This window comes from Lygodium microphyllum, chromosome 22 (assembly GCF_053477565.2).
Source record: "Lygodium microphyllum isolate KBCC chromosome 22, Lygodium_microphyllum_v1.1.10, whole genome shotgun sequence".
In the NCBI taxonomy this organism is placed as follows: Eukaryota; Viridiplantae; Streptophyta; class Polypodiopsida; order Schizaeales; family Lygodiaceae; genus Lygodium; species Lygodium microphyllum.
In genome coordinates, this window is record NC_141156.1 from 69,647,453 (window position 1) to 69,791,631 (window position 144,179).

Genomic DNA, 144,179 nt, shown 5'->3' on the forward strand with positions numbered 1-144,179 from the left:
AAATGATTGGTTATACCTACCAGCGTCATGATTATAATAGTGTTTTTTCTCCTGAGCGCGGCGCTAGTCAGTCTAGGGTAGGCCGAGAGCAAGCAGAATTTGCGAGATATCGTTCCACTGTCTACCGCCTTACTCCATCTTACCATGATTTGCAGACTAGTGTTCCCTGCCCATGTTGGGACTATATTTGTTGGTACATGGATGCGACCGAGGGGCATTCCTTAGATGCTTTACCAGTGGCCCCTATGCCCTACTATGATGATGCAGCTTCGGCTTCGCTCCATGATGTGATGGAGGTTCTTAGCGATGCACCTGATAGCGGATCTGTGACTTCTGATATGTCTACGCTAGAGGCTATTCTTGAGCATCCTATAGATGATAGTTTAGTTAATAGGTTTGACTTAGATGGAGTTGATGATTTCGGATTAGGATTATTGTTTTCACTAGAAGATCTCAGAGACTTTGAAAATTTTAGTCTAGATATTTTGTTTTCTTAGTCTTTTATGTTTTTCTTTTATTCTACATTTTGAAAAAAAACAAACAAACAAACAAATATATATATCGTTAAAAAAAAAAAACATACAATGCTTTGAGTTATTGATATCCTGTAGGTTTTCATGCACTTTAGTTTTATTTTCCACGTAGTTAGGTAGTTAGTTGCACGCACGGTCAGGATATTCCTTTCAGTGCTGGAGTTTGGGATATTTAAGTTAGTAAGATGGACAGTTCTATATGTAAGAATGGTTATCAAGTGGAGAAATATACTGCTTCTTAAACAACCAAGCAGTGGGAGCGTTATGACAGTCTAGTTGATCGCGATTGTGACATGAGTATTTGACAATTCTTTTGTACAGTGAAAAGTTTTATTATTTATCTAACCCTTTAACATTGTACTGGCTAGTGTATGTTTCATGTGCAGATTTGACTATGATTTTGCGTTACACACTGTTGTATGCTTCTGTTGCTGATTCTTGGAGTTGCAATATCCACGAACATACAAGGTTGTTTCATACCTAAACTTTTTACTTCATATTCATTTTGAAAAAATACATGAATAAAAAAAATTGATGGAATGGAATTAGAGATGTTGAAGAAGAAGAAAAAAAAGGAAAAAACACTTAAGTAAATTACAGAGGAATTATAAATATTTTAAACAAATATGAATGATATATATACACAATTCTCTCTATATGAAGTCCACTCACAAGGGATGGGACTTAGCATTAGGGAGTGATTAAAAAGGGGGGTGATGTGTGTGCATAACATAGTGAATTTCATTGTATGGGTGTCCGATTAGGAATCCTATAGAGTTTTCCCCTATCTTTTGGTCGCTTTTCTAGCGATATGTGGGATAGCTGAATAACAAGGTTCTCTCCACGAAATTTTGACTAGGAGTAGCGTGGAAGAAAGATGCTGAGCTGGTGAGTATTCTTTGCTTATCATTTGCCTAGGCAGAGTGACTAGTATTATGCGTTAGATTAGATTCCTAGAGCAAAGTTGTTGAGCTGAAATGTTTGACCGTTCAATTAAGTGATGTCTTCTTAGCTTCTTAGTTGATCCTTTAAAAAAAAAAACAACAACAACAAAACAATCCTTAAAATCCAATCCAAATATTAAAAGTTCGGAAGAGTCTATATATTTATTCTTTTAAAGAAAGAACGAAAGAATAAAAACAAACAAGAAGAAAACACCCTGAGACTGCAGGGTTTTTAAAAAAAAAAACAACCAAAAGAAGATAACCATCGCCTCTGAGGTCGTGGTAGGCTGTAGGGATTTCCTTGACGGGTGCCTTGTGTCCGATGCCTTGTATCTCTTCGGGGTGGGACCTTTTGGAAAAGAGAATCAATGTATATACTCTTTTGACATTTTTTTTTTAAAAAACCCATTAAAATATAAACTTAAAAGAAGAGCCTTGGACACTTAGCAGTTACGAACCATTGGCTGGTTGTTCTAGTAGAACATGGATGGTTAGCAGCTAAACCCTAGGAGTCCTATTTAGTGTTGTAGTATTAGTTTACCTTGTTTGGGTTCTTTGTTAAGTAACGACCTTATCAGTGATGCTATTTCAGAAGCAATATTTTTAGTAGGATAGTAGTGTGGCAATTTATTGCCTAGAGGGATTATTGTTGTTTAGCGGCTCTAGACAATGTCCTAGTTGGTATATTCTATGCAATGGATGAAGCTCTGTTATGCATTTCAGTGGGGAGAGTGAGTAAGGGAGAATGTTAGTTTGCATAAGTTTTTATACAATTTACTTGGAATGTTTGTATGGTTTGTGTTTTAATAGGACACCAACAAGTATTTTTTTCCTATCTTTTTAGTGTCTACTAGTTGTCCATGTGCGGTTTTGCAGGTCATGTAGCTGTGCTCGCGAGGACGCTTTGCAATTAAGTGGAGGAGAGTATATTTTTCTTTCAAAGTTGCGTAGCAATGCTCGTGGTAGCAGTGCTGGTGATGCTGGATGTTCGTGATGTAGCTGTGCTCGCGGGGACGCTTCGCATTTCAGTGGGGGAGAATGACAACACCTAAAAACATGCCATTTATTGCAACAATTTTTTGGCAAAACTGTATACAATTGACACCTTATTACTAAATTTTTACATTAATTCAATGCAGATGCGGTGTTCGTTGTTGCTGTCTTTGGAGGCCGTGTCCTTGCAGTCTAGCTAGGAGATGTGGTACAAGGAAGTTCTTATTATACGAGAGGAAGGTGGAGTTTTAGACAAAATTTGATAGGTTTACTTAGTGAATCTCAGCTATGACTATTTAAAATTTTCCTGTAGGGATTATTATCACTTAGAGGAGATAAGACCTTGTTATAAATTAGGAGTCTTCGGGGGAATTTTAGACTTGACAAGGTCTTGACAAGTTGATAGGATATCTTAGTATTAATCTCAGGGATGGAGGATTTCATTAGTTATGCTACCTCCTACCTCCTAATGATGAAATTCTTTATGAAAAATACACAGCATCATGATTATGATTATTGTCTATTTATTGAGACTGCAAAAAGTTAATTTAGTAAGAAGGTTGTTGGAACTCGACACTGTTTGGGTTTGGATCCACAGTGGCTTTCAACATATGCAATAGGACTGGGAACAATAGAGTTCAATATCACAATCGGAGTATTTGTTGGCTTTGACACTCTACTGTCCAGCATAACAGTAACTCCATCAGATGTTATTGCTACAACTGAAAATAGAACAGTAATTGCAAGGCTACATGGAGATCTTGTGTTCTATACACAATTTCCAGTTTTTCCAAGTGTGTACCTGTCAAAACCAGTTAATTACGTGAGACGACTTTTGAATGGATCAGAATGGCTTTTGATTGATAAGCTAAAATGTTCCTTCAATGGGCAATTGTGTGATCACATTGGAACATTATACTATGCATTTTGTGATAAGTTAAATCGATGTACATAAGGCTCCAACTATTTAAGATTTCAAATTCAAGACTATATAGAGGAGGATTATGAAAGAGTGTTAAAGGGACTAAAACCTCGTTATGCAGTGACATAGTATGGTGTAGAGTTTGGTTTCAAGGATGAAGGTGCTTTTACACGTTTACCTCTACCTTTTTAAGATGTCACAAAATTTGTTATCACATTGGAACTCAATGCAGATGATGTCAAATTTATTATAAATAGGAGTCCAAGGAAAATCATATCAGGGGTCTCGTCAAAATTTGGAGCACTCTCACGAAATGGAATTACAAAGCTGGTGGTGTCTAACGTTGGGGAGCTTGTAGCTGTTTTTTTTATCTAGGTATGAATTGTTCAATTGGAATAAGGGCTTCCCCAAAGTTGATACTTAGCTTACAACCTAACAAACTAGAAACTTATGAGTTTGCTTTTGATAAAGCCAGTTCAATAGAATGTGTAGTTAGGTTAAAGGACTCAGGGGGTGAATTTTTAGACAAGGTATCAACAATGGTCATGGTTACAGCAACAACATACATCATTGTATCAAAGTTTGCAAATAAGGACATAGATCCAATAGAGAGTACAAGCTTTATATCAAGTATATTGTCATCAATAACAAGCTTTCTTACAAGTGCTTTCAATGGTATTGCAAGCTTGGGGGAACGTCATTATTTCTTTGGAAATGTCATGAGAGGAGGAAAAAGAAGAAAAAAGGATATTAAGTGTGAGAGAGCAGTTGGAAAAAAAAAAAACAAACAACCATCGTGGGAAATGAATGCGCCTATCACAGGGAGAAAGAAGGAGGGGAAAAACAGTTACGAATGGGGAGAAGAAGAAGAGACGAGGGAGCAAGGGCCGTTAAACGAGGGGGGGGAGAGGGTCCATCTCTATCTGCCATGGCACACCCCAAAGAAGAGCTTTGATCTTGCCATGCAACGGAGGCGAGCCCTGCTCGTGCTGTTCGTTGCCCTCGTTCTTGCAGCTTTTCTTCTCGCCGACAGTCGCAGAGACCTGTACGTGGTTGCCAGCTTTGATGGTCACGACAAGAACAACAAGAAAGGTCATGATTGGGGTCGTGGTGACCGTGGTAATGATAACGGGGTTGGTGACTCTGACGATTGTGGCGACGACGGTGACTATGATGATATCGCCAAGGAAAAGTCGACGCCTTAATGCCATCAAAGGGGTAATCGGAGCCACAAGTCGTAGTTCCAAGCCAAGATGACCTGGTCAGGTGTCGTGAGCACGCATTAAAATAAAACGTAATACAGAGGCTGAATAGAAGACATGTAGTTAGTAGTATTGAACAGCGCCTCTCGTCATAGACATTCGGCTGCGGCTGGTTTTGTTGTATATAGCTCCATGCAACTTTTCAACGTTGCTAGCAACATAAAACATAATACCAGATGTTACCAAAAAAAAAAAAGAGGATCTAAAAGGCAGGGAGTGGGAACTCAACCAAATACCAGGAGGTTGGAAGAGTTTGAGAAGCAAGAGCTAATTGAAGGGCTTAAGAAGAAGTGGTAGCAAGTGAATACAACATATCAGAAAACCTCAGTAACACTTGATACCTTGGCCAGACTGCAAGAGGACGCGGACTCCAAGACGCAATCACGACTCGCGGGTTTTCCAAGTAAGTGTCTAACTGGTTTATCTAAAATAAATGATATGGCATGATAATTTCTTTAGTTTAATATTTTTAAAATATGTCTTTAAACCTGTTTTCTTATGCTACATGGTTGTTTGCATTTATCTGAACTGGTTTTTATTTATTAAAAATAAAAAACAATCGAAAACACTAAAAAATGACTCAAAATTATCATAAATAAAATTTTATAAAATTACTGATTGAAAATTTATAAGTTCTGATATTTTTTCTATAAAGATTATGAGTCAGGGAATTTACTGAATTTCTATCAAGATTTTTAAAGATGTTTTGTTATATTTAAAAATTAAGAAAGAGTTATATTTAGGGAAAAAGCATAGTTTTCCTTTACGTAAAATGTGTTATTTATTGATATAAACTATGGATTCTTAGTGAAATATTGGAAACCAAATCTTTGACTGTTTAGTGCATTTTTGTTGTAAGGGTTAAAGAAAAGAAATAATGATTTAATAATATTTTACTTAAGAAATGCTCGTATAAAGATATGGTGTTTTGGTTTTGAAAGGAGAGATTATACACGGTATGAGCATTTAGGAAACATTGGAAATTACAAATAAAAAGTTTAACAACACTTTATAATGATTTATAATATTAGGTTGCAGTTATAAAATTTAGTTTAAATTAAAACCAAAATAAAATCAAACAATTTGATGATTGGATGGCATGGGGGAAAAAGTCTCAGCATCTATATTAAATTTTTATATGTTATTCGTTTTACAATCAATTTCTTAAATACACGGAGTGGAGGGCTACTAGGACTCATTGATAAATTAAAGGGTGCTATGGGAATTTAAAATAAATTATGAATGTGGACATGTGAGAGTATGGAAGAACTTGTTTTATTCTGGTTGATGTTTACTAATAGAAAAGAAGGAAAGGACGTTATATTCGCAAAATGAATTAAGTAATTAAAAACTAATAAGCAACGACGAAATTTATATACGGAGTGGGGAACGTCTACCAAGGGAGATTAAAATTTAGGGGTTTATGGTACGTCAGAAAATTTGATTTGAATGTTTGTTTAAAATTAAACAAATAAAAAGAATTAATTTTAATCAGGTGGAGAAAAACATAAAAAGGAAATTTAAATGGAGATATACAAATAGATCTAAGAGATCTATATCCCTGAAACAACCTTTCCAAAGTCAAACATTAAAAACATTTCCTGGATAAACCGCCACTAGCATGGCAGGAGAACATTATGAGGAGCTGCCTCTGAGAGATGGGGAGAGACCATAGTTACCTTAGGTTTAGCAATTTAGTGCCCAGTATAATTTACTGAAGTTGTAGATTTTAGGGAAGGCTAAGTTGAGTCAAATTAAAACAATTAGTGCAAATAATCACTTGTTTAGTGCAACAACTCTTAGGAGTTGGCTTGTTAACCTGGGTAAAAGTGGCTTGGTCTTTGGCCAGTCAATGTGTTACTTTGCTTGATCATGCTTCGAAGATTAGTGTAATGGTTTGATTTTTTATGAAAATGGTGCATGGCCAGTTGGCATACATCATCACTCGAGGATGTATGCTATAAATAACTCTTTAAGAGATCTCTATATTTCTTGTCCTAATGTTAAAATAGCTATTGGGGATGTAAAAGAAGAGAAATATTTTTTGTGCAAGAAAATTCTTCATATATAGTGATTTTGGGATGGCTATACATTACATTTGTTTGTATGGAGATAAAAGTGTTGGATGATGGCTCGCCTTATGTAAGATCTAGAAAGAAAGATGGTAAAATGACTATCCAATTTCTCACTATATGTGTGAATCATCAAAGAGATTGCAACATGTTAAAAGATTTTCCTTTACATTCAAATGCAAATTGAGAGAACCAAATTTTCAACTAGCACTGCTATAATGTGGGGTTGTAATAGTGCTATTTCAAGGATACTCTCACCTTCTCAAGTGAGAAAATATATATTTACTACTAGTTTTACTCAATTTGAAGCTAGGAGTTCATGTTTATTTAAGCATACAGAAATCATATGCATGGCTAAAAAAATTATGCATACTAAAAGCTTTAAAAGAGCTAAGAGAATATGGGTTGTTCGTTGTTCTACATGTGAGGGCATTGAAGGCCTCTATGATGGGCTGATACTATGAATAAAATTTTAGCAGCAATAAATGTAGAAAATGAGACTAAAAATAGGATGCTTTAGGTATGACTTTCGGAGACATTTGAAGTCATAGCAAAGTTTTTCCAATAGGAAGGGTCAATGCTGAAAGAATGGGCCATTGTAGTTGTTGAAACAAAATATAATATGGTTGATTAGAAAATCAAGTTAGTTTATTTTCCATTACCAGCAAATAGTAATGAATTGTATGAGAAAGTGTCAAGACAACAGAGCTAATGGAATCCAAAGGGTAATATAGGACATAAATTTATAGCTAAAACACTGAAAGAGTTGAATGTTGGAGTCATATTTAGTCTCATAGTCAAATAGATGGTTTATTTCTTCCATGAAGAATGATGCATTGAGGTTTATTCAATACATCTAGTTGATTAGCAAGGTTACTATAAGCAATGTTGATGCAGGGCCTATAGTCAATTAGTTCGTCGAGGATTATTTTGGAAGAGCTATTTATTATTTGGGATATTTATACTTAGTCTATGATTAGTTCAAATTGATAGTTGTTGAAAGCATGGAAATCATGACTATGAAGACACTCTTAGGTTTGGTACAAATGTGTACTCTTCCACATGGTGCAACAAACTCGATAGCACATAGGAAAGACACAATGAATAATGTACTCAAAGACTACGTACTGTTGAGAGAGAGAGAGAGTACAAGAGAGATACACAAGACATGCTCCCAAAGAATGATTCATATTGATGTAGAGTTAGTATATATATAGGTGAGACCCAAGTCAAGTGAGAGATGATATATATAGTTGTAACATCCCCACTCAAACAAAGGTCTCTGGCTGCGAGTGAAAAAACCCTTGGGGAGAACAAGGGAAAAACCCGAGCCCCTACACATACCTACGATACAAAAATGATTTACTATAAAGTTTTCTTGAATACAATGATACATGCCTCAATCAGTGAGACAAGAACTTGGAACAATACCAAGTGCATGTCTTAATGAACTAAAGCGAGCTTCACTAAGAGCTTTTGTGAAGATGTCTACAACCATTTGATCACTGGGACAATGCTCCACCATAATGGAACCTTTCTTGACTTCATGTCGAACATAATGATAATGAATAGCAATATGCTTTGATTTACTATGTTGTATATAGTCTTTGGTAAGACTAGTAGCACTTTGGTTGTTGCATCGAAGAGGTGCACTAGATGATGAAGGATGTCCCAAATCTGCAAGTAGTTGTCGAAGCCAAACTAGCTCGCGAGCTGCTAATGATGCAACAACATATTTGGCCTTAGTTGTAGAAACCGCAACACATCGTTGTTTCTTGCTGGACCAAGAAACCAAACATCCATTTACAAAGAAACAATTCCCACTTGTAGATCGCATGGATAAATGTGAACTTGCCCAATCAGCATCTGTATATCCAATAAGGTCAAGAGAAGTTGAAGAAGATAAAGAAGAATCCTCTCGACGACGATAAATAAGACCAAACTCCTTAGTACCCTTGAGGTACTTAAGAATACGTTTTGCAGCACTCCAATGAATAGTGGAAGGGGAAGAAAGATATTGTCCCAAAAAATTAGCTGCAAATAAAATATCTGGTCTTGTGTTTAAACCAATAAATTGAAGACAACCAACAAGATTAGAAACAAAAGGTTGATGAATGATTGATTCTTCATTGCGTGTTGTAGATGTACCCTTGGTAGAGCTCGAAAGAATGGGAGTGTTGGCAGAGTGCGCATTTGTCAACCCAAACTTCTTAACAATATCATTAATAAACTTTGTTTGGCGAAGAAGAAGAATGCTTTGTTGTCGGTTTCGTTGAACTTGAATACCCGAACAAGAATGTATCTCACCAAGATCCACCATTTCAAATGTAGTCGATAAAAGCTTCTTCATAGCATCCAAGAAAGGAATATTATTTGACAGAAGAATAGTATCATCAACATATAGAGCAAGAATAATAAAACATTTGTCCTCCCTTTTTATGTAAAGATTTGGGTCAGCAAAACATGAAACAAAATCTTTAGATGTGAGGAATTGATCAATCTTAATATACCAAGCATGAGAGGTTTGCTTCAATCCATATAATGCATGATGAAGCTGGCATACAAGATGCTTCTTTCCTGCAATCATAAAACCTTCAGGTTGCTCCATATAGATTTCTTCTTCAAGATCTCCATTGAGAAAAGCCTTTTTAACATCCATTTGGTGAATCTCTAGGTCAAATAGTGTTGCAAAAGCCAAAAGCATACGAATAGTTGTAGAGCGCACAACGGGAGAAAATGTTTCTTGATAATCTACTCCTGCAATCTGCGAGTAACCTTTTGCAACTAGTCGTGCTTTGAACTTATCAAACGAGCCATCAACTTTGGTCTTGGTTTTATAAACCCATTTACATTTGATAGGAACACGATTTGGGGGGAGTTCAGTAAGAATCCATGTACCTTTAGAGATTAAAGAATCGTACTCAGCTTGCATAGCTTTCTTGCCATTGATCCCTTTGAGACGAATTGATAGCTTCCATATACGATATTGGATCCTCTTGGACAAACATAGCATCATCAAAGACATCATATTCAATAGAATAGAATCCATGCTCTATCTCAATAGGAAGATCGACATATATTTCCAAATTTTCATCAATCTTCTTTGGAGGTGAAGGAGGTTTATGATCATCAGAATTAGTAGACTCACAAAGCAAGTAAAGAAATGCACTAAGCAAAGACTGTGTATCATCTGAAACATCTAACGACCATGTGCCATCCATACTCTTCTCATCAAATATAGCATCACGACTAATGATAACCTTTTGAGTAGAAGGATCATAAAATTTGTAACCTTTGGAATGATCTGGATAACCAAGAAAAATAACCTTCAAACCTGGAGGATCCAACTTATATCGAGTGTCCTTGGGCACATGAATATAAGCAATGCAGCCAAATGTGGGAAAGTGAGAGATTGAAGGTGTCTTCCCTGTCTAGATTGTTATAGGAATTTTACTAGTAGGTGCAGTTGTTGGAAGATGATTTTGAATAAAAACGACTATTAGAAGTGCTTCAGTCCAAAACTTTCGAGACAAACCAGAGTGTGTAAAAATGCAACATATAGCATTAAGAATAGTGTGATTTTTGCGCTCAACAACACTATTTTGCTGAATAAGGAATTGTAAACTCATGATGAATACCTTGATCCTTACAGAAGTCATCAAATAGATTGGATACATATTCACTGCCATTGTCACTGTGAAGAGTCTTTATAGATAATCCAGTTTAAAGCTCCACACTTATCTTGTATTGTTTGAATATAGATAAAGCCTCAAACTTATGTCGAAGAAGATAGACATGTGTGTATCGTGCGAAATCATCAATGAAAGTTATGAAATATTGATATTGAGACTTTGAGGCAGGAAAAGGACCGCAAATATCGGTATGAACCAAATCCAAGAGAGCACAGGAATGTGATGAAGTAGAAGTGTGGAAAGGCGAACGATGGTGTTTTCCAAGTGCACAGTACTCACATATTCCCATACGTGGATGAGATTTAAGATCCGTACCTTGCACAAGACCATGACGATGTAGATCAAGAATTTTGGCAAAATCGGAGTGTGCAAATCGTTGATGCCATAATTTGCAATCTGCATCTCCAGGGGCAGTAACAACATTTGCAACCGTATCGTTCAATGATAGCTTAAATAGATTACCATGTTGAGGAGCCACTGCTATAGTATGTCCGTCTTTCTCTATACAACATTGATTATGATCAAAGCCAACAAACAAACTAAGATCAGCTAGACGAGCAACAGAAAGAAGATTTCTTTGCAAATGTGGAACATGAACAACTCCTCTTAATATTCTAGTGGATGAAACAGTCTCCAGGTATAAATCACCCACTCCTTTCACTTGACAAGTCGTATCATCCGCAAGGTAAACAAACTTCTTGACAAGAAGAGAATGATAATTGTGAAGCCACTACGATTGGTATGTCATGTTTCCAGTGGCACCTGAATCAATGATGAATAGAGAACCATCATGAACATGAAGTACCTTTTCTGGAGAGATATTATGATGGACGAAATTGAGCTCCTGATGAGTATGATCATCATCAGTTGTAGTTTGTTGAACAATATAAGCTCGAGAATGTTCTTCATCATATCTGCGTTTATAACAATGATGAGATGGATGATCTGTATGTGCACAATAATCACAAGGAGGAAAACTTTTGGACGAGCGAGGTTGCTTTGTAGTAACTCCATGCTCCTCATCATATTGATGTGCCCAGCAAAATCAGAAGCCACATGGCCTTTCTTATCACAATAAGAACAATGTTTGTTAGGATAAGCAAGTCGAGAAGATTTACCACCTTGATTAGGGCGTCCACCCTGCTGAAAACGTGACGCATGACGCTTGCGAGCAACAAAAGTAGCATCAAAATCCCTTTGTTTGCGAGTGACCAAAACAGCATCAGATTTTTCCAGATGATGCTCATGACATTGAGAATATTTAATAAGAGATATACATGCTTTGTCAAAGTGGATATCATCCTTGTTAGACAAAATAGTGATGATATTGTCATATGAAGGATCTTTGATGGTATGAAGAAGTTGAGTAATAATGTGATTTTTAGGAACAGGAGCGCCGGCAGCACCAAGCTGATTGATAATGTCTTTAAAAGCCTCGATATGAGAGTGCATAGAAGTACCAACCTTATATTGAAGATTCTTCAAACAAGTTTGAAGATATAAAATTCCGGTGACCGATTTCTTCTCAAATGTTGAGATAAGATACTCCCAAATAGCATGAGAGGTTTCCAGATGAAAGACATCCAACATAAGTGAGTTAGGAAGTGCAGACAATATATAATGATAAGCCACTTTGTTACGACAAATACAATCAATATGATCAATTTTCCATTATTCAAATAACGGGCCATCAGTAATCAGAGAATTGTCATTCATCACATCAATAGGTTGAAGTGGGCAAGACAGGTCGCCCAAAACAATATCAAATAATTCGTCACCTTCAAGAATTAACATCATCTTTGCTTTCCACTCAGGAAAGCCTTGTCCTTGGAAGAAGGGAACCGAACGTTGGCTAGACGGATATCCGTTAACAATTACGCGATTGGCTATGCCTGTATCTCGAGAGAAAACAAATAAGATGACATCGCAGAATCTGCAAACCATGAACAAGACGAGCGTAGTTGAGACGCGTGACAATCAAAATAGGGAGATACACATAAGAACGATGAAAAGTATTGAGTGACTAAAAAGAAAGCCCAAAATAGAGAGACGTAACGTGCAAGACGAGATGACGCGTATAAGAAAAGTGCTATTTCAGTCGAATAAAACAATGCTAAAAATAGCAAGATGTTTGCTTGTCGTAATCAACATCATTAACGAAGACGAGCAATTAACGAACTATAATTGGGGATTAACGAATTGTAATTAGAATTACAATTTTAAATAAAGAATTGCAAATTCGAGCAGAATTTTTGTCTTGAATCCTGAACTGTCATAACTTTTGATCCAGAACTCCGATTGACAAGCGGTTTTGACAGGATTCGAGAGCACGACGAGAGCTATGCACCAGATCTAGTTTTGTTTTTAAAGACAAAATTAACTAACACTTCTAATTTGAACAAGGTCATGTATCAAATCATCACTTGTGCAAAGAATTCAATCAAGTATAAACAATGAAACAATTTATCTTCCTTGTTGTTGCTACGCATCCATAGCTTTGATACCATGTTGAGAGAGAAAGAGATTATGAGAGAGATACACAAAACATGCTCCCAAAGAATAATTCATATTGATGTAGAGTTAGTATATATATAGGTGCGACCCAAGTCAAGTGAGAGATGATATATATAGTTGTAACACGTACCACATCTAAATATGCCATATTTGGATGATATACTGATAAAGAGTTGTGTAGAACATGAGAACCATGAAGAATTGGATGCTCATAGATACATAGAGTTTATTGCAAAAGATATAGCAAAGTATGATAAGATATTAGCTCCCTTGAAAGAAGTACACTTGACTCTTTCAAGTCACAAGTTTGTGTCTTGAGTTGAGGAGATTTGAATTGTCAACCATACCTGTGGAGCCTATGGCAAGAAGCCTTCACCGTAGCAAAGATAGAAAGTATTGATTGGATGTAGGATATGTGTGCTAGTGTTTGAAAGGTTAGAAGGTCTTTCGGAACATTTACCTTTTACCTTATATGGATTCCTCATTTTGCACATGTGGTTGATGATCTCTATCAACAGTTGAGAAAATGATATACATTCCAATGGGGTCAAAATCATACTAAGGTTATGAGGAAAGTGAAGAGAGTTTTGAAGTTAGCACTGACATTGGGAAGACTAATTACTAAAAGTGGAAGCCCATCATCATCATAGTGAATATGAGCCTAATTGGTATTGGGTGGTTGATTGGATAGGATGATGACAATGTGAAGAGATATGTTATCACATTTGGTGCAAAAGTTTTAAATTAAAGATAATGAAAGTACCCACAAGTAAACACAAAGCTTTGGGGTGTTATAACAACCCTCAAACGTGATAGAGAATACTCATGTACTCATTAAAATGGATTGCTTGCCATTATTAGGCATGATTGCAAGTTGTGCAACACTAGATATGGCTATGTTAAGGTGGATAACTTATACTAAGTCACTAAACCTTGAGTTACAATACATTACAAGGAGGGATAATTTAGCTTTAGGAGAAATATGGAGTCTCTTTTTTGCCATTTAAGGGGTTTCTCTCGCCTCTCTCTCTCTAAAAAGAGATTCCAAAATAATACTATAATAAGAGATCTTCCACAATCAAGAAAATCTCATATTTGTATTTTCAATAAATTTGACCTATTATTTTATTCCCAAACTATAGGATAAGGTTATTTTTTCTCAAAATCCTCATAACTAAAAATATATAATTTAACTTTCTTTAAAAACGGACCCAATCATTCATGTACGACTCTTTAATGTCATCATGACTTTTCAAAATTAAAATATGTTAGAATCATTCTCATTCTCTCTTCTTAAAAGGGTCGAAGTGAAAAAATGATGTAAAAGGGCATACACATCATATTTCAGGATTATTATTTACCTAAAGACAACTTTTCAAATCAAGAGTTTTCTTGTAAATTTCTATGTTTTTTGGACAAGTATTTGCCTATTTCTGTGCATTTTTTCATTCCCTCTCAAAGCTTTAGTTTTGTCCCAAATTTTTTATACTCTTCTTCTTTACTCCAAAATATGGTTTTTTGCATAGGAATTCTTATAAAGTAGCACTCGTTACTATTTACAACACTCTCTATCCTACTACAAGTAATCTGGGGAGTGGTTTTGATAGTATTTGCTGAAATAATATAATCTCTATCTACAACGTTGTCGTGCCACTACATGCACACCTTGTAAAAAAAATCTAGAGTGTGGCTTCCTTTTAGATTTAGAGAGCCAATGCCACTTTTGACATTAGTATTAGTGTCCATGGTTCAAAATATTAGATTTTTTTGGATAAGTTTTTAGTCAATTTTTGATATTCTAGATATTATCTCTTCTAAAAATCCATAAAACTATAGACAACTTCTAGATTAGGAGGACATGTAAAAGAAAGCATGTAGCTTTCAGTCAATTTCAGAGGATTTTATGTAAAAAAAGAGAATAGCGAGATCGTGCGACACACAATCGCTATTGAGTGAACAACACTCCGAAACAGTGGGAGATGAAGAAGGAGTGATCTGGTAGGGTTGTGGTGAGGTGTCTTGGTATTTAACCCCCTTTTCGGAGCCATTGGAAGTATCAGATTGGCGATCTGAGCAGCATAGAGGAATGTATTATTTTGTACACGTTTTTGTCTATTAGAGTTATATTTTCTCATAATGCTAAAAGAAACTGACAGGCTTCATCTCTGTTAGTATTCTTCTATATTTTCTAATTCTTTTGGCGAGAATTCTTCTATATCTTCAATATCTTCGAACCCCTTCTCTTTCGTCTACTCCTTTCCTTGAATCTACCTACACCCTAATGTCTCTTATATTCAAGAACTTGGCTTGAAATCTTCAACCCTTCTCTTATCTCTACCATCTTCGAAGTCTAAGCTCTTGGACCCCCATACATTCTTCTCTTACTAAACCCCTATGGTGACCCTCAACCCTACGCTGTCATGATGTTATGAGGACATAGTGTGAAAAAGCATGGAATGCATCATCATCCGACTTCTCTATTGATCTAGAGAGTTAATGTGATCTGAGCCATTAGTACTAGTGTGAGTTGCATGGATTATCAAAAAATACTAGATTTTTGGATAATTTTATTCTATTTTTGATATTATTTATTGTAAAAATCTGAAAAAGTTAGAAAAAGCTTCTAGATTAGGATGGCATGCAAAAAGCTAGTTACTTTTTCAGCCAATTAGGATATTTTTCATAAAAAAGATAGATTGATGAAATCACGTGCGTCGCGGATGCTGTAAATAGGCTGAAAACTGCAGATTGAACTGAAAGAAGAAGAAAGAGTGATCTGGGAGATCCGTGATCAGGTGTCCTGCAGTTTTACTCCCCTTTCGGAGCCAACAAAACCATCAGATTTGGGTTTCGGGTAGCAGAGAAAGAGCTGATTTTTCTGATCCACGTTTTTTGTCTACGCAGGAGCTCCAGGAGAACTAATGCCTGGAGATTGCTTCTGAGTAGTGCAAATATTCCATGTTCTTTCAATACATATTGAATCAATTCATTGCGATTTTTTTTTGTTGTGTTTACCACTTGGGCATTCTCTATCTTCTCTTCCATCTCCTATCTCTACTTCCTTCTACTTCTGATCCCCGGTGGATTCGATCTTTCGACAAAAACCTCTCCAACATTGGTGAACCCGACGTGAAAGGTCGTCACAGAAGAAGGGAAGACAAGATGGGAGAATCTTCTAATACAATCTCCAGTGATGTTTTGCAACAGTTGGTGCAAAATATGAATATGCTTATGCAAGTACAACAAGAACAGGTGATGCAAGCTTCAGCTCAAACAGAAAGTGTTGTGATGAATGCTTTGCAAGTAGTTGAGCATGAGGTGAAGTTATTCAATGGCAGGAATGTATCTGCATATGTACATACCTATGCTTAGAAGATGGAATACTTTGGAGTGGCTCAATCTGCATGGAGCCGATATTTTGTACGTGTTACTGTTCATGAACTGAAAGCACGGATTACTGAATTATACTGGCAAGATGCAGACTAGATAGCCTTCAAGAAAACACTCAGGGAAGAATTTTACATTGAGGACACCAGATTGATTCCATACAAGACTTTTCAGGAGCGGATTATACAACCCAATAAGGGTCTTGTGGATACAGAATTGTTAAGAGAATTTGAAAGTCGATTTGAGCAGTTGGATCTTGTAGAATAGCAAGCTCTTGCAAGTCAGAAAATTGAATTGTTTCTACAGGTAGCTAATCCTGAGGTTCAAGAGAAGCTTGATGATTTGCTAGAAGATAAGACTACAGAGATAGGTTTGAAAACAGAGTGGAGACATGTCAAGGAAGCTATTACTGCGCTTGTGAAGAAGCATAGAAGAAGAGAAAGATTGCATGTCTCTAGCTTGCCCACTGTTACGTGTAAGACAGTTGAAGTATCCAGTAAGCCACTCGCTTCTGTGGCTAACCCTATGGCTATACCTGCTATTGCTCCCTCTATAAGGGAAGATGTCTTGGATGAATTGGTCAAAGGGATGTGGGATCTTCAATTGAAGGTTGCAAAATTGGATGAAAAAGGACAAGAGGAAAGGGGATGGGCAGCAACCCCTAAGCCTGGAAAAAGATGTATGTGGTGTGACAGTTTACAGCACGAGAGAAAAGATTGTGCTGCCTATCAAGAGGCCTTGGCATGACAACTTATCTTTTGGAAATATGGCAAGATCCATGCACAAGAAATGGGATTGCCTCTTGCTTTGAATTTTGGAAAGGGAGGTATGCAGAAGTTGTTGGAAGACTTGGCTATCCGAAATGCTTATGCGGCGGTACATGCTTCTACTTTTGGTCTATAGTTCGATAGAATGCATGGCCAAGTGATGGTTGGTCCAAAGGCTGAAATATGGACACATGCTTTACATGCAGTTGAAAAGAGAAAGGTCACTGATAGTGAAATGTCTCATGCAGAGCAAGACATTCGTGGCATAACTGGTTGGGAATCACCGGTAGATGCATATTCATTGTATGCATATTTAGCAAAGGTACAAAACATGGATGTACTTGTGGAAGAAAAATGAAAAAGAGATGAAGATATTGCACAGACATCTAAAAGAATGACAAGAAGAAGTGTGGATCAACCTAAAGCTACAAATCAGCCACCTCTCGAGCATGTTATGGAAGAGGTAAGTCAGGAGCAAAAATAAGATAACAAACAAGAGGGCAAAAAGAAGAGCAAGCAGTCATGATATAAGTTGCAATCTGACATTGAGACAGCCACAAATCTTAAGAAGGTTCTTCAAGAACGAATCTTAAACAATCGGGTGGAATTTACCTTGGGAGAGGTGCTTGGCATTGCCAAGAGAGAATTTCATGATCAGATCATTGATATAATTAAAAGGAAGCATCAGTTTCTTGGTGATACCACTAGTGTGTTGTTGCAATTTGAAGAGGAAACTGGTTTGTTGGGTATTTGGGCTGAATATGAGCATGAAGTAGGTACTGGATTAATTATGTAGGATGCTACTAATCAGTACAACATGTGAAAAAGGGAAGAAAGTGGTTGAAAATGCATTGTCTTGTAGCAATATGCATGGTGGAGTAAGGCAAATGCAACAATATGGAGAAGAGACTCTAGGATTTATTCCTCGAAGTCACTACACAAGAAATCATTGGGCTAGAGCTACCACTGAAACGGTAGTGAAAATAGGGGAGCGTGAAACTCCTTGTGTTGCTTTTCTTGACCATGGGTCTGAGATAAATGTCATTGAGCATGGATTGTATGAAAATGGTGCATGGCCTGTAGATACTGATCATGGCCTATATGAAAATGGTGCATGGCCTGTAGATACTGATCATGGATGGCGTATGAGGGTTGCAAATAATTCTTTGGGAGAGCTTTATGATGCATGTCCTAATGTAAAAGTGACAATTGGTAATGTACAAGAAGAGCAACACTTCTTTGTGCAAGATAATTCCTCATATGCAATGATTTTGGGATAGCCCTATATTACAAGAGTGCGTATGAAAACAAAGGTGCTTGATGATGGTTATGCTTTTGCAAGAGTTAGAAGCAAGGATGGGAGCAAAGCAGTCCAATTTCTTACTGTTTGTGTTAATCATCCTAGAAATCGGGATACGCTTCGAGAGTCTCCTTTGGCTCAAAATGCAAGGGAATTCAAAGACCCGGATTTTCATTAAGCACTACCATAATGCGTGGCTACAGTAGTGCTATTCAGGGGGTGTACTCACCTCTTGATGAAATGAAGCATGTATTTACTATTGGTAATTCTCAGTTTACAGCAAACAGTTCATGTTGGTTTAAACCTATGGAAGCTATGTGTAGGGCTGAATGCATATTTATGAAATGGGCTATTAAGAAACTGAGATCATTGGGGATGTTAGCTGAAAATGATGGCATTTCATGCATCTTTTATGGGCTGAATATTACTATCACTATGGCTGAAATTTCAGCAACTATACATGCAAAAATTGAGGCTGAAAACAAAGAGTTGTCAGTATGTTCTTTGAATATGTATGATGTTATAGCATTGTTTTCTCAGCAGGAAGGATTACAATGGGCTGAAGTACTTGTGGAGAAAAAGTATAAGACAATTGACAAAAAGGTGAAACCAATTGCCTTGCCACTTCCACCAGAGAGTGAGGGTATGTATGAAAAAGTGTTAAGGCAACGAAGATTACGGGTTCCTAAAGATATAGGTCATCAGTTTACATTTGAAATATTACAGGATTTGAAAGTTGGTGCAGAAGGGTTTCTTTTGCCTGCTGAGAGAAACTGTTTTATGCAGATGTTGGCTAGACATGGGAAGGCATTTGCATTTTAACCAAGTGAAATAGGTTGTGTGGATCCAAATGTTGTCTCTCCTGTGGTCATATTTACTGTGCCACATGTACCATGGAACTTGAGGCCTATTCCAGTGCCTAAAGCTTACTTTCCAAAGCTAATGGATTTGCTAAATGAAAAGATTCGCATGAAAATCTTGGAGCCTTCATTAGCCCCGTACTCAAATCGTTGGTTTATTGTGCCCAAAAAGAATGGGGCTTTGAGATTTATTCAAGACATGCAACAGGTCAATAAAGTGACCATAAGAAATGCAGGTGCAGGTCCTATGGTTGATGAATTTGCAGAGGTTTTTGCAAGCAGAGTGATCTATTCTTTGGGTGATCTTTACTCGGGATATGATCAGTTTCAGCTTGCAATTGAAAGCATGGATATCACAACCACGAAGACTCCTTTGGGGTTAGTACGAATGTGTACTCTCCCACAGGGTGCAACAAACTCAGTGGCACACATGACAAACGCTATGAATAGGGTACTCAGGGATTTTATACCACACTTGACTATGCCCTTCTTGGATAATGTTCCAATAAAAGGGTGTGCAGTGGATGAAAATAATGAAGAGATGGATGCTCATGGATGCAGACAGTTTGTTGCAGATCATATTGTGGATTGTGAGAGGATTTGGACACATCTAGAAGAGGTGCATTTAACTCTTTCTGGACAAAACTCTGTCTTTGGAGTTGAAGAGGTTTTGATTGTTGGGCATATGTGTGGGCCTTATGGGCGAAGGCCATCACTAGCAAAAATAGATGGGATTGATAGAATGCGAGATGTATGCACGAATGTATTAGAGGTGCGTAGATTCTTGGGTGCATGTGTGTTCTATTTGATATGGATTCCTCACTTTGCACATGTAGCTGATGCTCTTTATCAGCTTCTAAGGAAAGGTCAAAAATTTCATTGGGAAAGGAAGCATAAAAAAGCAATGAAGAAATTGAAGCAACTTCTAAAATCTGCTCCTACGTTGAGAAAAACTGACTATTCACATGGAAAGCCTATCATTATTACTGTTGATACAAGCCCAATCGGGATTGGATGGGCAATTGGGCAAGACAATGAGGAAGGGCAAATATATGCAATATGATTTGGTGCTAAAGTATTGACTGAACAACAGAGAAGATATCCACAGGTTAAAAGAGAATTATGGGAAAATGTGACAGCCCTTAAATGTGATAAGGAGTATTTTATGGGTGCTCATGTAGTCATTGAGACTGATTGTTTTTCGGTATTGGATATGATTACTAGATGTGCTACCCCGGACATTGCTATGCTCCGGTGGATTGCATACATAAAATCTTTGACCCTGAATTTCAGCATATTGCAAGAAGAGATAACCCATTGGTAGACATGTTATCTCGAGCATGCTATGAGAATGAAGATGGGATGATGGATGAGGAGGAAAAAGATGACTTTCTTATGGCTGAAAATGACGTTGCAAGAGTGAATTTAGCAATGCAAGGTGTTGCTATAGCATTAACAGAAGCTTGGAAAACAAAGAGAAAACACTTTAGATATTTTGCATCTTGTGCAGAAGTGTTTCTGGAAGACAAATATGCAGGAGAGTGGCTGAGAATTAGTCAATATCTCAGTACATTAACAAATAGAGATGAATGGTCAGATGAGGAGTTTAAGAAGATCAAGAGGAAAGCCTATGGATTTTTCTTAAAAGATGGATACTTATGAAAACATGCTAAAAAGAAACAGGGTATGTCATTGCGAGTTTTGGGTGACTGAGCTTCACAAGTAAAAGTAATGCAAGAATTTTATGAAAGCTTGTGGGCTACTCATAGAGGTGTTTGGGGTACTTTTACAAAGATCAAAGAAAGATATTGGTGGCAGGGTATGTATAAGGATGTTGCTCACTTTGTGCAAACATGTACGACATGTCAAATGTATTCAATTGTGAGACATCGGGATGGATTGCAACCCACATATCCATTGTCTCTTCATTTTAAGTGGGTGGTGGATTTGGTCACAATGCCTACAGGTCTTTGGCAAATGAGGTATCTTGTGCTTACTCGTGAAGACTTGACTAATCAAGTGGAAGGGAGAGCTCTACGTACTAATACGACAAATGTCGTATGTACTTTTCTCTTAGAAGAGATCTTTTGTCGATATGGCTGTGTGGGAAAAATTACAATAGATAGAGGTGAGCTGGATGCAGATGACGCTCATGATTTCTTTGCACGGTTGGGGATAAAGCTTGCTTTAACTTCAGCCTATAACCCTGAAGGAAATAGCAAAAGTGAAAGAGGTCATCCACTTATTGTGAAGGCATTGGCAAAAGCATGTGGAGAGAAGATAAAAGAGTGGCCATGATTGCTCCCTTATGCTTTGTGGGCTGACAGAACAATTCATAGTGCTGTTACAGCATATATGCCTATAGAATTGATGTATGATCATGCCGATAGAAGAGATGACATTCACATGGAGTGTGTTACTGATGGGACCTAAAATGGGCCGGCACTGGCTATAGCACTAGCTGAACCTCATACTCATGACACACAAATACCCTCACGGCCTCGCGGACCAGGAGTGTCAATCTAAGGCTAAAGGACAAACTACCCTAAAGCTTAATTCATGCGTTTATAGTTTATAGTCCAACATTTCCCTAAAGCTCCTCAAAGGGAGATCCCTTATACATTGGCAATGCCACGATCACACACACATAGGAGGCACTCCACCGACTAATAGTCGGAGCCCCACTGCAGCTCTCCTACATCTCAGGGATTGGCCCTTTGATGCATTGCTAAACATATAATACATATGAACAGAAACTCCTCTCTTTTATATTTCTCATATTTCCAGGAGATATACCATGCTTCCTCACTTCACAGTCCCTTAGGAAACCGACCCTCTACCCTACGGCAAGGGATAACCTCACACTCTCAAACGTGGGTTAAACTCCTAAGAAAACAATTGCTATGCAGTCCATGAGATTTTTCCTTCGATACCATGAACCATGCATAGTGCATAATGTGAGTGGTTTAGTGCACAAACAATAGAAAATCAGCATTGTGTATCGTGCGAAACTAATCTTTTCATGATTTCCATGCTAACGTTTATGTATTGAAATGAGGAGAGACACCGAGCCTTACGCTCATGCTACCTTTTTCTTTATTTTAAAACAATGTCCTATAGCCATGATGCAACACATAAATCAGATTTAAGAGTGTACTTTGACGCTCAAACTCTCCTGTCACCCTAGTGCTTAATGTTTTGCAATCGTTGATAGGTGTAAGAGCCCTTTTATGTGTATTTCTTTGTAGAGAAAGCAATAAATAAGGACAAAACCATAGAAATGAGGGTAAACCGAGGCTAACCTCGTGCTCTACCTTCATTATACATTGCACAAATACTTATGTGATTTTCTGGATTTTTCCTTTTATCGTTTCCTAATTTTCTCCCATTTAAAACCCATTTTCCACAAATTTTTGGTATTTTTCCTCTATTATTTTCAATAAAAAACGACTAGAAATTGAGATTGGTTGTGGTCTGTGGCCCTTATGTTTCTTGACAGCAAAATTTCAGGTTTTATTGATGTTATATCTCATGTTTCCCCTTTATTTTGCAAAAAATCCCATTTTGCCTCTTAAATGCATGTTTAACAGGTTTTATACCATTAATTTCAGTCATAACACTTATGATTTTCTGATTTTCTGAGCATAAACTGATCAAAATCATAGCAATCAACAACATAATGCATAATCAGCCCATGGGAACAATATTTCGTCAACTAAATAGCATAAAAACTCATTTTTTCTTCATAAAAATTGAAATACCGCTTAGGCTTTGTGTCTCGGGATCTCGGTTTTGCTATGGGACTGCGTGTGAGCCCTCATTCAATGTCCAACATCTTCAAAGTCAGCACTCTTCATGTCTTCATCCACCCGGATGCAAATCCGGTCTCTTCCGGACAAGCTTTCCTCCATCATTCTTCATTGTCTTCTTCCACACAAGAACAGTCCCTTAAGGGAGAGAGAGGGAGGAGAGAGAGAGACTAAAATCAGAGATCTCCATCCAGGCCACCATTTGACGGGCGAGAGGTGGCGATAGAGAGCGAAAATTTCAACGCCTGCAGGCATCACGCTTTCTCCTCCTTGATCACGATTTTTTCATCCACATTTCATGTGGCATAAAATTTGGGCCCGAACGGTCACTTCCCACTTGGCCAAACTTTGGTCCACCTCTTCAAATCTTGCCCATTTGTTGGCCATTTTCCCGTCCGGACTCCGAATTGAGCTCTGAAAAATCCTGGGCGTCCGGCTTGATATCCCGCATTGGCTAGTAACTCTTGACAACCCACACGGCAGTCTAAAAAATGATCAAAAATCAACAAGTGTCGCTCGAGCGCCTTTAAAGCACTTTGATGCTTAAAATCGTCCTAGGTCGAGCCACCGCCTTCGACATTGAATATTTTTTCCTTGATATTCGTAATTTTTAGCTATTTTTAAGCACTTCTTGGCATCAAAATTCCACTCTCATTGGCGACCATGGGATAGGGTGACTCAGCCCGTCGAATCCCACACCAGATCTACACAAAACAACCAAATGAAGCATCAAGCTGATACAAAATAGATATATACTAAACACAACACAATGCTCACCCTACCCCCTGACAGAACCAAGGCATGACATCCACAAGGAGTAGGCCTAGCATAATCTGATAGAAGGTCCGAAGCTAGTCACCAACCAACTGCTCCAATCACGGCCCAACTAAAAAGAACTGTCAAAGAGGTTGCCCTAAGTGCTGGTTTGAACTACCTGCCTAACTAAGGACAACACAACTAGGAGCTCCTACTAGGCGAGGACTCCTTTAGCCTGATCAAGAGGTATTTCCTGTCAGCGCATTTCTTCTTTTAGGGTTTTTATGTTTCCATACTCGGGCATGTAAAAAGGAGGGAGCTGAGCATAGTGACCCAAGGAGAACAAGGCATCGGCCTCAGGTTCTATCTCGATATCCAACCTTCCTTACTTTTTCCTTTCCAGCAAGATGCCACCCCTAGGAAGACAAGGCATCGGCCCCAGGTCTGACTCGTCCCTAGGAACCTACCAAGCCCTCGCTAGGCAATGATCAACTGCTTATAAATTTTCCTTTCTTTTCTTTTCTATTATAGGGGTTAGAGCCCATTTTTACACACCTTTGTATTTATTGATTTTCTTCAAGAGATTCAGGGTTTCTTTTCCTTCATCATCATCTTTTTTCTTCTGGCAGGCTTTCCTAACGACCTCACAACTAACAAGAACTCCTAGAACGGCTACCTAGCAGGCTAGCAGAACAGGGTCACTAGAACCCCTTCTAAAACAAGTCTTTTGATGCTTGACAATGTCTTTATAGGAGGCAACAACTACTCAGACCTCCCTCAAACATACTGAACCTAAACCTGCGACTTCATGCCTTGGACACCGGTCCCCCACAATAAAAGAAAAATCCCTTAACAAGTACACAGACACATATAACATAACAACCACAGTACTCATAAAGGAAAGATATCACCTGGAGAGGGCCAATGAGAAGCGTCCACACAACAAAAGGCTCCTTCCAAGCTCTTCTTCAAACCTGTCTAGCACAAAACTAAAACAAGAAACCATTAACCGCACCTGCACTAAACAGACAATGGGCCCTCTTGGCCTAATGAAATAAAACATTAACACCTCGCAAAACGGGCCCTCTTGGCCTAATGAAATCAAACAGAATAACACCTACACATCCCTCCCTGAAAGAATCTAGATATACAATAATAGGCTTCTTTCCAAGGAGAAAACCATAGGACTCGTAGCCCTAAACTAAATGCATAAGATTATGACCCATCCCTCCTGCATATACAGGAAGAGATGTACGCATAACATGTTGTCTAATTAACCTATGGGTCCAGGATAACAATAGTAGATTGGTCTCGGCTACTCTTTGCATCACCCATATCAACCATCGTCTGCCATATATTGCATGCTCTGATAACATTCCCCACAAGCGACCGGGTCCTGTTTCATCATTGATCACAATATCCCATTGAACTCAACAGGGATACTTGTCAACAATCGTAAGTAGTGATGGCAAAAGACTTTGATCTCCCACACAAAGGTTCCATCTTCTTGCTCAATCACTTTGCATCCTTTGCTCCACCAAATAAGTTTCCCTTGATGGTATCTCTGCTCCAGATATGGGTGCTCCAAATAGGGAATTAACCGCCCCATCAACCAGCTTTAAGCTCTTTTGCAGGTCTCAAATCATCCCCAACATGGACCTACAATGCATTTTATTTGTATTAGCATACTTAGAAATAATAAGGTTTAATATTATTAAGATTAACCTTATTTTTAAACTTTACTTCCTGTAGATCAACTAATAGGGCCATAGACCTATTTTTCTCGAGCCGCACAATCTTGTAGGGACCATCCCATTCAGGTTCCATCTTCCCTGGAAATAGCTCCCTACGCGCATCATCATACAGAACTAATTGCCCTTTTTTAAAGGTATATTTCTTTGCTCTAAGGTCATGTAACTGCTTCATCCGACGCTTGGCTACCTCTTGGTGTAATAAGCTCAGCAACTTCAGCTCATCAAGGTGGGCTATGGTCGTGAAACGTTCAAAAAGGGAATCCTCATCTCCCAAAGAGTGGTTAATTGCAAACCGTCTGGTTGGCAACTCGATCTCGAGGGGTAAAACACACTCTTCCCCATAAACCAATTTGAATGGAGTATGGCCGGTAGCTCACTTGAACGTGGTATTATACGCCCATACTGCCACATACAACTTCCTGTCCCAATCCCCTTTCTTCTCAGAGACTATTATAGACAAGATACCCACAAGCTGCTTATTAGTACTTTCCACTTGCTCGTTTGCTTGCGGATTATAAGGGCTCGTTTTATTATGCTTGATTTGCCAAGCTTCAGTCAAGCTTTTAATCACTTTCTTCAAAAAATGGGTTCCACGGTCCGACACTAGTTCCTTCGGTGGACCAAAGCGGTAGATAATCTACTCTAAAAGGAAACTTGAAGTCTCTTTTGCATTGTCCTGCCTCGTGGCCTGTGCTTCTGACCATTTTGTAAAATAATCAGTGGCTACTATAATATACCTCTTCTGGGTAGTAGACGACGGGGTAATAGGACCCACAAAATCAATGCCCCACTCCTCAAATGGAAGAATAGCCATGATAGGTGTACGTGGGCGTTTCCTATTCTCTCTACTGTTATGTCTTTGACATGTATCACATTTCTTAACATACTCAAAAGAATCTTGGAAGATGGAGGGCCACCAATATCCGGCTCTTAAAGCTTTCTGCGCCGTCAACCGTTCTACAAAGTGCCCTCCACATGTAGAGTCATGGCACTTTTCTAAGATAAAAGGAACCTTGTCAGGCATCACACATCGGCGGTAGATATCATCAATACCTTTCCGATATAGTATCCCTACGATCAAGGAAAACTTCAAAGCTTGTTGTTTGATTTTCCTCTTTTCAGATTTTGAGAAACCAACTCCCGTCTCTCTTGTTGATAGATAATGCGTAATAGCAGCATACCAAGACGGGTTAGAAGCTCTATCAATTTTAAACATTTCCTCGATATCACTTCCTTCAGCCAAAGTCTCTTTCGGCTCCCCGAAATCCACAAGGTATTCCACAATACCCTACAACCTCGGTGGCTTACTCTTAATCTCATAATCGAACTCCTGCAAAATGATTAACCACTTTGCCAAACGATCAGGCGCCTGTAGCTTGTTCATAAGCAATCTAAGCCCTTTTGCCTTTGTATAGTACACTACCTTTTCATAGAGGATGTAGTGCCTGAATTTCTTAGTCCCAAAGACCATCGCAAGACACAACTTCTCCATGTAGGTATAATTGATCTCTGAAATGCCCAATTTTCGACTAGCAAAAGCTATCGGATGATACCACTTTTCCTCCCAGATTTGGGCTAAACAGCAGCTAATACTATGCATAGTGGCTACTGAAAATATATAGAATACCTCGCCTCTTTTAGGTGCTTTTAGAACAGGTGCTTTTACTAGCTCCTATTTCACATCCTCAAAAGCTACCTTACAAGGGTCGCTCCTCTCAAATGAACAGCTAAAGGATAATAAATTCGTTAATGGCAACGTTCTTTCTGCCAAGGCATTTATAAACCTCCGATAGTACCCTATCAACGACAGAAAGCTATAAACCTCTTTCGGAGTGCGTGGTGGACTCAAAGCAACTATGACCCTGATCTTTTTCAGTTGTATCCCTATTGAACTGACCACATGGCCTAGCAATAGCCCATAAGGTACTCCAAAGACACACTTTCGTTGGTTAAGAGCGATGCAAAATTGTCTCAATGCTCAAAGCATTTTCTTAAAATAATCAACATCCTTTCCCTAACAGTGGCTACCCCTAGATCATCAATAAATACTTTCAACTCATCTGGGGAGATGTCACCAAAGGTCTTATCCGCTGTTCGTTGCCACGATCTAGGTGCATTGCATAAACCAAAGGCCATCACATGGTACACAAAAGTACCAAAGACAGTAATAAAAGTTGTTTTCAACTTGTCCTCTTCTATAATTGCCATCTAGTTATATCCTGCAAAGCAATCCATAAACGAATATATTTCCCTACCCGCTAATTGATCCAAAATCTGGTCATTAAATGGCAATGGATAGTAATCTTTTACCATCTTCTTATTCAACTCTCTAAAATCCACACATAATCGGATCTAGTTGTTTTTCTTCTTCCTGATAACAACTGGTGAACACCATTCTGTGTGCTGAACAGGGAAGATCAAACCAGCTTTCCTTAGCTTCTATAACTCCTCAAACAACCCGTCCCTCAATTCAAAAGGCATACACCTTACCTTCTGACGCACAGGACAACTGCCTTCTTTTACAGGAATAGTATGAACAACCAGGCTGGGAGGAATGCCTCTCAGCTCATCATAACTCGAAGCAAAGATATCGCAAAATTCTTGAATCAAGGACACATAGTCCTTCCTTTCTGCTGAACTGAGCATGGAACCTAATTTAATTGGCTGCGAATCATTCGGTGTACCAAGGTCTAACTCAATCACATCCACATCTCTTATCCTAACTTGAGGCTCTATCGGCTCATTTAGAGTTATCTAATAGATATCCTCGGTAGTGGACCCCTCTTTAGATTCATTACTGGATGATGTCTCACTACCAGATGGATCGTCTGCTGTTTCTAATTCAGTAGAAGATAAAGGAGCTCTCTCACTTTGAGGAGTAAGATCCAAGGCCTACCTAGCAAGACTCGATAGCTAGGATGTCCTGCAAATCTTATCATCCTAAAGTCCAAGAAGCATTCTACACTCGCAACTATAACATGGACCTAAGTAATGCAACCTTCTGGTTGTCTTAGACTATCATCAGCCATTCTCAGAAGGGTGGAGCTATCTTTCTGGATGCCTAGACCCAACCTCTCCATCAACTTTGAACTCATGATGTTGACGGAGGATCTAGTGTCTACAATGGTATGTTCCACTAATATTCCATCCACATAAGCTGGAACCCTAGGGCAGTTCTTTTCAGCATGGTCAAACCAATCTTCCCCTACTCGTGCTATGCCTAGAGGTTCTACAATATACCCGATACACAGGATCTTCTTAAATTCCTTGCGTACTCCTAGAGATAATTTAATCAATTGCAAGAGATTCACATCTGGTTTGACTTCACAAAGAGAACTCGCTAAATTAAAGTCATGATAAGTAGCCAAAGCTCTCTTTTCTCGCCAAACCATCCTCTCTTTTGGTCTTTGAACCGGTTTGGGTGCTTCTTTCTTGGCTCTTGCCTTCTTTCTCGGCACTTCCTCATCCTTCTTAGGGTCGACTTTTCTGTCAACCGGCTTTAGCGGTCCCCCTTCTATGCTATGACTCTGGACTTGCGTCCCCTTATCCCCTTCTTTAGGGTTTCCCTCAACCAGTTTTGCATTATCTTTATCAACCTCTTTAGCCTTTTGTCCCCTTTCACGGCTCTTAAGTTAGAGGTTTCAGCATCATTAACTCGTACAGCCTCAATAAGGCTGACTTCGTTGCCTTGTGGCAACTCTTCTATAGTTATTTTTCCTCTCTGTAATATTTGCCTTAGTGCATCATTCTGCTACAAGTTATTTCCTTGCGCTCTATGATTCACTGTGCCTGGTTGTTTACTCCCTTGTTGGAGAGAACTAATCTTACTCCAATAGGTAGCAGCTAGATAGCCGGACTTCCCACAAATGTCACTTTTCATATTTGGACCATTTCTGGGGAAGTGCTGTCCACCACACCATTTACAACTGAATCTAAAGGGTTCACCCTCTTCAGGACGTTGACTCCCTATCAAATTTTGTTACTTCTTCAAGAAATTAACGTCGATAGCTATTTGTCGATATTGCTCAGACATCATATTGGTATAATGCTTCATCATGTCCTTTACTTCGCCAAGGACATTAGATGCACTCGACTCGTAGCCTCAGTCATCGACCCGTCGTTCCATTGGCCTAACAATCTAATTTGGCATTGGCTATTGACCCATAGGAACAACGTTAGAATTTGAACCTTGGCCTCCAACATTTGGTGGAGCCAACTGACTTGCCATGGGCATAGTCACACTAGGAGGAGCTGGCAATAAAGGTACATTCTAAACCATACTCCCTCTCCCAATAGGGTTAGTCATAGGCATCCCTTGACTTCCATTTGTCAATGATGGATTGCCGCTGGATACTAAACCCCCATTAACATTCATTCGAGAGGAGTAGACCGTTTGTAATCGTGCTTCTACTCCCTCTGCCCGCATAATAGCGGTGTCTATATCTGCCAAGGCCACACTGCTCAATTGTACTTGGATATTAAAGTCCAACCCATGCAAAAAGTATTGCAATTGGGCAGCTGGTGGAATGGGGATGTAAGTTTGCAACTTACGAAATACTTCCTTCAACTTCTTGGCATATGCTTTCACGTTCTCGTAAGGATCTTGGCGCATTACATTCAAGCCCGCAAACAATATTGGCCATCTCTTTCAGGGGCATATTCCGCTCGGAAAGCTGCATAGAATTGATCAATGGTGGTTATGGTTCCAGACTCTATGCTGTGATACCATACCGTAGCCCTTCCTTTTAATGTCATATTGAAGAACATCATGAGATGTCCCTCGTCTTGGATGCAATAATTGAACATCAATCTCTAAAATTCACAAATGTGAATTTCTGCATCCTCTTTCGCTAACCCATTAAAAATGGGCAAGGAAACTCCTAAGGCTGGTAAATCCGGCGTCTCTGCAGGAATCGCAATAGGCTGTGCCATGGTGACAATCGGATTAGCAGTAGGAGCTTGAAGTGATGGATTCACGCCCCCACTTGAAGTGGGTAGACTTGGCGGAGGAGAAGAATATCTTACACTTCCTCTTACACCTAATGGAATAGGTGGAGTAGTTAAATGACTAAGACCAGTGCTTTGTATACGTACTGGGCTACTCCTTTGAGGAGAATAACGGCTTACAATCTCTAACTGCCGTCTAGCCCTCTCAGCATGTTCTGCTTTCTGGATTTCGACTTGACGGTCCTTGTCAGAGGACATAAACCAACTTCCTTTTGGTCCCTAGAAACCCTAGATCCGAAAGCCACCACTTATAAGTGGCTCTCGACAGACGCACCACTGATGGGACCTAAAACGGGCCAGCACTGGCTATAGCACTAGCCGGACCTCATACTCATGACACACAAACACCCTCACGGCCTCGCGCACCAGGAGCATCAATCTAAGGCTAAAGGACAAACTGCCCTAAAGCTTAATTCATGCGTTGATAGTTTATAGCCCAACATTTTCCTAAAACTCCTCAAAGGGAGATCCCTTATACATTGGCAATGCCACGATCACACACACATATGAGGCACTCCACCGACTAATAGTCGGAGCCCCACTACAGCTCTCCTACATCTCAGGGATTGGCCCTTTGATGCGCTGCTAAACATATAACACATACGAACACAAACTCCTCTCTTTTATATTTCTCGTATTTCCAAGAGATATACCATGCTTCCTCACTTCACAGTCCCTTAGGAAACCGACCCTCTACCCTACGGCAAGGGATAACCTCACACTCTCAAACGTGGGTCAAACTCCTAAGAAAACAATTGCTATGCAGCCCATGAGATTTTTCCTTCGATACCATGAACCATGCATAGTGCATAATATCAATGGTTTAGTGCACAAACAATAGAAAATCAGCATTGTGTATCGTGTGAAACCAATCTTTTCATGATTTCCATGCTAACGTTTATGTTTTGAAACGAGGAGAGACACCGAGCCTTACGCTCATGCTGCCTTTTCCTTTATTTTAAAACGACGTCCTATAGCCATGATGCAATACATAAATCAGATTTAAGAGTGTACTTTGACACTCAAACTCTCCTCTCACCCTACCGTTTAATGTTTTGCAATCGTTGATAGGTGTAAGAGTCCTTTTATGTGTATTTCTTTGTAGAGAAAGCAATAAATACGGACAAAACCATAGAAATGAGGGTAAACTGAGGCTAACCTCATGCTCTACCTTCATTATACATTGCACAAACACTTATATGATTTTCTGAAATTTTCATTTTATTGTTTCCTAATTTTCTCCCATTTAAAACCAATTTTCCACCATTTTTTGGTATTTTTCCTCTATTATTTTCAAAAAAATGACTAGAAATTGAGATTGGTTATGGGCTGTGGCCCTTAGGTTTCTTGAGAGAAAAATTTTAGGTTTTATTGATGTTATATCTCATGTTTCCCCTTTATTTTGCAAAAAACTCCATTTTGCCTCTTAAACACGTGTTTTACGGGTTTTATACCATTAATTTCAGTCATAACACTTATGATTTTCTGATTTTTTGAGCATAAACTGATCAAAATCATAGCAAACAACAACATAATGCATAATCAGCCCATGGGAACAATATTTCATCAACCAAATAGCATAAAAACTCATTTTTTCTTCATAAAAATTGAATTACCGCTTAGGCTTTGTGTCTCGGGATCTCAGTTTTGCTATGGGACTGTGTGTCAGCCCTCATTCAATGTCCAGCATCTTCAAAGTTAGCACTCTTTCTGTCTTCATCCACCCGGAAGCAATCCGGTCTCATCTGGACAAGCTTTCCTCCATCATTTTTCATTGTCTTCTTCCACACAAGAACAATCCTTAAGGGAGAGAGAGGGAGGAGAGAGAAAGACTAAAATCAGAGATCTCCATCCAGGCCACCATTTGACGGGCGAGAGGCGGCGATAGAGTTAGCATCTAGGAGGGAATCAAAGCCCATGATCACTTGTATGGGTTGTATGCAACCTCCATCTTCCATGATCAACATAGAGGGTGCAAATTTTGGCGCCTGTAGACATCACGCTTTCTCCTCCTTCATCACGATTTTTTCATCCACATTTCATGTGGCATAAAATTTGGGCCCCAAAGGTCACTTCCCACTTGGCCAACCTCTTCAAATCTTGCCCATTTGTTGGCCATTTCCCCGTCCGGACTCCGAATTGAGCTCTGAAAAATCCTGGGCATCCGACTTGACATCCCGCATTGGCCGGTAACTCTTGACAACCCGCATGGTAGTTTGAAAAATTATCAAAAATCAACAAGTGTCACTCGGGCGCCTTTAAAGCACTTTGATGCTTAAAATCATCCTAGGTCGAGCCGCCGCCTTTGACGTTGAATATTTTTCCCTTGATATTCGTAAATTTTAGCTATTTTTAAGCACTTCTTAGCATCAAAATTTCGCTCTCAGTTACCTTGGGAGGAGGAGTTGAATAGAGAGGAGTTGTTGGCCTTACGCATTAGACAATTGGAAAGAAAGTCAGAAGACATACAGGCAGCAACTACAAAGTTAAGTGTAGCAAGGATACAAAACAAGAAACGGTTTGACAAAAGACATAGACTGAGACCAAGAACCATACAAGATGGGGATTGGGTATTGGTTTATGATAGCAGTTTAGATAACCAGCATAGTGCCATGTATAAAGTTTCCAAAAGATGGTTTGGACCCTATGTGGTAAGATAGGTGTTTGATAATGCTACTTATGCATTAAATGAGCTGGATGGGACAACCATAAAACTTCTGGTAGTAGGGAAAAGAATCAAATTATTCAAAACGTGGGAATCCACTGCCTATGAGTTGCCAAAATTGGAAGAAAATAGTGGCCATGACACAGGGGCCAGCCAAGAAGATATGGAAGATAAAGAAGTAAATGATATGGTTACAGAGGATGAGAAGGACTCAAAATCTGGTGATAACTAAAATTTTGGGACATATTGGAGAATGTGTAGGTTAAGAGGGGGTGGATGTCGTGATGTTATGAGGACACAGTGTGAAAAAGTATGGAATGCATCATCATCCGACTTCTCTATTGATCTAGAGAGTCAATGTGATCTAAGCCATTAGTACTAGTGTGAGTTGCATGGATTATCCAAAAATACTAGATTTTTGGATCGTTTTAGTCTATTTTTTATATGATTTATTGTAAAAATCTAAAAAAGTTAGAAAATGCTTCTAGATTAGGACGGCATGCAAAAAGCTAGTTACTTTTTCAACCAATTAGGAGATTTTTCATAAAAGAGACAGATTGACAAAACCGCGCGCGTCACGATTGCTGTAAACATGCTAAAAATTGAAGATTGAACTGAAAGAAGAAGGAGTGATCTGGGAGATCCGTGAGCACGTGTCTTGTAGTTTTACCCCCCTTTCGGAGCCAATGGAGCCATCAGATTTGGGTTTCGGGCAGCAAAGAAAGAGCTGATTTTTTTAATCCATGTTTTTGGTCTACGAAGGAGCTCCAAGATAACTAATGCGTGGAGATTTCTTCTAAGTAGTGCAAAGATTCCAGGTTCTTTCAATACATATTGAATCAATTCATTGTGATTTGTTTTTATTGTGTTTACCACTTGGGCATTCTCTATCTTCTCTTCCATCTCCTATCTTTACTTCCTTCTACTTTTGATTCCCGGTGGATTCGACCTTTCGACAAAAACCCCACCGACAATGCGGTGCGACATTGGTGAACCCGACATGAAGGTCGGTGTAAGAGAACTCCAAGATGGGGGATTCTTCAGGAGATACTCTACAACAATTGGTGCGCATACTGTAGCAGACTCAGCAACAACAAATCCAAATGTTACAACAACAACAACAAAGGCAAGATGAAGAGAAGATTAATTCCACAGCTATCAAGGCCCTAGAGGAAGTTGGGCATGAATTAAAACAATTTAATGGTCAAAATTTCTCTATTTTTATTCACTTATATGTTGAAAAAATGTTTTACTTTGGTGTACCACAACATGCATGGAGCCATTATTTTGCCAGACTAGCCAAGCATGGTCTTCAAGAAAGAATCCATGGTCTATTTCAACAAGATGCGGATTGGGCTGCATTCAAAAAAGCCCTACGCGAAGAATTCTTCTTAGAACACTCTAGCCTAGTGACGAAGAAAAGTTTCACTGATTGGGTTGAAAAATCCAACAAAGGTTTAGCTGCAACAGTTCTATACCATGAGTTTGAAAGTAATTTTGGACAACTTGATGTTGAAGACCAACAAAGTATGGAAGGTCAGAAGATTGAATTATTTCTTAAGGCTGCAAATCCCAAGAGAAGCTTGCTGATCGCCTAGAAAATGCTACCTCTGAATCAGGAGTCAAGACTTCATGGACAGATGTTACTAATGCAGTTAACATGATTGCTCAAAGAGAGCGGATAAGACTAAGATTGGGCTCTACTTCAACTTCAACAACTCCATTGATGGAGCTCTTTCCACCTTCAAAATCCCCTATTTCTTTGATTAATCAACCAGCTCTTTCTTCTTCTGTTCCTTCTAAAAATGATGTAATGGATGAACTTATTAAAAACATGTGTGACCTTCATCTGAATCTTACAGAAATTAGTTCCAAAGTAGAGAAGTTGGATGTCAAAGTCGAAGAGCGAGGATGAGCATCAACTCAAAGACCCATGAGAGAAGGCTTTAAGAGGCGTTGTATTTGGTGTGACAGCCAACAACATGACAAGAGGGAGTGTTCTGCTTTCCATGAGGCTGAAGCATAGAAGCTCATCTTTTGGAAAGATGGAAAATTTCATGTGGCTGAAATTGGTCTTTCATTGGAGCCAAATTTTGGCAATGGTGGAATGAAGAAAAGATTAGAAGATTTAGCTATAAAGAATGCCTATGGAGCAATTGATGCAGCTACCTATGGGCTGCAAGTTGAGCCAATTAAATCAAGTTTGAATGCATGCAAAGCTATTGTGCAATCTAAAGTATGGATGTAGGCACTAGACCAAATGGAACGTGGTAAAGCAGCCAAAGAAGATTTGGCTAATGCCAGTCAGTATATTGAGGAATAACTAGTTGGAAAGAACCGGTAGATTCTTTTTCTGCCTTTATATATTTGGCTGATGTCAATCATGAAGAAGTCTTGATTGAAGAAAAGAGAAGAAGAGACAATGAACTAGGGCCTTGCTCTTCTGGCCCTCCAAAAGGGATAACTAGAATAACACTTGAACAACCAAATATTGCTGAAAATATAACCCCAGATCAAGAGATGGAAGATGCGCCACAAACAAAGAAGATTGAAGAAAAGAAAAAAGGCAAGCAACCAGGCTACAAATTGCAGTCTGACATAGAATCTGCAATTGATCTCAAACGAGTCCTAGAAGAACAAATTCTAGGAAGCAAAATTAAATTCACCTTAGGCTAAATACTTGGAATTTCCAAATATGAATTCCATGATGTAATTATTAATGTAATAAAATGGAAAAGACAATATGTGGGTGATGAATAAACAGTGCATGCTTTTTTGCAAGTTCTTCGAGTTTTTGTGCAGGATGAAGAGAAGCTGACTTCACAAGGAATTCAACTTGAAGCAGTTAAAGAATTAATTGCAGCAATTGAAGCTGAAGATAAAGAAAACATGAATGCAAAAATTAAAGAAGTGAAAGCTCAAAATGTAATGGTCGGCTGGTCCAAACCAATTGGGCAGCCCACCTCTCAAAAAGAAGGCCGTCTACAGCACATGCATGAGGAAGAAGAGGCTCGGTTCATTCCAAGCAGTCACTACCCCCATACGCATTGGGCAAGAGCAACAACGGAGACAGTCGTCAAAATTGGAGAAAGAGAAACACCATGTATTGCACTCTTAGACCATGGCTCAGAGATAAATGTCATGGTAAGGAGTCTCTATGAAAGTGGCGGATGGCCCATAGATGTTGATTCATGCTGGCAAATGAGAGCTGCAAACAACTCTTCTGGAGAGTTATATACTGCATGTGCTAATATGCAGGTAACTATTGAAGACATAAAATAAAATTTTCACTTTTTTGTTCAAGACTCTTGTAGTTACCCTACCATTCTTGGGCAACCTTATATTTTTGAAGCCTGCTTGGAAATGAAAGCTCTTGATGATGGTTTTTCCTATGCTCGAATCCGAATCAAGGATATGAACGAGCTGTCCAATTTCTTACTATCTGTGTTAACCATCATCGAAATAGAGATCCACTGTGTGATTATCCTGTGCCTCCTAATGCCCAAGAATTCAAGGGTTTTTGGGCTCCACTACTATAAAGGGAGGCTATGGTAGTGTGTCATGTAAAATGATTAAACCTCCTCATACAATAGAAACTGTGTCTCTAGCAAATTTATATGTATGTATAGCCAATAGTATGGGATGTTATAAGTCTCTTTATGTCATGTAAAAAGGGAGCTGAAAACTTATGACATGATGGTTGAAAATGAAGATATTTCGGGCATTTTATTTGGACTGATTACTACTGACACATTGGCTAAAATATATGCAGTTGCTCATGTAGCAAATTAGGCTAAAAATCAGTCCATAGAAGTATGTACATTGGATTTTTATCAAACAATTCAAGAATTTGTTGAACAGGAAGACAATGGTTTACTCACCAAGGCTGAAGTACAAGTGGAGACAAAATACAAGACAATGGATAAGAAAGTCAAACTTGTGGCAACAGTCTCACTGCTTCCTGAAAGTGAAGGGCTCATTGATAGGGCACCAAATCAGCCAAGTCTTTGTGCTCCTTCCAACATTGGTCACAAGTTCACATTTGAAAGTATAAAAGAGCCCAAAATAGGTGAAAATTCATTCCTTTCGTCGGTTGAAAAACACTCTTTTATGCAAATGCTAATGAAACATGGAAAAGCTTTTGCTTTTCAACCAAGTGAAATAGGCTGTGTGGATCCAAATATTGTGGCTCCTATGGTCATTTTTATGGTCCCACATGGGCCTTGGAACCTCAGGCCCATTCCCGTTCCAAGGGTGCATGTGCCCAAATTATTGGAACTTCTAAATGAGAATATCAGAATGAAGATTTTAGAACCTTCTTCAACACCTTACTCAAACCGATGGTTTACTGTGCCTAAGAAAAATGGATCTTTACAATTCATTCATCCTGTCAATCATGTCACAATCCAAAATGTTGTTTTGGGTCCAATTGTTGATGAGTTTGCTGAAGCTTTTGCAAGTAGAGCAATCTATTCTATGGGAGACCTATATTCACGATATGACCGATTTTAGCTTTCATTAGAAATCCGAGACATTACCACAATGAAGGCACCTCTTGGATTGGTCTGCATGTGCACTCTACCACAAGGTGCAATAAACTCCATAGCCCATATGATGAATGCCATGCACAAAGGCTTAAGGGACTTTATTCCACAACTTACTCTTCCATTTCTTGATGATGTACCTATCAAGGGATGTGAAGTCAATGAAAAGAATGAGGAGCTTGACAAAGATGGTTGTAGGACATTTGTAGTTCACCATATTCAAGATTGTGACAGGATTTTGACAAAGCTAGAAGAGGTACATCTTACCCTTTCTGGAGCTAAGTCGATTTTTGGAATAGAAGAAGTTCTAGTGGTCGGTCATCTATGTGGCCCCTATGGATGCAAACCTTCTTCAATCAAGATAGATGCCATCAGCAGAATGCAAGAAAAATGCACAAATGTTTCAGAGGTGAGAAGATTTATTGGCGCATGTGTATTCTATCTCATATGGATACCACATTTTTCTCGTGTAGCCAAAAATCTTTATCAATTATTAAGAAAATGCCAAAGATTCTCTTGGAATAAAGAGTATACTCCCACTATGCATAAATTAATGAAGCTATTAATTTCAGCCCCCACTCTCAAAATGGCTGACCATTTAAATGGTCAACCCATCATCCTTACTGTGGATATAAGTCCCATTGGGATAGGATGGGCTATTGGCCAAGAGGATCTTAAAGGTAACATGTATGCAATTCGTTTTGGAGCAAAAGTTCTCAATGAACGTCAAAGAAGATATGCACAAGTAAAAAGGGAATTATGGGGAGTTGTAATAGCATTGAAGTGTGATGCCAGGAGGCATATTCCACGGTGGATTCCGTGCCACGGTAGATTCTGTGAGGTTTTACGGTGGATTCCGTAAACTTTGATGACCGGGGCTCATACACAAAGAGGATTCTTTGTGCGAGAAGTTGATAGGGACGCCTGTCCTTTTCCGGCGTTTCATTAATTTAGTGTGTACATGGGTGATTCCATAGCGGGTGATTCCGCAAAATACCTATTAAATTAATAAACGTTTATGAGTTTAGAGTGCGCACTCGTAATAAATTAAGGTTAGGATTTATTTCTAACTAGTTGATTTATTTATGTAGCTGAAGATTGCTAGGTATTCACTTTTGTCGGTTTAATTGTATTATTTTACTAACGATTGTGAATGCTTCAGTTGATGTGTAGAGATAGCAGCAGTGGCGGAGAAAAGCATTGGAGTCTAGCGAGTATTCAACCTATGGATTATATTTTGATAGGCGCCATGCCTATATTTTTTCATGTCTATTGAGGCATCGATTATTTATTATTATTTTGTATGCGCCTATGCGCACGGATATGTTATTTCTATTTGGAACATTGTGTTGGGCGTGCCAGACTCCATGGGCACCGTCCATTAGCTTTATTTCCTATTTTTGTAGAAAGCAAACTCAAAAGCTAAAAGCTTGTCATATTTTTGTAAATTGGGCTATTATTGAGCATGAAGATGGAAATATACATAAAATACATGCTTTGTGAAGCGCTCACACAAGGCATGGGGGGAGATTGAACCCAATTGGTCTCTTGCTTCTTCTCGTTCATGCTTTTACATTGTTTTTTGTGCAAAAAGGTAGAGTTTATTGTTCTTGCGGACCTTCCGGGATTCACTACGTGAGCATACAGCGACCGATCTGCGCACCAGTGGTATCAGAGCGGAGATGAGATCAAGAGCTTCCAATCGCTACCCATCTCATGCGAAGGTGGAGCTCCTGGAACGATCGGGCTCTACAGTCAATCTCATCGCGAACCGTCGATACAGGCAGACTTTTGGCGATCAAGAACCCTTGTTTCTACTCTCAGATCGCAAAGGACCAGGTTGTACAGGCGGAGGACCACGCATTCATCTCCATCATGAAGTCATCAAAACAGAGAGATAAGCTTTCTTAATATTATAGTTAATTACTTCAAAAAAACCTTAAGACTAAGCTTAGAAGCTTTAAAGAAGCTTCAAAGCTTCAATTTTTCGCCGTGGTACAAGAAGAGGTGTCCGCGTTTTTCACCGTGAAGAAAAAACGCCCCCCCCACGATTTGCGCCGTGCTGCCCCCATTAAGCTTCTTTCTTAAGCTTAAGCTATTAAGCTTAAGACACTAAGCTTTTTGCAAGTCAGACAAGACAATCAAGTTAACAAACTCCGGGTCCTGCACTTCCGAAGTCAAGTCCTGCAAGTCGACTGTAATCAAGTTCTGCAAGTTCACTAAGTTCTACAAGTCTGCAACTCTGCAAGTCGGCTAAGTCTGCAACTCTGCAAGTCAGACTAATCAACTGGAGTCAGAACTGACTAGTGCTCAAAACTCCTAGAAGGGTTGTTAGAAGGGTTGTTCCTGCGCAGAAACTCTGAACTGCAAAGTTGTTCGTAGCAAGGTATTCTACCCATACGCAGGTTCGCTGAAGTATTTTTAGCATATGAAGAAGGAAATATCGCAGATTTTCTGAAAATTGAGAAAGAAATACCAAAAAAAAAAACACATAGCCTTGTAACCCCGAATTTGAGCTACGCTCATCCCGCTAACCTGATTTTGAGTGAGAAAGGTCTTTTGAGTTTTACAGGATGAAGACACCACATATGGATGATCCTATGGCTGAGGACGACCTACCTGAGCCTACCATGGAACAAAAGCTGGATCTAATCATGCTGCAATTGGAAGAAGAACGAAGGGCTAGGCAAGCATTGCAAGCGTAATTGGCAAAATTACAAAGAGCGTCTACCGACAAAGAAGAACCTCAAGCTGAAGATTTGATTCGACGTACCATCGACGCCACTCTTGAAGCTCAAACCATTCACAAGGAATCAAAGATAAGTAAACGAAGTTTCAAATGTCGCACTTTCAATGGCATACGAGAAGGAAAGGCTGTTTTATCATTCATTAGTCAGTTTGATGACTATTTCCATGAGGAAACCTATCCAGAAAAAGATAAAATCAAGTGTGTTACTAATCATTTGGTAGACAGAGCATCACTTTGATGCACTGTAGTACGCAAGAGCATAGAATGTCCTGTTACTTGGGAAGATTTCAAGAAGAAGTTCATGCAGAATTTCCTTCCACCGCAATTTCATGAGAAGGCTATCAAGCAATGGGATCTACTTCAACAACGGGATCGTGAGCCTATTCCACAGTATACATAGCATTTTTGGAATGCACTCCTACAGCTACGGATGCTTGAAGACGTACCAGAGACGACACATAAGCGGAAGTATATGTCTGGACTTCTTGGACATTACTACGCTGAAGTGAACATGTTCAAGCCTGCTACCCTTGAAGACGCCATCTCACTAGCTCATGACACTGAAGATAAGTTACGCGGTAGAGACAGACGACCACAACAATTCCAAGCCAATGGTAATTATGGATCTAAACAATTCAATTCCAATTTTAGAAGGTTTAATCCAGGTCGTTTCTCTTCATCATCTTTCCGCAAGAATTGGGCTAAACCACCTGCATTACCATCCAATGTCAATCCAAATCCTAAGCCTATTCCACAAGCAAATCCAAATGTACCCAGACTTCCAGCCATTGCAAATAATGTAACCAAAGCCAAGCCAATAGTATGCTATAAATGTCACCAGCCTGGACATCTCGCAGAAAATTGTCATTCAAAGAAGCCATCAGCTCATATCAACTATCTTGGAGCCATGGACGAAGATGAACATGAGGATATTCCTGATTTCACTGAAGATGAGGATGACACTACTACTATTTCCGACACTTTACCAAGTATGCCTACTCCACATTCATTATTGACTATGAAATGTTTGGTGCATGGAAAGGAAAAGACTATCTTGCATGATGACGGTAGTACTCATGACTTTATTTCAACAAAATTGGTAAAGGAATTGAAATTACAGACTGTACCTATGCATTATCGCATAAAAGCTGCATTTTTAGGCACTAGGTATAACGGTACACAAGAAGTTCAAGATTTAGAGATTCAAATTGGTTTATACACTGAAAGAAGAAATTTCTTAGTTGTTCCATTACAGTCGAGTGACATTATTTTGGGAATGCCTTGGCGACACCAGCATAATCCAGATATAGATTATTCCACACACATAATGAATATTAATTTTCAAGGAAGATCTATTACATTATATGGTATGCATGCATCTAATGTTTTTCCACTGCTTTCGCATACTCAAGCAAAACGTGCATTACGCAAGAGTACTAAATCATATCTCATTTGGATGAATGAATTGCAAGCAAAGGAAAATCATATGCACCCTAGGCATAAGGAATTTCTTGCATATTTTAAGGACTGTTTTGCCGAAGACTTACCACCAAGTTTACCTCCTTCACGACCAGCAGACCATAAGATTGATTTAATACCTGGCACACAACCACCTTGCAAAGCACCATATAGGCACAATCAAATAGAGCAAAAAGAAATCCAGAGTCAAGTTGAAGAATTACTAAATAGAGGTTTAATTCGACCTAGCAGTTCTCCATTCGGTGCACCTGTACTCTTAGTCAAGAAAAAGAATAATACCTATCGTATGTGTATTGACTACCGAGCTTTAAATAAGATCACTGTGAAGAATAGGTATCCTATACCTAGAGTTGATGACCTTATGGACAAATTGCAAGGATCTTCTATATTTAGTAAAATTGACCCTAAGTCTGGATATCATCAGGTGAGGCTAGATAAATCTGACATATTTAAGACTGCATTCAGAACACAGTTTGGCCATTAGGAATTCTTAGTCATGCCATTCGGATTGACTAATGCACCTGCTACCTTCAGTAGAATGATGAACCGTATCTTTCTGAAATATCAGTACTGTGTGATTGTTTTCTTTGATGATATTTTGGTGTTTAGTCAAAATGAGAAAGAGCATTATGAGCATTTGTCATTAGTTTTTCAATTATTGAAAGAAAATTAACTGTTTGTAAATCTTGAAAAGAGTGAATTCTTTAAGACAGAAATTGAGTATTTAGGTCATATTTTATCATCTGAAGGAATTAAAGTTGATCCTAAGAAAATTGATGCAATATTGCATTGGTTTGTTCCTAAAAACATGCATGAGTTACGCTCATTCCTTGGTCTTGCTAGTTTCTATAGGAAGTTTGTACGTAATTTTTCATTACTTGCTTTACCATTAACCAAACTTCTCAAGAAAGGAATTGTTTATCAATGGACTGAAAATCAACAGAAATCCTTTGACTTACTGAAACATGCATTAACCAATGCCCCTATTTTACAGTTGCCTGACTTTAATAGACCATTCTTTCTAGTTGTGACTGATGCTAGCGGATCAGGAATAGGAGCCGTACTAATGCAAGACAATCATCCTATAGCATATTCTAGTTGTAAGCTGAAACCCTCTGAGCTGAAATATTCCACATATAACAAAGAACTATTAGCAGTTGTACAAGCATTAAGACAGTGGAAACACTACTTAATGGGTTCAGAATTCATGATAAAGACCGACCAGCAAAGCATTAGACATTTACTTAGCCAACCCCAAATTTCTGACTGTCATATCAAATGGGCTTCCTTCATTCAAAGTTTTCATCCTATCATTCAATACCAACCTGGAAAAGAAAATGTAGTTGTTGATGCATTGAGTAGAAGACCTGCAATTCATAATATTTCTGTCATATCTTTTGATTCTTTGATTGCTATGAAAGATACATATCACCAGGATATTACTTTTCATGCTGATTGGAATACATTAGTTCAAAATAATTTCATTCCTGTTGATTCATTGTCATATAATGATGGATTTATGTTTTATGAAAAGAGACTGTGTGTTACTATTCCATTCCGATCTTTTGTTTTGAATGAAATTCATTGTCCCCCATATCAAGGTCATAGAGGTATCATATCTACATTACGTATGTTAACTGAAGATTTTTATTGGCCGCATATGGATGTAGATGTATCTAATTTCGTTTCTGAATGTTTGATTTGTCAAAGAGTTAAAAGACATCATGGTAAACAGTATGGATTACTAATGCCTTTGTCTATTCCATCTAAACCTTGGGAACATATTTCTATGGATTTCATTACTGGTTTACCAAATACTAAATCTAACCCAAGCAGCACAATTATTTTTGAAAATTGTTTTTACTAACCATGGATTGCCCAAAGTTATCATTTCAGATCGTGATTCTAGATTTTGTAACAATTTTTGGATTACACTGTTTGCTAATCTAGGCACAAAGATTGATTTCTCATCTGCATTTCATCCAGAAACTAATGGACAAACGGAAGCCACAAACAGCACCATTTTAGATCTTTTACGTGCATATACTATCTCTAAACCTCAGACATGGGACACTCATTTACATTTATTACAGTTTGCATATAACAATACACCGCACACATCTACAAAGAAAGCACCTTTTGAAGTCATTTATGGATATAGATTGTCTACACCTGTTGCATCTTTGTCTAATAGAATTCAGAGTGCTGATGATATTGCTAGTATGCATAATAGTATTTTTTATGAGGTTAAGGATATGATTGCTAAAGCCCAGCAATCATATACCAAACAAGCCAACAAGAAAAGACAAGCCATGAATTTCAAAGTTGATGATTATGTTTGGCTGAGAATAGAAAAACATAGACTGCAAAGTGTAGATAGACATCCAGTTGTCAAATTAGCTCCTAGATTCTATGGACCATTTAGAATCATTCATAAAATTAATGATAATGCATTCAAGTTAGAATTACCATCTCATTGGAATCTTCATAATACATTTCACATCAGTTTATTGAGACCATTTAGAGGCCAATTACCTATCCACCCTGTTTATGAAAACCCACCTTTATTAGAGGAAGAGACTGAAATACTTGAACCAGAAGCTATCATAGACACTGATTATATGACCACTAGAACTGACCGAAGGTATTCTAGATATCTAGTAAAATTTAAGAACCATCCTGTAGAGGAGCACAATGGATGCACGCTAGAGACTTAACTGCTTTCCCCACTCTGTTAGCTCCACATTGAGCTAATAGCAATTGAGGTCAATTGCTATCCCAACCCGGGGGTATGATGCCAGGAGGCATATTCCACGGTGGATTCCGTGCCACAGTGGATTCCGTGAGGTTTTACGGTGGATTCTGTAAACTTTGATGACCGGGGCTCATACACAAAGAGGATTCTTTGTGCGAGAAGTTGATGGGAATGCCTGTCATTTTTGGGCATTTCATTAATTTAGTGTGTACATGGGTGATTCCATAGCAGGTGATTCCGCAAAATACATATTAAATTAATAAACGTTTATGAGTTTAGAGTGCGCACTCGTAATAAATTAAGGTTAGGATTTATTTCTAACTAGTTGATTTATTTATGTAGCTGAAGACTGCTAGGTATTCACTTTTGTCGGTTTAATTGTATTATTTTACTAACGATTGTGAATGCTTTAGTTGATGTGTAGAGATAGCAGCAGTGGCGGAGGAAAGCATTGGAGTCTAGCGAGTATTCGACCTATGGATTATATTTTGATAGGTGTCATGCCTATATTTTGTTATGTCTATTGAGGCATCGATTATTTATTATTATTTTGTATGCGCCTATGCGCACGGATATGTTATTTCTATTTGGGACATTGTGTTGGGCATGCCAGACTCCATGGGCACCGTCAATTAGCTTTATTTCCTGTTTTTGTAGAAAGCAAACTCAAAAGCTAAAAGCTTGTCATATTTTTGTAAATTGGGCTATTATTGAGCATGAAGATGAAAATATACATAAAATACATGCTTTGTGAAGTGCTCACACATGGCATGGGGGGAGATTGAACCCGATTGGTCTCTTGCTTCTTGTCGTTCATGCTTTTACATTGTTTTTTGTGCAAAAAGGTAGAGTTCATTGTTCTTGGGGACCTTCCGGGATTCATTACGTGAGCATACAGCGACCGATCTGCGCACCAGTGGTATCATCTGTCGCTATATGCTCACGTAGTGAATCCTGGAAGGTCCCGAAGAACAATGAACTCTACCTTTTTGCACAAAAAATAATGTAAAAGCATGAACGACAAGAAGCAAGAGACCAATTAGGTTCAATCTCCCCCCATGCCTTGTGTGAGTGCTTCACAAAGCATGCATTTTATGTATATTTCCATCTTCATGCTCAATAATAGCCCAATTTACAAAAATATGACAAGCTTTTAGCTTTTGAGTTTGCTTTCTACAAAAATAGGAAATAAAGCTAATGGACGGTGCCCATGGAGTCTGGCACGCCCAACACAATGTCCCAAATAGAAATAACATATCCGTGCGCATTGGCGCATACAAAATAATAATAAATAATCGATGCCTCAATAGACATAATAAAATATAAGTGTGGCGCCTATCAAAATATAATCCATAGGTCGAATACTCGCTAGACTCCAATACTTTCCTCCGTCACTGCTGCTATCTCTACACATCAACTGAAGCATTCACAATCATTAGTAAAATAATACAATTAAACCGACAAAAGTGAATACCTAGCAGTCTTCAGCTACATAAATAAATCAACTGGTTAGAAATAAATCCTAACCTTAATTTATTACGAGTGCGCACTCTTAACTCATAAACGTTTATTAATTTAATATGTATTTTGTGGAATCACCCGCTATGGAATCGCCCATGTACACACTAAATTAATGAAACGCCCGAAAAGGACAGGCGTCCCCATCAACTTCTCGCACAAAGAATCCTCTTTGTGTATGAGCCCCGGTCATCAAAGTTTACGGAACTCCACCGTAAAACCTCACGGAATCCACCGTGGCACGGAATCCACCATGGAATATGCCTCCTGGCATATTTTTGTAAATTGGGCTATTATTGAGCATGAAGATGGAAATATACATAAAATACATGCTTTGTGAAGCGCTCACACAAGGCATGGGGGGAGATTGAACCCAATTGGTCTCTTGCTTCTTGTCGTTCATGCTTTTACATTGTTTTTTGTGCAAAAAGGTAGAGTTCATTGTTCTTGGGGACCTTCCAGGATTCACTACGTGAGCATACAGCGACCGATCTGCGCACCAAAGTGTGATCGTGAATACTTTATAGGTGCTTCCCTAGTGGTAGAAATTTATTGTCTTCCACTCTTGGGCATGATTGCCAATTGCTCTACACCCGACATTGCTATGCTAAGATGGATTGCATATATTAAGTTACTCAACCCCGAATGAAAGCATATTACAGGAAAGGCGAATCCAGTACTGACATGCTACACGTACAAGATATGAAAATGAAGAAGAGATGATGGAAGAAGATGAAGCTGAAGAATCTATACTTGCTAAATTTCATTCCATGGCTGCTGAAAATACATTTTCAGTTACTGCATATACTGGTCCAAAGCTAAAAACAATAGGATGATCAACTAAAAGCCAGCATGCTCATTGCATTGCTTAAGTTCTAGTTCATTTCCTTAAAGAAGATTATGAAGAAGATCGGCCAATATTTGAGCACAATGAAGAAGAAGGAGACTTGGAGTGATGAGGAGTTCAAACATATCAAGAGGAAAGCTTATGGATTTTTTCTTAAAGAAGGACATCTATGGAAGCATACAAAGAAGAAGAAAGGAGCGCATGTCCAAGTTTTAGGTATCGAAAGATTGCAACAACAAGTAATGAAGGAATTTCATGAAAGCATGTGGGCTAGCCATAGAGGCATATGGGGAACCTTTAGTAAAGTCAAAGAAAAATATTGGTGACAAAACATGTATCGGGACATAGCACATTTTGTTGAAACCTGTTATGTGTGTCAAATGTATTCTATGGTCAAGCATCGAGATGGGTTACAACCAACTTATCCTTTTTCTATACATTATAGATGGGTTATTGATCTTGTAACCATGCCTATAGGAATATGGAATATGCGGCATTTAGTGCTTGCAAGAGAGGATCTAACCAATCAAGTTGAAGGCAAAGCCTTAACAACCAAATCCACTCAAACTATTTGTCATTTTTTGCTTGAAGAAGTGTTTTGTAGATATGGTTGTGTGGGTAAAGTAACTACAGATAGAGGAGAGTTGGATGCTTATGAGGCACACAACTTCTTTGCTCAATTGGGTATTAAGTTGGCTTTAACTTCATCCTACAACCCTGAAGGCAATGGAAAGAGTGAGAGAGGTCATCAACCTATTCTCAAAGCTGTAACAAAGTCTTGTAGAGGAAAGATCAAAGAATGGCCTAAAATGCTACCTTTTGCATTATGGGTTGACTGGACTACTCATAGTTCAGTGACTGGCTATATGCGAGTTGAACTTATGCATGGACAACAACAAATTATGCCAATTGAAGAATCTATTCTCACATGGAGTCTTCTACCTTGGGAGGAAGGCATCAGTAGAGAAGAGTTGCTGACTTTGCACATATGCCAGCTAGAAAGAAGGCCTGAAGATGTTCAAGCAGCTACTGAGAAGCTAAAGATAGCAAGACTAAAGAAGAAAAGAAGATTTGATAAGCAACATTGACTTTAGCCAAGAGCAATTCAAGAAAATGACTGGGTGCTTGTCTATGACAGCAACCTAGACAATCAATATAGTGCTTCTAGGAAGATGGTAAAGCATTGGTTTGGCCCATATGTGGTAAAGGTCGTTCATGACAATGCCACATATTCATTGGATGAATTGGATGGAATAAGCATGAAGATACCCATAGCTGGAAAAAGAATCAAGCTCTTCAAACGAAGAGAAAGTTCAACATATGAGCTAGAAGACTTCAATAAAATTCAAGAGCATGAAGACATAGAGGAAGAAGAAGAGGCAGAAGATGAAGACATTGACATGGCAGAATATACTTCTTCTAACACTGCAAATCCATAAGACTTTGGCACATGCTAGAGGATGTGCAGGTTAGGAGGGGATCAATGTCATGCCGCTACACGCACACCGTGTAAACAAATCTAGAGTGTGGCTTCCTTTTAGATTTAGAGAGTCAATGCCACTTTAGACATTAGTATTAGTGTCCATGGTTCAAAATATTAGATTTTTTTGGACAAGTTTTTAGTCAATTTTTGATATTCTAGATATTATCTCTTATAAAAATCTATAAAAATATAGATAACTTCTATATTAGGAGAACATGTAAAAGAAAACATATAACTTTCAGCCAATTTGAGAGGATTTTATGTAAAAAAAGAGATTAGCAAAATTGCACGATGCGTGAGCGCTATTTTCAGGCAGTGAACAACACTCCGAAAGTGGGAGATGAAGAAGGAGTGATCTAGCAGGATTCTGGTTAGGTGTCCTAGAATTTAGCCCCCCTTTCGGAGCCATTGGAAGCATCAGATTGGTGATCTGAGCAGCATAGAGGAATGTATTATTTTGTACACATTTTTGTTTATTAGAGTTATATTTTATCATAATGCTGAAAGAAATTGATAGGCTTCATCTCTGTTAGTATTCTTCTATATTTTCTAATTCTTTTTGCGAGTATTCTTCTACATCTTCAATATCTTTGAAACCCTTCTCTTTCATCTACTCCTTTCCTTGAATCTACCTACACCCTGATGTCTCTTATCTTCCAGAACTTGGCTTGAAACCTTCAACCCTTCTCTTATCTCTACCATCTCCGAAGTCTAAGCTCTTAAACCCCCATACATTCTTCTCTTGCCAAACCCCTGTGGTGACCTTCAACCCTACGCGCTACGACAACGCTCTCTACCCTACTATAAGCAATCTCTCTCTTTAGTACTATGCTATAAGATATATTTCTTTTCAACAGTCTATACTACAAGCATTCAAGTGCTAATGAAGGTATCGTTATTTTTTAAATCTATGTGATGTTATTATTCTTCACAGTTGTTGTTTAATCCTTAAGCATCAATTCATGGAGAGAGAGAGAGAGAGAGAGAGAGAGAGAAGGGGGGAAAGAGAGAGGACTATGTGAGATAAACAAAGAAAAAAAGTGATGGAGTGACAAAGAGTGAATAGGGTAGATTTAGATTAGATGATGTTATTGTTCTCCACTAGCCAAGCTTTGGTATAAATGTGTTTAAATATCTTTGATCAATTCTTATTGTGTATGTGTGTATCAATATTTTGGATAGAACAAAAGATAAGATTTGATGCTAATTAGAGGTAGATTAAAAACTACGATGATAGGCTGATTAGGGATTGATTAGGATCTATCATGACTAAAATCAAGAGAAAGAGACAAGATCCAATTGGGTTTAAAAAAACACAAATATAGTGAATCAAAGGGGTGTAATTGTGTGATTTAAATATTAATCCAAGTTAAAATTAGTATATATTTTTCTTTGCAAAATGCAGGTTTAGGACGTACCAAGAGAAAGCCTAAACATAATATTAGTGAGTTTGGGAATCTCCCAATTTCTATTTTTTAAATACTAAAAAGGTGGCATAGGATAACAGGCATGTAAATTTCTCAAAAATGGAATCTGTTGAGCTATAAAGCGCTTGATTTGGAGTTATAGTATTCAAGTTATGACAAATCCAAAGATTTGACCACGTGTCCCAAACTTATGGGAAATTCCCATGTTCCCCAATATGGTGTTAAGGGAGATATTCACTTTCAATTGAAGGATGAATATGCACCAATGTTCAAAAGAAATGTGGAAAGGGATGATGCAATAAGATACAAGATGCAACAAGAAAGAAATGCAAGGGGAAAAAATGTGGATCTTTGGGTTGATGGGTGCATTTATCCACCCATAGAGATTGTGGTACCTTGTTCTTGTGCTGGCCATTGAGCTTCTAGCTTTTGTTGGCTTCTCGTGTTCTTTGGCTCCTCACAGCTTAGGTCTTGTTTGCTCAACTCCTTGTGGTTTTTCTTTGAATTTGATATCTGTGCCTCAACATTCACTCCACAATGAAGTTTCACACATTACTAAGACTTCCAACTTGCACTAGGGTTTGTGATGTGTGATGAATGTGAAGAGTTGGATGAAAGAAGAAAGGTACATGTCGTAGGTCCATTTTTTATATATAGCACTTTTGGAAGGAATCTTGATCGTGACCATATAGGTTCCTTGCCTCACATTCTCCCATGATATTGAACAATCCACCAATCAAAAACATAGCCAGGATGAAGTTACATGCCATAGCTCTCCACCTATAGGCTCTTCTCGTTGGTAATCCTAGCCCGATTCACCTTTCAATCTCCTCACTTCCACCTCCCCTCCATCCGCACCAGGCTTTATACCACCAACAAGTGCCGGTGTCTAGCTACTCCTACCTATCACTAGGAGCCATAAGGCGCCCACTATCTGCCTACTACCAAAGCCACCCCTACCTCTCCACCAAGTGGTTGGAGGCTACCCTCTAGACCCACCTTTCCTGATTGATCGAGCTCTAAGACCTTGATCCAAGACGATCATGCCCTCTTTATCCTCCTCATTGCAGTTGTCTAGCCATGAACCCTCAACAGAATTTTGCAACCATCTTTAAGACCATCGAAAGAATTAAATTTGAATGTACGCTTGCTTATCTTGGACTCCTTTCGACTAGCTTTCTTATCTTGGACTCCTTTCGACTAGAGTGAACATCCAAAGTAGCATTGATAGTGCAAACTAGGTTGTCGTCATTGGTAGAAATTTCAATGGCAAGACACTTGAGGGACTTCAGTTCTTGCTCCAGTTGTATGCGGTGTTGATGCTCTTCTTCAAGTTGCATGGATATTAAATCCATACGTTGCTCCAAGGTTGGCTCAGGAAGCGATGATGAAGAGTCAAAATTGGCCGTGGTTGCTTGATGGAGAAATCTGAAGATTTAGGACGCCTTGCTTGTCATTGAAGAATTTTGGCATGTAAGACCAAAATTTAAAACGGTCTTTGGACAAGAAATTATGGATGGAAGTATGTAAGAAAGGTGGGAAATTTTTATGGGAATTTTGTGAAATTTATGAAGTTGGAAAGAATTGCGCGAGAACTGCCTCTATGGAAGAGATAGTCAGCTGTGACTTGTGAAGATTTGCAGAGCCTATGTATGACACGGTGTCAAGCATTTTTCATAAAACTGAAATCCCCTAGTCAAATTGTAGTTAGGTTTGATTTTTTTTGCTAGTTTAGTTGTTGTGTGACAGTTTGTTTTGTTGTTTTGTAATTCGATTTATTGTGTTTGTCTAGCCTAGGATTTGCTTCTATCATTTTATTTGAATTGTTGAGTGTGGAACTTGATAGCCTTGGTTGAGCTGGGTATTTTTTTGGATAGGATGAAGCTTGTGTTTGTCAATAGCTACTGAACACTGAGGAGTTTTTTTATTTTATGTTTTTATGAGAATATATTTCTCTTGGTTTATTTTCGAATTATTGGTATTTTCATTGTGTGGTTGTGTGATGCTCTACCCATATACAAGTTTTAAATTTTTGAGCTATAAGAGGCTTTGTTTTGTTTTTATGTGGCTTGTGGTATATGATCGAATAATTGATTTTTTAAAGTTGTGTTGTGCATTCAACAAAGTCAATTACCCCAACCGGCACTCCTTAACGTCTCGTTATCGAGTTCTGAGTGAGGCTTGGTCTCGATCACCGCTCCCATAACATCTCTTTTTTGGTGTCCTCGCTGAGGAGTGCCGAAATTGATATTGTTGTTATTTTGAATGTGAGTTTGTTTTGATTTCTTGTGATTGTTGAAAATGGCTGATGAATTTCCTGAGTTCCATGGTAATCATACTAAAGATCCCGAAAGATTTTTAGAAAAAATAGAACTGTGTTGTTTGATAGGGAGAGTGACCATTCTTGAGGCTAAACTCCAGATTCTTAGGTATCAATTGCACGGAGAAGCACGAAATTGGTTGCTTGACTTTGAGAGAAGCTTAAAATTTAGGAGACAAAATTTGGACTATGAGACCATTAAAAATGCATTTCTATCTAGGTTTAAAAGAAAAGAAAGTCAAAGTGAGATATGGGCAAAAATAGAATCTTGTGTTCAAAAAGATGATCAATGTGTTGAGGGATTTTTCTAGGGAGTTTGAAAGATTGTGGAATCGATGGATTTTAACATTGTTAGAAGGTGAGATAGCCCCAGTTATGTTGAAGATATTGTATTATGTAAATGGGTTGAAATTAGAAGATTGGAGAGTGAAATTAGAGGTAAAAAACCCTAAGACTTTTGAGAAAGCGGTGAAGATAGCTCAATATCAAGAGAGGAAGACCAAAAGAAAAAAAGAGTTAGGGTTAGGGTTTGATGAACCAAGGAAAAAGTTGAGTTCAACTCAAGTTGAGAGAAAAGTTTTTGAGAAGAAGAGAGCTAGTTATGCCTATCCTGAGAGAGGTACACTATATTCTCTATTTAGGAGAGATGAGTTGACTTGTGAGAAATCAATTGAAGTCTGTGAGGAGAAACTCCCTAGGGTGGTTTAGGAGAAAAATACTTGTTTGACTGATTGGAGTGAAGAGTCTAGGAGTGTGATTTCATACCCATTGACCATGGATACTTCTAGTCCAGTGATTAGTGATTTAACTAAAGAGGAGGGATCGACTGATGATACTTTGGAGCTTGAGGACTATAGAGATGAGCTAGAGTTGGATATGAGTTGTAAAGAAGAAAATGAGAGACCTGATTGTTTTAAGGACAAAGAGTTCTCATGTTCCTTGGGACAGGATGAGAGTCAAGAAAGTTTTAATATTTCTAATGAGGGAAGGTGTGATGAAAATCCTGATAGTCATGGCAGTGTTGAAGAGAGTAAAGACAATTTAGTGAGTGAGCTTGTTTGCCTTGGTGATAGTATAGATGGATCTGATTGCTTGAAAGATGAAGAGAGAATAGAGGATGATTTTTTGAGTCTTTTGGAAAACTATGAGGGGGAGGGCTTAGAAACTTTAAGTTTTCAAGATGAAGTTAAGGGTTCGAATTTGTTGCGTGATGAGTTTGTTGAGTTTGGTTATGAGTTTGTTAATCAAGAGAGTATTGAGGTTTTAGGTTCTAACTCATGTTGTGATTTTGGTGTTGGTGTTGTTGACTCACTTGAGTCTTGTGAGTTGGTTGTTGATGGTTTGAGTAGCCCTGGAGAGGCTTTTGTTTGTGGTGTTGATGATGTGGTTTTGAGTAGACCTAATCTCTTACTCCTTGATAGTTGTGATGATGATTGTTTGGTTGTTTTAGGCAACAATGTCGAAGAGAAAACTTCATTTGATAGTCTTTTAGTTTCTTTGAGTTCTCCTGAAGGTTTTGATGATGTTTGTAATGATTCTGATTGGGGTTTTGAGGATCTTGAGAGTGACATTGATGAGGATGTGAGAGAGAATTTGAGTAAGGCTTTAAAAAGGATTGAGAATTTGAGGAAAGAGCTGCTTAAAATCAAGAAAATAGAGTTGGAAGATGTTTGTGAGGAGGTAGTTGGGGATTTGGTAGTTGAAGAGTATTTGGTTGAGGTTATTGATCCGAAGTTGTTGCATTGTGAAGATGTTGTTTATGATGATGTAGAGGTGAAAGTTTCTTTAGTTTCTTGTGAGGTTTCTTGTAAGGATACTATGGAAGGTGTTTACCACTCTTTGTGTGTGAAAGACTCGATGGAGTCTTGTATTGTTGATGATGAAGTGACCCCATTTGTGGATGTTGTTGGTTCTTGTGGTGTTATGAGTCCAGAGTTGACTCCTTTTGATGTTGTGTTTCATTCGGATATTGAGTTGGGAGATCCTTACAGAGTATCTTTAGGAGAAGTTGTAGATGAATCAATGAATGAATTTGAGATTGGCAACAAAGAAAGGGTCAAAACTTTATTTAGAGACTCTAAAAGTAACATGGTTTTTCCTAGGGAGGATGGGTGGGATATGAAGATTTTGGATTATGGTTGGGATTTAAAGAATTTGGAGGATGATGTATTTTTCTTAGATGGAGAGGATTGTCTCAAGAATTTTGATGAGAATTTCATGGATGAGTTTTGTCTACCTGTAAAGGAGTTGTTTGAGAGAAATGTGCCATTTGTGTTTGTTGAGAAGATTGTGGATAGATCATTGGATTTGATATTTGATTGGATTATAAATGTTGCATCGTTTTATGAAAACAACTGCTACACATGAATGTTTCTAGACTAGGGGGAGGGCTAAATATGTCAAGCATTTTTCTGAAAACTGAAATCCCCTAGTCAAATTGTAGTTAGGTTTGATTTTTTTTGCTAGTTTAATTGTTGTGTGACAGTTTGTTTTGTTGTTTTGTAATTCGATTTATTGTGTTTGTCTAGCCTAGGATTTGCTTCTGTCATTTTATTTGAATTGTTGAGTATGGAACTTGATAGCCTTGGTCGAGCTGGGTATTTTTTTGGATAGGATGAAGCTTGTGTTTGTCAATAGCTATTGAACATTGAGGAGCTTTTTTTATTTTATTTTTTTACGAGAATATATTTCTCTTGGTTTTTTTTCGAATTATTGGTAATTTCATTATGTGGTTGTGTGATGCTCTACCCATATACGAGTATTAAATTTTTGAGCTATAAGAGGCTTTATTTTGTTTTTATGTGGCTTGTGGTATATGATCGAATAATTGATTTTTTTAAGTTGTGTTGTACATTCAACAAAGTCAATTACCCCAACCGGCACTCCTTAACGTCTCGTTATCGAGTTCTGAGTGAGGCTTGCTCTCAATCACCGCCCATGTAACAACGGAGTAATGTAACTTGCTTAATAAGACTTTAAGCCTTAAAAAAATTTGACGTTTTTGGATAAAAAGATGTCGTGGATGCTGCCGTGGCGTCAAAAAAATGCCCCTGCCCCCTCACGAAATCAAAATAAAGCTTAAGCTCTTACTTAAGCTTAAGCAAAGCTTTTAATTAAGCTTTAACTAAGCTTACTAATCACCTGTAAGCTCCCAATTCATCACGAAATATAGCATCATGATGTAGGAGTGGGTCTTCTTTAATGTCTGGGAAAATAGTAGAATTTCTTAACTGTGATAGAGGGGTTTGGGGTTTTGAAGGCCTGGGAATCCAACCGTGTAGTTAGTTCACGATGAGACAGACCATAGAGTCCGTTTGCAATAGAGGGCTCACCTTCACGCCAAAGGGTAAGCGATTGGAAGCCCAAGAGGTAGGCTGGGCTCTGATACCAGTATTGCGAGAAATGGATGCGTGGTTTGCGCGTAGAAAATGGAAGAAGCTCCCTCTTACTCTGTTTTACTCATAAAATTGCATACGACTCATGAGAAATTAAAAATAGACTAAAAGAGAAGGTAAAATCAGATGAAGTGACTCAAGATTGTTGGACAGTGCACGAGGGAGATGAGGAATGGAGGAAGAGAGATATGAGACACCAAAAGTGGAACCCCAGAAATGTGTCAACTGAGCACACATGATAGGAATATACAGAGGGGACCTGGGGCACTATATATAGACAGACTATATATAGCTAACAGGGGCGCTATATATAGACAGTATTCAAAGGCATCAAAAGAGCTTTATCACTCCTTAATATACAACATGTAAAATAAGGATAAGCGACATCACTGCAAAATATAAAATCTCCAAGAAATTCCTTCAATTGAACTTGGGATGTAAGCAGTATATCTATCAGATCAAAACTTAAAGAGAAACGTTACAGTGACATTAGAACAACACAAGGTCTATAGAGACGGTTCGCGATGCCGCTCTATAGACAACATAATAGATGTGGGGCCCCATGAACAGAATATAAATAAAAAAATTTGTCATCAGCTAGAATATAGACGCTCATCAGCTGGAAAGAATATAAATGAAATAACGTGTCATCAGCTGGAATATAGACCCTCATTAGCTGGAAAGAATATAAACGAAACAATGTATCATCAGCTAGAATATAGATGCTCATCAATCGAATAATGAACGAGGACGATCATCATTAAGCATGTGAATATCAACATCCAAAAGTAATGTTGATGTAGAAATGTACACTTTCATAACCAAAATACATGCTTGATGGAGTTTGCACCATGTAAACATCCATTTTCTGCCAAAGCTGTAAGCTTTATGTTTAAAAGTGCATAAAAAATGTGTTGAGATGTTTTATTGTATACATGTTTGATCAAACTACAAGCATTATGGTAAAATCAAAGTACTCATTGAATTGGGTCCTTGTAGAGAAGGAAGTAAAAAGCAGGGAGAGCATCTGAAAGACAGCAAACTAAGCTTACAAGTTCCAAGTGTTAAAACCAATTCACACATAGATGGAATGTATACTAAGTTCTAAAGACCAGACAATGACAAAAAAGGTCTAGATATGTTAAGGTCACCTCAACAACCAAAGTTACTGGCCATTGCCCTTATAGCAATAAAGTACAAGCATAAGAGAGTATATGAAAAGGGAGCCAAAGAAAGTGGATGATAAACTATACACCTAATCCTTCTTGTGTTCACAGTTGAAACAACTAAAACCTGACAGCTATTGTCACTCGACATCATGACATGTGATCCTGTGACAATGTCATTTCATATAGGCTTAGATGTAACCTATGAGTATGCCAAGAAAACCAAAATACTATGAAAATGACTCAAGAATGATGGATAGACAAGAGAGAAAACATTACAGAATCCCTTTATAAGGAAAACAATAAAGAGTCAAATGTTGCCAAGTTTTGCTTGCGCAAAGCTAATAATGAGCTTTGCAGAAGCAAACCAAGAACCTGCCAACTGTGGGACTTCAGCCTCCAATTGTTTTAGCATAGATCTAATTTGCATTGAGCCCATCAAGCAACTAAGTGTCATTGTCACAAAGCATTCGCATTGACAAACAGGTCTGCAGAGAAATCTAATTGTGGTCACACAGTATCTACCACAATAATAGCTATTTCTGAGCAACTCTTCCTATTGTAGACGGTACAACTCAGTGTTTTGACAGCATTTATGGAGGCTATTTTGCAAGCATCTCCATGTGCAATTGTCGCATACACTGTATCTTTTTTAAAAAGCAAATGCAACAAATTGCCTTACGGCATATTAGCGACCTTAAGCAAAAGCGGGAGCAAATTTCACAAAGACTCGATTAGGTCTTTGCCCCTAATGCACAGATGATTGTCTCATTCGTCAGAGTCGCTTCAAAATGTTAGATTCCCTCGATAGAATCTGCAAGAGCTAAGATTTACGTTGATGTGACCAATCGAACATGTTGCTTCATGTTTAACGTTCTAGACTTCTATTGTCCATGCCTCCCTCAGAGGTAAATTTTTACGATGCGGACCGGGAGCACACACTATTCCGCAACTAACGTTGTTTTTTTCACCACATCGAGATGGCAGGACCGTGATGTAGAAGGACGAGGCAGGGAAAGATTGCACAAACCTCAAATTCCTGGAGAGGCTTGCATTGCAAGAGCTGAGCGATCTGCATGTTTAGTTGGAACAAGAGATCTTCGTGTCGTACTCGACCTTGACCTTTTGGGACTTGACCACAAAGGCGCAAGCGATGAGGCTGCGGTGGGGGCTGGAGGCCATGAAGATGGAGGGGGATGAGTCCCACGGCCCGCACAAGCAGGCATCGAGCATGTCCTTGATGGAGAGCACCCATTCCTTCTCCTACAACTCGGGCATATTTGTGCGCTTTGATACCATGTTGGACAGTACTGCGCGAGGAAGACGAGGAACGGAGGAAGAGAGAGGAGAAGAGAGATATGAGACACTAGAAGTGGAACCCCAGAAGTGTGTCAACTGAGCACACATGATAGGAATATATAGAGGGGACCTGGGGCGCTATATATAGACAGACTATATATAACTAACAAAGATTGGGTTCAATGTCAAGAATCACGTGGTGGGGGGACTTGCTCAAGATGCTGCGCCGAACACACACAGAATGCACAAGGAGAAGCTCACTCAAGAGACAAGAAGAGAGATGGAGGCCAAAACGTTTTCTTGCTAATTTCTTATTCTTCTTCCACACACTTTACAATGTACACAAAGTATAGATAAGATACAACATAAAGGAATGTGGCCTAGTAGGTCAAACAATGCATAACCGACTACACTAGTCGACTGGCGCTATAAGTATGCCAGCTGTAAATAGGTGTAACAACCTGAATATAATAAGTAATGAGTCAGTGGCCATGTGAAAGTCATAATTACCACCGACGTGCTAAGTGTAGACGTGTGGACCCATCTAACCAGGCGGTTCATCATCAATGTCTGCATGTGTTGAGCTTGTCATCTCAACACTCCCCCTCAAGCTCAACTGTATCTCTGCAACTCTAAGTAAGCTTCGAAACTTTTGAAGCTTCTCTGTACCCAATGCCTTCGTGAAGATGTTAGATATCTGATCCTGTGTGCTAACATACACCAAGTCAGTCTCACCTACTAGTACCTTCTCTCTCACAAAGTGGTAGTGTACCTCAATATGTTTTGTCCTGGCATGGAACATAGGGTTCCTAGCCAATTGTATACTGCTCATGTTGTCACAATAAATGACAACTGGACCTTCCATCTGCACATCCAAATCAGCCATTAACTTTTGTAGCCATACTACCTCACATGCTGCAATAGCAGCACCTCTATACTCGGCCTCTGTACTTGACAAAGCAACTGTAGATTGCTTTTTGCTGCTCCAAGCAACTGCTGCACTACCAAGAGAGAACATGTATCTGCTGGTAGATCTTCTATCAGACATACTATCAGCCCAATCTGCATCTGTGTATCCAAACACCTGTACATCTGTACCTGCCTCATAGAAAAGTCCATAATGTAATGTGGACTTCGCATATCTCAATATGCGTCTGACTGCATCCAAATGTGGCTTTCTAGGTACTTGCATAAACTGACTCACAAGACCAACAGCATAGCTCAAGTCTGGCCTTGTAATGGTCATGTAGATCAAACTCCCCACTATCCTCCTAAACATAGTAGGGTCTTCTATCTCATCCCCAACATCAGCACTCAACTTTACATTCTGCTCCAACGGGACTGAAAGTGGTTTGCATGTTGTCATACCATACTTGGACAACATATCCAAGCCATACTGTCTTTGAGACAGCCATATACCATCATCACATCTGATCACCTCAATGCCAAGGAAGTACCTTAGCTCACCTAAATCCTTCATCTCAAACTTCTTCTTCAAAAAATCATTGACTTCAACAATCCCACTATCACTATCACCTGTAATAATCAAGTCATCCACATAGATGACTATGATGACCAAACCTGCATCTCCCTTTCTCACATAAAGTGAGTGATCAACATCAGAAACATAAAAGCCAATATTGATAAGATACTCTCTAATCTTGTCAGACCATGCTCTAGGTGCTTGCTTGAGCCCATAGAGTGTCTTCTTCAACCTGCACACATACGTGGGATGCTCTAAATCTTCATAACCTGCTGGCTGATCCATATACACTTCTTCCTGCAAATCACCATGCAAGAAGGTATTCTTCACATCCATTTGCTGCAACCTCCAACCTTTGGCTGTGGCCAAAGCAATCACACATCCTAGCAACTGGACTGAAGGTTTCATCATAATCTATGCCATATATCTGGGCATAGCCTTTTGCAACCAGCCTAGCTTTGTACCTACTAATAGAACCATCTGCATTGTGCTTAATCTTATAAACCCACTTACATCCAATAGCTTTCTTGCCCTTCAGCAATGATACTAGATCCCAAGTCTTATTGGCCTCTAATGCAGCCATCTCCTCATCCATTGCTGCATCCCAATGAGTATGACCAACAGCATCCTCAAAACAAGTGGGCTCAACATTCTCAACTAGTTTCACCATATGAGCATAATGGTGAGCTGCATAACCTTCAAAACCAAATCTTTTAACAGGGTATCTGACCCTCCTAGATCTGCGTACCACCGGATCACTCAATGGAGCCTTTACATTACTATGAGCTCTCTGTACACCTAGTGTCCTGACAGAAGGAATACCAAGCTCATCATCCAAGCTCTCTGAGCCACTGGAGTCTCTGTTAACCCTCAAATGATCGAAGTTGGAAAATCCGAAAAAGCTAAAGCAGAAGACAAAGACAAAGGCCAAGGCAAAGAGAAACGGAAGACAAAGACGCACAATGAGAAGAGTCCTAAATAAGGGAGAAAGATGCACAAGGAAAAGCGCAAGTCAAAACTTTTGTAAAAGAGTGCAAGTGCATCATGGTTTAATTCAAGGAGCGACGGGCTCTCACCCGTGCAATTTGTAAATGTAGACGGGCGGTGGAAAGGAAGCTAGGAAGATAGAAGGACAATGGGAAAAAGGGGCCTATAGGCTACGGCCGGCCATGTAAAAAAAGGGAAAAGGGGATGACCGCCCAAAAGGGATTTAGGGTTTTGTATATGAAGTTGAAAAGTGAATGAGAAGCTCATTCTTGTGTGTGGCCAAAAGTAGCTCTCCTCCTCTTCTTCTTCTTCTTGTTCTTGCTTGCTTGAGAGAGGGAGTGTGAGAGTTCGAGGGAGTGAGTGTGTGAGGGTGAGGGACCGAGGAGGAGAAGCTCTCCATCTTCTCCTCTCTTCTTCTCTTCTCTTCTCTTCTCTTCTCTTCTCTTCTCTTGCTCACGGAAATGGAGCTTGGAGCGTGGAGCTTGAGGATGGAGCTTGCTTGAAGCTTGCACTTGGATCGTGGAGCTACCGGAGTGTGTGAGAGAGGAGATAACTCGATCGGCATGAAGGTAAGCTCACTACACCCGTAGATATGGAAGGCACGTCGGCTATGTGAGAGGTAGCCATTAGTGCTCACCTTGGAACACTTGAAACAATAAGCGGTCCGTGGGTCTTGGCGGTTGAGCGTGAGCTCCCATTTTTTGGTTTCACTCAACCACCAAGACCCACGGACTGCTTATTGTTTCAAGCGTTCCAAGTCGAGCACTAATGGCTATCTCTCACATAGCCAACGCGCCGTCCATATCTACGCGTGTAGTGAGCTTATCTCCATGCCATCCAAGTTACCTCCTCTTCCGCGCACTCCGGTAGCTCTACGATCCAAGTGTAAGCTTCTCAAGCAAGCTCCATCCTCAAGCTCCACGTCCATTGCTGCGAGCAAGAGAAGAGAAGAGAACAGAAAAGAAGAAGAGAGGAGAAGATGGAGAGCTTCTCCTCCTCGGTCCCTCACCCTCACACACTCACTCCCTCACACTCTCACACTCCCTCTCTCAAGCACAAGCTCAAGCAAGCAAGAACAAGAAGAAGAAGAAGAAGAGGAGAGCTACTTTTGGCCACACACAAGAATGAGCTTCTCATTCACTTTTCAACTTTATATACAAAACCCTAAATCCCTTTTGGGCGGTCATCCTCTTTTCCCTTTTTTTACGTGGCCGGCCGTAGCCTGGGCCCCTTTTTCCCATTGTCCTTCTATCTTCCTAGCTTCCTTTCCACCGCCCGTCTACATTTACAAATTGCACGGGTGAGAGCCCGGTGCTCCTTGAATTAAACCATGATGCGCGTGCGCTCTTTTACAAAAGTTGTGACTTGCGTTTTTCCTTGTGCGCCTTTCTCCCTTAGTTAGGACTCTTCTCCTTGTGCGCCTTTCTCCCTTATTTAAGACTCTTCTCCTTGTGCGTCTTTGTCTTCCGTTTCTCTTTGCCTTGGCCTTTGTCTTTGTCTTCTGCTTTAGCTTTTTTGGATTTTCCAACTTTGTTTGTTTGAGGGTTAACAGTCTCCATCAAGAACTGCATCAATGCCATCTAACACTTCATTCTTTCCTTTGTCTTTACCTGTAGTGCTACTAGATGCACCCGAAGATGTAGAGCTACTCCTTAGTCTCCCAGACCAAGGACTACCAGATGATGTCTCTAGTCCACTAAGAGTCCGTGATTCTTGCTTTTCAGCCTGCACATGAGTGTCATGATCATCATCATCATCTAGTGCATCACCACTAGATGCATACCAACTGCTCATTTCATGAAAGATGACATCCCTGCTCACTCTGAACTTACATGTGACAGGGTTATAACAACGATACCCTTTCTGCTCTAAAGTGTATCCAATAAAGACACACTTTTTAGCCTTTGGATCCAGTTTCTTCCGCAACTCATCTAGCACATGAACGTATGCAACACAGCCAAATACCTTCAAGTGCGATACATCAGGCTTTTTGCCAATAAAGCATTCTTCAGGAGTCATACCATGAACTGCAGCTATGGGAGTTCTGTTCATAATATAAATAGCAGTATGAACAGCCTCAGACCAGAAATGCTTAGGCATATTCTTTTCAGCCACATCAAGGCGCGTGCAACTTCTGCAATATGCCTGTTTTTCCTTTCTGCAATCCCATTTTGCTGTGGGGTATACCTGCATGTGAAGTGTCTCTTTATCCCATGAGACCTCAGAAAATCACTAAACTCATTCGAGAGGTACTCTCCCCCTCCATCTGACGTCAAGCACTTTACTTTCAAGCCTGTTTCTCTTTCAACTGCAGCCTTGAAAGTTCTAAAGTGCTCAAACGCTTCACTCTTTTCCTTCATAAAATATACCCACAGCTTTCTATAACAATCATCAATGAATGTGACAAAGTATGAACTACCTCCAAGAGATACATTTTGTGTAGGCCCCCAAATGTCTGTATGCACAACATCAAGGATATTTTTGCTTACATCTTTGTCATGTGAAAAGGGTTGTCTTGCCTGCTTACCAAACTGACATGCTTCGCATACCTTATGAAATTCTGCAACTCTAAATGTAGGCAAACTTGTAACCAACCCTTTAGACTGCATTAATTTTAGCCTCTGTACATTTGCATGTCCAATGCATTTGTGCCAAATTTCAATGTCTGCAACAACACATTTTCCTTTAGCATACATAGCAGCATTCATAGTAGAAATTCCAGCATCCAAAGTAAACATACGTCCAACTCTACTTCCCTTTGCAATTAACCTACACTTGTCATTGAAGTCTTCTACAAAGTAGCCCTTTGCATTAAATCTAACTTGCAACCCTTGCTCTACCATTTGACCAATTGACACCAAGTTCTTTGTAATAGATGGCACATGTAATACATCTGAAAGACTCTTTATCTTACCATCATGCAAGAACAAGGGAGCTTTTCCAATGTGTGAAATTGGGTGGCATGAATCATCACCCGTCTGCACATAACCTGCATTTTGCAAATCCTACATCTCTCCAAACCATTCTGCATGGCTAGTCATATGATTGGATGCACCTGAATCAACATACCAAACATCATCATGTGTTCCCTTTCCTGTAACAGCATTCAGGATATGCTACATAACAAACAGACATTCATTTTTGTCTTTATTCTGTCGTGAAGACGATACATAGTTTCCTTGCTGCAACTTACCACTGCAGATATAATCTTTCTTAGCATAACATTGGGCTGCAATATGACCTATTTTGCCACAGTAGTGACACACAATACCAGAGTTGTTAGAACCTCTGTTCTGCCATCCACCTCTTCCTCTAAAGCTCCCCCGGCCTCTAAAGTTACCATGACCTCCTGAAACCTGCATATCGCCAAATTGCTAATTCAATCTGTTTTGCTGGTTGTCACTACCACGTCCTGTACCACGGCCTCTTGAAGAGAACCTGCCACATCCCCTTCTTGAACTAGAGTAGAAATCTTGGACCTGTTCATCACTTTTTTCAGATGTCTCACTTTGCATCTTGATCTCTTCAGTGATCATAAGGGAGACCAACTCATCAAAATCAGGAAATGGCTTTCTAACATATATGGAAGTTACAAAAGCCATTTCTTTTCTTCACCTGAAACAAACTCATAGAGGCCTTTTCCAATAAGGAAGTTCATGACACGGAACTTCCATGAAGGGTAGTTGTTCTTGTCGAGCTTCTCAATGATGGGGCTTCCACTGTTCTCTGCCATTATCACAAAACTAATACCAAACAACAAGTAAATCTTCTGTAACCCTCGACCTGTAGTGCATAGCAATACACTAGACAGCCTTTTTTACTGTCTGCTCAACAATACATGCAATCTGCAACGTATTTGCAGATAAACCTTATGTTTGCTTCCTGCAAACACCTCAAGAATTACAGATTCGCAATTTGCAACCTGTGCACCCACTTTCGGTCAAAACAACCGAAATCACAGTGTACCCTAAAACTGTTGTCCGCAACCTTGCGGCTCTAAAACGGGGCCTGAAACGGCCTCATATGCCCAAAATAACTGCCGAAAAGCCCTAAAGGGCGCATCTGCAAAATACACAATGCTCTTCACGTACACCAAATCTCACTGCAATCTGAGATTTTTGCTCGACCCTGCTTCCGGTGCCTCCAGAGGCACTATCCAAGAGAGAGAGATGGGAGAGCTTCTTACCCATGGCTTGCTTGCTCGAACCTTGCTTCTTCTCCTTCACTTCAGCCTTCGAAATTAGCCTCTCTCAGTGGCGTGGCTCTGATACCATGTCAAGAATCGTGTGATGGGGGGACTTGATCAAGATGCTGCGCCGAACACACACAGAATGCACAAGGAGAAGCTCACTCAAGAGATAAGAAGAGAGATGGAGGCCAAAACGCTTTCTTGCTGATTTCTTCTTCTTCTTCCACACACTTTACAATGTACACAAAGTATAGATAAGATACAACATAAAGGAATGTGGCCTACTAAGTCAAACAATGCATAACCGACTACACTAGTCGAGTGGCGCTATAACTATGCCAGTTGTAAATAGGTATAACAACCTGAATATAATAAGTAATGAGTCAGTGGCCATGTGAAAGTCATAATGACCACCGACGTGCTCATTGTAGATGTGTGGACCCATCTAACCAGGCGGTCCATCATCAATGTCTTCATGTGTTGAGCTTGTCATCTCAACATTCAATCTCCCCCTGACATGAAGTGGGCAGCTCCCTTCATGCCGTATTTATAATAATAATATGAAATCTTATTTGCCCAAGATTTAGACCCTTTACAATTGCTCTTTGCATAGAGAGTTTGAGTGAACTGGAAAAAAGATAGAGTAATCTGAATTAATGGATGCTAGAAGTTGTGCATCCCACAACTCTCTAGAACCATTAATATTTTATTAAAAATATATTCTAGAAATATATTTTGCTAATAAATATTTACATAGAGGCTATGCGCATCCTTTATAAGAAATAACGGTGCGTCTGATACAATAATTCAATAATTGCCAAATAAATTCTTAAGAAAATAATCTTTAGAATGCTTACACGTGGAGCACCTTTCCAATTCTCCTTGCTCTACACATCAGCTGCCAAAAATTCAGAAAATCATGTTAGAATAATAATAAATTGAATAATTACAGCTAGCCACATAAATAATTTAATTTAAAATTTCATACAATAATTAATTCATGAAGACGTTAATACTCATGTGGATAAAATGGTACCATCCACGTTCCCACTTGCATCGACACCCGAAAAGGATAGGCGTCCCCATCGGCCTTTTGACTAGGATAATTCTTAAGAACATGCCCCGCGTTGACAGAGAATCATTTAAGACACTCATCCCGCCAACGTACACACAAAGGAGAACCATTTAAGGCGCTCATCCCTTTGCGTAGGTGCCACTTGTCAACATTATCAATAGTTTGCCATTCTTCAAAGATTGTCCTTCAACTACAAGGGTATTATCATGAGCTAGATCAATTGGTTCAGGAAGACATTCATAATTACCAAGAATAATATCATGCAAGTCATCGCCTTCAAGAATTAGCAACATCTTTACTTTCCATCCAAGGAATCCTTGTTCTTGAAAGTGAGGGACATAATGTTGTCTAGAAGGAAATCCATTGGCAATTTTAGAATTTGACAATGATAAGAAAAGTGCAACAAAACAAGTCATATACAAAGCTATGCTATAAAAACATATGTTTAGTTCAAAAAGCATACTCCAAAACAAAGTTACCCGAGAGAGATGAAACGTTGCAATAATAAAGTGGCCCAAAATTAAAAAAATGTATGTGAGAAGAAATCAGACCAACATAAATGATAAATATGAACAACAATCAAAATGTTATTGCTTTACTTTTTGGCCAAGAATAGATGATGATCTGGCTAATTTTGGCAGAAACTCAAAAGTGAATAATTTTGACGAAACCTTTATCGTAGAAGTTTGTACTAACGAAAAGATGTTATCATGGTTGTTTTCTTCAAGGAATTGGTTGTAGTGGATCATGATAGATCTAATACCATATTGAGATGTGGAGAGAGAAAATATGTAGAGATGCAAGAGAGAGAGAAGAGACACACCATGTACACTCCCAAATATTATTTCATATTTATCACAATCTACATATATATAGATGGGACACCTAGTCTGGATAGGGTGAGCTATATATAGCTCCAATAGTCAATAGTATGCACAATCTCAAACCATAACGTTGACAGGTACAAGCATTTTACTCAGGTTTAGGAACGGGACATGCTAGATCCTCTTCTCTTCAAGAGATCATGGTATAGGACATTCACCTTGCATATTGATCTCTTTAATGATCATGAGAGAGACCAACTCATCAAGATCTAGAAATGGCTTTTGTACATACATAGAAGTAACAAAGGAATTTGGAACCTTCTCATTATATTAAGGCCATCTAAAGTAGATGAAAGTAAATCATCATCATCAAACATTGTATCAATAGCTACAAAGCCATCTGAAATGCTTCTCACATTCAAAACACACTCGTTTATAAACATCTTTTCTTTCTTTAAAGTATTCAGCTCTTGCTTGAGTTGAATATTCCATGCCTTTGTATTTACTAAAAATATATTCTCGAAGGTTTTCGAAGCTGGAGTGGCTTTTTGTATTTTTAATATTCTAATATAATGTTATCAATTATGGGTGGCTAATATATTATCTTTTTATTTGTCATATTTTATTCTTTTCATGCCTTTAATTCTTCTACAGTTGTAGGATTCCTTGGCTCTCATTCTTTTTCTTCACCTAAAATAAACTCATAAAGGCCTTTTTCAATAAGAAATTTTATCACATAGAACTTCCATGATGGGTAAATATTATTATTAAACTTCTCAGTAATAGGATTATCACTATTCTTACTTGTTATTACACCAATGACTACTAAACAATGATCAAAACTTCTGCAATCCTTCACAAAATGCATAACAATAAAACTTGACAACCTTTTTCACTGACCGCTCAATAATATGTACAATATATAATCTGTTTGTACATAAACCTTATGCTCACTTCCTACAAAATACCTCAAAACTTACAAATTTTAAATCTATAGCCTATACAGTAGAGAATGGCCGACATAGCTAAAATTATAGTATGCCCTAACACTATCATGGACCTAAAGTGGATCCCAAAATGACCTAGAATGGCTAAAAGCACAATTGGGAAGCCCAAAAGTGTATATTTGTAGAATATATAAATTTTTTCTTGCACATCAAATCTCAGGGCTATTCGAGATTTTTGCTCCACCCTCCTCTAGGTGCCTCCATAAGCACTATCTAAGGGGAAGAGAGAGAGAGAGTGGGAGAACTTCTTATCGATTGGGACCCAAAGAGGGACACCAAGAAAACAAGGAAAATACTGCAAGAAAATCTATCTTGTCACACCAACAAGCATGTTCTTCATACTTTAATCAACCACAAGAAGAAAAAGAATACCAAGAATAACCAATCTTCATGCACCATCATATACTAAATCTCCTATGGATTTATCATAACAAATCTTCAACATGGTCTCCATATTCTTCATAGAAACCATCAAAGAATCAACAAAACACCAAGGAATGATCAAATTTGAAAGGAATTCATCACATAGTATTCATATTTCATCATCTTCATAGTCTTTATAGTTTTTCTCTTGATCTCTCTCATAGTCTCACTCATAAATACATTGTTTTTCATAGAAAATCGGCTATCTCTCATACACTATCTCTCTCACATATGCTCTCTCTTAATATTACATTGGAATAACAAATAATAATACTCAATAATCTTCTCTTGGTCATGGATACCCCTTCTAAAAGGTATGTTTCTATGGAAGGTTACCAGAGACACTACAATGACCTTTGGTAGCTCACTACTAGCACTATCACCTTAGTCTTCACTTCAAGTATTTATCAACTACTTCTTCTGCTTCTCTTAGCTTTAAAGATATTTCATTCATATCTTTCTAAGATTGAAAAAAATTCCCAAGCTAAACATTCATCCAATAGAACACTTATAAAAGCATACAAAATAAAATAGAAGATTTATAGAGGCTCTACATAAGACTTCCAAAGTCAATAGAAAATATAAAAACCATATTCAATCCATCCAAAAATCATCCAACACTCTCTAAATCATTCCTCAAACCACTCATTTACAATCATAACCTCAATCAGAAAGAAAACAAATCAAAATAGAAGGAAATCAGACCTAATAGAACCAAATTATTATAGGTCTACAAATTCCTTCTAATTATTTTTTTTAGCATTCTACTATTTAGGAGCCCTACTTAATGACTAATTGTGGCATTTTTTTTTCCTATTTAGCCTATGTTTGGACTATTTTTATTACTTTTACTACATCCACATTTTCATTTGGCATCAACAACTTCAGTTATTTCCACCAAATTTACTACATTGAATGCTCAAAGAGCCTATGTTTTGATTATTTAACCTTGGGTTTTCTGTTTTCCTTGTGTCTACAGGATGGGCCAATGACTTCACATGTCCATTTTGATGTTTTGGCTCCTATTTTGGCTTTGTTTTGATCCTTTTGCACAATAGGAGGTGACATATTTTTTGAAATGATTTTTTGTCCTACATTGCATGTGAACTTTTGTTCATGTAAGTTTTGCTATATTTTGATCATACTCTCTCTTTGGTTCTATTCTTTTCTTTAACTTCTCTTCCTATCCTCTCCAAATGGCACCTTCATGTTGATCTACTAATGATAAACCTCATGGCCTTAACTATGTCGCATGGAGTGTTGTCATGAAAGACATGGTTTGTGTAGAAGCAATTATTAGATGTGCTATTTGGAGCTATTTTGTGTACTCACATTCCTGATTCTATTCTTGAATATTTGGACCACAATAATTACAAGGAAGCTATGCTTACTTCAGAGCTCTATAATACTCATGTATATCTAGCTCTATTATGATTCATTGCTAAAGAGGTTCTTGCATCTATTGCCTCTTGTAAGACCACTTCAGAGGTGTAGAACAAGGTGTATATGTTGTATGAGGCTCCTACCATCATGCGTGTATTGACCCTCGATGGTCATATCTAGCAAATTAATTTTGAACCTAGACATACTATTGAATCTTTTATGATTCTATGACATAAATCTAGGACCAGCTTTAGCATATAAAATCTATTCTTTTGGAATACATTTAGTATGAACTGTACTCTCTACTATGTTCTTTGAAAGTTTGATGGAGTTGTAAACAGACAAGAGGGAAGAGAGGTGAAGAGACCAATAGCACATTTACAAAAGTAATGGAGACTTGAGTACACATAAAGATAGGGTTAAAATCTTCTTCTTCTTCTTTCTTCTTCTTCCACATAGAAAATTTGAGTCTATAACATGTTGAAAGACTAATATGAAAGCCACACATATGTTTACATGGTCACTAAGTGTAAACCCACTAAGAAAAGAGGAGGTGGCATAATGAATGTGCCCTAACGAAGGATGGACTATGTGGGTATAGTCTACACTACACCCACATAATGAATGTGCCCTAATGAAGGATGGACTATGTGGGTGTAGTCTACACTACAAGATATAGGCCTTATACAAATGTTAAAAGCGACGAAAATGTAAATAAAGAAATTTTCCCTCGTCGTCGCAAAAAGCATCATTATTGGCGATGCCATAGAACAGTCGATATTAGCGTCGTTATCAGCGTCGCTATTTGCATCGGTATCAGTGATACTCTGCGATGCTAATAACAACGCCAAAATGACGCATGCAGGTAATTTTGCGACGCTAATAGTGACGGTAATAGGGAAAAAAAAATTGTGCCACATATAGCACTGTGTGCTTTATTTGGGTCATATAAAATAGTTTATGCACTCTGTACAATGCTCGTGTAAACAAAAACAGAGTGTACTTAAATCATAACACTGATACATGAAATAAATACATGATCGCATAATGAAAGTGACTGGTACAATCATGGCAAGATATCACTACTACATAGAAAATGTCTACACAGATCAGGCGACCAAAAAAGAAGGATGTGTGAGCTCCAGGGATCCAAGGGTGAGCTATACATCCCCGCCATCCGAAAGCTTGTCCCGTCGCAAAGGAGCATCAAACGGACTCTTCAAAAAAAGAAACAACTACACATTAGCCCATCATACAATAATGCATTCTAATTAAACATGGTAACTATGGACAAGAAAGATGAGTGACTTACAGGGCCGCCGCGTCTATACAATCGGTCGATCAATGCAATGAGACCGTGCCTGTCTACATATCAAGTCTCAAGGCCGATCGGATCACGATTTGTAATGGAGTGCTACAAAGAAAAAAAAATACTAACTGTTAGAAACATGATTGTTAGTACAAAAGATATTGCAAAAAAATAAGCAAGCAAAACAAAAGAAAACTTACAAAGTCCTCTAGATATGTCCTGTGGCCGCCACTTCCAAGATGATGGACCACTCCGGCCTCTAGTCGTGCCCTCGCCACCTCGGGCTGCTGACTCCAATATCCTAGAGAATTTATAGCCTCCTCCCTTAGTCATCACCAGTCGTCTGCATCTAGCCACTCGGGCTTTGCAGCCCCACTCTTGAGTGCCTTGCATGCGTCCGATCGTCTGTGTGACATATATGCACACATGTAGTCCACCATCCAGCCTGTAGAAAATCTATCTGCTGTGGCTCGAACCGAAAACTCCTCATACAAGGATGCTAATATGTAGTCCTTGCTCCCCTCTGGTATGTTTTTCCAATTATCTAAGATGTTATGCCGAAAAACTTGTTGGTACAACTCTCTCATGCGAGCCATCACCCTCCTCCCCTCATCATTCATAAAGCATTAGACATTCTTGTTGAGATGTGGAGCTCTACATGAGCTAGTATCCATTACGTGCCTTGATGATGTGGTAGGATATTATTCACTAGTATATTAGGTAAATGACATGAGAATATGTTAGTGATTCTATAGTTAGACTACACCCAAGTAGTCCATCCCTGGTTATATCACATTCATTGTGCAACCTCTTCTTTCCCTCAGTGGATTCACACTTATCAGTGACTGTGTGTATATGTGGTACTTTTCTATTAGTCTTTCATCATGTTATAGACTCAATTATTTTGTGTGGAATAAGAAAAAAGAAGAAGAAGATTTCAACACTATATTCATGTATGCTCAAGTCTCCATTGCTTTTGTGTGTGTGCTCTTAGTCTCTTCACCTCTCTTCTCTCTTGTCTAATTTTATGTTATCAGAGTTGTCCCACAGTCGTGTAGAGCTCAATTGAAAGCCAAAGTAGAGGGATAGTGACAGGAGAGTAAGAAAACATGCAACAAGTAAGAATCTCTTCCACCTTGCTCAATTTGCCTTAGTTATAGCCATAAGAGACTCTTGAGGTTAGCAAGACTATAGTCTTAGATTGCAATGAAACTTAGTGAGTAGAAAGTATAGCTTATATATTGCAAACAAGCCCTTTCAGGCTTGCCTACTGTGATTATTGGCATTCGAGGTCATTTTGGCCTCCATTCTAGACCTACAAGTGGTCTCGATAGTAGATTTTGGGTATACTACAATTTCAATTATATATGTTGCTCATAGGTGCACAAGTTAAGGCTAAGAAAGATTGGGAGTCTACAGGTAATCCAATATATAAGAAGGTGCTTCAAGAGTCTCTTATGGCTATAACTAAGGCAAATCGAATAAGGTGGAAGAGCTTCTTACCTATTGCTTGTGTGCTTACCTCGTATCACTACCCCTCTACCTTAGCCTTCAATTGAGCAGGTGAAAAGAAGGGACTTATCACAAGGATTGTAAGGAGTTAGTAGCTTCATAAAAGAAGAAGAAGAAGAAGAAGAAGAAGAAGCATGATACAGATTCTTCTCATGCTCTTCTCATCTAGTAAAGACAAAGGCCAAGGCACAAAAGGGATCTTCCCTTGTTTTATAGAGAAGGAAGGGCCTTGTTAGTCCCTCCTTCGGTTGCTTTCTAGTGAAGGTATTGTGGTCATGCCTCACGATTCTCCAATGCACTAGAGAGGGAGTGTGAGAAGGCAGTGAGTTGGGGCCATTGAGTCTCATCTATACACCTATACACATACACATGCTAAAGAGAGAGACGCCCTTGGTGCATTGATCACAGTCTTGCAAGTTAAAATCATTGAGTTGGGATTGATATGCAAGTTATTGATGGGTTGTTTCTTCTTGATAGAGAGTGGGATTGGCTCCAAGTATGAGCTGACATGCGGGAAAACTTTGGCAATCTAGTTAATCTATGGTCACATATGCTCAAAGGCTTCCTTGATAGGATGATCATGCATGCTACTAGGAGACACTATTGATAGACATTGAGAGTTGCTATGATTCTTCTCTATTTTCAAAAACTAGTGCGATCAACATTGACATTAAGTTCTCTCATAGGTACCTTGGCGGTGCCTTGATCAACCACTAGTTGGATATCCATGGTCCTATTATGATGTTTAATGTTGTATATCCTAGTCATTATCATTCTATCATTGTATTATGCTATGCCACCCATGATTTGAGAGAGGGTATTAGTAGATATAATCAATTCATGTGTGAGTCTATGCTTATGCCAATGGGCTAGGCATTTAGTGATGTATTTCCTATTTTGGCTTTTGGCCATTTCCTAGGCATGGAAAAGGATTTGCATTTCAACCAATTGAAATAGATTGTGTGGATCCGAATGTTATCTCTCCTATGTTGGATGTGATTGACCTCATTGAAGAGTGCACCCTACATCTTAGATAGTTAAGCACATGTGAAAATTGAAAAGCTTGATTTTGCACAACTTACATCAAGTCGCATTGCTCAAGTGTGTAAGTGTATATACATTTGTAGATTTATTGGATTGATAAGAAACACACTAAAGGGATTTTAGTTAAGAAATGAACCTACTATATCAGAAACCAGACAAGTGATCCAAGACACAAGAAAAACAGACTTAGGGAAGATAGAACCATCAGACCACTAAGGGAACACAGGACTAGCCAAGATTAGAGACACATCTCTAGCCGGTGTAGTTAACCTCATAGAAATACTAGTGGGTCAGGAGACAACTAGCATAGCAAGTACTAGCTCAAGCAAGAATGACCTTAACCTTAACATGGCAGAGTACCCAACTGATATCTGGTGACTTATCACTCAGTATGACTAGCAGACAAGGATAACACATGAAGGAATACCTCCAACAACTGATATCTTAGCCAATCTCGAGGAGGAGAGGAGGCTAGGAAGGATCGTATTGTAATGCATAGCGAGTAGCATACGGCTCAGAGGTTGCATAAGGAGAGAGAGCTCAATGAGGTTCATAGGATCCTAGTCATCCTAGGTAAAAACAAAATGAGAGGAAATGCTAATAAGGAGAGAGAATTAGAAGTAGACCTTACAGTGAACAAGCTATTCATGAAGCGATTGCTAGATAAACCCAGCATTGGGAAAAGTGGGGTAGCCTTGGCAACATCATTCCTAGTAGGGTTGGGAGTCACCCCAAATGCCAAAAGCCAAACAAAGATACCAATAGTTTCCAAGCAACTCAATAAATATCAAGCAACAAATGACCCCTACAGCTTTGTCAAGTAGTTTGAGTAGGTGTGCCAAGCTAACAACCTCATGGACCCTACTCAATGGGGCACAAGCTTTTGGTCTTTGCTTAGGAGACAGGGAGAGACTTGGTTTACCAGTCTAGATAATGCCAAATGCAATAATTTTAATGATCTAAAGGATCTCTTCATCAAGAGATTCTCGAAGGCAGGATACTCTAATAACCTCATTGTTAAGCTAATTAATGTCAACCAAACAGACAAAGAGGATATATGAGACTATGTTACTCATGTGAGTAGTCTCTACAAGAGGATACCTGTAGACAGCTGAGCAACCGATTTCTAAAGGTGTACCAAATCTGCAACAAATGTTTTCAAACACAAATTTTTCCACTTTTTGGGCTGTGATCCTACTAGTTGCTAAAGCCTCTACCCACCTCATCATGTTGTCCACACCCATTATGATGTATTCCTTGCCAGACCGAGTTCGTGGGAGTGGACCTATTGTATTAATCACCCATTTCTCAGATGGCCATATGTAGTCATGGGATTTTGTTCCTCATGCACTAGCTTCCTTGGTCCGGCCTTTTGGCAAGCATCACAAGTGCGGCACCAATGTTGCACATCTCGATGTAGACTAGGCCACACAAACCTGGCTTGGAGAATCTTTTTGTTGGTTATTTCTTGAGAAAAATATATGCCACAAACCCCCTCATGGAAACTCTTAATTACATCCATAATCTCCTTTGCTGTTGGCACCCTTCTAAGCACTGCATGCTTTCCTTTGCAATACAACACATCATTTATCAAGTGGTATTTAGTAGCCTTAGTAGCCAACCACATTTTCTCACTCTTACTCATATGTGTAGGTGCATCACCATGATCAAGAAAATAAAGCACATCTTGTAGTTGAAACTTACCATGAAACAAGGGAAGCTTTACTACAATGATGCCTACCATTACCTCTTTCAATTTTTCAGCTCTACTAGAGCATCTATGTCGCCATGCCATCTCCATAATGTTCATCAATAAAATTTGCAATGAAGAAATCTATAAGGCCTTAGCGAGAAACTCAAACCTACAAAGGGATTTGTTAGCAAGAGTCTTTGAGGAGGCCATACGAGATGATGACTTGCTCAGAGAGAGAAGCTCTAAGGCTACGCAAGTAAGGGAGTAATAAATTTAGAAATATCAAGAGAACCATAGTAGTTAGTGAAAGATTAGCCCCTAGCGAGCAAGATAAAGGAAAGAGTGTCAACTAGACCCAAGTGATAGCTTATGAATTAAAGTCAGGGCTAACTACACTATAAGAGTCAATTCTAGGCCAGTGCAACCTCATGTGTAGTGTGTGCATTGTGGAGGGAACCATTTTCCATCTGAATATCCCAATCCTAGATCCTAGCCTTGTGCCAACAATGGAAGATTTGGGCATGACACTATGCATTGCAAATTGCCAAGGTAGTTTCCATACAAGCAACCCTATGCTTAGCCATATTATCCAAGAGTTAGGTAGCCTTACTTTGGAAGTGGATCCCCTTTGGCTCTACCCACATTAAATGATTCAAAGCTAGCCTCTCCAAGGATCAACATGAATCCAACAAGAATCCCTAGACTTCCAAGACCTATACTGACCCATCCACCAAGCAATGATGGACTTTAGGTGTATGCCAGTCATGGCTTTAGGTAGAGGGAGTAGTAGAGGCCTAGGAGGAGGTCAGAACACCAAGAGCCCGTAGCATGTTGGATGTGTGGCCATCCAGGGAATATCTCATCCACGATGCCCTAGAAAGGAGCAAGCAAACATGAACAAGGCCAGCTTGAGGTGTCCCAAATGCAAAGTCATACATCTATTCACCAATTTCCCTAGGCAAAAACCCTCCACTTGTTTGGCAATCGTACCATTTGTGCCACTCAAACGCTTTTGTATCGAGTCACATGACAACCATGCCATACCCATCCCTATAAATGTTATGACACGAGCCCAAATAAATGAGACTAGTATTTCATTACCAGAGAACCTAGCAACCTAGAGATAGCCTCTATGGAGAAAAAGATCCAACAAAGAAGAGAAAAAATAGTGATGCAAAAATAAAGCTTAAAATAGAGAGCACAACCATTTTAATGAAGGGAATGTAGATTAGTCATGTAGAAGCAGAAACATCTGCTCCTAATACGAGAGAGAACAGAAGTGCTAAGGTTGGAGAGTACCCTAAGCCCAACTAGCAACTAAAGGTTATGGATAAGGTTAAAGAATGGATAAAAGAAGCATAAGCTCACTTGCAAGATGCTAAACCTATCATTGAGGATGAGATTAACAAACTCTCAACCTCGAGCCCGCCACTCTCTCCCATGTACTCTTGAGAGTAGAAGAGGCAACATCACCGCATGCACAACTACATAGACAGAATAGGGATGCCACGAATAGATGAATGGCCCAAGAGCATTGGTAGGAAGCCAATGAAGTAGAGGAGGGAAAGATAGATGGAAATTTACTAACCACACTAATATCAATTCCCATAACATTGCCCCAGAGAGAATTTCTTAGGAAAAACCATGCATTGTAGCAAGTATTAAAGCAATGGGTAGAACAAACAGATCGACATGAACCATAAGACTTCCTTGACCATGACAATGTGACGCACATACCAAGCCTAATGTTGAATCCAATTTCTAGGTCCCCACAAGTGAGTGCCTTTTGGGAAGGCATTGAGATGCATGCAGTCTTACTTGTCATTGCTCTAGGAGATAAAATGTAGAAGGGGATATAGTAGACACAAGAGCACGAGTTAGTGTAGTTACTCATGCAATCTTGCAAGCTTGGAAAAACCCACTGATGGAAATTTCATGGTTCAATGTCACCCTAGAAAACGGGATAAAGATTAGACCCTTCAAAGTCCTGAAGGATTGGCCTTTAAAGATAGTAGAAAATTAATTCTCTGTGAACTTCATAGTCATGAAGGGAGTGGATTATAATATCTTGCTAGACAAACCTTGGATGAGGAATGCTTGAGTGATAGAGGATTGGGAGTAATGGCCTAATGTTTTTAGGCAATAGATAAGAAGTGGTCAGAGTAGAGATGGGCATTGGAGAACCTCACTAGTGGACCTAGATGCCATCTTTGCCATGGTGGAGGGTAACTGAAAGGCTAGAAGTGAGTATGAACCCATAACTAGGTACATTCCTTGTATTCCTAAGGAATGACCGAGAGTGGACATATGTGTTGGCAACTATTGATCTCTCATTCTCCAATGATGAGGATGAATATAGGCAAGATATAGGCTCAGCTAGGAAATCCAACAAAGCCATAACTTCTAACCTAGCCATAGTGCCCCTATGCATGATGGTGAGGAGTACTATCAGCGAACTGACACTAATCACCTATCATGTCCCAATTAACAAATTGAAACTCCAGAGAATATTTGAGTATCTATCAAATGAGCTAGCTCACAACCACTGCAAACCTAAACCCGTTCAAGGATTTTATGGAGAGTAAGGAGTGACAATGGACTAAGGTGCATAACTTCAAAATATCATATAACTGGACTCCCATGATAAGTAAGTAAAAGATTGGGAATAGAAGACTTGAAAACAATGCATAGTTTGAATATGTGGATGCTGACAATGAGTTTGAAGACTACTATTCCATCAGTTTAAGGAAAGCAAAGAGGAAGTGGAGACCATAGAATATGACATTGATAGAAGAGTGATTGAGCAAATCAAAGTAGACACTAAACCCTGAGAGGCCAATGTGTTTAGAGTGAATAAAGGAGTTGCCAAGGTAGATGCAATTGAGCTTGGCCAGAATGCTTAGAGGCCTTAGATTATGAGCAAGCGGGAATAGTCTAGCCAGGTACCACATCAATATTTTGAGTCAAGTCAACCTTAGAGCTACGACTACTTAGGGAGACCACCTCATCTAATGAGGATTGTGAGTACAACTCTGAGTTAGAGGAGGTGAGCTCTAATAGCGACTTCGAAATGCCTCAACCGCATGGGACCAAACACACCAAGGGGGACCTCCTGTCAAGATTGTGGGAGAGAAGGAAGGAGTCTCAGTTGTAGCTTTCTTGCTTGCACAACGGGGGAATACACACATAGGTGGACGCTGAAAACAGTTTTTCTCTTCTTAGTTGTGTAAGCCAAAAGAACTCTAGTACAAAGAAATAGAAGAACCCTATATATGGGTCTCAAACCAAACTCAACTAACTAAGGTGGCATACTAACTGAGCCACGAACTTGAGTAGATAAGGATAGCTGTCATCTAGCTATTATTCATGGGCGGTGTATCAACCGCATCTACAGCTAACAAGTCGATGACATAAATGCACAACGGTCACCCTGGCATATCACGAGTGGAGCTCGATATCTCAACACTCCCCCTCGAGCTCAATCCCAATTCCTGCATACCAAGCAGGTCTCTGAACTTGCGCAGCTTCTCTGCGCCCAATGCCTTCGTAAATATGTCAGCTACCTGATCCTCTGTGCTAACATAAACTAGATCAATAAGACCTAGTAAAACCCTCTCCCGCACATAGTGATAATGCACCTCAATATGCTTTGTTCTAGCATGATAGACTGGGTTATTTGCCAAGTGTATACTGCTCATGTTGTGACAATAAATGACAACTGGCCCATCTGTAGGAGGCTAATGCATATCATAAAGTAGCTTATGCAACCAAGCTACCTCACATGCAGCCATTGCTGCACCCCTGTACTCAGCCTCTATGCTCGACAAGGCAACTGCAGGCTGTTTCTTACTGCTCCAAGTGACTGTAGCACTCCCAAAAGAGAACACATATTCACTGGTAGATCATCTATCAGAAATACTACCAGCCCAATCAGCATCAATGTATCCATGCAACTGTATATGAACCCCAGTCTCATAAAATAGTCCATACTGCAATGTGGACTTCACATACCTGAGTATGCATCTAGCCGCATCCAAATGCGGTTTCCTTGGGGCCTGCATAAACTGACTTACCAATCCAATAGCATAGCTCAAATCTGGCCTGGTAATAGTCATATAAATCAAACTTCCTACTATGCGTCTGTACATAGTAGGGTCTTCCAGAAGCTCACTTGCATCTGCGCTCAACTTCAAATTCTGCTCCAAAGAAACTGAAATAGGCTTACAACCTGTCATCCCATATTTGGATAGCATGTCCAATCCATACTGCCTCTACAAGAGCCGTATCCCACTTGGTGATCTAATCACCTCAATGCCCAAGAAATAACACAGCTCTCCCAAATCCTTCATCTCAAACTTCTGCTTCAATAGCATTTTCACATGAAGGATATCTTCATCACTGTCACCTGTCATAATCAAATCATCAACATAAATGACAAGTAGCATAATACCTTTCTCTATTTTTCTCACATAAAGTGAGAAATCTGCCTTGGAAATCTGAAAGCCAATAGTGACAATATATTGTCCTATCTTGTCAGACCATGCTCTAGGTGCTTGCTTCAAGCCATGCAAGGCTTTCTTCAACCTGCAAACAAACTCAGGATGAACAGCATGCACATAACCTGGTGGCTGCTCCATATAGACCTCTTCTTGCAAATCACCATGCAAGAAGGCATTCTTTACATCCATCTGATGTAAAGACCATCCCTTTGATGCAGCCATAGCAATGACTGCTCTTACGGTTGCCATCCTTGCAACTGAACTGAATGTTTCTTCATAATCAATGCCATATGTTTGTGCATACCCCTTGACTACTAATCTTGCCTTGTATCTATTCACAGAACCATCTGCATTGTGTTTCACCTTATAAACCCACTTACAACCAATTGCATTATTATCTTTAGGCAAAGGTACCAATTCCCATGTAGCATTTGCTTCTAAGGCATCCATTTCTTCATCCATGGCTTTCTCCCATATTTCTTTTCCCATGGCTTGCTCAATAGAAGTGGGTTCTGGTTCCTATATCACTTTGACCATATAGGCATAGTGAATGGCTGTAAATCCATCATATTTCAGCCTATCCACAAGATACCTAGCTCTGGTAGACCTACGCAAAGTAGGTTCACTCCCAGGTGCTCTCAAAACATCCCTGGTCTTCCTTACTCCAGGTGTAACAATAGAAGGAATACCCAACTCATCATCAATGCTCTGTTCTGAACCACTGGATTCACCATCCACATAAGAGTGACCTGCATTCACATCAAACATGGGTTGATCTACCTTCTCTTTTCCTTTTCGTGATACCTGCATACCACTATCTGCATTGCTTTGAGAAGATTCTCCTGATCTCAATCTGCCTGTCCATGGTGAAGAATGTGAACCACTCCTAGAGGATGCTCCAGGTCCACTAATATCTTGTGACTGCTATTGTGAATTCTGTGCAGCATTACCATTTTGTGCATCTACATTATCAATCACATTTATTGGTTTATACCAGCTACTCATCTCATTAAAAACAACATCTCTGCTCACTGTAAACTTATGAGTAGAAGGGTTATAGCATCTATACCCTTTTTGCTGCAGAGAATAACCAATAAAGATGCACTTCTCAGCTTTTGGATCCAACTTGGATCTCAACTTATCTGGCACATGAACATAGGCAATGAAACCAAAAATTTTCAAATGAGAAATATCTAGTTTCCTACCAGTATACCTCTCCTCTGGAGTCATGCCATGTATTGCTGCAGTGGAAATCCTGTTCATTATGTAGACTGCTGTAGCAACTGCCTCAGGCCAGTAAAAATCTGGCAGGTCTTTTTCATTGAGCATGGCACGAGATACCTCTCCAATATGCCTATTTTTCCTTTCTGCAATTCCATTTTGTTGTGGGGTATGACTACATAAATATTGTTGCTTTATGCCATGCTCCTGCAAGAACCTTGCAAACTCATTTGAGAGATACTCTCCCCCTCCATATGACCTTAGGCATTTTATTTGCAGGCCTGTTTCTTTTTCAACCATAGCTTTAAGAGTTTTGAAATGCCCAAACACTTCACTTTTCTTTTTCATAAAATACACCCAAACTTTTCTGCTAGTCATCAATAAAAGTAACAAAATAATGACAGCCTCCAATAGATGCAGCTTTAGTAGTCCACACATCAGAGTGGATTAATTCCAATGGCTTCTTACTCTCTTGAACATGTCTAGGAAATGGTTTCCTTGCCTGTTTTCCAAACTGACAGGCTTCACATACCTTATGCATTTCTGCAACCTTGAATTTAGGCAATCTTGCAACAATATTTTGGGCTTGCATTGATTTAAGTCATTGTACATTAACATGACCAATGCATTTACGCCAGATATCAATATCTGCAACTACACCGGTCCCATGTGCAAACATTGCTACACTCAATTCAGGCATGTTTGCATCCAACGTAAACATTCTGCCCTTCTTTCCTTTTGCTATCAAGCGACCTTTATTTTTCATATCCTCAACAAAGCATCCATGAGAATTAAATCTGACCTGCAAGCCCTGCTCAACCATTTGACCAACAAAAACCAGGTTCTTGGTGATATTCGGGACATGAAATACATCCGACAGGTATTTCTTTTTCCCATCCTGCATAGACAAAGGAATTTTTCCAATCTGCACAATAGGATGTGCAGTATCATCACAGTCTCCACAAATCCTAGTTTTTCCATTTTTCTTGCATCTTGCATCCATTCTGCATGACCTGTCATGTGGTTTGATGCACCTGAGTCAACATACCAAACATCATTGCTTTCTTCTGCACTTGTCACAGAATTGGTCATGTGTTGCACCATAAACAAATGCTCATTTCTGTCTTCATCACCTTGTCTACTAGAAGATGCATAATTCCCTTGTTGCAATTTTCCATTCATGATGTCATTCTGCTTTTTATAGTAGTCTTTAGCCATATGACCCATTTTACCACAGTAGTAGCATTCAACATTGCAGTTTGCATTTTGGCCTCTTTGCCATCCACCACGGCCTCTTTGGCTCTCCCTGCCTCTAGAGTTACCACGTTCTCCTCCATAGGACTGGTTTTCTTGAGTTTGCTGCATATTCTGATTTCTACCATGGCCTCCAGATCGGCCTCCTCTACCTCTGCCTCTACCTCTTCCAACATTTGAGTAGAAGATAGCTTCTTTTGAAGTTCCTCCTGAAGAAGATGCACCACCATTTCTCTACTCCTCAGAAATTAGAAGAGCAATCAACTCCTCAAAATCACAAAATCTTTCACGGATGGAAATGGATGTTCGAAACTGTGCATAATCCTTTCGTAGACTATTTAAGGTCACATAAACTAAATCATCATCTTCCACTGGCGACCCAATGGAAGCAAGTGCATCTGCAATCTTCTTCACCTTCATGTGGTAGTCATTGATGTTCATACTTTCTCTTTGCACATTGTGCAACTCTTGCTTGAGCTGCATTTTCATGGCTTGCATATTTGTGCTATACATTTTTGACAAAGTATCCCATGCCTCCTTTGGCGTACTTGCATCCTGAATATGCACAATCATAGAGTCTGAAATACTAATAGACAGCCAGTACATAACTTTTCTGGCTCTCTTATGCCATCCTTTAAATGCCAGCATTTGCTGTTGATTGGGAACATCAAGAAGAACTGGTTCTTCTTCATTTCCTGCAATGAACTCCCAATATCCTTTTCCCATAAGGAAATTCATCATTCTAAACTTCCATGCTTGGAAGTTGTTCTTGTCAAGCTTTTCAGTGCCAATCTATGAAAGAGAATCAGACGCCATTACAGAACACTGGAAAAAATTCTGTCACTGTAAAAAACACAGCTTCAGCCTCACAAGGGCAAATCTGCAAAACTGACGAAAGTGGTATTTGACTGCACAGTCACTTCCTAGTGACGATTTTGCATCAACAGGCAACAAGAATGATTCTGTAACTCCCAATGTCTCTGCGCACAGGCATACGATGCAATTTCTACGGTAACTTTTCACCGACCTGTAGAACAGTGGTCGCACAGCATAAAATAGGGCCTTTTCCTGAGTGCGTTGTCGTGTTGCTGCGCATCCGAGTCGTATACACCTCCATTTCTTTTGTTGTGCATTTGTGTTAATTTCCGCGTGTGATTCATTGTTTGTGTGATGCATTTTAATAATCCGCATCCAATGTATATATTCCCTTAGTGCATGCGCATGATTTTGTTTGGATGCATGATGTGCGTGTATTAGAAAAATATAAAAAACTGATGCCAAAGGACATTATACTACAGATTTTTCTGAACATGGACCTCTTGTAAATTACTTGACAAGCAATATAGTGGTCTTTGGCATCAAATATTGAGATCTTCTTGTTAGCCTCTTTCCTTGCTGTATCTTGAACCCCGTGTTCTGCAGCCCTTGCGTGAATTCTACGACATTTCTGGTGAACCCGACGTGAAAGTGCTGCGTCATCAGCAAGATGGGAGACTCGCAAGAAGAGATGACAGATGATAATGTCATGAAGAACCTGTTTCAGTCATTTACCATGTATATGCAGCAGCAAGCTCATGCAAAACGTGACAGTGATGCTATGGATGCTTTGAAAGCTGTCCAACAGGAGATGAAGCAGTTTAATGGCCAGCAAGTGTCAACTTATCTGCATTTGTATGAAGAAAAGATGAAGTTTTTTGGGGTTTCTCAAGATATTTGGAGCCGCTACTTCTTGCGGATCGTGGTGCGCGCTCTTGAAGGTCGAATTGCAGAAATTCAAGAGGCACATGCAGGTTGGGCTGAATTTAAAAAGGCATTAAAAGATGAATATTTCCTGGAGGATACAGGTCTTATGAATCGCAGGAATTTTTTAGCATGGGTTTCTATGCCTAATAAGGGACTTTCTGTTACCGCTCTTCTGCGAGAGTTTGAAAGCCATTATGATCAGTTGGATGGGACTGAACAGCAAGCTTTGGAGATGCAGAAAGTGGAGTTATTTTTGCAAGCTACAGATGCTGATTTACAGGAAAAGTTGGATGATCTTTTGGAAGATCAAGCTACTGATTCAGGTTTAAAGACTGAGTGGAGACATGTCATTGATGCTGTGAATGCTCTTGTCAAGAAGCAGCGCAGGAGAGTAAGATTGCATCGAAATACAGGATCAGTTCCTGAAAAATCCTTGGAGACTTCTTCTTCTACCCCTGCTGCTTCTTTGCCTAAGCCTACTCCTCCTGTTATGAATCCACCAGTTCCTCCTGCTCCAGTGCCCTTATCTGTAGATGATGTTATTAAAGGCTTGGCGGGCGGATTTGACAATTGAAGCAGTCAAAGCTGAAGTTGGTAAGTTAAAGGAGCAACTTATGTCAGTACCTGCTGTAGCACCTGCTCCAGTGACTGCTTTTCCAGCTGGTCAAAGAAAAGGGCGACGATGTATTTGGTGTGATAGTACAGAGCATCAACATTGCAGAGATTGTGATGCTTTTCAGGAAGCACGTAAGAAGAATGTAGTGTTCTGGGGACAAGATGGGAAGATATGGCTGACAGAGACTGGCGCTCCTCTTGACACGAACTTTGGTAAGGGAGGTATGAAGAAGCTTGTTGATGATATGGCTGCGCGATCAGCTTATGTGAGTGTTAGAGGAGATGCTTCAGCTTTTGGAGTCCAGCTTGAGCAGAAATCTGATGGAGACTCTGCTTTATGGTCTTCTGCCTTGGAGATAGCGAGAAGAGGGAAAGTTCAAACTTCTACTATGACTTGTGTGGGCTCTAGCATCCGAGGAGAAACAGGATGGGATTCTCCTGTTGACAGGTATTCTATTTTTGCTTATATGGCTAAAACGCAGGGTTTAGATGCCATGGTTGAGGAAAAGAGAAGAAGAGATGAGGAGGGTCCTAGCTCCTCCAAAAAGACTAGAGGGAGTGACTTTGTTTCACCACCTGTTACAGCTCCACCTATGCCAAATTTTCCAGCTCAAACAGGTTCTGATCAACCAATGGGAGACAAGCAGAAAGAAAAGAGGCAACCAAGAAAAGAGCCAGGATTCAAGCTCTTGTCAGACCTTGATATGCAAACGGATATGAGTAAGATTTTTCATGAAAGAATATTGAATAGTGAAGTCACTTTTACTGTTGGAGAGGCTCTTGGGATTGCTAGAAGAGAAATACAGGATCAGATGCAGGATCTTTTGCGGAGGAAACGACATGCGATGGAAGGACCTGCTTTACAGGGATTGTGGCATGGAGCTCTTGGGGAAGAGCATGATGATGCAGTGATGGTTGAGAATGCTTCTGTTAATCCGCAATCGGAGAAAATAGTGCAGCCTATGCAATATGAAGATGATGAGACCCCTATTCTCATTCCTCGCAGCCATTTTTCACGAAGTCATTGGGCTAGAGCAACCACTGAGACAGTGGTAAGGATTGGAGAGAAACAAATTCCCTTGATTGCTTTAGTTGATCATGGTTCTGAGATTAATCTTATTGCTAGAGGTGTTTATGAGAGTGGCAAGTGGCCTATGGATGCAGAGCATGGCTGGCGCATGAGAGCCGCCAATAATACTTCTGGTGATATGTATGCTGCTTGTCCGAGTATCAGAATTTCTATTGGTAATGTTGAAGAGGATTATCATTGCTTTGTTCAGGATTCATGCTCTTATCCGATTATTCTTGGACAGCCTTTCATTACAGAAGCAAGAATGGAAACAAAAGTGATGGATGATGGGTCAGCTTATGCGCGGATACGCAGTAAAGATGGTATGCGAGCTGTTCAGTTTATGACTGTTGGGGTAAATCATCCGAGAAACAGGGACTCCTTGCGTGAGGCACCACTACCTGCGAAGGAGTTGGATTTTCATTAGGTACCGCTGTCTTGCGAGACGCCAGTGGTACGGAGCGGAGAAAAGAGGAGATCTCGCCTCCTGGCAGCCAGTCTTTCTCCAATAACTTTGTTGGGTTTACTTCAGATAGTTCAGTAAGTTATCAAAAAATTTCAGATTTGCCTAGAGCTGCCAGGCAGTACATTGGTCATAAGGAGAAAGAGTTGAAGAATGCAGGTATCTTGCAAGCAGAAGAGCATGTGGATGGATTGTATGAAGGGATGTCTTATGCAGATACATTGTTTGAGATAAGAGCAATGCTGAAAACTGATGTATGCAAGGGTTCAAAGATCATACCTGTGCAAACCTTGGATATGTTTCAGGAAATTTTTGGTTTTATGCTGCAAATAGAGTTAGAGGCTGAAAAAACTCAGCAAACTGAATTTATGGCTGATCTTGATCAGCTAATAGAATTGCAGAGGGCTGAATTCATTCAGCCAACAGAGTTGAATGCAGAAAAATTTCTGCATACAGAGTTTCAGGATGCATCTATGCAGTCCATAGAGCCGAGGGCTGAATTCATTCAGCCAACAGAGTTGAATGCATAAAAATTTCTGCATACAGAGTTTCAGACTGCACCCATGCAGTCCATAGAGCTAAAGGCTGAAATTTTTCAGCCAACAGAGTTGAAAGATACTGAAAATTTGCAGAAATTGCAGCAAAGGAAAGAGTGCTTGAATGATGCCAAGGTTGACACAAAATATAAAACAGTTGATAAGAAGGTTAAGCCAGTTGCAGGCCCGCTTCCTTCTGATAGTGATGAACAGATTGAAAAAGCTATGAAGCAGCCTATGTTGAGGGATCCTGCAAATATTGGACATAAGTTTACAGCTGAAACTCTTGCAGAATTGAAGATTGGAAATGATGATTTTTTGCTTCCAGTGGAAAAAGAATGTTTTAGAGAGATGCTTGGACGTCATGGTAAGGCATTTGCTTTCTTTCCACATGAAATTGGCTGCATTAGTCCCGAATTGGTTGCACCTATGGTCATCTTCACTGTTCCTCATGTACCATGGAATATACGTCCTATACCTGTGCCTAAAGCACACTTGCCAAAGCTGATAGAGTTGCTGAATGAGAAGATTAAAATGGGGATTTTGGAACCCTCTTCTGCACCTTATTCTAACAGGTGGTTTACTGTACCAAAGAAGAATGGTACTTTGAGATTTATTCAGGATATGCAGCCCGTGAACAAAGTGACAATCAGGAATGTGGGTACAGGTCCAGTTGTGGATGAATTTGCTGAGGCTTTTGCAGGACGAGCCATCTATTCTCTAGGAGACTTGTATTCAGGTTATGATCAGTTTCAGCTTGCCTTGGAAAGCAGGGATATTACTACTATGCGGAAACCTATTGGTCTTGTGAGGATGTGTACCTTGCCTCAAGGTGCTACAAACTCAGTTGCTCATATGATGAATGCTATGCATAGAGTTCTTCGAGACTATATTCCGCAGTTTACCATGCCTTTTCTAGATGATGTGCCTATTAAGGGTTGTGCAGAAGAAGAAAAGAATGAAAGTCTTGATTTGCGTGGATGTAGACAGTTTGTGGCTGATCACTTGATTGCTTGTGAGCAAATTTTGACACGATTAGAGGAGGTAAATTTGACACTTTCAGGGCTAAAATCTGTCTTTGGTGTTAATGAAGTCATCATAGTTGGGCATATGGTTGGATATTATGGCAGAAAGCCTTCTCCTGCAAAGGTGGATGCCATAAACAGGATTGCAGAGTATTGCTCGACTACTTTAGAGGTGCGGAGATTTGTGGGAGCTTGTGTATTTTACATGATTTGGATTCCTCATTTTGCTCATATTGCAGATGTTCTCTATCAGCTGCTTCGAAAGGGGCAGAAATTTCATTGGGATGAGAAGCATTCAAAAGCCATGCGTAAGCTCAAGAAACTGTTGCAATCAGCTCCTACTCTACGCAAGGCGGATTATCAATGTGGACGGCCGATCATGTTGACAGTTGATACTAGCCCTATTGGCATAGGTTGGGCTATGGGACAGGATGATGCTGATGGAAATAGGTATGCAATCCGCTTTGGAGCTAAAGTTCTTAATGAGCGACAAAGGAGATATCCGCAGATTAAAAGAGAATTGTGGGGAGTAGTCACTGCACTGAAGTGTGACAAAGGATATTTTATTGGAGCTTCAGTTATTGTGGAAACAGATTGTTTGCCTTTGCTTGGCATGATTACTAGTTGCTCGACTCCAGATATAGCGATGCTTCGGTGGATTGGCTATATCAAATCATTGAATCCAGAATTTCGACACATAGCAGGGAAAGATAATCCAGTTGCTGACATGCTTTCTAGAGCGAGATATGAGGATGAGGAGTCAATGCTTGCAGAAGATGATGAGACAGAGTTTGCTGCTTCTGTCCTTATTCATGATTGTCATGTATCTACTGTTGAAGCCTTTATTGAAGAACTTTATGTTGATGAATGGCTGCAAATTGGACAATATCTAAGTTCATTGACTCGAAGAGCTGATTGGACAGATGATGAATTCAAGAAAATCAGAAGGAAGGCTTATGGGTATTTCTTGAAAGATGGTTTTCTTTGGAAGCATCCAAGAAAGAGAGGAGGCTTGCCCTTGAGAGTAGTTTGTGATGTAGCGATGCAAATACAGATAATGCGAGAGTTTCATGAGAGCTCATGGGCTGGACATAGAGGTGTGTGGGCTACCTATGAGAAAATCAAAGAAAGGTACTGGTGGAAAGGGATGTATAAAGATGTTTCTCACTTTGTGGAGACTTGCAGGGACTGCCAGCTTTACTCTTTAGTGCGACATCGTGATGAGCTGCATCTGACTTATCCACTATGTATGCATTACAAGTGGGCGGTAGACTTGGTTACTTTGCCAGTGGGACTTTGGCAGATGAGATATCTTGTCTTGGCTAGGGAGGATCTTACAAACTATGTTGAAGGTAGACCGTTGCGGACGAAGACCACCACTACAGTATGTAAATTTTTGTTGGAAGAAATATTTTGCAGGTATGGATGTATAGGCAAGATTACAGCTGATCGTGGAGAGCTAGATGCTGATGAAGCTAGAGAATTCTTCTCACGGCTTGGGATTAAATTGGCTCTTACTACTGCCTATAATCCAGAGGGAAATGGCAAAAGTGAAAGAGGACATCCGCCAATAGTTAAAGCATTGGCAAAAGCTTGTAGAGGTCGGATTGGAGATTGGCCGAGATTACTACCTTTTGCATTGTGGGCTGATCGCTCTACACATAGTGTGACTACTGGATACATGCCTGCAGAGTTGATGTATGGGCAAAAACCTGTCATGCCTACTGAAATTTGTGCTCTCACTTGGAGTGTTCTTCCGTGGCATGAGAATTTATCAAGGGAAGAGCTGTTAGCCCTTCGGATTCGTCAACTAGAGAGAAGGACAGAAGATGTGCAGCTAGCCGTTGACCGTTTGAAGGCAACCCGTCTCAGAAATAAGGACAGGTTTGATTTAAGGCATCGCTTGAGGCCTAGAGCCATAAAAGAAGGAGATTGGGTTCTAGTCTATGACAGTAGTCTAGAAAATCAGCATAGTAGCATGAGAAAAATGGTTCAAAGATGGTTTGGACCGTATGAAGTGAAAAAGGTTTTTGACAATGGTACTTATGAGCTGGCTGAGTTAGATGGAACAACATTGAGGGTGCCTATTGCTGGAAAACGAGTCAAGATTTTCAAGAGAAGAGAAGATGAAGAATATGCACTTGAAGCATTGACAGAAGAAGAGCAGATAGGAGAAAGACAAGCAGAAGAGACAGAAGACATAGATGATGAAGCCGATGGAGAAACAGGTCTACTAGAATCAGAAGATGGACTTGACCTGTTTGTGGAGTTGAATGATCCTGGTTAGTTGGCACATCCGGAGGATGCGCAGGTTTAGAGGGGGTGGATGTCGTGTTGCTGCGCATCCGAGTCGTATACACCTCCATTTCTTTTGTTGTGCATTTGTGTTAATTTCCACATGTGATTCATTGTTTGTGTGATGCATTTTAATAATCCGCATCCAATGTATATATTCCCTTAGTGCATGCGCATGATTTTGTTTGGATGCATGATGTGCGTGTATTAGAAAAATATGAAAAACTGATGCCAAAGGACATTATCCAGCTGATAATTTTAATGATGAACTCCAAGAAAAGTGCAGGATACCGTGGAATCAAAGGAAGCTTTATAGAAGCTGACATTTAAGCTATGAAGACAAAGGTGTAAATTCAGGAATATCATGTGTAATGGGCAGAGCTTAAGGAGTGCTGAACGGGTTCCCTTGTCGAGATGAAGACTCTTGGAATGCACTTATTGCTGGGTATGTACAGCACTTGGGACTACTGTGGTGGATATGTTTGCTGAAAGTGATGCATTTAGCATCATCTTTGTTATCTTTTCATTTGGGCACATATCTGGAGCATAAGTGAACCCAGCATTGACAACAGGATTTGCAAGTATAGGGAAGTTCCCTTGGCTTGATGTTTGTTGGTATATTTTGGGGCAGTTTGCTAGTGGGATCCTTGGATGTGGCATAGGAACATCACTTTATGGAGTGAGTTTAAAGGATGCTTTGGTAATACCAAATGCTAGGGGGATCCCTTGGTTTTTTTCTGCACCGTTACAGAGAAAGAAAAGGGGAAAGAATAGAAAAAGCTATTCTTAGATTTGTCTAAGATTATCGAGTGGTGGCGGCAAAAACGGATGGGGGAGAATTCGAATGGATGGAGAGGGAGGACGGAAACCAACCGAAGAGTGTAAGCAAGCTTGGACAGAAGAAGAGATAGCGATGTGATATGCTTCCAAGTAATGTCAGTATCTCTGGGCGCATGGTGCCTATCCCTGCGAGCATGATGCTGGTCTCTTGGAGCCCTCGACGACTGAAGGGAGTGGAAATAAAGAGCCTAATCTGACGAAACCAGCAGCTTAAGAGCGAGCTTGCACAACCTGGTTGTCCATTCCGAACTCTCAGAGCGGTAGGATCTTCTACACTGACTTTGTAAACTTGGATGGAAGGGAAGAATGAAACGAAGACTATCGACAAGGAGGGTGAAAGAATTTGAATGGGGAGCTTTTTCTGTCTCTTTTTCTCTCGGTCTGTTTGTATCTGTGTGTGGTCTACCTGTGTACCCCGGGTCTGCATTTCTGCCTCAGGGTTTTTCCGAGATCGAGCTGCTGCTTCATTGACCGACCCGATCCAATAAATTCCTCACGGTCTCAAATATATGCAATTTGATAAGTTCTAACCCTAGCTTTTTATCTAAAGGTTCTTTCTCTCCAGTGCATATAATGCGGCAGGCTTCACCATGCACTGGAGGTCTGATTCTTTATGATTTGTCTTACGGATGAAGCTATCAGAGAATTAGCCAATGTTGCTGCAGAGGAAATAGATGGCGTAGACACCGTGTCCCATCTGAACTCAGGGAAGAAATTGTCCCCAAAAATATATTAATGATTGGTCCTACAGGATGCGGAAAGATGGAGATTGCTAGACGACTTGCAAAGCTTGCTGATGCTCCCTTTGTTAAGGTCGAGGCAACAAAATTTACAGAGGTGAGGTTTCATGGTCGAGATGTTGATCAGATCATCCGTGATTTGGCTGACAATGCAATTTAACTGCAGCGCCAAAAAGTGCGATCTTAGCTCAGCAAAGAAGTCGAGGAAGCTGTGGCAGAACAAATATTATTCAAGTTGACTGGATTGAATGGATCAAAAGAGCGTGGAAATCTAACCCTAGAGGAACAAGAGGCTTATCATGGCTATCGTCAGCTGTATAACAGTGGTGGGTTGGACACGAAATTAGTAATCATAGAGTTACCTGAGGATGCGTGTGCCATTCGATTTGACAGGTGGAGGTGGAATTGGAGTGAGTGATTTTGTTTACAAGATAGAGAAGGTAACAAAGAGCCAAAAGGTAGAGATGCCAGTGAAAGATGCAAAGCTGAAGTTGGCTGAACTTGAGATGGAAAAACATCTGAACACTGACCAACTTACCAAAGATGCCATTCAGCTTGCAGAGTCAGATGGAATTGTTTTTATTGATGAGATTGATAAAATAGTTAGCAGTCATGAGATGAGGCAGGTGCAGAATTCATCTGCGTCATAGTTGCGTCGTGATCAATTCCAGAAACCTCCCTCGGAGCATACCCTTTCCCGTGATCCTGCAGAATACAGATCTTCCCCACAACTGGCCTCGACGTAGGGAACTCTACAGATTGGTCAGCGTGACACATTGTATCTCTCAGTTTCTGAAAACTGTCACATTGCTGCTTTCACTACGAAAGACAATAGATCAGAGATGAATAGATCAGGGTTTCAGGCTAATGCTTGAGATGGAGAAGTCATATGTCCCAAACCTAGAAAGCTAGCCCTTTCTTTCTGTTCAACAGAACTCTTCAAGCCTATGAGCCAATGGCAGAGCTGTCCTCGAACATCTGAATGTGAAGCTGATTATGAGATACTACAGATTTTTCTGAACATGGACCTCTTGTAAATTACTTGACAAGCAATATAGTGGTCTTTGGCATCAAATATTGAGATCTTCTTGTTTTCCTCTTTCCTTGATGTATCTTGAACCCCGTGTTCTACAGCCCTTGCGTGAATTCTACGACATTTCTGGTGAACCCGACGTGAAAGTGCTGCGTCATCAGCAAGATGGGAGACTCGCAAGAAGAGATGACAGATGATAATGTCATGAAGAACCTGTTTCAGTCATTTACCATGTATATGCAGCAGCAAGCTCATGCAAAACGTGACAGTGATGCTATGGATGCTTTGAAAGCTGTCCAACAGGAGATGAAGTAGTTTAATGGCCAGCAAGTGTCAACTTACCTGCATTTGTATGAAGAAAAGTGAAAGCAGAAAAATGAAAGCAACACTGGTCCTCTTACCAGAACACCGCGAACTTGGTTTGATTTCTTGAGCTCCTTACCACGAACAAGGCTCTGATACCATGTCAAGATTGTGGGAGAGAAGGAAGGAGTCTCAGTTGTAGCTTTCTTGCTTGCACAATGGGAGAATACACACACAGGTGGAGGCTGAAAATAGTTTTCCTCTTCTTAGTTATGTAAGCCAAAAGAACTCTAGTACAAATAAATAGAAGAACCCTATATATGGGTCAAACCAAACTCAACTAACTAAGGTGGCATACTAACTGAGCCACGAACTTGAGTAGATAAGGATAGTTTTCATCTAGCTATTATTCATGGGCAGTATACCAACTGCATCTGCAGCTAACAAGTCGGTGACATAAATGCACAACAATCACCCTGGCATATCACGAGTGGAGCTCAATATCTCAACACCTCCTAGTCCACCTAAGGTGTAGGAGACTAAAGGAAGAGAGAAGGAAATAGTTGAATTCTTTAGAAGTTGACCAACAAAAGAAACCCTTGAACTTTCCCAAGCACTTCATGAATTTTAAGAAGGGTGATCGAATAGTGGTGTTAGTAGGAGCCAAGTGGAAAGGGCATGAAGTGAAACCATTGAAGGACCATCCAAAGTTAAAGAAGCCAACTTGGGAAGGAAAAATGACAAGTCTCAACTCGTATACATAGTGGATGACCTAATTAAGAAGGAAGGGAATGATCTCATAAATATTTTAAGGGATTTCTCTAATGTGTTTTCATGGTCCTTTGGTGCACAAATCGGATGCCGTAAGCGCGCGTAGTGAGCGTTAGAAAGTCCCCAAGAACAAAAGAACTCTACTTTTTGCACACAAATCAATGTAGAAAGCTTGCACGACATGAACAAGAGACCAATTGGGTGCAATCTCCCCCCATGCCTTGTGTGAGCACTCCACAAAGCATGTACTTCATATATTATTCATCTTCAAGCTCAAATTATAGCCCAAATTACAAAATAGAATGCTTTAGCTTTTGAGTTTGCTTTTGTGCCAATAAAGAATTAAAGCTGATGGGCGCCCAAGAAGTCAGGCATATCCAAATACAATGTCCAATACAAATATCTAAATCATGCACCCATGCGCATACAAAAATAATAAATAAATATCAAGCGCTTTGATAAATAAGCGCGACAAAATATAGGCACCATGCCTAAGATATGTGCCCATCAAAATATTGACGATAACTTGAATACACGCTATCCTCCAATGCTTCCCACTTCCACCGCTGCTTGCTCTACACATCAACTGAAGCATTCACAATTGTTAGAAAAATAATACAATTAAACCGACAAAAGTGAAAACCTAGCAGTCTTTAGCTACATAAATAAATTGGTTAGAAATCAATCCTAACCTTAATTTATCACGAGTACGCACTCTAAACTCATAAATGTTTATTAATTTAAATATGTATTTTGTGGAATCACCCATGTACACATAAAATTAACAAAATGCCCGAAAAGGATAGGCATCCCCATCGATTTCTCGCACAAAGAATCCACTTTGTGTATGAGCCCTCGTAATAAAATTTTATGGAATCCACCGTAAAACCTCATAGAATCCACCATGGCACGAAATCCACCGTGGAATATGTGATACCACTGATGCGCAGATCGGATGCCGTATGTGCGTGTAGTGAGCGTCAAAAGGTCCCCAAGAACAAAAGAACTCTACTTTTTGCACACAAATCAATGTAGAAAGTTTGCACGACATGAACAAGAGACCAATTGGGTGCAATCTCCCCCCATGCCTTGTGTGAGCGCTCCACAAAGCATGTATTTCATGTATTATTCTTCTTCAAGCTCAAATAATAGCCCAAATTACAAAATAGCATGCTTTAGCTTTTGAGTTTGCTTTTGTGCCAATAAAGAATTAAAGCTAATGGGCGCCCAAGAAGTCAAGCGTACCCAAATATAATGTCCAATACAAATATCTAAATCATGCACCCATGCGCATACAAAAATAATAAACAAATATTAAGCGCTTTGATAAATAAGCGCGACGAAATATAGGCACCATGCCTAAGATACGCGCCCATCAAAATATTGACGATAACTTGAATACATGCTATCCTCCAATGCTTCCCACTGCCACCGCTGCTTGCTCTACACATCAACTGAAGCATTCACAATTGTTAGAAAAATAATACAATTAAACCGACAAAAGTGAATACCTAGCAATCTTCAGCTACATGAATAAATTGGTTAGAAATCAATCCTAACCTTAATTTATCACAAGTGTGCATTCTAAACTCATAAACGTTTATTAATTTAAATATGTATTTTGCGGAATCACTCGCTATGGAATCACCCATGTACACATAAAATTAACAAAACGACTGAAAAGGATAGGCATCCCCATCAACTTCTTGCACAAAGAATCCACTTTGTGTATGAGCCCCGGTAATAAAATTTTACGGAATCCACCATAAAACCTCACGGAATCCACCGTGGCATGGAATCCACCGTGGAATAGTCCTTAGATGAGTTAAAAGGAATAGATCCCAGTATCATGACTCGTAATATTTCCATGATCCCCGGTGCAGTACCATATGCAATAAATCCTAAGCATGCAGATCTACGAAATGAAGAGATTGATAAGCTATTAAATTTAGGATTCATTTACAATATAAAGCACATATTTTGGGTATCATCCGCAGTGATAGTTATGAACACTACAAGATAGAGGCCTCATGCTGACGTTCAAAATGATAACAATGTTCATACAAAAAATTGCCCCCATCTCATTGCTAAATGCATCGGTATTAGCATCTCCATGAAACTGTCGCTATTGGCATTGATAACCGACATCAATAGTAGTGTCAGTATCCATTGGTATTTGCATCGCAAAATCGGCACAAATACCGCTGCCAATAGCAACGGTTTGTGATGTGTATTGCAACTCCAATAGTGACGTGTGCAGTAAATTTGTGATGCTAATAGTGCCGGTTACAAAGAAAAACAGATGAGAGATCCAGATAATGAAGGGATACCTAAGGAAGTGACAAGAAGAAGTGTGGATTTTCCTAAAGCTACAAATCAGCCATCTCTTGAGCATGTTATGGAAGAAGTTTTGTAGGAGTAGAAATAGGATAGCAAGCAAGAGGGCAAGCACTTGGGATATAAGTTGCAGTCTGATATTGAGACATGCACAAATGCCTTGGAAGATCCTATGCTGGAAGATTTAGCCATTGCACCTATAGATTTTCTTAATGCATCTGAAGAGGTTTGTGAAGATAATGTTTTACTTAATGCAGGGACTCAAACAGAGATTGGTGACTTGTTGGATGTACATGATTTGCAATATGATAAAGTTATTGTTTCTAAAACAGTTCATGAGCTCGAGGATATGCCTTTACAGGATGTTAGATATAATGCTTTATAATTGGAAAATGTTTCGGATGCTTTGTTAGAGGCCTTGATAGGCAATTCTAAGATGCTTCAAGATATGGATTGCTTGACTATTTTTGGTAATGGTGAGAATGTGTTGAATGTAAGTGAGGCTCAATTTACATTGGATGTGGAGCAAAAAGGTTATCACAAGCAACTTCCCATGCGATGGACTTTGAAAGAGCAGACATGTTGCTATGTATTTGTTGATGGGTGTATTGAAAGCATGTATATGGAGATTCAATAACCTCTAGTGTATGATATGTACCCAACGCCTTATGACCCTAGAGGGGGTACTAGGTATGGCTCAAGAGTTGTACAAATGCCAAGTATTTTGATCTATGATCTAGGGGGATGCTTTCTTATATGCATGATAAGCGAAAAGTTAAAGCTATGGGTGTTTGATTCGGGTGGTGCATTGGTGGCACTTACCGAAGGATGTGTAGGTTCAAAGGGACAGGATATCATGTCACTACGCGAGCACAATGTGAAAAACTCTAGAGTGCATCATCATCCGACTTTCTTAATGATCTAGAGAGTCAATGTGATCTGAGTCAATAGTATTAGTGTCCGTGGCATGGATGGTCAAAAAATACTAGATTTTTGGATAATTTTAGCCTATTTTTTATATTATTTATTATAGAAAATACGAAAAAGCTAAGAAAAGCTTCTAGATTAGGATGGTATGCAAAAATCAAGTGGCTTTTTTAGCCACTGATGGAATTTTTTCATTAAAAAAGAGAGATTGGCGAAATCATGCACGTCGCAATCGCTGTTAACAAGCTGAAAACTGCACACTAAGCTTGAAGAAGAAGAAGCAATGAAAGGGAGATCCTGGACCAGGTGTCCTAAGGTCTTAGCCCCCTTCCGAAGCCAACAGAGCCATCAGATCTGGGTTCTGAGAAGCTGAGAAGGAGCTGTAGGAGGCATATTCCACTGTGGATTCCGTGAGGTTTTTCAGTGGATTCCATGAAACTAGAGACATGTTCCACAGTGGATTCTGTGAGATTTTTCGATGGATTCTGTAAAACTTTATGTATTTGCTGAGGCTTGTACACAATGTGGATTCCTTCTGCAAGAAGTCGATTTGTAGCTGAAGACTGTTAGGTATTCACTATTGTTTATTTATTTTATTTATAAATAATTGTGAATGCTTCAGTTGATGTGTAGAGCAGGTAGCGATGGCTTTTGGTAGCACTAGGCGTTAGCATAAGTCAAAGCATAAATTTCATAATTATGATTAGTCATATTAAGTATAATATATAATATTGTGTATTTATATAATACTCTATTTGTAAGTTATAAGTTTAATTTTTTTTAGTAATAATTAGATAATTATCTTTAGTACTATTAATTAATTTACTTTTAATATAGATTATTTTAGAATATGAGATTTAAGATATGCTTTTATTGATTTTTATAGAATACCTTGCTATTTTCTTAATGTGGTTAAGTTTAGAAGGCTTTTCCAACTTTCTTTATAAAAGCAACAGGATCGCACACAAAACAGGAGAATAGGGTGAAATTTGAGTTTATTCGTTTCTCTCTCATCCGAAATTGGAATTCAGAGCTTCAAGAGACATTTTGGGGATTTTAGCACGTTCCGAGCGCAATGGTGATGTCAAGACATCAAGATTCGGAGCACAAATTTTTCTACAGTAGCTATAGCACCATTGGTATTAGAGCTTGGCTATGCTTTGAGTTTTCAATTCTATGATATCAATGTATAAAGACCAACACCGTGGAACATTTGCAATCTAAAAGGCTAAATAGAAGAGGCACTTCAAAGTACTCTAGCTATTGCATATGCTTCACTATAAAAATCCTCTTGAACAACTATTTTTTAGGTGATGTAACTTTTTACTGGTTCATATTTTGAAGATTGTGTAAAAACAAAAGTTTTAGCCCTCAAAAAGATCTAGAATTGTTATTGGATACATATTTTAAAAATTATAAATATTTAGCGAGTTATTTGAGTCTTAAAGTGACCCTAAATGTAAATTTCACAGTAGTATAGAGAAAACTATGTAGTAGCCAACTTTCAGCCCTATTTTTTATGACCTTACTTTTAGATTTGGTAATTCATCATAGGGACATGAATTGTAGATCGTTTTGTTGTCTACAACTCTTTAGTTATCATCATGACTTGATTCTATCTACAAAGAAAGTAATTAATCTTAAACGCAAGTCTTGCAGTTAACCCAAGCATTGAATTTTGTAAATTTCAACCTATATAGACATCTAATTTCCTAGTAGGATAGCTTTTAATTCATTTGGAATTTAAGTTTACTCTCAAAAGAAATTTTTTAAACTTGTACAAAGATCTAAAACTTATATTAGACATGGTTTTGTCTAAATACACATATGTTAAAAGATAATCATATCTAAATATGCCATAGAACATGAATATTACTCTTTTTTTAAAAAAACCGAGACTAGTATTTTATCCAACTTTAGCCTTATCTTTAATATATTTCTTTTTAAATTTTAGTCTTAGTCATAAGTAAATGTTTTGTAAAATTCCTTATAAGCTCTAACTCTCTAGTGATAGACTAACTTGATTCACAAGAATATATAAGTTGTTTTTATTCAGAGTAGGCCTTCAATATGATTCTCACTCTAATTCTTGATGATTATAGTATGCCTTTAATGTTCTTATCTTTTGATTTGATAAACATTGAGACTAATAATTTTTTCTTGAAAGTACTTTGGAAAATTCTTCAAGTTCCTAATTCTATTCCAAATTCACGCTCTCTAGTAAAGATAGAGATGTCCAATCAAGGTAAGATAGATAAGCATTTTACTTCCTTTTTTTCTAGAATTCTTAATTAAATTTTTACTTACTACTAAACTAGAATAAAATTTTATTTGTTATTGTTGATGCTTTGAGTATGAGACCTAGCATTCATAATATTTTTGTATTATCTTTTGACTCTCTTATTCCCATGAAAGACATCTAATATGGCACTATCACTAGGTTTTAATCTTATTAGAATCAATTGTTTGCTAATAATTAGACTCCGATTGATTCATTGTCGTATACTAGATACTTTGTAAAAATATATATATATAAAAACTCATTTAGTTGAAGACGTGCAATGGATGATCGTCCACACCCTTAGTGTCAACCCTACATTGCTAGCTCCACATTGAGCAGCTAATAGCAATTGTGGACAATTGCTATCCCACCCCGGGTATATGATGCTAGGAGGCATATTCCACGGTGGATTCCGTGAGGTCTTTTGGTGGATTCTGTAAAACTAGAGACATATTCCACGGTGGATTCCGTGAGATTTTTCAATGGATTTCGTAAAACTATATGTATTTGCTGGGGCTCGTACACAAGGTGGATTCCTTGTGCAAGAAGTTGGTTTGTAGCAAAAGACTGCTTGGTATTCACTATTGTTCGTTTATTTTATTTATAATCAATTGTGAATGCTTCAGTTGATGTGGAGAGCAGGTAGCGGTGGCTTTTGGTAGCACTAGGCATTAGCGTAAGTCCAAGCATAAATTTCATAATTATGATTAGTTATCTTAAGTATAAAAAATAATATTATGTATTTGTATGATATTCTATTTGTAATTTATAAGTTTAAAATTTCTTAGTAATAATTAGATCATTGTCTTTAATACTATTAATTTATTTGTTTCTAATATAGATTATTTCAGAATATGAGATTTAAGATATGCTTTTATTGAAATAAGCTTTCTTTATGAAATACCTTGCTATTTTCTTAATGTGATTAAGTTTAGAAGGCTTTTCCAGCTTTCTTTATAAAAGCAACAGGATCGCGTGCAAAATAGGAGAACAGGGTGAAAACTAAGTTTTTTCGTTTCTCCCTTATCTAGAATCGGAACTCAGAGCTTTAAGAATCGTTTTGGGGGTTTTGGCATGCTCGCGAACATGATGGTGATGTCAAAATGTCAAGATTCGGAGCACATAATTTTCTGTAGTAATTGGATACCTCTTGACTCTTAAAACTCTATATTTCAATTGATATTTGTACTTTCTTTGCAGTTATATGTAAGATATAAATGCAAATATCCATGTAAAACTAAAATATATAATTAAAGATGGCAAACCATGGCTTTTTCCATGGGAGAGGTTGGGCCCAATCGTGTGTTTTTCTCTTGTCTTTCTCAATCTATTAAGTTATTTAAATCCTCTTATGTATTATAATGTTGTTTGTATTTAATAGTCGAGACGTTTGATTTGTTAGATTTTTCCACTAAGTTCTTTGTTTATGATTGAGATTTGATTTGCTAGATTTGCCATGTGCTCTATTTCGCACCATCTGAGTAGTGCCATAGAAAGGATTTCAGGTTCTGTCAATACATATTGATTCAATTCATAGTGCTTTGTCTTTGTCGTGTTTACATCTTGTCTATTCTTTTTCTTCTATTCCATCTCCTATCTCTACTTCCTTATATCTCTGATCCCCGATGGATATGACCTTTCGATAAAAACCCCTCCCAGAATGGGCTCACCGCAATCCATGTCTCCGCAGCATCCCCCAAAACTACTCCCTTCGTCCGTCGGCCCAACGGCCCAAATCTCGACCCAAGTCTAGAGTGTCAACCTCGTGTACTAGAAACCGAAGCATCAAAGCATGCCAAAGTAGATCTAATAGAACGGCCTATAATGGTGTCGGATAGAGCCCCTGGTTTGCCATATCTCTAAATCGAGCCATTTGATCTGGAGACATACATGTGAATATCTCCTGCAACTCCTCATTGCTCATACCTCGACTCATCGTGCTCTCCAAATATCATCAAAGATCACCTACACAGATAGAAAGTGATGTTAGTATAATCAATATAAAGAATCAAGCAAAGCACAGTAATATAACTTTGAAAAAAATGAGGCTACTTAAAATTCATATTCTAGAGTACCCTTATAAGTGATTCATTAATGAATTGAGTAGGCAGATGCTACAAATATGAAGTAGCCTGGGATCCCATGTCAATCTCCTAGCAGAAATCCGCATACACTTGAAGGTTGATAGACAGGTCACCACCAAAGGATGAGTCCAACTTCTTCTCAAAGAATTGCTAGCCTATTGTCTTTCTGTCATCGTTACCTGATTCTTCCTCCTCTACATGCTCCAAGCCATCTTTGACCTCCACCCCTTGCAATATCGACCCCTCCATCTACATATTGTCCTCATCTACACTAGGAACATTGCTTTCATCATACACTCCCGCACTTCAAGGAGCTAAAGGCATAACATACCACCATCGAGGTTGTTGGTGGGGGTTTGGATAGAAAATTACCTATTCAAAATCACATACAAGAGAGATTCAACATTTGTGACAATATATCTTCCTTGTAATAAAATTTTAAAAAATAGTTATTCATGCACTTATTCACAATGGGCCAACAAGACAAACATATTGCATAGATCCGTCCATCTTTATTTGGAATCTATTTTGAGAAATCCAGATGGATCTCATCGAACGGTTGCCTCGACTCCTTCAAGTACCACTTTGAGCCACTGCACATTGAATATAATCATGGAGAAGCTATGGTAATCCACTCAGATAACACTTTGCAAGTTCCCAAAATACCCCATCTCATCTATAACGGTGTTTGGATCTGTGGCTCGCCATCGGCTCTCTTGCTCGAACTTTGTTGATACCACAATCCATTGTGGAGTGCATTTTGTTAATGTGCTTGATGTTGAAATTTCACCCACGTGACCACGCTGCACTGTATATTCTATACTATACATTGAAACGGTTAGATTAGTTATCACATATAAAATCTAGATATGATAACTTATAAAACATATGGTCACCTTTGGACTACATTCCCTCGAGAATTTCCACTCCTTAGTAGAGACCTCCATCCCTTTTACATGAGGCTACTATCAAAGCTCCATGTAACCATCGCATAGACATAAACCACGACATCTTCTCCATGCCCTCGGGATATCGAATCCATCGATGACACGTACTACGTCAAAATTTTGATTGCACTTTTTCTTGATCTTTCCTGTCTTGCTCATACCTAGCGAGCAACATCTCCATGGATACATGATGCAACATACAAAAATGATTCACTTTCTCCTCCATTGCAGCATCCATCGTATTTTCTATCCCATTTATAACCACCACATCTCTGGTTAGTCTATCATTGTCCTCCAGTGAGACTATAGCATATTGTTGTTTGAATCCATTGTTGGTAGCCACTCTAATATATGTACTAATGCCTCCGACACCAATCAACCTTCAAACATGCTGCCTTCTAGCTAAGCTCATTATCACACAAAGCCTTTCAGGGATTTCATGAAGCACTCTAAGAACAACATCCATTGTGTATGGATAGATCCCACAATCTCCACTTCATCTACAAGATGCACAAGGAGGTTTTGTTTGTATCGTGAGCATGCTGGTGGGCATGCACTTCTCAAAGAGACAAACCATCTCCACTGCTCCCCGCCTTGTGAATTCAATAGAGGATGTCTTGATCTCCTTCTGTGAGATCCATTACACTAAATTTGATAACATGTAAATCACCCCACGTATTTCTAGAGTGAGGCATCCTCCGATCGCGATCGATACTACAAACTGCCACAAATGAAGAAGCATTACAAATACCGACTAGACTCCAAACAGAAAAATACACAGGCCACTTACAATTCATTCGTAGTACAAACCTGGCACATCTTATGTCAATCATGGGATTTAGCCTTGATAGTTGGTCGTCTTTAGAAAAAGTGGATTTGAGAGAACACATCATACCTATGAGAGTGCAAATAGACCTGATAATTTGCTTCACAATGCACTCTTCTTTAGTGGACAAAAGCCAAGGAGCGTGAGGTAGTTGCAGCAACTATCAGCACTCAATTGTGGCCAAAGCACCTCCATCTTGCTTACCTCCTTCAAATCCATTTGTGCCCCTGCAATGTCTCTCTTTCCTGTGATGTGGTTTCATAGTAAGTGACCCACGTTCCTGAAAATATGCATGGGATCCAACAAGTGGTTAATCTGTAAGTGGATCCAATACAAAAACTCGTAGAAAATCAAGAACTGTCACATTCCATTTGGATGTGACTTCGTGTGGACCATTTTCAACTCATACCAGCTTTGTGTGTTCATTTGTGCTAGATGTCATCTAAGAAAATCTTTCCTTAGTTCATGACCCTCCAACAAGAAATAGGCATGTCCTTGATATACCATCTTCTTGATGGTTTGTGACATTTGGGAGTCTAACTGTGGCCCACACAATGGATAAGCATGATAACCTAAGGTAACTAGACTTGTCCCAATACCCCTATTTAGTGAACAAAAACTTGAATGAGCTATGATAGATAAGACCAACGAGAACAGAAGCCTACTTACCTGAGCACTCCCCAAATCCCAAAAAGTCATGCATGGTCCACATGAGAATGGCTTGTATATTGGCGGACCATCGACCATCACGCTTGCTCATATCTTCCACGGTGACACCTTCTCCCGAAAAATCTTAATCTCATCAATTAATGGACGAAGATAGACGTCCATATTCTCGACTTTGTAGCGGTCAAGAATGATCAAGCTAAGGATCAAGTGTCCTTTCTTTGTAGAAAGGCATGGCGAGATGTTATAGTTAACAAGGACTACAAGCCACACATTGTAAGAAGTTGAGTGGAGACCGAATGGGTTCACACCATCCATAGCAAGACCAAGCCAAGATTCCTTGGCTCTTGTGCAAATCTTGGAAAGGTAGAGTCAATGTGGCTCCATGCGTGTGAATCTGCTTATATTCATTGGACTCCATCTATGGATCTATTCTGCACATGCCACATTGTCAAGCTCGTCATGCCCGATGTATGAAACATGTGACATATACAGGGGATAATTGGAACATGTCTAAGAACTTTTTGAGGGACAGAACAACATGCATTCATTGTCACGTGCATGGATGATGTTGTAGTTTCCAAGCTTTTGTAAAACATGTGTCAGGCATGATATTTCCAAGTGGTAATATATGATACTTTAGCAACCTAAAAAGAAACCATTAAAAACCTTGAAAAAGAAAAATTATTTTTTATAATAGTACCGAAAAGAAATCAACAAAGCGTATGTATAATGTACGTGAATAACTCGATCACACTTGTATCTCTCCACCCGTATTTTGCTTGCACACTTATGAGTGCAAGCAACGTCTTCAAGTGAGATATTTCACACCAATCACATAATGGTATGGATGCTTCCTCTTCTTAGTGGATCATATGTCTTTGCATCCATGGGCATCAATGCATCAATCATTGCCTCCATCTCAAGCTCCAAGATTGTAGGAAAGTCTGAAAGGTTGCCTATCTCCTCTGGTATTGATGGTATAGAGATTGGGTCATGCCTTCCAAGTGGTGGATTGGCTCAAGCACTCTATCCATCACACACCCACGAACTCTTCTAATTGGCCGCAATAGATGCATTCCTCCTTAGGATGAGATGTCACCTCCTTGTATAAATTTTATGGCCACATCTAATGCTTTTATATATGATATTCAACTAGTTTATGAATATCATGCATGCTTGATACACATTTTTCTTACCATTTTCTCAAAGTTTGAGATTGCCTGATCAATGATCTCTAATTGGAACTCGCCGAAGTGTTGTATGTATTCTATTGACAAGCAACGCTTTCGTCTGCTGGCACCTAGATGATGGGACACCATCTTTCGCATTCATGGTCTTCTGTTTGTTCTCTTCATCAAGAAGAGAGTGTTCAATGTCTTTAAGTGAGAGAATTGGCATTACTTGGGGTGGACAGAAGATTCTCATATGGATCCTTATTTACACTTGCAAGTGGTACGGCTATTGCTTCATCTTCATAAGTACTCTTCTTAAGAGTTGCAAGCTAGGTTTTTAGGCTCTTGAACTTGTTAATGTGTATGGTCATGGAAGCACTATAGTTTATATCCAATTTCTAAAACTGCATGAGAAATTTTACCTTTGAAGTCTTTGCTTGGGTACCAAACATCATGTCAAGTTCCTCCTAAGCAGTTCTAGCATCTCTAATGCTAGAGATAAGATATAGCACATCATCACTTAGTCCCCATGCAATTATGCCTAGTGTCTTGCTATTCATATTCTTCCATTATTTGATTTTTGGTGGAGCTACTGCAAGGATCCCATTTTCTAAATCTTCTTTCCCATCATCTGCATCACCTTTATCATCTTCAAAGAGATCCAGAGGTCTTTCCTCATGAGGTGGTACATGGTCTTTTCCTTCCAGGCATGGAAACCTTCTCCATTGAACTTTGCTATTTGCTCAAGCTTTTCCATGTTTATAAGCTTTAATTAGCCAAAAAAAGAGTTGTATTTCAATGTGTCAAGAGACACAAGTGGAAGATAGTGTGAAGACACTCTGTAGTATCAAGAGACATTATGTCTGGTCTTGAGCTTGAATCTTCTTTCTGCTTGATGATGATTCTTGATGCTTGTCTTGTCCTTGTATTATCCTTCAATTTGAGTTAGTAGAGAATATTTGAGTAATGGCACTTGGATTTGTCAAATGGATTTGAGAATGGAGTGAAGAAATAAGCTTGAATGTTAATGGCTATGGTGTTTATTAGGGTTTTGAAGCACAGGTGATTGATTTTTTAGTTGGTACAACACTACAGTTGATGATTCAATCAAATATTTGATGGAGAGGAAGCTTAGAAGCCACCCTTCAAATGCTCTATGATCAGAGGAGGAATCATAGTGTGCAGGCAGAGATCGAGCTATACGAATTCATGTAGGCTCAGAAATTCCAACGATCACAAATTTGACAATTCCGATGCATAGAGTGTCCAATCTTGATCTATAAGATGGTACAAAGTTGTGCCTTGATCTGCTAAACAACTCAAAATAAATCGTAATGAGTATGGCCTCTACTGTGAGATCCAAGAGCTCAAATGGGTGCATGTCCTTTTTGGCTATGGAGGATACATAGAACAGAAGTTGACAGAGTTGACAATGCTAAGTTATAGATGACCTAATGTTGAGCTCTGAGGTGATAGAGAGGAGCTCCACAAGCAGGAGTAGAGATCTCTAGATGGAAGCTTGTTAAGATCTTGTTTGGTTGAAGAGATATAAGAGCTCAAATTAGGGTAGGTGTAGGGTGGCTATGGCTGCCAAGCATAGCTGTGAGAAGAAGGAGTAGGAGATAGGGTTCTAGACTTTGGAATGAGCTCAAGCTAAGCTAGATGAGAGTGAAAAGGAGCTGGAGGAGTAGTGCCATGCCCGACTGGGCTCTAATACCATGTGAAAAGTGCAGATCTAGAGCATGACAGGAGCTAGAGGATGCAAGATGAGGACAAGACTCATGTTGGCATAGACAAAGAGAGACCAAATGTTAATGTTAACCCTCAGACGAACAAGGTGGAAAATCTAGATTTATCTAAAAAGGAAGACACAGCCAAGGTAAAGTGAAATGGAAGACGAAGGAGTGCTAAGAAGAATATGGAAACACAAGAAGTGAAAAATAGTCCTAAATCAAGGAGAAATGCACACAAGAAAAAGCACAAGTCAATACTTTTGCAAAAGAGTGCAAGGCGCACCATGATTTATTTTAGGAGTGCTGGGATCTCACCCGGTAGAGGTAGATGGGCGGCGGGAATGAAGCTAGGAAGATAGAAGGACAATGGGAAAAAGGACCTAGGCCACGACCAACCATGTAAAACGGGGGATAAGGGGATGACCGCCCAAAAGGGATTTAGGGTTTTGTATATAAAGTTGAAAAGTGAATGAGAAGCTCATTCTTGTGTGTGGCCAAAAGTTGCTCTCCCCTTCTTCTTCTTCTTCTTCTTCTTCTTCTTCTTGCTTGCTTGAGCTAGTGCTTGAAAGAGGGAGTGTGAGAGTGTGAGGGAGTGAGTGTGTCAGGGCAAGGGACCATGGTGAAGAAGTTCTCCATCTTCTCTTTTCTTCTCTTCTCTTCTCTTCTCTTCTCTTCTCTTCTCTTCTCACAAAAATGGAGCTTGGAGCATGGAGCTTGAGGATGGAGCTCTCTTGAAGCTTGCACTTAGATCATGGAGCTACTGGAGTGCTCGGGAGAGGAGGCAACTTGATCGGGCTTGGAGGTAAGCTCACTACACTCGTAGGGATGGATAGCGCGTCGGCTATGTGAGAGGTAGCCTTTGGTGCTCAACTTGGAATGCTTGAAATAATAAGTGGTCCCTGGGTCTCGGTAGTTGATCACCTCTACATTTTGGTTCTATTGTGGCGACTAATGGATTCAAGCCTTGAGTGCTTAGCATCGAAGTAGGGTTTTCCCCGAATCAGTGCTTGTGGTAGATAGGTAGGAAGCGAGGGAGTTTGAAGAGGTATTCGATCTCCTTAGCAATTTAGTTTTTGGTTTTTTGGATTTGGAAAATCATGTTGGAGTAGTGTACATATTTTCTTTGTGATTTGGATGCATTAGGGTAGGAAAAAGTAAATAAAAAAGAGAAAAACAAGCATTAGGATTTCTCCTATCATAACAAGGCAAGAGGGTTTGATTTATTTGCTGATTTGCATTTTAGAGGTTATTTGCTATTCCAGGTATATACAACTTTTCCCCTCAATCCATAGCTTTGAACTGGAGGTGTGTGCGATATGCCATGACCTAAATCATGTGATTCAAGTAATTTATTATTGTGTCAACCAAAAATGCACCTTGTTCGGCTCTGAGTGACCACAATTTTGGGCCAAGACCACGGCCCTCAGCCCTCCTATTTTCGGCCATTCAATCCACCACTATTCAAACACTTAGAACTCGGAGGGCCGAATCAACCATTTGGCCCATCTTACTCGGACACTTAAAAATTTGGCCCTCGGCCCTATCGACTCGACCCAACCACGAGTTGACATTCCACCCAGCTGAATTGACCATTCAGCCTAGTTGACTCGGCCCTCGGCCAGAGTCAGCTATTCGGCCCTCGAAAAACCACATTCGAACTCGCCGAATCGGACATTCGGCCTAGTTGCATTTGGCCATTTCCTCATTTGGCCCTTAGCCATTCGGATGGGCCAAATCAGACATTCATTCCCTGCAATTCGAACCTATTGAGCCGAGTTTGGATTTTTTCAAATTTTAACTTGTAGACCCTAAAACTGACCTAGAGACCATACAGAGCCAAAATAACATCATAGATATATCACTAGATTGAAACTTAGAGCAAGTAATTCAAAACTTGGCTGCAGAATGTCCTTCAAATCGTGTATGTTATTTAGCATAACGATCCTACGGGTCGAGGGGGAATTCCTCCCCAGACCCCCGCAGAGGGGGCTCTACCTCCTCCGTATCTCCCCCAAGTAGGTTGGAGAGGAAACACATGCCATGATAGGTCCTCCAAATTAGATCCTAGTGTAGTAATGGCTCTACAAAAGCATAGATTCTCACTTGCAAAACATCAACCAAAAGCCCACACCAAACAGAGACCCTAGAACCTCAATGGGCCAATCTAGGCAACAATGGCAAAAAAGGCTACACCACAAAAATGTCTTTAGGTTTCATTCTGACTGCATCTAGTCAAAGCGGAGTGCAACAACATCAAGCTACAATTGCGAGGATGACTAGACATGATAGTCCTGACAATAAATGCACCTTGAACGGCACTACACAGATGACCCAAGACATCACTCTCTCAAATATTTGTTTAAGGAGATGGCACATCTGACCAATGAATCAGAGATGAAGTGCCTAATGAAGCTTGCTCATAAGATGACAGCCATTACATGTGTGTATGTCCATTTGGACATCAAAAGGCCAACACCAAAGCACACAAAGCTCATAGCCGAACCCCTGACTTGGGATGAGCAACAACATGTTTGCTCCCACTATGTAGCTATTGCTGAAGAAGTCATAAACGATATCCCGAAGGCCACAACTAGATAATTTCTCTTGATACCCTCACTCTATACTGCCCAATGTGAGACAAATAAGAAAAATCTTGAAGCAATCAAATCACATACATTACCCCAACCTCATTACGAGTGTTGGTAGTAGTCCATGAGGTCCAGCTTTCTACCACTGTCCAAAAACATCCCTTATACAATTAACTGCTTCTAGAAGAAGATCTACACATGGCTAGTAGGCTAGAAGTAGGGAGCATTGTACTTGATGTTAGCGCATATGTCTTGTGTCTCACTCAAGACCCTGCAATCCTAAATCCCTATGCCTTCCATCAGTACAACCTTGACTTCTTCAACTGGCATCCAAGCCTATATGACATGAACCCTAAACCGTGTCTTGGTTCTACACTAGATCACTCAAAGCTCCAGAGCAAGAGAAAAATAACTATAAACACAACACTTTCTCTGATAAGAAGCAATGGAGTCATGTTCCAATGGGTAAGGACAAGAGTCTAGAGCAAACAATTGACTCGGAGCAATTGTCAATACAATCGGATGAGGGGATAAATGAAGGAGAATTGGATAAAGAACTAAACTCTCTACAAAGAGAGGCAATTGTACCCTCAGAACCTAGCGAGGCTGTTCAGCAGGCCACAGCTATGTCCCATGAAGACACACTAGACAAAGAGAATTGTGAGGCCCAACCAAGCACATCAATGGCTGACGTGGTTCAGTGTCTTGAATATTTAAAGGATACACCTCGATTTCCCAAGAAAAAGAGGAGAAAACAATGAAAACAATGATAGTTGCAAGTGGCAATAGATGCCAAGAAGATTGAGACCAAGAGTGCTGAAGAGATTCGGAAAAAAGCATTGAGTTTACCCACAAAAGAACCCATTGCCATCTCTCCTAACAATGGTGAAACCTCAAACACATCCATGTGTTTTGATAAGTCAAACCAACCATTACCATCAACGCTTTCTTGCAACCCTCAATCCACCGACAACACAACTTACATTGACCAATCAAGAGTGGATAAAACACTGTCACAACATGTTGACAAAACTATGCCAATCACATCTGAGGAGAATCATGGCACGATAGTAGCAAAGCCTTAAGAGAAACATGAAAAATCTGAAAGTAGGAGTAATCCTAGTAGTGACCAATCCTGCTCATCTAGGCCTAAGCCCCCATCTATGCTAAAGCCTAGGGAAGTCCCCAAAACCTTGCATGAGATAGCAACCGAGCAAGCCTTCATAGAACATAGAAGTGTTATAGAATGCTTAATTGAGCTGGATGCTAAACTCAAATTATTTACACGTGTCTACATCCTTGCAGACATGGGTACATTCCCTTAGGAGCAGCTTGAGGAATACTTGCCATATCCTCTTATCCTGGGAAGAGTAGGGATATCTTAGCGACCACTACAACATGCTCCTACATGAATGTGTGCAACTCATCTCTGATGAGGAGGTGGACAAACTACACCTAACTGTGACATTCAATGAAGCGCTTTGCCAACCAAGTCTCTTAGAGAAAGAGCATCTAAAGCAACAATCAAAGGGTCCAAGTCAATTTGAAAACATTGGTTTGAAAACTGTGCTACAATGGTCAAATTTGGAGCCCAGATTATGACAGTCTCAAAGGAGCGATTGGCCAAATAGCAGTCTCAAAGAGACCCAACCTATGTGGCGCCAATTTCCTTTCGAATACTGACTGCCATTCAGGGTATGGACTTAGCTAGAACTAGCCAAGAGAACTCTCTCGTTGATAAGATTCTTACTGAAAAGGAGCTACATGTTGCCAGCAGACTCCTCGAACAAGGTACCATGCTACTCGATGTTGCAAAATATATATTGTTATTGAGTAGGATGCCACGAGTACTAGAGTTCTACAATTGGTTTTTATCCTCACGAAGTGACATGGATTTATAAATGTGTATACATATAAACAATGTGCCTTGTGACTATGTATAGATAATACAAAAAAAAAACAAAGCCAACACACACACAAGCATTGGTAATCAAGAGCAGGTGATATGTATCGAAGTTAACACCACATGATTTAGATAAGTGATGTCTCTTTGAGCTACACCTGTTCATTATGGTTGAAGCATAGGATTTGTATGTACTCTCACGAGTTGCCAAGTGAATGCAGAATGACACATGTCTCTATACAAAAACGTTCAATGTCCAAGTCCCTACAAGACCACCAACCCCACAAAGAATCATTATGGAGAAAGCAAAATAAATACTAAGAACAAAGAGCCATGACGGAAGCTCTGCCACCAGAAGAGAAAGTCACCCCTACAAAAAGCACACATTGCATAGTCATTGGCTACTCTTCTAGTGGCTTTTTGTCAAGACCAACCATCTCAACAACAAGTGAGCAAGAGGACAATCCATGAGCAGCAAGGCTAAAAATTTGTCAAGACACACTGAAAGTAAATATCACACTCTTAAAATCCCCATAAGATAAACTCCATCTACCTCCAAACAAAATAGAGAATTACAAAGGGTAGAGGAGGAATCAAAGAGATTAGAAGAAGAGTACAAGCAAATGCCAGAAGAGGAGGAAGAACAACTAAGGAAAAAAGGGAGGAGGAGATTACTTTAATGAAGAGGGAATCAAAGATTTAGCCTATAAGTTGGCATGTCATTGCAACATGGACTCCATGCCCTGACACCTAAGCCTAACAATGGCTTAGGAGTATATGGGCAATGTGCTCCCTTAATCTCAACTAGCTAGAACCTCACATGAACTCTCCTTGCAAGGGGCTTGGGGAGCCAAAACAACAAATACAACCGCCTCAACAAGAGACACTGGAGCCGGTCCACGAAGAAGAGTGTGACTCTAAATCACATCAACAAAAGAAAGAACCAATGCAGGAACCAAGTCCCCCTCTCTGGCCACAACAAGTACAACTAGAAGAGAAAAGGGCTCCATGCCAATCCATGCATTCCTTGGTAAATCTCTTAGTCCCCCTCAGAATGTAACTACTATAGAGCATCAAGATGATGTCTAGCGTACCCCCTCCCAATGCATCTCCAAAAAAAAAAGGACTCAAGAAAAGAAAGAGGAAAGAAACAATGAGATTTTCCATGTATATTAGAGTGCCACAAACACTGCACCTAGAGGTCCTCAAGTTAGGCATGCCCCATGGCCTTGGTCATCCTGCTCCATGCCTAACCCCCTAGCTCTTCTATGCCCCCACTTCACACTTAGGGCACATCAAGGACAGGATACACCTAGGAATTTTGTACTCTCCTATGGTTAGATTTGTCTCCCTAAGTGACACCCACAGCACCTCCCCTGTACACAAACTAGGTCCTCAAGTGTGGGACAACACGACAAGCTTCCTTGAGGTACCCAACTCCTACTTTTACTAGCACGGACACCATGCAACACTACACAGTGAGGTAGATGCACCCTTAGGTAGTGCACTTCCTTTTTCTTTTTTCAGGTATACTCAACAATAGTGATCAACACCACCAAAATTGAAGGGCCCCACTACCCGATCAAATCTAATCTTGGCCTCCGTAGTCTAATCTCGGCATCAATGAGCTCAATTGTGCTACATCATGTTTTTAAAAGTATAAATAATGTCTCAAGAAGCCTTCGAGGGTACTCCTCCTCAATGTTGACAATTTTTTTCACCCCATTGAACCATCGCTTCATCCACACATTGTTACAAAGAACTTGACCAATGATCTTCTAACTACGTACTATCTAAGTATACAGGTGCACTCACATAATATCTGCACCACAATAAAAATACAGTTTAGGTCCTCAATTGTAGGAAAATACTCTCAGCTTGCTTAGAGTTCAACCTGTCTCCAAAACTAACCAAACTACATCTTGTGCACGATAAGAAGACTAGCACTACCCCTAAGGAGAGACCACATATTAGAGGTTTTCAATTGTAGGTATTGAAGACTCCAATGAAAGTTTTGTCATCTCTTCATCAACACTCAACTCTGAATTCTTATCCTTTATTATCTTGCAAGCCCACCAAAGAATCACCCGCAGAACCCCTAGAACATCAATACTTGTGCCAGCCATGAGTGCAACTCCCAACAAAAATCAACCCTATCACAACCTTCAACAACCCTATCACTAGCCAATTAGGCCAACAACATGCTCCCAACGACCTTCATCTACACCACCACCAAAAATCCTCCACAACAAACTATAGCAGTCCCTTTAACCACGTATTTGGTGCATGCCAAAGCCTCCTACCTATAATGGAGAGTGCCATGGGACTGGTACTCATCTAGGAGGAGGGTAATGTAAACCCTTAGACAAATAAGATGGAAAATCTAGATTTATCTAAAAATTAAGACAGGGTTAAGGTAAAGTGAAATGAAAGACGAAGGCGCACCAAGAAGAATCTAGAAACACAAGAAGGGCAAAATAGTCCTAAATCAAGGAGAAAGGTGCACAAGAAAAAGCACGTCAATACTTTTATAAAAAAGCACAAGGCATGTCATGACTTATTTTAAGAGTGTCGGTGCAAATTGCAAAGGTAGATGGGCGGTGGGAAGGAAGCTAGGAAGATAGGAGGACAATGGGAAAAAGGGCCTAGGCCACGGCCAGCCATGTGAAAAAGGGGATAAGGGGATGACCGCCCAAAAGGAATTTAGGGTTTTGTTTATAAAGTTGAAAAGTGAATGAAAAGCTCATTCTTGTGTGTAGCCAAAAGTAGCTCTCCTCTTCTTCTTGTTTTTCCTTTCTTGCTTCCTTGAGCTAGTGCTTGAGAGAGGGAGTGTGAGAGTGTGAGGGAGTGAGTGTGTGAGGGTGAAGGACCGTGGTGGAGAAGCTCTCCACCTTCTCTTCTCTTCTCTTCTCGCAGAAATGGAGCTTGGAGCATGGAGCTTGAGGATGGAGCTTGCTTGAAGCTTGCACTTGGATCGTGGAGCTACGAGAGTGCTCGGGAGAGGAGGAAAATCGATTGGGCATGGAGGTAAGCTCACTACACTCGTAGGGATGGATAGCGCATCGGCTATGTGAGAGATAGCCATTAGTGCTCAGCTTGGAACACTTGAAACAATAAGCAATTTGTGGTCATGTGTGCCATCTCCAAGGACATGCTCAGAAATTGGTTGGAGGTGTTCATCGATGACTTGTGTGTCTACACAAATTGAGAAGAACACTTATGAAAGCTATGAATAGTCTTTGAATGATGGAGGCAATACAGTCTCTCACTGAACCCCTTAAAGTGCCAGTTTTGGGTGAAGCACAATTGTATTTTAGGACATGTTTTGTCAAGTAATGGGATAGCTATAGACTTGTCGAAAGTTAGGGTAATTGTAGACCTTTCCCCTCCGACCATGTTGAGGGTTGATATGATTGTATTTTTGGTTTTTTAAGTTGGATTTTTGGGTGATTTTTGTATAATTTAAATGATGATTGATTTATTTGAAAGTGTTTTAGAAAGTTTGGGATAAGGTTTAATAGGTTTGAGAAGCTCATAATTTTTTTCAGTGGAGATATGATCTAATAAAATGTTGTATTGTGTCTAATAGGTTTTGATTTCTTTCTATATGAGAGATTGGAATGATGGTTGATGGAGTTTAAGAGTTTTTGGAAGCTTATTGGATGATTCTTGATGGTTTTGAATGGTTTTCATGGAGCTAACTACTTTCTAATGACCTTGTATAGTGTGGTACTATAGACCCTCTATAGAGTCTCTGTCTCTGTTTTGTTCAATAGAAATGTTTGTGCTTGCTATAGATTTTAGAGCACTGTTTGGCTTTATTTGACCAATGAATTAAAAAGATAAATGAATATCTATACTTCAGGTTGAAGGTCTGAAGGGAGAGGCATCTTTAGTTACCCCCAACTGCCTGCCTAACCCTAACCAAGGGGGTTGTTGACCGCGCCAGGAAAGTGGACCGAACCCACTACGAGAGGTCACTCCGTTGAGCGCTACTTGGAGCAGGAGGACGCTTGGGTGCCAGGGGAGCTTTGGCCGTAAATCCATCGCCTTCTGGGTCCTGCACAAGAGGCTAACGTGACTCGGGATTGGATATCGAGGCCCGCATACTAGTCTACGGGCGGAAACTTAAAATAGTGATCCCTGTGGATTGCTGGATAGCCTTCGAGCAGATTGTGGATAAGCCTACGAGCTGGACTCTTTATATTTCAAAGATAAATATGATAACCTGTTAATAAGGAACTTGTCTGATATTGGTTTTCTATGTCAAGTGATAAAATTATGTGAAGTAACCAGTGCCTAACAGGTTAATTAAAGAAGCTAGTTGTTACATGTCCAACTAATGTGTTAGGTAATTAAATAACTAAAACAACCCGAGGAAAGTGCGGAGGATGGGCCATAGGTCCGTCCTACGGATGGGTGGTCCCGGTTGGCCAGGAACTTTTCTCAAATCCCGATGGACAGCAGGAGGATCGTCAAAGAATATGAACAACAAAAGCGTTGACCTGGAGTTATGATTAAACCCGATTTACGTTGTTTTAGGGGAACGAAATAGGACTATGCCTTATGGTAGAGAGGTTGAGCTTGCCTCCCTCTCGTTTCCCGTTCTCTTTGAACCAAGTGCAGCGTGAATCTGCTTCAGATCTGGCGTTTTTGCGTAAAGTAGTTTGCTTGGGTCCGACGCTAGTTGCTGTTAGGAAATGACCAATCACGAAAACCCTAATTGAGGTCGATCCTAAGTGGGAACAACTGGAATACTTCTGCTACATGGCAGACGCGGAAAGCCCTAGATTGCAAACCCCGTAACATTCCAAGGGAGTGCCGGGCGGAGCTTTCTAGACTTCCTTTCTGATGGACGGCTAAGACGTGTCCTGGATGACACTAGTGGACACGTTACACTAACCATGGTTTACCAAAAGTCATTATTTCTGATCGTGATTCTAGATTCTGCAATAATTTTGGGATTACCCTGTTTGCTAACTTAGGAACAAAGATTGATTTTTCATCTACATTTCATCCTGAAACAAATGGTCAAATAGAAGCTACTAACAGTATAATTTTAGATCTTTTGCGTGCTTACACCATTTCAAAACCATATAGATGGGATACATATCTACATTTACTTCAGTTTACATATAATAGCACACCACATATAGCTACAAAGAAAGCACCATTTGAAGTTATTTATGGATATCGATTGCCTACACCTGTTGCATCATTGTCAAACAAAATTCAAACTGCTGATGATATTACTAACATGCATGCTACTGTTTTTTATGAATTTAAAGATATGATTGCCAAAGCCCAACAATCATACACAAAACAAGCAAATAAGAAAAGACATGCTATGACATTTAAAGTTGATGATTATGTTTGGTTACGAATTGAAAAACACAGATTACAAAGTGTAGATAAGCACCCTGTTGTCAAATTAGCACCTAGATTTTATGGACCATTCAAGATCATACACAAAATCAATGACAATGCATTTAAACTAGAATTACCACAACATTGGAAAATCCACAACACCTTCCATATCAGTTTATTATGACCTTTTAGAGGCCAATTACATGTACACCCTGTCTATGAAAACCCTCCTTTGCTAGATGACGAAACGGAAATCCTTGAGCCTGAAACTATTATTGATACTGACCTTATGACCACTAGAACTGGCCATAGATATTCTAGATATTTGGTCAAGTTTAAAAATCATCCTGTTGAAGAGGCCCAATGGATGTACGCTAGAGACCTAAGTGCTTTCCCTACACTGCTAGCTCCACATTGAGCTAATAGCAATTGAGAACAATTGCTATCCCACCCCGAGGGTATGATGCCAGAGGCATCATTCCAGGGTGGATTCCGTGAGGTTTTGTGGTGGATTGCGTAAAATTTTATTATTACCGAGGCTCGTACACAAAGTGGCTTCTTTGTGCGAAAAGTCGATGGGGACGCCTATCCTTTTCGGGCGTTTTGTTAATTTAATGTGTAAGTGGGTGATTCCATAGCGGGTGATTCCGTAAAATACATATTTCAATTAATAAACGTTTATGAGTTTAGAGTGTGCACTCATAATAAATTAAGGTTAGGATTGATTTCTAACCAATTTATTTTGTAGCTGAAGATTGCTAGGTATTCACTTTTGTCGATTTAATTGTATTTTTTTTTCTAACAATTGTGAATGCTTCAATTGATGTATAGAGCGAGCAGTGGTGGCAGTGGGAAGCATTGGAGGATAGCGTGTATTCAAATTATCATCAAATTTTTATGGGCACGTATCTTAGGCATGGCGTCCATATTTTGTCACGCTTATTTACTAAAGCACTTGATATTGATTTATTATTTTTGCATGCACATGGACGCACGATTTAAATATTTGTATTGGACATTGTATTTGGGTACCGGCTGACTTCTTGGGCGCCCAATCGCTTTAATTCTTTAGTGGCACAAAAGCAAACACAAAAGCTAAAGCGTGCTATACAAATGGAAGAACAGAGAATATTGCAAGACCTCCCTAAAAGATTTACGAAATTCAAGAAAGGGGATAGGGTAGTGATCCTATTGGGTGCTAAACGTTAAGGGAAAACGAGTGAACCGATCATCCAAGGTCAAGGAGGTGAACCTAGCCCAAGAAGGGGAGACACCCCAATAAATCTTCATTGCCGATGACTTGACTGAGGAAGAGGAAACGAGTCTTGTCACTCTCTTGTGAGAGTACATAGACGTATTCGCTTGGTCCTTAGAAGAGCTTAAGGGGGTAGATCCAAGTGTAGTGACTCATAACATACCCATGACGCTAGATGCTATGCCGATCAAGCAACAACCATACCCTATGAATCCAAAACACACTCATGCAGGAAAGGAAGAGATTGACAAGCTGATGAGAGCACGATTCATTTATGAAATTGAGCACACGGACTGGGTATTGCCCATAGTCATAATCATGAAGAAGAATGGAAAAATCAGAGTGTGCGTCAATTACAAGAATGTGAATGCTGCTACTAAGAGGAACAAATATCCATTCCCATACACCGAGCACATGCTTGAAAGAGTGGCTGGCAAGGAAGCCTACATTTTTTTGAACGGCTTCTTGGGATACAATCAGGTGTAAGTGCATCTTGCCGATAGGCATAAGACTGCCTTCTCCATTGAGTGGGGTGTCTTTGCTTACATAGTCATACTCTTCGATTGACTACTGCCCCCGCCACCTTCCAAAGCCTCATGTGCACTATATTTAAAGACATGCTTCGCAACGAGTTGAAGTCTTCATAGATGACTTGTGTGTTCACTCGACTTGGAGAGAACACTTAGACAAACTTCGAGCAGTCTTTGAGCAGGGTTGCGTATATCGTCTCTCCTTGAACCCCTTAAAGTGCAATTTTTGGGTGAAGCGTGGATGCATCCTTAGGCATGTGGTATCAAAGAACGACATTTCCACTAACTTCTCGAAAGTCAGGGTTATTGTTAATATTATGCCCCCAATCAAGTATAAGGGATTTCAATGCTTCTTAGGCCATACAGGATACTATCAATGGTTTGTGTTGAATTACGCGTTGATTGCCAGACCTTTATACAAGCTATTGATTGTCTTTGAATGGACTGAAGCATGCCAACGAGCATATGAAGAGTTGAAGAAGGATCTAACCACAGCACCAATTCTACGAGCCCCAGATTGGACCATTACCTTCCACGTGCATATCAATGCCTCAAAATTTGCTGTGGGGGCAATGTTGTGCCAACCTGGCGAGCACAACATGGACTAGCTAGTGAGCTTTGCTAGCAGACAACTCACTGAGACAGAAATGAATTACTCGACGACAGAGAGAGAGGACTTGGCCATGGTATTTGCTATGAATAAATTCCAGCATTATCTATTGGCTACAACCTTTACCTTCTTTGGACCATCAAGCCTTGCTATATCTAGTAAATAAACCTTGCACTACAGGATGCATAGCTCGGTGGCTCCTTCTGCTTTTAGAGTTCGACTTCTCTGTGGTTGTATGGAAAGGAAAATAGCACTACATGGCTGACCATATGTCATGCATCCCCACGAGAGAGGTCATTGGAGAAGGCATTGTTGATGATTTGCCAGATGGCCATCTCTTTAACCTTTCCAGCGAGAGATATTTATTTAAGGCTGATCTAATGCCATATTGGGTAGATGACATAGTCCAAGTGCTTGAGCACGGACTACCTGAGCGACCGGTAGGAAAGGCAAGACTTAGGCGACTCACCCTCAAGATCCAACCCTACGAGTTGATAGCAAGCTAGCTATATTGACTAGGACAAGATGGACTGCTACGTAGATGCATGTGCGAGCATGAGATGCACGATGTGCTCTTAGAGGCGCATAGTGGAATCACTAGTGGTCACTTTAGTGGAGACACGACAGCCCGCAAGGTGCTGCAGTCTCAACTATGGTGGCCAACGTTGTTTCATGATGCAGCACGATTTGTTAAGCATTGTGACGAGTGTCAGTGGACAAAGGTCTGGATTCGCAAGGATCAAATGGAGTTAACCCCAATCATTGCACAATAACCCTTCAAAAAATGGAGAATCGACTTCATAGGACCCACTAGCCCATAGCTGCATAGTATTCACAGGCATAGTATTCACAGGCCAAATACATCATTGTGGCCACAAACTACCTAACAAAATGGGCAGAAGCGAGAGTGACATGAAAGAACGATGCTAGAACGATTGCCAAGTTCTTGTGGAAGTAGGTGATCTCACGATTTGGCTGCCCCATCAAACTAGTCAGTGACCAGGGCACCCACTTCATCAATGAAGTGATAGCGCATCTTCTATCCACCTTTCTAATTATCCATCAAAAATCCTCTCCATACTACCCCCAAGAAAACGGTCAGGCGAAATCCATGAATAAGATTCTTGTAAACGTCCTGACCAAAGTAGTATTTCCTTCGCGCAGCGAGACTGGGATAACAAGCTGATGGCAGCCTTGTGGGCTTACCGTACAGCTTATAAAACGATTGTTGGCCAAACTCCCTTTAGGTTGACCTATGAAACTAAAGCAATTCTCCCTGCAGAGTTGTTTGTTCCTAGCCTGAGAATAGCACTTCAGAAACGATGGGAAAGAAAGGAGGCATGGACGCAATGCTTAGTTGAGCTCAAATGCCTCTCAGAAACTCATCTTCTAGCCACTCACGCACTCATATATGAGAAGGCATGACGTAAGAGCTGGTTTGACAAGGAAGTTAAACAATGCGATTTTGAACAAGGAGACTTAGTACTCCTGTACTCAGTTAAGGGGCATAAGAAGAAAATGAAGTTTAGAGGTCTTGGACCTTTCAAAGTTCGTGCAATCAGCCGAACTGGAAACGTTGAGCTCAAGACTCTAGACGACAAGGGCATAGGCTTCTTCAATGGCAGTCATGTCAAGAAGTACTACCCTCCCACCCATCCTGTGCATGAGCCACCAATGTTAGAATCCCCTGTCAAAGTACAAGTAGCCACGATCACTGAAATGGATGATGAGGATGAGGAAGCCGTAGAACCTGCATACCACCTACATAGCTACACATCATGGTCACTGCCAAGCGAACATGCACTTTCAATGTGTTGATCGACGAGGGAGAAGACTTCAATGTCATAACTTATGATCATTGGACCCAACTGGGCAAACCACTACTACAGCCCACCAATGCCAAATTAAGCCCATATGGGGGCCGCTCATATGCACTTATCGGCAAGTGCAGGGCCACCATTTCTATCAAGTCTGAGACTGTACTAATGATATTCTACGTGTTGCCAAATGCTGAAGACGTAAGCACAGAATCATTGCTAGGGCGAATCTTTAAGAAGCAAACTCACTACAATGTTGATTGCGAATCGCAGCATATCCACCTCGCCATAGGCAACGTTCCATTGTTACAGCCTTTAGCAAGGGCTGCGTGACCTCATCAAAGTCTGCAAGGCCAGCGGCAGAAATGTTAGCAGCCAAGTCTAAGGAGGGGTAGTGCTCGGCCACCACCCACCAAATCACTAGAATCACCGCTCACAACAACAAAGACTAAGGTCCAACAACCTAGGCTTCAATGGAGGCCCAAGCAATCGCAACCGCCACCTAGGAATCGATGCTCACATCCTCATAACACTAAAAACTCTAAATCTAGGAGGCCAAGGCATAGTTACATAAATCGACACATGATCAAGCCAAGATGGATCCCTAAAGCCCTCTTGCAAGCGCAAGGCTACTATGAGGGAAATGTCTGGATATGGATCCCTAAGGCCCGCACGGTCGGAGGTACTACTCGCATGCCGCCCTCAAGTTTGATCACACTAAGCCCCATAAAACCTCAAATACAGAAGCCGCAGCATTTTCAAGACCCATATCCATCAAGCTCATCCGGACATACGCCCAAGAAAGTCGAACAAGCCTATCAGCCCAAACGAAAAACACTGTCACATGAATCGATACCCGATAGAGCCGCTCAGACTTCCCTGATCCATATCGAAGGCAGCAATCCATCAGACGTCATTGCTACTACCCTAGCCCTAATTCAATAGGTCCAACCAAAATCTCAAGAACACCCACAACTGCAACTATTTGTTGTCAAAGGCTCTAGTTCTATCAAACCCCAACCGCCAACAGGCCTTCGACCCCCTTATGAGCAAAAATCATTCTTAACACTGGCTACCAATCTGGTTGAGGACACAGAGGAGGATGTGGTTGATTACATTATATGACTCGATGCCACTTTCATGTCGTTAGCTCTGAGCTATGATCACTTGGATTTAGGCCTACTGTAAGAACCCTTTGCAAATGAAGTTTGAACAATGCCTTGTTCTTGAGAGATGTTTGAATTTTCATTCGCAAAAGCCTCTAACTCTGCTGCTGAATTGCTCACCAATGAGATATCCAAAGAGCAAGCCATTAAACAGTGCCTCATCACGTCCCATGATAAAGGAACCACTTTTGCCATTACTGACCAAGAAATCGCAGAATTATCAAAACTTGCTGATACTGAATCCCCGTTCTTAAGGCACTGGTACACTCTTCGATTGCAATGGGAAGTTAAAGGAGGATGCCAAATAATGACCAACGTTGAGCAACACCGTGCAATCAAAATAGTAGAGTACGACCCCACTTACGTCATGCCAACCTCATATAGAGTGTTAACCACTCTTCGTGGCTGACCCATGGAAGAGCACATCAAAGGACACCCCTGTCTAGATCGCCTACTAATTGAGGAAGAGTTACATATTGCTAGCCATGTTGATTTCGGTGACTTCCTAACAGATGTTCTCACATACATCACACACGTAGGCATTCGACCTTTTGATCTAGACCACGAAGCTCAGTTAGAGTACAATCCCAATTTCTATACTTGGCTCCTACATAGGTAAATCCTAGACCACATTGAAGAATCCCCTTGACCTCCTAACTTTCAATCCTAGGAACGATTCTTCTCAAGCTGGAAGGGCAGTGGGGTAAGGTGAATCAAACCAAAACCAAGGAAAATCAAGAAAATGCATAAACACATAAAAAACGAGTGAGGTAGGAAAAATGGCACGAGAACTTTGAAATAAAGGAGGAAAAATTTCAGATCTGAAGGAAAGAATCTACATTGGATTTTAATGCTTTCATTCAATAAACACATAGAGTCTTTCTTTTCCAGCAAATTATTATTTTGAAAGCACTAATGCAAACTTGGGTTCATGATAGGAACAAAAGATGTCGCAACAAGACCGTGCCCACCAACTCCCCTTCACAGAGGAGGAAAGGGCGCAATATCGCATCACCCTAGAAAACCGCATCTACAACTAGCTTAAATTTCGAACCATCCATAACATAGAGGGTGTGGTAGTCAAAGAGGAAACAACCAAGAGAGTTGTCGAGCAGTGCAACCTCACAAAGTACCTTGAGAATTTTGCACAAGAGCCTGACCACACGAAGTGTGTGGAGTTCCTCAGGACGTACAACCCAGACCAGGAGTGCAGCACTGTGATGGTGGGAAGGGGAGAAAAGGCCAAGCAGGTGTAGGTACACTTAAACCTAGCCTTGTGGAGAAGGTGTTGGGGTTGGAGCCGAAGGTAAAGAAAAAGCATAAGAGAAATGTTTACGCCATGCTTAAGATGAAGAGGAAAGAAGTGCTGACCAATGACGGCATCAGCATATCCAGGACATTCCTGATGTGGAAGCCTGTCTACAAGCAAAGCTAGTGCATGTTCTCTTCTCTAGCCAGCGCTGCAACTCCTTGATGCATCGAATCAGTGTGCCAGTGCTAAAGAATGTGGCAGCTCGCACCTTGTATGACGTCAACTGGAATGGCTATGTACATAGGACCATTGACCAGGCAGAAAAAGCGCTAGCTTTGAGTAGTAAACCAGTAGGTGGGGATTCCCTAGCGTCCAAGACCACAGAAAGAAAGAAGGCCTCATCCAAAGCCTCATTCATTGGCTATGGAAGAATTTTGACTGCCTCATTTATGAGGTGGTAAAACAGGCTCAGGATGCAGAGGAAGGAGAAGGAGAAACACCTGAGAGATCGCCCCTCACCAGGACAAAGAGGTATCTAGTGACAATACTGAGAGTGAAGAATAAGGGGAAGAATAGAAGGAATAGATGAGTAAGAAGACAGCAAAGAAACTTGTTAAAAAGACGACACAAAAGAAGAAGCAGGACGAAGGCCGGAAAAAAGAGAAAAGGATTTAGAGAGGGCAAAGAGGGAATCCCTCAAGGAGGCCAAAGAGAGGGAGAAGAAAAAATAGGAAGTAGATAGATTGGAAGAAGAGTCTAGGAAAACAGAGAAAGAGAGGGAGAGAAGAGCTGCTGAAGAATAGGAGGAGCTAAAAAGGAAGGAGGAGGAAGACTTGGCCGAAGCTACACGCCGGTCAATCAAACAACAAAGAAGGGTAGAGGACCTATGGGCTATGAATCCGCCCAGAGAGGAGGGCCTGATTCTAGCATGCAGGTGCCAAGAATCGTACCGCCAGCCGTCACTGAGGGCAAAGGTAATGCTCCCATCCACCCTATTCCGACCCTCTTGGTGCCTCCCACCGAAGTAACAACTCTCACCTTGAGCATCCCCACCAGTGCAAATGTCTCAAACTTCGTGGCATGGATGCAGTACTTTATTAACAAAGAACTAGCCCAAGGGAAGAGCACTGAGGCCACAGCCACAAGGCAAAAAAGGCCGGCCACAAACGCCGAGTCAAGGCAGGATCCAAAGCGCCAGAAAGTGGAGGCCTTGACCGCTCCCATCCACACAAAAATGACACCACCACCTAAGTGCAATGAGTATGTTGCGGAGCTGCTCTCACAATTAGAGAAGGCTAAGGAGGAAAGGAAGATAGCTGTGGCTGAGTTGGCGGCAGAAAAAGAGTCGGTGGTTGCATTTCAGCTTGAAAAGACCCAAGTAATAGCCATGCAAAAAAGGGAGAGCTCTGATCTCAAATAGGAGCTGAAGGCTAAGGATGATGGGGAAGAGGGCTGGAGGCAGCAGCTGGAGGATGAAACATAGGAACTCGTGAAGATGCAAAGAGAATACAAGCTCTTGATCGTGCAACATGGAGAGTTGACTGCAAAAATCGATCAGATCGAAAAGCTTATGGTTGAGTTTACTGCCAGGGACAAGAAAAGAAAGAAAGAGTTAGAGCAGTAGCAGAAAGAGATCGGAACCATGACCGACAAGCTGGACCAAGGAAAGAAAGAAAAAGAAACTATGAGCAAAGAGCTAAAGGACCAGGAGCAAAAATTGGTGTCCCTAGTCCAAAGCAATAGCTTTGCAAGGGTGAGGTTCTAATAACCTTAGCTTAGCACATATTCCATTAGGGGGAGCAAGCTCTAGTTCTTTCCCCCCTCTAATAAGTCCCTCCACTTCGAGTGGGCCTCTAGTTCTAGTTATTCAAACTGCTTTAGTAGTAGTGAATCCAGTTGTTACCATGGTGGCACAACCTATTGCCATACCTACTGGAACGACGAATTTGGCACCTCTAGGTTTCCCTTGACCCATCTTCAATGTGTTAGTGGAGGAGGATGCGGAGCTACACATTAATGAGTTTCAAAAGTTAATGTTCAATTGTCACATCCAGGATGAAGGACATCTAATGATGTTCTTTAATATGACTCTCAAAGGAAGAATTGACATATGGTATCACCACCTAGAGGTGGGAACCATAACCACCATTAATCTATTTTTTGAAGCTTTTTGAAGAGAGTTTGCCCTTGAAAGGGGTGGTAAATATTGGTTGCGTGTACTAAATGTGACACGTCAAGAACCACATGAGGATATCCAAGTATATGCCAAGAAGTTAAAAGAGGTCTTTCCCAAATTGCAAGCCTCTATCCCTATCCCAACTGCAATATTTCTTGCATGTTCTAGATTTCAATATCCAGGTGCAGTTGAGTAGTGTCACTTTGCCGAATGTAGACACTACCATTAAACGAGCATAAGAAGTAGAATCTCAACTACAAGTGGCTTATGCCGTTCTGTGAAATAATTTGGCATTGCAAAATGGCAATGGAAATCAAGGGATAGCTACGACTAACTTAATATGGGTTTGGTTCTATGAAATAATTTGGCATTGGAAAATGGCAATGGAAATCAAGGGATACCTACGACTAACCTGAATATGAGAGGAAGCATGGTTCAAAGTGTGCGTTTATTGCCAGCTCCTCCTAGTGTGGAGGCCAAGTATCGAACCCTAACGTTGTTCCTATGAGTCAGCAACAGCCATCTACATGATGGCTAGGAGCTTGCACAAAAAGGCCCAATCCTATCATATTCCAAGTACCGAACAAGTGAGAGCTCCATGAGATCTTAGAGCACCTGACCGACAAGTTAGTTGGTAACCCATGAGCAAACCTTAAACCACTTGAATATCTGTTAAACAAACCTAAGTGGGATGGACCAAAGTGCATGACTTAAACTTGATGTAAGATTGGGCCTTAGTCACTGATGAGAATGATGAGACATATCAAGACTTAGGAGATGATGAGCAGTCAGACAAAGATAGCTCTAACGAGGAATATGAGGACTCCTGCTCCTTCAGTGATAAGAGTGAAGGGAAAATTGACACGATAGGATACGACACTGAGGGATGGGTAATAGAGAAAATATGAGCAAACTCCAAACCACACAAGGGAAATGCCTTTACAATTGAAAGAGAAGTTATACCCATGGATTTCAATTGCACTTGGTTGGAGCACATAAGTGCAACATACTTTGAGCAAGCAAACCTAGCCCAACCAAGTGCCACGCCATTGCTTAGGACTAATTCACCATTGAAGCTATGACTCCCTCTTCTAGCAAAGACGTAGGGTTTGATTTCAAATCAGAAGTAAGCTTTGATAGTGATCTTGAAATACCTCAACCTTCTAAGATGAGATGCACCAAAGGGGACTTACCCATTCACCTAATGCGTTGAAGGTTAAAGAAGAAAAGAAGGAAACAGCTTAGGGACGTGCAAGTAGAGGAGCAAAGAACACCATAAGACCTACCAAGGAGATTCACTGAGTTCAAGAAAGGCGATGCAATAGTGATCTTGTTGGGAGCCAAACGTCAAGGGCAAGCAAGTAAACCAATAAAAGGACCCGCCAAGGTCAAGGAGGTCAATTTAACCAAGGAGGGGGAGACACCTCGACCTATCTTTATAGCCGATAACCTGACTGAGAAAGAGGAAGCAAGTCTCATTGCTCTCTTGCGAGAGTATATAGATGTCTTTGATTGGTCCCTAGAGGAACTCAAAGGGGTAGATCTGAGTGTAGTGACTCACAATATACCCATGACACCTAACACAATCCATGCTCATGCTATCAAAACACAATATTAGTGAGTTTGAGAATCTCCCAATTCCCATTTTTTGAATACTAAAAAGGTGGCACCCGGATAATATGCCCATAAGTTTCTCAAAACTATATGATGTGACCTATCATTGGAAAGTGCTTGAAAAATGGAATCTATTGAGCTATGGAGCGCTCGATTTGGAGTTATATTGTTCAAGTTATGACATATCCAAAAATTTGACCACGTGTCCCAAACTTATGTGAAATCCCCATATTTCCTAATATGGTATTTCAAGGAAGAAATTGATAAGCTAATGAGAGCAAGATTCATCTACGATATTGAGCACACGGACTGGGTTTCACCCATAGTCATTGTACTAAAGAAGAACAAGAAGATCAAAGTGTGCGCGTCAACTACAAAAAGATAAATGTTGCTACGAGAAGAGATACTTTTCCATTTTCATACACCAATCACATACTCAAGAGAGTGGCTAGTAAAGAGGCCTACAGTTTCATCGACAACTTCTTGGGGTACAATCAGGTGCAAGTGCACCCTGACGATAGGCACAAGAGGAGTCTTTGCCTACATAGTCATGCCCTTCGGGTTAACTAACGTGCCAACTACCTTCTAGAGGCTCATGTGTGCTATATTCAAGGATATGCTTAGGAAGGAGTTCGAGGTTTTCGTTGACAATTTGTGTGTTCACTCCACTTGGAAGGAACACTTAGACAAACTCCGAGCTGTCTTTGAATGGTGTCAATTATATTATCTCTCATTGAGCCCCATAAAGTGCTAGTTATGGGTGAAGCACATAAGCATCCTAGGGCACATGGTATCAAGGAATGGCATTGCCATCGACTTCTCAAAAGTTAAGGCTATAGTTGATCTTCCACCACTAACTAATTACAAGGGAGTTCAGTGTTTCCTAGGCCATACAGGGTATTATCGCGGTTTGTGTTGAACTATGCATTGATTTCTAGACCTCTATACAAGTTGTTGATTATATCCGAGTGGACTGAGGAATGTCAATATGCATATGAGGAGTTGAAAAAGGCTCTAACCACTATACCAATTCTACAAGCCCCTGACTGGACAATCACCTTTCATGTTCACATTGATGCTTCTACATTTATTGTAGGAGATGTGATGTGCCAGCATGGTGAACATAACTTAGACTATCATGTGAGCTTTGCTAGCATACAAATCATAGATACGGAAATGAATTACTCGACAACACAGAGGGAGGGTTTAGCCATGGTGTTTGCTATAAAGAAGTTTCGACATTATCTTTTGACTGTGCTCTTTACCTTCTTTGTTGACCATCAAGCCTTGCTTTACCTTGTTCATAAACCGTGCACTATAGGATGCAAAGCTTGATGGTTACTTCTGCTTTTAGAATTCAACTTCTTCATGGTTGTACATAAAGGAAAGCAGCATTACATGGCTGACCATATGTCTTGTATTCCCATGGGAGAAGCCGCTAGAAAAGGCATTGCAGAAGAACTACATGAGGCCCATCTATTCAGCCTATCCTCTAGCAAAAGAGATTTCTCAAAATCCAACCTTATCTGTTGATAGCAGGCTAACTCTATCAGCTAGGGCAAGATGGATTGCTGTGTAGATGCATGTGTGAGCATGAAATGCATGACGTACTTGTAGAGGCACATGGCGGAATTGTAGGAGGGCATTTCAGCGGAGACACAACATTTCACAAGGTGATGCAGTCTCAGTTATGGTAGCCTATTCTTTTTCAAGATGCAACACAATTGATAAAGCACTGTGATGAGTGCCAAAGGACCAAGGTACTAGTCTACAAGGACAAAATGGAGTTGAGTCTAATCATTGCAAGGAAACCATTCAAGAAATGGGGAATCGACTTCATTTGGGCCAACCAGTCCCACATCACAATACTCACAAGTGAAATATATCAGTGTTGCTATAAACTATCTCATGAAGTGGGTAGGAGCACAAGCTACAAGAAAGAATGATGCTATGACCACCGCTAAGTTCCTTTGGAAGCATGTAATCTCAAGATTTGGTTGTCCCATCAAACTCGTTAACGACCAAGGCACACACTTCATCAATGAGTGATCGCTCATCTCTTGTCCACCTTTCTAATCATCCATCAGAAATCCTCACCGTACTATCCTCAGGCTAATGGTCAGGCTGAGTCTACGAATAAAATTCCAGTAAACATCCTAACCAGGTAGTCTCTGCTTCGTGCAGTGATTAGGATAACAAACTCATGGAAGCCTTATGGGCATAGTGCACAGCTTATAAAATGGCTGTGGAACATATCTCCTTAAAGTTGATCTATGTGACTGAAGCAATTCTAATTGTAGAGTTCTTTGTTCCTAGCCTGAGAATTGCTCATCAAGAGAGATGGGATGGAAAGGAGGCATGGATAGAGTTTCTAATTTAGCTAGAGTGCCTATCGAAAACTCGACTTCTAGCCACCCACGCGCTAATATGCTAGAAGGAAAGACACAAAAGATGGGTTGATAAGCACTTCAAGCAGCACAATTTCGAATAGGGAGACTTGGTACTGCTATACTCAGTTAAGAGACATAAGCAGAAGATGAAGTTTAGAGGGCTAGGGCCTTTCAGAGTTTGCACCATCATTAGTCGAACTAGCAATGTAGAACTCAAAACCCTAGAGGGTGAGGTCATAGGCTTCTTCAATGGCAGCTGCATAATGAAGTACTACCCTCCTGCGCACCCACTACATGAGCCACCAATGCTGAAATCCCTATCAATGTGCGAGTAGTCACTATCACAGAGATTGAGGATGATGATGAGAAAGAAGTAGAACCAGCCTACCAAAGCATAACAGTCACTGCCAAGCAAACACACACCTTCAATGCATTGATTGATAAGGGAGCTAACTTTAATGTCTTAACTCACGATCATTGAACTCACATTGGTAGACCGCAGTTGCAGCCCACTAATGGCCAACTCAGCCCATATGGGGGACCGATCATATGCACTCTTGGAAAAGTGCAAGGCTACAGTCTCTATCGAGTCTGAAAGCATACCAATGATCTTCTATGTGTTGTGAAACACCAAAGATACAAGTATGGAATCATTGTTAGGATGCACATTTAAAAAGCAAGCTCATTGCAATGTCGACTACGAGTCCCATCATATTCACCTTGCCATAGGCAACGTACATATAGTTACCTCTTTTAGCAAGGGTTGTCCGACTTCTTCAAAGTCCACAAAGCCATCGGTAGAGAAACCCATCGCCAAGTCTAAGGGGGGGGGGGGGGGTCGTGACTAGCCACCACCCGCCAAACCTAAAGACGTGCAAACTGTTGAAGCCAAAACTAAGTCCCCTAAACTAAAGCTTCAATGGATACCTAAACATTAAGGCCCATCACCTAGGAGCACACATCCTTGGCCCTGCAAGGCTAAGGACCCACACTCAAAACCTAGGAGGCCAAGATGAAACTATAGACATCAATGTAGGCGGTCCTCAAGTCCTTCATTATTATTTTGACTTGATGCTTATGTGGTCTTACATTCTTTGGTAGAAGCACCACCTGGAAATAGTGCTCTATTGCTAAGGGTTTGATACTTTAGTGGCTTACCCAATTTTCCACCATGATCTCTCTCACCACCTTTCTTAACTTTGCTACCCTTCTATTGTCATAGTAGTGGAGGGAGGAGAATCATATGGACCGAAGGTATCCTCTTTGAGTCTTAGAGTGTACTCACATGTCTTCTTGGACTTCTTCCTACTCTTTTTTTGAGTCCTATCCATGACAAAAATGAAAAAAAGAGAAAGAAGATGATATACAACATGAAGTTAGTGAAACATACTATTTAAGGTTTGAGTTAATGGCTAAAACTCAATAACAAGATGTAAGAATTATTACATAAGACATATTAAAAATGATGCATTCAATAGAAACTTGAAGAAATATATAACAAACTTTATGCACTACATCGAGTACCTCACTAACACAAAGTAAAATATAAAGTCATGGGAAAGAAGATCAATTGTAGATGAAAATAGGAGCATACAAGTCATCTATTTGATTCAATGCATGAATTATTAGTGAAAATTTCCATAATATCAAATGTCAATTTATGAAGTTCAAGCTATGTACTTTCATTTACTCTAGTAACTCAATGCACTATATAAAAGTGAAAAAAAAAAAGTTTACTCAAAATATATACCAATTTGATGCAATGCTTCAAGTGGATAATGAAAGTGTCAGAAATTTCCATAGAGCTTAGTGTACTCTATGCAATCAACACAACATTTGTTACAACTCTTTGAATTATATCAAATGAAGAATAAAATTGTAAAAAAATAGAACTTAATGCAATACATCAAGATAATACAATATTTACTCAAAAACGAAACCAATTTGATAAAATGTATCAATTAAAGAATAAAACTATCACTAAATACAAAATAGTTTATATGCCAAATAGGTATGAAAATAATAGTAAAAAGTTTAACAAATTGATGCATTATATCGTATGAATAAGAAATTTAGTAAAAAGTAAAATGTAAATTTTTTCCAAATAATATAGACTTGATGGAATTATTTAAGTAGAAATAGACAACTCTAGAATAATTAGCCATGTAATGCACTACAGCACGTTGTTTTACTATAATGTGGCCTATTGTTATATGGAGCAAAGGTCATAGACAACCTAGGACATGGCTAATTATTCTAGAGTTCAATAGTATTCAATAACTTGAAAGTCATTACGATATATTGAGGGTAGCATCGATCACGAACAAAGTGAGAAACTCCATGGATAGTCCACAAGCAAGGTGATAGCTCTTCTAGCTTAGAATGAAATGATTATGTGTGGATTGATGTAATGTATTTAAGAATTTCCATGGTTATTGAGAGTAACTATGTGCATTCCAAAGCTATTATGGTAATTGAAACAATGGTATTAATATCTACAAAGTGGTGCTAATCATGACTATGGCTAGACATGATCATTCTGATGAATCTTAGCACATGGCCATCTCAATAATGACATAAAGCAATGTGAAACCATACTCCTCATGTAGCAAATAATCAAACACACAAGGAAGAGAACTTGATGCACTGCATGAACTCACTTGAAAAAACTTGTGAGTTTGGAGAGTTTTTCAAAAATCTTGCCTCAACAGTGATCCAAACTTGATGCACTGCATCAAGTTTATAAAAAAACCAAACAAAAAAAAAACGGATTTGCCATTTTTCGAACCTAGTGAGAAAGCATAAGAAAACACAACGAAAAAGTAAGAAAGAAACGAAAAAAAATTGCTCTATTTTCAAAAAATTTACATCAAAATATCATCCTTAAATTTGGTCTATTTTCAAGAAAAAAACCCCTCCCTTAGACCCCCATGTTGGTCATAGTTATAAAAAGGTTTAAAAAACTTGATGAACTAATTTTACGCTTCACTACTAGACATTTGATGCATTATAGCAAGATTGAGAGAACATAATTATTAGACTATATCATGATAATTTTGTGTATTATAATTAAGCTATTAAAACTTTAAAAAATTTCTTAAAAACTTGACTTATTATAGTAAGCTTATTATAAACTTGATACATTTCATTAAGTGAGGTGTATTAAAATGATCCAAAACTAAAGTGAACTTGATGTATTACATCAAGACTTGATGGATTACATCAATCTAGTTGAAAAGATAATAAGATTTCAAGAAGACTTGATGCATTGCATTAAGCAAAGACAAATAATTGTATTGAAATCTAGGTGGACTTACTGTGACAAAATATTAGCTAAAATGTAAGAAAACTTGATGCATTGCATCAATTTGGTAAACAATTTAGCAAAGTTTATAAGAAACTTGATGCATTGCATAAACTTAGTTGAAAAATTAGAAAAATTTCTAAGAAAGTTGATATATAGTATCAACTTGGCTAGAAAATTAGCAAACTCTCTAAGAAACTTGATGCAATGTATCAATAAAGATTAAAAATGATATAAATATCAAGTGAAATTGATGCACTACATAAACTCATCCAAAATATTAACTAAACTCCAAGAAAGTTAATTCATTGCATCAACTTAGTCAAAACTATAACTAACATTCTAAGAAAATTGATGTAGTATATGACATAAAAAATAATTCAATAAAGTTTTTTTGAAACTCGATGCATTGTATCAATTATGACCTAGAACTAATACAAAGAGTGGACAAAATTAATGCATTGCATCAAATAAAATGAAAATTTGAAAAAAAATCTACGCAGATCAATGCATTATATCAAGTTAGCTATAATATTAAAAAAAACTTCAAGGAAACTTGATATAATGCATCAAGTAGGAACAAAACTTTGTACAAAATCTATGTCAAATTGTGCATTGTATCAAGTATACCAACCTATTAATATAATTTCTAAGAAATTTGTTACAATAAATCAAGTGAAACTAGATATTATAACATATCTCTACTCAAACTTGATGGATTGTATCATATTGGAGGAGATATTGAAAAAAATCCAATATAATCCATCAACTTGTCTTTATGAAGTTAGAAGTTTCTTAAAACGTTGATGTTGTACATCAAGTTCTCTATAGTCTTAGGAAAATTTCTTTCTTGAGGGATCAAACATGTTTATTATATTAATTATAACTTGATTCATATCAGCAAGTTGACCTACTTTTATCAATCATTATTCTTAATCAACTCACTTTCTAAATAGAAGGTCCATAAAGCCCAACTACCTATACCTCTTACAACTCAATCTCTTACTTGTCATTTTCTAATAATATATCATTTCAATAAAAGGAATACTTTTAGAATCTTTTAACACTAGGTAAAAATCACTTACATTGGCATTTTTCATTGTTCTTATAAGATTATTGTGCTAGATTTGTGTGGGTAGGTCTTACACCTTCTACAATGCTCCTTCGCTCTAGCTTGCTAATATCTTGCATGCAAATGACAGGAATGAGGTATGCATCCCTTCTCATAAATATTAATTTCACAACTTAGCAAGTCCTTTATCCTAGGGCACTTCTTTACACTCAACCCTATGCATGACCTAAACTATACCCTAACCCTAACTTAACCGTAAACCTGACCCTTATCTCAACTAATCTCCTCATAAAAGACCATCGAGCCTATTATTCCACTTTCCTATTGTAAGCGAGTTATAGTATTATTCTCAAGAATTTCCTCTCATTCTCTTACTAGAATCTACATTGAATCTTTTCTCTTTTATAAATGGATACTTTGTTTTTTGATTCCTATGATGGATTTAATGCTCTATCTTTTGAATCCTTTGACATGGAAATCCTATCAATTACATGCAGCCCAACCTAGATTACAAAGAAAAATGAAGTGAATATTGTCAAAGAACAAAATTTATCATCCTTTGATTCAATATGATCCCAACACTTTGAAGGACATCAGAGGTTCCCTGAATGATACAAAGATGCAATCATCAAAGCATGTAGATCACTCATATTATCAAGACCACAAATCATCGGAAGATGTTTCATGCATGCAAGGAGGATGTGGTGGAAAAATAATTATGCATTTTCAAAAGAATAGAAGAAATTATGGTATGGAGCATGCCAGGTTACTTGTAAGTGGTGCATAAATCAAACATGCATTACAATCTGGTTTTTGCCAAAAGAATTGTCTGCTATCTATGGTTATCAAAAATTAAGGGCACTCTAGCAAGATTATTTTTCTTTGATGTATAATCAATAGGATGATTTTCTTTCATCAATGTTGATACCATGGGTATATGGAAAGTTTGCGTATTGTGTGTATAACATAATGATTTGCATGACATCATTTAAAAAAGGCTTGAGAATAAGCAATACTTATCTTGAAAGTGTCAAATGTAAACTTTCTAAGTATGAAGGATATAGACTTGAGTCAAATGTTACCACTGGTTCTCTAGGCAAGCTTGCAATTTCTTAGATCGAAACATACTTTAAGGCACATTATGAATTTATGCCAACAATTGGAAGGTTGCATCTCGAAGATAACTTTACAAGGACTAAAGTATCTTCCATCTATAAGAAAGCTATGCTTCAAAAATTTGCAAACAAGTTTGTTAGCTATCCACATTTCTCTAGATCATGGAAGTCGTTCTTTAGCAATGTATCAATCCTAAGGAAAGTTAGATTGGGATTATATAGCATCTATGTAAATTTAAAAGCTCAACAAAAGAATACAAGAGATGACAAGGAGCTTGTGATGGCAAAGAAAGCACTACAAATTCATCAAGTAGAGCAATCAAATAGAGAGAAAAAGTGTCATCTACATAGGCATAAGTGTTTTGCTATACCATAAGGATATATTGGACTTGTCATTTATTGTATGGATTGGAAGAAGTCATGCTTATCTCAATTTTCTTGTCTTCCAAAGGATGTTAGGCAAAGAAACTCTTGTATAAATGCATTTAGTGGGATGCCTTATGTACCATGGAGGCGTTCATCCTAGAGTATTCTATACTTATCCAAATTTTCATAATGATCCTAACATTTTGATCAAAAATTTGAACATTGTACTCTCTATGTGGGAGGGTGCTTTACCACCTATTCTTTATTTGCAGTTGGATAACATAGAAATAGAGAATAAAATTCAAATAGTTTTGGACTACCTCAATATGCTTGTACACATGGGGGTATTTCAAAAGGTAAAAGTGATCGTCTTGATGGTTGGTCATACACATGATCATATTGATCAAATGTTCAGCACATTTGCTAAGAGACTATCTTGACACAATGCTTTTAGCTTGCCTAAAATGATGTGTATTATACAGGATGCTTATACACCAAAACCAGTTGTCATGCACCTAAGGGAAACATATGACTTTGAGCTTTTTATATATGGCTCAAAGGAAAAAAATATAAAATCTTTGCACAAGCTAAATGCTCTTAGCTTCCAACATGCATTTCTAATAAAGAGGAAAAAGAAAGGTGGTAGAGTACATCTATATGGAAATCAACTATCTTTCAGTAAAGGAGTGGTTGCCTTCAAGGGGACTTAAGTTCTTGAGATATATCCTAAATACTATAATGCGTGCAACAAAACAAGAACCCTTGAATTCCATCAAAGAAGGAAAAGAAGCATTTAGGAAGGGATGAGAGATCAACCATACCAAATGTATGCAAGAATGAATGCAATTAATTGACAAAGCATAAAAGTATGCAGGCACATAGGATGTGACTTGATGAAAAAAAAAATTCTAGGACCAAGAGAAAATACTTACAAAAATAAAAAATGTGATTGGCATTTTTTTTTCATGGCATAAAAGTTTGAGTATTGCAAATCCTCTTGCAAGGAGTAATGTACAAATGTCAGAGGAGACAAAATATCTTACATCCTAAGGAGTGACAAATGTATATTGGTAGTAGAAGATAAAAAACAATAATTGAGAAGCTACAAGAAATATACTAGTGTGATATTAATGATATTAAGGTAGGCTCACTTGTGGCAACACTAGTTGAGGATGATGAGATGCATCTTGTTGATAGTAGAGAAGAGGATACATCATCTAGTTCAAAGGGTCCATGGACAGAAGCTATTGATACTGATGGTGCAACATAAGAGGAAGATGAAGAAGAGTGAATGCATTACAACAATGAAATTTATCCATATTTTTTAACCTCTTCTTATTGAAATATATATCTTTTTTAAATTAGTACAAATTTAGCAAATGATTTTAAAATCTCACCAGCATGTGTATATGAAGTTTTAGTGAATAGTAAGTTTTACATGATGGTTCAAATTTGTGTACTTCTCTTATGGTTCCCTTTTAATTTTTCTTTCAAAATCTAAGTACTTCTCAAGATGACAAATATAATACTATTTAAATGTTTTAGTCATTTTTGTATCATTTTTTCAAAAGATAGACTCAAAAAATTATGAGCTTAAATAATAATATAAAAATGGTAGTTTTTAAGGGAATCTTTGAAAAGATTTGAAATGTTTCTCCTAAGACAAAATATTACATAAAAGGTTTGCAAGTGTCTTGAAAAACAATATGCTAAGACCCTTTCATATCAAGCCTCTCCACATTTATAGAAATATGAAGTGACATACGAATGTCTTTTACTACCCAAACATATCTAATTATACATTGAATCTATTAGAGTAAATAGTGATGCTCAATTATGGTACTTGTAGATCCAACTACCAACTTTTAGAGTCATGAAAATGTGTACATTAAATGAGAACTTTTTTTGTAGCAACATAGGTAAAAGATACAAAAGATGTTAATATTCTTATTTGGAGTGCTTGACCTAAGGCTCAAGAGTAATCTAGTAGTTTTCTCTTTAACAAAAGATATAACACTCTTTTTGGGGTTGAATAATCTAGGAGTGACCTAATATTTCTTTCTTTACACCTATGTGCAATAAATAAATAGGACTACATGGAGTATAAATGTAAAATGTCATTTGGTATGGATACACATTTAATTAAAAGAAGAGTGAGATGGGCCCACAAAATCTAGTACACCACTTCTTCAAGACAATGTACAATTTGTTCTCAAATTCCCATATAAGTATGTACATGAAACGGATGAAAGAAAGGAAAATGAGCTAGCTTTAAGTGTTAGGAAATTGGAATAACAACAACTAATATAAGGTCAAAACCTTAAACCTTGAAAACAAAGAGATTCAAAATTCTAGATTTTAATTCAAGATAGAATAGATTCTAGTTTTTAATGCACATTTATGCTTCTTATAGTACCATTGGGACATAAACATGTTACTTTTGCTATATCTTTGGAACTATGAGCCCTTGGATGGAAGGGTATATAAGTATGACAACCACCAAAGGTTTATGAGAATAGCTATGAGATAAGCTACACATAGGATACATTATTGCTAGAGCTAAAGCAATTGATTGATGAAACAATATTGCAAGAGAAAAATAATATCAATTTTCAAATTGATTACTTCAAGAAAGGGAAGAAGTAGAATCTTGAACAATGACTACATCATGTCTTCTTTTCTAGTTCCACTAAAGATTGTAAATGTTACTATTGATCTTTGCAAGACATTAGGTGAAGTTCATATATATTGCAATACATTAGATAAATATAAATCTTCCATATAAAGAGGACATAGATTCTTAAAAAATGAGTGTATAATGTCTTTCTTGAGTTCCATTAATGAGTATATTACGATTTTTCTAGTTCCACTAAAGCTTGTGAATAGAAATGTTCCTATTAATCTTACAACCCATTACATGAAGTTTGCATATATTGTAGGCATAAAAAGTCCTATTGAGATAAAAATTCATCAAATGTATTGTTGATTCTCAAGGATTTATCAAGGCACAATGGATTTGTTGTACTCTTCATGTTTTTTGAGAAAACATGCCTCCATGTGGCAACAAGGAAGAAATGTAAGAAAATGATGAGTAAGTGAAGATATTGAATGTAGCAAGAGAGCATTATGAAAAGGGTGACCTTATGGAGATAATGATGGATAGTTTGTGCAATGGAAGATGGTGAAACGGATGACTTGGTGGAAATATCCATCTTTATTAGTTTAGTCTCCAAATTTTTTTTATCTCTTTTTAGTTTTAAGAAAATTGTATAGATGGATTTCTTGGTCTTGTCATGTCTTCTTCTCTCATACCTACCATTAATGTGCTTGTAAATATTATTAGACAAATAAAAAAATCAAGTTTTGGCTTGTTTTATTCCTAGGACCACAATATAAGTTGGGGGTATATAGTTGTAGCTTAGCATTATTGCAAATAGTGCTCTACCTAAGGTGCACTATATAAGAACTATTATGTTTTTTTAGTAATCTATTGGATTGATTTGATGTATGAACACATGGTCTTATAATAGGCCTCAATGATTGAAGTCTAGGGTAAAAAAGGTATCAAAATAGATATCTTCAACTTGTCATGTCTCTTTATATCATAACTACTACCATTACTGTGCTTGTAAGGACTATTATCCAAATAAAATAGACATACTTTGACTTATTTTACTCCTCTTTAAAAAATATGAATTGGAGGTTGGGATATGTATTTCTTACCTTTATTGCAAGTAGTATTCAAAATAAGGTGTGTGGTATGAGAATCATATTGTTTTTCTAGTGACATATGGGATTGATTTGGGTGTATGAGCGCATGGTTTGCTTAGAGTAGAGCTCAAATGTTGAGGCTTGGGATCAAGAAATACATTCCCTTTATGGATGAGGAATAAGATATGCATTGAACAAATGAATATTCATAAAATCAACAATTGGTGTGTTCTTTAATCTAAATGTCTATTCATAAATACTCAAATGCATATGACAAGGATTCATAATGAACGTAGCATCACTAAGGAGGCTATATATTAAAAAAGGATTTTCAACACACCATGATGTCTTCTCTCTACAATGAGGTTTTGATCTAAATGTGTAGCTTTAAGAGAACTTTGGGATATGATATATGTTGGATCTTAGGATCCTCGCATGGATCTTAGACTTAGATCGGCATGGCAAGGGATGAAATGTGTGTCTGATCATTCAAGAAAATTGAGGGTGGATCACAAACAAAAATATTTTGACATTAAAAGATCGCCCTATAGTGTGATTCATATTATCATTTTATCATGGTTCAACTTTTGGATAAAAGAACAGAGTCTAGAGAACTTCTTTAAGTTTCTCATAACATGTATGGTGTCATTAGTGTGGAAAGGGGAGAATATATTAAATGACATGGAGGAGGATAATCATAAAAGGATAAAGGTAGATTCTAAGTGTTATAAAAAATGTTATTGATTACATTTTTTCAATGTGATCACACAAATAGTTTCTAGCTCAATGAAAGTTTCAATGGAGATTAGGGACTAAAGAAGATAACAATAGAATATTATCTCATTGTTATCACTTAAGTGGGTTGATTCGTAGCAATGGTGTTCTTTTGATAAATTTTCGCCTCATATAAATTAGGTTAAGGTAGGTCTACTCATGTCACATCTTGGCTATCATGTGCATTTTATTTTAATAAAATCTTTCTTAGATGTTGTAGGGTACTAAAGTGGCTCTAAACTATTATAGATAATACCTCTCCTCTTCTAAACTCACATGATGCACATTCTTTTTCAAAGGTGTGCTCCCACGATACTAGGTCATATAAAGTACATAGAAAATGTTGAAATTATCCTAGTTCAAGTAGCATAGGATATATCTCTATTATGATGGTGGTAAGGGGAGCCAAGTTTGGTCAAACTAGTTAGGTGGCTAGTAAATGGTAGTCTTGTAGGGAGCTGGTTCTCACCACTTCTAGATTGACTTATATTTTCAATTTTCGGGATCAAGGTGTTTGCTTGAGCTTAGGCCCCCAGCTTGAGCAAGAGGTCTACTTGTGAATAAAAAGAATAGGGGGGGATTTCTGGAACCACCTAGCTTGCTTGTTAAAGAAGCAAGTGGCTAAGTTGTCAGAGACAAAGTAGAGAGGTTCAAGATTGTATGTGGCCCCAACACTAGAGCTTGAGGCTCTAGATCAAATCGAGTGGTAGAAGAGGATGTGTTTCTTCAAAATGGCCCCATTGAGTACATATTGAAGACCTCATGTGTTCAAAATAGTAGTAGCAAATTTTTCACCCCACTCATGATCATTTCTTTTTTCTATAAGGCTTATTAAGCCTTAAGACTTAATACTATTATCTCATTTCACATTGTAAAGAGTGAGCTGGTCAATTGATGAGCTTTCACACAGACAACAAGTTGAATTAGTTATATTTAAATGTATGAGTTTACACTATCAAAGGATTGAACTAGTTTTATTGTGAAACTAGTTCATAGGTAGATTATTGACATTGTAGAGAGTGAATTAGCTTGGTTTAAGGCTTAAAGGCTAGTTTAATGCCATTTTTAGGTGCCAATTCAAAAGGGAGAAACTATTAGAAATTTTCCACAAAAATTTATATGGGTTGAACTTATTTGAGACTTCATGCTTAGCATGAAAAACTCTAGAAAAAGTAGTAGGAAACTTGGTCAATTTTAGACCTATATATTGATACTTTTTGGGTCATACGGGTATCGTGTGTGCCCCACTTTCACTAATTCTTGCTAAAAAACAATTTTTGACATATTTTCATGATGTATGGGTACTTGTGATAACACTTGGACACATTTATGATAACTATTGTAGTGGAACTCAATTTATATGCCATTTCTTGGGGATTTTGAATGTTTTTTGATGGGTTGATGCTCCCATTTTGTTCAAATGCATGGGTACTTATTTGGCACATTACATACATTTAGTTTTATTGAGTTTACAATTGTTGTAATGTTAAAAATGAATAGATTATGCAAATTGTGGGTAACAATTGGACTAAGGACAACTACAATGATGGAGAATTTCTTAATTGGGAAGAGGTCTTTGGGACCTTATTATAGGTGAATATGTATGCCTAGAACTACATGATAAGTCCACTAAAGATCAAAAAAGGCATACAAGGATTGGACTAGGAAAATTGAAAAAGTATTGCATTGGATATCTATATGCATATCGCATACACAAATTAAACACATTAAAAAGACAAATACTTGCAAAGATGCTTGGGAAATCATTGAAAAGATGTATAGCACATGTAGAGAGGCTAAGAAAATACAAATAAAGTAGAGGTTTCGTGGTGCATAGTGAGAAAATAGAACCATTATTGACAATGTGGAAGAAATAAAACAAATTGCAAAAGATGGTGCTTCAATAAATGTACCGATTGATGATGATGATTTGGTATCTATCACTCTAAATGAACTCGGCCTAGCATACAAGTCCCTTTATACCTCCATTTCTATGAGGGGACAATCTATACTTGATTTTAAAGAGTTAATTGCTTTACTTCGTACGAAAGAGATAAAGTTCGATCTTAATACATTTAGTAGTGGAGAGAATGCAAAATCAAAATAGTGTATTTTATCATAAGTGAGGATCTTGTATCTCATCTAGAGCCAGAGGATCATCTTATGGTCATGGAGTTTGCATGAGGCCATAGTACCTTTATATGTGGTGATTTTATGCTTAGAGGGAGGAGGAAACCTACTCTACAGGCAGAGAACACTTTAGTCCAAAGAGAGATTGTGCATGCCATTTTTGTGGGACGTGGTTTAGTCACTTTGGGAGTGTGGGATTTCATTGGAAAAATGCTATGTTTAGGGGTCTAGGAAGGACCCAGTTTGGTCACTATGCAGGTAGATACAGTGGTGGTGGCCATGGTTCTATAGGTGGTTTATCGCTTAGAGGTCATCTCTTCCCTATAGAGTATGTACTTTAGTTTATTGATTCAAATACTACAAACCATATGATTCACCATGCAAAATGGTTTCATAGAAAGTAACAAGTACAAAGTGAAGAGTATGTGGCTATAGAAGATAACACATTGCATAAGGTAACTCATATTGGGAGTGACATGCTTTTCGTGAGTAGAGATGGGACTAAAAATAATCTTGGGGATATCTTATATGTACCCACTGTATTACTAAAAATTTGGTATTTATTGGTCAAATGGTTGATCAAGGATTTCAAGTGAGGTTTAACAAGCATGGTTGTTTTATCGAGGAGTTCAAGAATGGAATACTTGGAAGGCTTACTACTCACAATCAAAATAAAGGCAAATTCTTAGCTTTGGATGTAGGAACTTCCATCATTCAAATCTATATGTATGTTGAGACAAGGCATGGACTGGATAAAGATATAGAACTATAGCGTAGAAGGATTGGATATGTAAATTTGTAAAGATTTAAGTAGATGTAGTCTAGACAAGTGGTTCATGAGGTTTCACAATTTGGATATGTAAATTATGATCACGTATGTGTGTAGCTATCCTTCAGGAATTATGATCATGTATGCTTATTATGTATGACAGTAGTGATGATGATGGGTATTTTAAGAAAATTGTAGAAAATAATTTTCAATTAAATCAACATGTTGAGGATATATCTAGACCTCAAATCCATAAAGAAAGAAATGGCAATTATATTCCATGGATTGAAAGTTGAGGAGTGCACAAAAGAGAGAAGAGATTGCACAATGGAAGAAGCCTTTATGGGTGAAAGTCGAGAGGATGTGTCTATGGATGATGAGTTTGGCATACCACATGTGAGAACTCCAAGGATAAATAGTGTAGGAAATTATATTCCACCACATGCAAAAATAGTTGAGATTCCATCTAGTGCACTATAGTTGCATATAATGATTTCATGAATATACTGATACCAAGAGGCATATTCCATAGTGGATTCCGTGAGGTTTTGCGGTGGATTCCGTAAAATTATATTTGTTGTTGGGGCTCATACACAAGGTGGATTCCTTGTGCGAAAAGTCAATGGGGACGCCTATCCTTTTTGGGTGCCTCGTTAATTTAATGTGCAAGTGGGTGATTCCTAGTGAGTGATTTCGCAAAATACATATTTAAATTAATGGACGTTTATGAGTTTAGAGTGTGCACTCGTAATAAATTAAGGTTAGGATTGAGTTCTAACAAATTTATTTATTTTGTAGCTAAAAACTACTAGGTATTCACTTTTGTTAGTTTAATTTTATTATTTTTCTAACAATTGTGAATGCTTTAGTTTATGTGTAGAGCAGGCAATGGTGGTGTTGGGAAGCAATGGGCGATAGCGTGTATTCAAGCTATTAAGAAGAAATTGTCATTTTTAATGGGCGTGCATCTTAGGCATGGCGCTAATGTTTATTTTGACACACTTATTTATTAAAATGCTTGACATATATTTATTATTTTGTATGCGCATGGGTGCATGATTTAGATATTTGTTATTGGACATTGTATTTGGGCATAGCCGGACTCTTTGGGCACCCAACCGCTTTATTCTTTATTTGGACAAAAGCAAACACAAAAGCTAAAGTGTGCTAATTGTACATTTGGGCTATTTTTACAAGGCATGGGGGGAGATTGTATCCAATTAGTCTTTTTGCTTCATGTCGTACAAGTCTTCTTTCTTGTTTTTTGTGCAAAAGTAGAGTTCTTTTGTTCTTGGGGACCTTCCGACGCTCGCTATGTACGCATACAACATCCAATCTACACACTAGTGGTATCATAGCAAAGCTGAGATCGAGGGCTTCCAATCGCTTACCATCTCGTGTGAAGGCGAAGCTCCTGGAACGATCAAGCTCTATAGTCAGTCTCAGGAAAATCTGTCAATACCAGCATGTTTCTGACAGTGAAGAACCCGCTGCTACACACTTGGATCACGAAGGACCAGCCTCTACAGGCGGAGGACCACCTCCCAAGCCTCTTTGCAAACTAGTCTTATTGACAAAGAGTAATTGATTAAGCTTGGAGATTATAAAGCTTAATAAGCTTTATAATAAAGATTAACCACTTGAATTTCAGCAGCTCTGGCGGCAGGATGTACTCGATGGCACTGATTCGGACGACGACGTCTTGATGTCCTATCGCAGTTAAAAGTTTAGATAAGCTT